The following is a 138,203-nucleotide window of genomic DNA, read 5'->3' as shown; positions in this document are numbered from 1 at the left end:
CACATATGGTAACTCTTTTATTATTACTTTTACGAAAAAAAGGGTTTCTTTATAAAAAACTCTGTATGTCCTAAGACCTAAGATGCAACCATCAGATATCACATTTTATTAATTTTATACGAGGTATGTCAAAAAATATGAATTTCACTCAGTAGTAAAGTACCTTTATTTTTCACAATATTGAAAATTGTTATCACAAAAAGTTGTTTATAATTAAAAACTTTGTTTCAATATGCAATTACATGCTTCTAATTGAAATATTGTGAAATATAAAGGTACTATAATGCTCAGGAGCGAAATTAATATTTTTGACACACCTCGTATAAAATTAATAAAAGTTGATATATCATGGTTGTATCTTAGATTTTAGACTATGCAGATCTTTTTAGGAAGAATAAGTTTTTTTCGTAAAATGAATAATAAAAGAGTTATCATATTTGTAATAAATAAAAACGATGTTGGTTAGGTATTCATCAATTTGAGAAAAATTTGTAAAATATTTGTTTTTAATTAGAAGCATGTAATTGCATATTTCATCTTAGTTTTTAATTCCAAATATCTTTTCATAATAATAATTTTCGATATTCAGAGAAATAAAGGTACTTTACCCTTGAACGAAATTCATATTTTTTGACATACCTCGTATAATATTGATAAAATTTGATATCTAACGATTGAATCTTAGGTTTTAGAGCATGCGGATCTTTTTACGAAGAATAAGTTTTTTCGTAAAATGACTAATAAAAGAGTTATCATATTTGTAGTAAATAAAAACGATGTTTAGGTATTCATAAATTTGAGAAAAATTTGTAAAATATTTGTTTTTAATTAGAAGCATGTAATTGCATATTTCATCTTACTTTTTAATTCCAAATAACTTTTCATAATAATAATTTTCGATATTCAGAGAAATAAAGGTACGAAATTCATATTTTTCCAAATACCTCGTATAATGTTGATAAAATTTGATATCTAATGATTGAATCTTAGGTTTTAGAGTATGCGGAACTTTTTATGAAGAATAACTTTTTTCGTAAAATTAATAATAAAAAAGTTTCCCATATGTCTCCAACTTATAATTAAGGATTTTCGATGGGAAATAAGCCACAATTTTACCAAAAAAAATGAATTTATTAACGTTTCGACGCCCAAGTCGGGTGCCGTTAAAATACAAAATAATACTAAATAAACAAAAATGTGGTTGCTTAGTAAAAAATTCTTCTAATAATTTATTTAATCTGACTCATTTATATCGACAATTCAGGCATGTATTATACATTTTAAAGTAGAAGACTTTAAAATGATATTGCCAATATTGATGATTTGCGTTCCTGGGACGACTTTACTAAAAGATAGTCCATTCGATTACATATGAAATCAACCTCAACTCGCCACAAAAAATCATAGCATGTCTTTAAAACATGTCTTTAAAAAGACAACCAAATGCAACGATGGCAGTAAAATTCTCGCGCTAGAGATTCCATAGTAAATCACGAGGGAAAACCAGGAAAAAACCTCGTGATACTATCCCGACATCGTAAATATTTGGGCTTACATTTAGTTTACTCTCAAAACTAATACCAAATTAGATATATTTATAATTTTACCATAATTAGATATATAATTACATAGATATTATATAAATAATACTAAAATATAAAATATGTACTAACTCGATATGGTAATGACTTACTAATCGTGGTATTTTCTTTCTATTGACTTCCTCTTTTAGTATGGGTAACCACATCCTACTGCATTCTACCGAGGAATTTGCGACACAATTGTTTTCATTTAGCATAATTAGTGTTTTCAACTTAAGTAGACACGCTGTTTATATTTTTAAAGACCCTGTTATCACATTGTGGTGTAAGGCGACAATACATTATAATACAATACAAAAACAAATCAATATTAATATCCAACTTAATCTTAAACTTAACTAATATTCTGCTATATTATTTACATTATGCCTAAATTGGACCCAATCTTTCTAATCTCTGGCTCGCGTCCTTTCTTCTATCCATGCTGTTCCCCTTTTTTCGAATATTTTTCCTAGGGTTCTATAGCATGTTTGTCGTAGTCTACCTTTCTTCTTTGCGTTTTTGCCTGCCAAATTTCTTTCTCCGGTTTTATATAATCCATATATCTATATCCTATATATTCTAAGGTTGACTCTTTTTCCAAATCTTCTCTTATTTGAGTGTGTTCTCTTATTTGGCTGTGCATATCGCTTACCTTGACGACAAATAACTCTGATAGGTGTGGATCAGAACTGTTTACTTTATGTGCCTTTCTGTTTTTAAAGTTTTGTTAACTGCTATTTTTTATTGTTAATTTAGTTTTGTTTCATTAAAAACACAGGTTAAAGGATAAAACCACATATTTTCTTTGTTTCTAAAGTTATGAGGGATATTCGAAAAGCAAAGTATTCAGAAAACATAAGACTATAATACGGTTTCGATATATACCCACACTTGTACCGTGTCCTCCCTACAGGGTGTCTCAAATTTAACATAAGAAAAAATTTATTTTCTTCCACCCGGTATACGCTCAAAAAAAATTCAGTAAACCTTTGCCCAACTGTGGAAATACCAATAAAAAATCTAAAATAATAAAAAGAAAAAATTTGCGAAATCCGTTAATCTGTTCACGAAAAATTCAACTATGAAAATGAGCATAATTCTCTATATCCCTAACTTATGCAGTGTATGATCATCTGGTACTTTTCAGTATTCTCTTTATTTCTCAATTTATATGACCTAATAGTTTAATATTCTTGTTTCCTTTCTTGCAGTTTGTTAGTGTTGTTATTATCTGCCTTATGTTATTTATTTTCATTACTACTAAATAGTGACCACTTCAATAAGTACTTACTTTCTAAAAAAATAGGAATTATTAAAATACATTTCTTCATCTTTGTGAGATATTTCTTTTACATTTGAAAGCTCAGCTACACCGACTCTGTGATTTATTGGTCACTAATTCTTGAAAATTGGGGTGAATTCCTAGACATACTCACAATCTAACAACTCTCATTTCATTACTGGTATTGAAAGTTGTTCTATGATGATGATTTTACATTGTTATCGCTGTAAATAATTTTTGGCGAACATTGGGACGACAATGAACTTTGAATAAGAAATTTATGAAGGGGTAAATTTAGGTCAATTATTATAATCATTTTTGTGGTTTGAAGTATTCAAATAGATATCGAATATCTATAGCAGATAATCACCATGATGCACCATCGAATAAGCAGTGATATACCATCACTTGCTTCTTCATTTTACTATGAGAGCTATTCTAGAAATTCTTAAAAACAAACATTTTTGTATAACAACAAATTTTTTATAGTTTTTACAGTACTTTTCTCTTTTGCCCTTAGGGCTCTTTTCCCCTGTTCCATGGGACTATTGGAATATGTAGTATACTGGGCCTGAGATTGTTCACGGCGAGCTAGTCATGCTTTCAATAGCTTAGTCAATGTTACTATAAAAGCCGCTTTTAAAACATTAGTATTGTTTTGATCTTAAAATGTTGTCTCCCAATCGTAGGTTGAATATCATTATCACTACCTTTACTCTATCTACTAATGCTCTGAAAAGTTCTATTGAACTACTTTTACACCAGTCCTTTAAATTTTTCAACCATGACACTCTTCTTCTTCCCACACTCTTATACGCCAAGGAAATAAGGCAAAAATATACCATGTTCGGGACACTTGAGCAGCCAGGTCGCAAATGGGTATTTTGGGTACTATATACCAAATACAATACAAAAATGCCCGTCACAGTTTGGACGAGAATTTTAGTTATTAACAAATAAGGGTCAAAATGTCAGTTTTTTCGTTTAAATCGTTGCAGGTAAAAATAGGGTAATTAAATATCTTATTTATAGTATCCTTCGTTTAGCAGATGAACAAAAGTTTAAAATGGAAGTTTTTTAATTTCGGTCCGATCATTTGTTGCTTCGGAATTCGGAAATTGCAAAATAAAACTAAAATTTCGAAAATAAAAAATTTGCTAAAAACTTTTGTGAAAATGACCTTAAGACTTTCATATTGCATGAAAGGCTGAGTCAAACAGTCCATACAATTCACAAAATTTTTTAAGACGATTCGTCAATTTGTTTAAATTTTATTCAATTTGTTTATCCCAAACAGATAACGTTGAGTACTGATATGTGGCTTGTACGCGACTTAGTTGAAGACTCTATGATGCAATGTCATTGTTCAAGAAAATAATAACGATATAGCAATTTCGTGGAAACTACATGAAAGAAGAATAGTTATGTTTTCAAAGTATTTAAAAAAATCATCAAAAAGTCATTTTTGACTGTAGACTAAAAATACTTTGGGATTTGAAAAGCTGGTATTTTTACCCGTTTTTTTTTTAAAAGAAAACTTTTCGCCTAAGTTAATTACGGTCAAGGTTAGCCACTTTTTTTATTTAATTCGCAAGTACTTTGTTTATAACAATATTAGCAACCCAACTTGCGCCATTTTGAAGTTCAAGGTATATAGTTTATGTGTAAAAGTTTGAGTATACTTTGAACTTTAACAGAGTGGTTAATAAAGCTTAAAAATGACGTCCTAACGAAATCGATTCGTGGTCGGTGGAGGGGAAATATTAAAATCTGTGCACTCAAAAAATGAAATTGATTTTTCAAACATATGCTGCGGTTAATATATCCGGAGGTTGTTGATGGATTTTGATCATAATTTTTTTAATTTCTAGTCACTTGTAGTCTTGTAGAGCAGGGGTCACCAATTAGCGGACCGCGGTCCGCATCCGGACCGTGAGCTACTTTTGTGCGGACCGTCATTAAATTCAGAATATAGCGTTTGGCAATTTTGAAAATGTTTGGCCATGAAATTGTATATTATGTTTGACTCAACTTATGTGTGCGAAGCCGCTTTATCAAGAATGAACTTTATTAAAAATTTGTACAGATCTCAGCTAACAGATGAATATCTCAACTCCCCAATGAGAATCAGTTGCACCAAACTCACTCCAAACTTCAGACAGGTTGTACTTAATAAAAAATGTCATATTTCTCACTGATAATTGTGTAAAGAATGACAAATTTTCTGATTCGGTTTTTTATGTATTCCTGTTCAAAAATGCCCCCTTAAAGAAATCAGAAGGGACCCGGGATGCCGGGCAAAACAATCTTTTTATACAAATTCAAAATTACCTTTCAGCCACTAAAATTGTATTAAAAAAAAGGTCTCGTGTCATTTTTTCAAGAGTTGATGGTTTTCGAGTTATAAGCGATTTAAAATCTGAAAAATGTGAAAATACCTACGCATTTTCGAGGTTTGAAAACTCATATGTTAATTATTAGTTTTCAGGTTGCCAAGTGCCTAAATTGAAGTTTATAAATTCAATTTCAAGATTCTAACGAGTAATCGAGACTTACTTCAATATAGACCGTTGTTTTTTAATTGTTAATTATGCGAGTCCACTCGACTTTTAAGTCGCCGCACATCGCAATTTATGGTGCGTCTCTGTCGCACTTATTATACATAATACGTACTTATGCAAAAAATGACCAACAAATACTTCACATTAAAATTTTATAATTTATTATTAACATATTTTTTTCTTAATGATTTATTTATTTATTCAATTAATTATTGCCAATGTGCTAATTAAATACGCCAATAAAAACAAACGGTCGAAATTGAAATAAACCCCGATAACTTATCAGAATCTTGAAATTGAATGTTTGAACTTCAACTTAGGCACTTGACAACCGAAAAAATAATAATGTACACATGAATTTTCAAGCTTCGAAAATGCCTTTTTTCGCCTTTTTCAGTTTATAAATCGCTTAAAACTTGAAATCTATCAAGTTTTGAGAAAAATGACAGAAAATCTTTTTTGTTTAAGATGACCCAAAAACGCTAGAAACATATTTTCGGGAGCAAAAAAGGTGATGTTTTGGATTTATTAAAAAACTGTTAAAAACAATTTCCGCCTAAAAATTTCGCACTGCACCCTTCTGATTTGTTTACCGAATTGTAACAACCAGACAGGGAGTGTTAACTCCGGACCCGGAAGTGTCACAGGTTTTCGAAACGGACCCTCAGGAAATATAATAGTGACCCCTGTTGTAGAGTACGTTATGTATACATATCCACACGAAACATTACAAAATGTTAGGGGGAACCCCCCTTATCAGTCAGGGATATGAAAAATAGATTACGACCGATTCTAAGACATTATGAAAATATACATATTGAAATTATACATTATGAAATTATACATATATAATTTCATAAAAATCGGTCAAGAGGTCTCGGAGGAGTATGGAAACTAACACTGTGACAGGAGAATTTTATAGATGTAAATATATAGATGGCTATTAAAAAATAGTGGTCGGGGATAGAAGAGTGAAAATTAAGGGTTGTATGTATTTTTTAATGCTACATAATATAAAATTAAGACAATTTTGTGTCGGTCTTGACGGTCCAGTTGGCTGGGGCTCAGTCTATTGACAAGTTTAGTGGATTTGCGATTTGCGGTCGCTGGTTCGAGCCTCAGCTAGGTCATGAAATTTATAAAAGGCCAACGCCGTAGTATAAAACTCAATAGAGTCTACGGCTTGGTCTAGATAAACTGGCGTCGGATCGGCCTATGGAGGAGCGGTACGGCAAGGGATAAGGGCTTGCGGCTTGGTGATACTCCTCCATAGATCCCTACCGAAGGGCGTTGACGCCTAAGAACGGTGTATACATACAAGACAATTTTGTCCAAAAAAAATGTCAGGGGTCAACCCCCCTTACAACTTATATGTATGAAAAATAGGTCAAGACTTATTTTCAGTCCTACAGGATATATGTGTAAAATTTTATAAAAATCGGTCAAACCGTTTCGGAGGAGTATGGTAACTAGCACTGTTACAAGTGTAATTGTATGTATACAGAAGTAACTGTGAATTAAATAATAAAAGTGGCTAACTTTGACCATAATTAACCTAGGCAAAAAGTATTTTTTGAAAATTCGTGTAAAAATACTAGCTTTTGAAATCCCAAAGTAGATTTACTCTACAGTTAATATTAACAAAGCTATTCAAATTGTTTAGAAGGCAAAAATGACTCTACTTTAATAAAATATTTTCGGAATGATAAAAATGACTTTTTATTTATTTTTTTAAACATTTTCAAAACATAAGTATTCTTCTTTCATGTGATTTCCACAGAATTGCTGTATTATTATTTTCTGAACAATAACATTGCAATACAATTGATCTTTGGGATAAACAAATGGATAGATATTGTAACAAAAGAGAAATCTTGGACGACCGCCGTATAACAGTAAACACCTCGAGAATGACGTCATCGAATGATCTAGGCCTCGGCGGAAAGGAGGAGGGACTTCTCGAACGTACGATCCGTAGGCGGAACACGCTGATAGCTAGAGATGGGCGTCGATTGTTCCAGAATAACAACTGGGTATAAATACGAGCATATTTGTAAATACAGTTTAGTCTTAAGCTAAAGTTTGTAAAGTAAACTTGTATAAATAAATAATAAAGTCGTATATAAATACCCGAACGCTCGTTTTCGTTACAGTTGGTGTCAGGTGTGGGGTTAACTTAGTGCGATATAAATAAGTGAATTACAGAGAGACTTTAAAGACTTTTGAACTTTATTCGTCGGGAATAACCGGAGTGCGTTAATTGTTTGGTATTCGGAAAGACTTTAAAAGACTTTTGGACTTTATTCGTCGGGAATAGTTAAAGTGCGTTGATTGTTCGGTATTCGGAAAGACTGTTAAACAGACATTTTGGAAAGTACGTGTGTGCCGACCAAAGATGTTGCTACAAGAACTTACAGTAAAACAGCTCCGTGAACAGCTAGAGGAACGGGATCTGGACAGCAGCGGGCTCAAGATAGTCCTACAAGCACGACTCGAGGATGTCCTCACGAAGAACGGAGAAGACCCAAAGACGTTCCACTTCCAGTCAGCAGAACAAGCAATCTTATCGAAATTAAAAACTGTTTCTGAAACGATCGATGAAACTTCTAGAAAAAGCGACGAGAAATTCGAAAACGTTGCTAAAAAATTTGAAGAGACTTCTCAAGTAATTAAAGAAGTTAGTAGACAGAATAACGAGAAACTTGAAGAAGTTAGTAGACAGAACAACGAGAAATTTGAAAGTGTTTCTCAAAAGATCGATGAAACTTCTAGAAAAAGCGACGAGAAATTTGAAAGTGTTTCTCAAGTAATTAAAGACGTTTGTAGACAGAATGACGAGAAATTTGAAGAAGTTTCTAGAACATTCGATAAGATGCAGAAAAGTGTAGAGACCGTAGAAGAAAAGATCAAACAACTAGAGAGCATGATAACCGATACAAAAGTACAACCATCAGTTAATGCAGCAGCGTTAGATCCTGTAGTGAACTACCGAGAGACGAAACGTCGCATAATATGAGATTCAAATTACCACCATTCGATGGAAAGTCCTCTTGGTCCATATATCTTAGACAATTTGAAGCTATTGCGACCGCCAATCATTGGACCGAACAGGAAAAGGCTGTTTCCTTGACTGCTGCTTTGCGAGGTGATGCTGCAGATATATTAAGATCAATTCCTAAGGGTCAAGAAAATTGTTACCAGACCTTGTTCACTCGTCTAGAAAAACGCTATGGAGATGCCCATCTACAACAAGTATACAAAGCACAACTGCGAAGTAGAAGTCAACGAGCAAGTGAGAATCTGCAAGAATTTGAAGCAGATGTGGCTCGTGTGGTGCGGTTGGCTTATCCAGAGGTGCCAGACAGCGTTTTAGAAGAAATTGCAGTAGATACCTTCGTCAATGGGCTGAAAGATAATGAACTACAGAAAGCTTTACGACTAGCAAGACCGAAAGTTTTAGATGAAGCACTTGCTATTGCCTTGGAACACGAAGCAGCTAGCCAAGCTTCACGAAACAATCGAGTAATAACCGTGGAAAAAGGCGATAAGAGAAAAGATGAACGTTTGGTGGAAATGGTACGGAGGGTGATTCGTGACACGAAGCCGAAGAGACGCATGAAGAGGTCTGGAAGAGTTGGTTCAAATACAGATGCTTCCTCGATACGGCCATGCAGTGAAAGTTGTAATCACCGGCTTAAAGTAGATGAACAGCTTTGCCCTGTGAGACGAACTACCGTCGTTAATGAGCAATGGCAGCCACAACAGTTACAAGAAGCCCAAGAAGACGATCCATGTATAAAAAGAATATTGGATTGGATGCGTCGAGGTGAGAGACCTAGTTGGCAAAACATTAGTGCATGTAGTCCGGAAGTCAAGGCCTACTGGAGCCAATGGAATTGCCTGATACTAAAAGATGATCTTCTGTACAGAACCTTTGAGAACGATGATGGTACAGAATCTAAGCTTCAGTTGATTGTACCTAAAAGTAAAGTGTCAGAAGTATTGCGTCAGTTGCATGACGGTACATCAGGTGGACACTTTGGTATTACGAAGACTCTGCAAAAGGTTCGAGAACGGTTCTATTGGGTGAACTGTAAAGATGATGTAAGAAGATGGTGCCAGAAATGTGAACTGTGTGCATCCGGTAATGGTCCAGTTGGTAAAAAGAGAGCACCCATGAGACAGTACAATGTTGGCAGTCCTATGGAAAGAGTAGCAATCGACATTGCAGGTCCATTTCCAGAAACTAATGCTGGAAATAAATACATCCTGGTAGCCATGGATTATTTTACGAAATGGACCGAGGCCTATGCATTACCAAATCAAGAAGCTGCTACCGTTGCAGAGGTACTTGTTAAAGAATTCTTCAGCCGATTTGGTGTTCCCTTGGAGATCCACTCCGACCAAGGGCGAAACTTTGAGTCAGCTCTTTTCCAAAACGTTTGTAAATTGATTGGTGTCAATAAGACCAGAACAACACCCCTGCATCCTCAATCAGATGGGATGGTCGAGAGGATGAACCGAACGATGGGTAAACACTTGTCCAAAGTTGTATCTGAAAATCAGCGAGATTGGGACCAACACATTCATTTATTCCTGATGGCCTACCGCTCGGCCGTAAATGAAACTACAGGTCAAACACCAACCTGCCTGATGTTGGGTCGTGAAGTTCGTTTGCCCTGCGACCTAGAGTTTGGTTGCGGACCTTCCGAGGAACATGTTGCAGGTGAAGAATACGTCGACCGCCTGAAGTTACGAATGAACAACATTCATGAACTTGCCCGACAACACATCCAGATAGCCAGTGACAGAATGAAAGATCAATATGATTCTCGATGCAAGATTGAAAGCTTCGAAATAGGTGATCTTGTCTGGCTTTATAATCCACAACGTCGTCGCGGCTTGTGTCCTAAACTACAAAGACAATGGGAAGGTCCGTATGAAGTTAAGAAGAAAATAAATGACGTAATATACAGAATTAAGAAGTTGCCAAACGGTAAACCAAAAGTTATTCACATAAATCGTCTCGCACCATATGCTGGCTCAAATGAAACAGAGGAAGCCCGAGTCCTCCAACAGGAGATGAAAGATGCACCACAGCCAAGTTTTAAGGAATTTATGTCAAATTACGCAGAAAGAAAGAGTGCTAGATTCGGCGTGACCACAGAAGTTCAGCAAGATCTGTTTGGTGTTCCAGAAAACGTCTCTCTAGCCCACTGTGTTGCCCAAGACCTCGAGATGACTAAAGGAATCTCGTCCGTATTCAATAGAAAGTTCGGCCGCCTGGACGAGTTAAGGAATCAACAACCTAAAATTGGAAGAGTATTGCGATTGGAAGATGGTCCTCGATCTTTGCTGTATATAGTGACCAGGAAGTCTTATACGGACACGCCAAGCTACGAGAACATATGGCGTGCTCTAACTAATTTGAAGAAAATCGTGTGTAATTATGACATCAAAGATTTGGCTATACCAAAAATAGGCCATGCAGTAGAAACTCTGGATTGGAAGATTGTGAGAAGCATGCTTGAAGTGATCTTCAGAGAAACTGGCGTACGAGTTACTGCGTGTTGCATGAACCCGAAGATGTCATACCCTTCAAAGACAGTAGACTGCTATTTCTTCTTGAAGGGTGTATGCAGAGCTGAAGAGTCGTGTAGATTCCGCCATCCTGGGCCTTCATCTAGAGTTGCTGATCGGGACGCTCAGATCTTAAGAGGGGAGCAGTGTAACAAAAGAGAAATCTTGGACGACCGCCGTATAACAGTAAACACCTTGAGAATGACGTCATCGAATGATCTAGGCCTCGGCGGAAAGGAGAAGGGACTTCTCGAACGTACGATCCGTAGGTGGAACACGCTGATAGCTAGAGATGGGCGTCGATTGTTCCAGAATAACAACTGGGTATAAATACGAGCATATTTGTAAATACAGTTTAGTCTTAAGCTAAAGTTTGTAAAGTAAACTTGTATAAATAAATAATAAAGTCGTATATAAATACCCGAACGCTCGTTTTCGTTACAATATTGTAACTTTTTATTTTTATTCTGATTAATATTTCTTATTCTTTGACTATTTCTCTCAATACTTCCGTGTTCGTTTTCTTCTGCGTACATGCTATTCTAAACATCCTTCTGTAACTGTAACACCACATTTCAAGAGATCGTATCTTATTTATGTGTTATTGCTTCAGTGTCCAACTTTCAAGTCCATGTTGTAGTATCGAAAGCATGTAACATCTCAGAGCTCTTACTCTCAGTTCTAACCTAAGGTATTTATTGCAGATAATTGTTTCAACCCTTTTTGTCGGTAGATCTCCCAAATGTACTTTTGTTTTTATATATTTTATCTTTGTTATTGTCATATTATATTTTGACTTTCTTATATTCATTTTTAGTCCACTGTTTTTAAGGCGGAGATACATATCCGCGCCGCGAACTCCGCGCCGTGTGAGCGCCGCGCGTTCGTGGCGCGGTTAATGTTTGTTAAAATTTTTCATTTTGACGAACATTCCGCGATCCAGAGGAAACTTACGAACATTTAGTAATTGTAGATAATTAGTATTAAATGTGGGTGCCTACATTGGATCCGTTTTTCTCCGGTCAGATCCGATATCGGCCGACGTCGGGAGTAGCTTCTCCTATTCTCATCGAGAAGTGTTTGGTTTCATTCCGATTGGTTGCAAGTTGAGTTGCAAGTTGGTTGCAAGCGGGTTGCAAGTTGGTTGCAAGTTGGTTTGCAAGTTGGTTGCAAGTTGGCTGTAAGTTGGTTGCAATATGGTTGCAAGATGGTTGCAAGGTTGGTTGCAAGTTGGGGGTTGCAAGCTAACATGTTTAAATATATTCAATGTCATCATCTCATTTTCATTTTCCACGGTAAACATCAATAAGTTTGATATTTCCTTCCGACCACTCCATTACTGACAAATATTCAACTCAGGCGCCCCAAAACCAACAAACCACTCGCAAACCCGTCCAAATACGTATTGCGAACCATCAAAGCATTTGTTGAAAAGCCGACAGAAGTTAGATCGTGGTGCGCCGAGTGCGAGCCGTTTGTGTGCCACTTGAAAACACGTACTAATCTAACAAATATGCTGCGCGCGAGCGGCTCGCACACCGAGCAGAGCGCATATGTATACCCGCCTTTATAGAAACTGCTTCTCTTGTTTAGTAGTAGTTGGAGTTGTTCAGCAGAGGTTGCCATAATCACGGTGTCATCTGTATATCTTATACTATTAATTTATATTATTAATTAATAGCTCTTCCGTTAATTATTATTCCTTCACTTCAGAAAGTAGGTTCTTCAAAAATGGATGCACCTTATACATACATTGAATAGTAATGGAGACATAATACATCGCTACCTAATTCCTCTCCTGATTTCAATTTCTGAACTGGCTTCGTTGTCTATTACAATTTAGACTCATTCGGAAGAATTAGTCTGTAAATAGATCTTAAGAAAAAAATTTACAAATATACCGGGATAAATAGATCAGACAAATGAGTTTTCTTCATTAATAATGTGCAGATGCGCTACAATGTGCTATACATTACTTTTATTGTCTACAAAATATTAATTTCTGAGATTTCAGACTAATTTTTATTAGGATCAGATCTTCTATAAAAATTTGGGACTGTAAAATAGGATTTTCCTCCTTTTTTTTTTATTTGGAATAAGCCCCAATTTGACTTTAAAATTAGTTTATTTTTCGATTTCCGCTTCAAAAAATATTTTGTACGTTAAAAACAAAGTAGAAATCGGAACATCAAAATAAACTAATTTTAAAGTAAATTTGTGGGTTACTCCTAATAAAATACTAAATTTTATTAACATGCCACAAGAAAATAGCTTTAGAACAATATTTTAAAAATATAGTGCTCAAAGTTGGCGGAAGAATTATCTCGTTAAACCCATGATACTCGTATTTTGAGAGTTCTATGATAACACCACACTTAAATCTTAAGTTAAAAAAGTCTTTTTAAACAATGGTTACAGGTTCAGCTGAGAATTGCAGAGTATAGGTCGTAAGTTTCATAAATGTTTCCATTTGTATACGAGTTTTAATTTCTTTATCAGTATTTATTGTGACTTATCCCAGCATCCTTAGTATTTAAAATGTTTATCTTCTATAAAGAGCTTCGTACATAGTGACAATTAGTTGCATGGGACTAACAATTTGTTTACTAACTACATGTGGCTTTGACTTTTATTTATTTATATTATTATAAGTCCATTATTGGAACAGTCTCCACTGATTCGGTATAGAAGAAATTAAAGATCTTAGATACTTTCAGCCATGATTGCTGTATCATAGTGTCATCTGCATCTCTGATGTTGTAACTCCTTTACTACTAGAACAGAGGCTTCTTGTTCTGAATATAAATTTCATATTATAAGGCTTAGTTCTCTATCATCTATTCCCATCATCTCTAAATATTTAAACAGCGTTAGATTCTATCAAACGCCATTTCAAAATCTATAAAGCAGTCGTAAATTAGTTTATGTACAGGTAAACAGATTTGATTGTAGCCCTCAAGGACACAAGGTGTCTTCTCCTCACGGTTGCAGATAAATCGGTTTTACTGTACTTTCTATGATTTTTGGAGTAATGTTAACATTGGGAACAAAGCTTCCATTATTCCCAACCTACTTGAAACCGAGTTATTTGTTTCCCATTGCTTCTTCTCATTTCTGTTTAATTATATTGATTATTTTTTAATGATTTTAACTTGCAATCGTTTAGTAAGATTTTGTATCACGTGTTTAATTCTGTCCAATCAGATTATTATTACAGCGGTAATTTTCGACTGTACATTATTACAGTGGGTATAATTTTAAGTAGATTGTTTCTGTTTAATTGCAACCAGTTTCTTAGTTTTGACAATAACTGTCACATTTAAGAAAATATCCATAATAAACTTTTAGTTCTGCATCTAATGTCAAATTGTCACGAGGAGAACACAAATCGGCAATTTTAAGCGCTTAATCTTCGGTAAGATTATTTCATGAATAAAACTGTTTTTATAAATAATTTTAACTAATATTTTATTAATATCGTCGTCTAAATATTTGCTAAACTGTGCTGTTCACTTTGGCAAGTTGAAAAATGTGTGTCACATTAATTGGTATCAATGTCACTGAATGTTTTTATACAAAGACTTGAATTTTATATGTAAGTATTAAAAAATAATCTGTCGAATATCACACGATAGTAAAAATAAAAAAGAAAATATATTTTCTAAGTTTTCTTTCTTAAGCTTGTTTCCAATCGGCAATAGTCACTCGAGCCCTCCGGGCTCTTGTGTCTATTGCCAGGAAACAAGTTTTCGAAAAATTGTCGCATTATTGTCAATTTATTCTCATTCTCTTTGATATTAATATTGAGAATTATCTTGAGAACTATAGTCCGTCCCAACTTGACTTTACAATATAAGGAACATAGACAATGCACTCCTTATGAGAGTTTTTGGCGCTGTGATGCCGATTTTATCAAAAAGAATGTGTAATCGAACATTAGTGTGATATTAAATTCAAACTGTTTTAGAAAGACAATCTACAATTTTAGGATTTATATGCGTTTAAGTTGATTTGATATACTATAGTTATTACGCATATGAATCCTAAAATTGTATATTGCCCTTCTAAAACAGTTTTAATTTAATATCTCTAATGTTCGATTACAAATTCTTTTTGATAAAATCGGCATCACAGCGCTAAAAACTCTCGTAAGGGCATTGCCTATGTTCCTAAAGGTATGTATAGATATGCGCGCCGTGTGTACACCGTGCGTTCTTGGCGCCGACAAAAGTTGGATCGTGTGCGCACCGTTTGTGTGCCACTTGAAAACACGTACTAAACTAACGCGTACTAATCTAACGAACCCGCCACGAATGCGTACCGCACACACGGCGCGAAGTGTTCGGCGCGCATATCTATACGTACCTTTATACTGTAAAGTCAAGTTGAGACGGACTATAGTTTGAGAGAGTGACACACGAGACTAATAATTAGTATACATCATAATCATAATGTATTATGTTGTTTAGTAGTCTTAAAGCGAGATTCATGTAGACTTCAGCCATATTTGTAGAATTATGCCAGTTTCATAGATGAGATGTAAATGTTTCTCAGCTCTGATTTTCTCGTAATTTAAAAGTTTGAGCCAATCTGATTGATAAAAGGAAATTAAAATGGTATGGACACATTAACAGAATGGACCAGGGAAGACTACCAAAGCAGGTGATGGAATCGAAAAGATATGTTAAAAGAAGGAAAGGGAGGCCAAGGAAGAGATGGATCGATCAGATTATAGAAATTGGACAGGAAAAAGGAAAAACACATCAACAAATGAAAGAGTTAGCAAAGGACCGCAAGAAATGGAAGAGATGGATAGAAGATGAATAAAACCTCCGACGCCCCTGAGGGGCATAAGGAGTTTCGAGAAAGAAGAAGAAGAGCCAATCTGATGGTATTTGGTCAGGACTTGGGGTTTTCCCATTTTTACTTTGTTTGATGGCTTTTTGCTACCGCTTTAAAATGCTAGAACCGGCATTCATATATTTTTAACAATAAAACACTGAAAACGTTTGTTTTCTAAACTTCCACAAAATGTATTACAACTAAGTGACTACAGCTGTTTAGGCAGAGTGCCTTTCTCAAGTGATATAGTTTACAATGTGTTTGCCTTTTTAAGTCTTTAACTGAAGAGGTTGAGGAGTGGGGAGCTGTTTGTCTCGAGTTGGTCATTCAGAATTATATCTGTATTTTTCAATTTATTAATTTCCATAGATTCCCCACTCCTCAACCTCTTCAGTTAAGGACTTAAAAAGGCAAACACATTGTAAACTATATCACTGTAGAAAGGCACTCTACCGAAACAGCTGTAGTCACTTAGTTGTAATAAATTTTGTGGAAGTCTAGAAAACAAACGTTTTCAGTGTTTTATTGTTAGATAAAATGAACTTCCATCAAGTAACGGTCGAATCCATCAATTATTCATATATTTTGTGGTGTTAAATGGTGTCCTCGAATCAACAAAGAATTTGTTTATATATTTAGTCCATCCTTCCTTTTTTATATTTAGCTCAAGGAGTATTTTCCTTTTTGAGTTTTTCATAACAAACGACGTTCATTCTTTCTGAGTATAGGTAATTCATCATGATAAGTGGCTCGACAATCCGTTGTGGATCTTGGCCTGCTCACAAAGAAGTCGCCACTTCTGTCGATTCCTGGCAACTTCCCTCCATCTTCTGATCCCTAGAATCTTTAGGTCTTCTTCCACATCATCAATCCATCTTCTTCGTGATCGTCCTCTACATATTGTGCCCTCTGGTTTTGAAAATCTTAATTTCTTAGTGTATTTATGATCTGACATCCTAGCAATGTGTTCATCATCATCATCATCATCATCATCGTCAGTGGCGCTACAGCTTTTTATGAGCCAAAGCTTTCTTCAGAACAATCCTCCATTCGCCCCTGTCTCTGGCAACTCTTCTCCATGCTCTAATTCCAATAGATTTTAAATCAGTTTCTAGGTTGTCTTGGTACCTAAGTCTCGTGCTTCCTCTTGCTCGTTGTCCTATCGGCCCTCTTCGATCAAAAACTTTTCTGACTATGGCATCTTCCTCTCGCCTGATTACATGAACTATCCATCTAAGGCGTGCTACCTTAATGAATTGTACAACGTCAGGTTCTCCAAAATTTCTATACAACTCAAAGTTGTAACGTCAGCGACACAAACCTTGTTCTTTTATGCCACCATATATTCGTCTTAAGATTTTTCGCTCAAAACGTTTGAGCAGTTCTTGGTCATTCTGAGTAAGTGACCAAGTTTCTGAGCCATATATTAGCACTGGTCTTATTAGTGTTTTGTAGACAGTCAATTTAATTTTTCTAGGTATTTTTGAGGCCATCTGTCTTCTTAAGCCATAGTAGCACTTATTGGCGAGCACTATTCTTCTTTTAATTTCTTCACTGACATTGTTATCTCTATTTAGCAGCGAGCCTAAGTATATGAAGGTGTCGACACCTTCCAGTTCTAGGTCGTCAATTATTATTCTTGTAGGTGTCGGGTTGCTTGACCTAGTGCAACACATATATTTGGTCTTTTGAACATTTATATTTATCCCCATTCTCTGTGCAGATGCTCTTAACGACCGAAATGCTTCAGTCAGAGATTCTTTAGATCTACCTATGATGTCTATGTCATCTGCGTATCCGACAATATGTACTGATTTGTTAAAGATAGTACCATTCGTATTAATTTGGGACTCTCGAATTATTTTTTCTAATGCTAGGTTAAATAAGAGACACGATAGTCCATCACCCATCGATAGTCTTAGTCCATTTTTGCAATGGAAAGGTCTTGAGAAATCGTTTAGGATTTTTACCATGCTCTCTGCTCCTGTGAGCGTAAGTTCAGTTAATTGGACAAGTTGAAGCGGTATTTGAAATTCTACCATAGCAAGTAGAAGTTTACCTCTATTAACTGAGTCGTATGCGGCTTTGAAGTCCACGAATATGTTGTGGGTGTCGACGCCGAACTCTAGGGTTTTTTTTAAGGATCTGCCTCACTGTAAATATCCGGTCCGTTGTTGATTTATTAGGACGGAAACCGCACTGATATCCTCCTTTTGTACAATACGTTGGACAACACTTTATATGCCATATTGTGTAGAGTGATGCATCTATAATTATCACATACCATCATGTCTCACTTTTTGTGTAGAGGACACAGTACACCCAACTTCCAGTCTGTGGGTGTTCCTTTCTGTTGCCAAATTGCAGTTATCAGTTTATGCATGTTTTTCAAGAGGGTGTCGCCGCCGTTTTTGAAAAGTTAAGCAGGGAGATTATCCGAACCGGGGGCTTTGTTATTTTTAAGTGTTAAGATGGCTTCTCTAATTTCTTCTTCGGTGGGGAGTGGCTGCCGATCATCTTCATTAATTTGAAGCATGGGATCCTGGATCCTCCATCTCGGCTTTTTGCTACCGTTTTAAAATGCTAGAACCAGCATTCATATATTTTGTGGTGTTAAATGGTGTCCTCGATTCAACAAAGAATTTGTTTATATATTTAGTCCATCCTTTCTTTTTTATATTTAAGTCAAGGAGTATTTTCCTTTTTGAGTTTTTCATAACAAAAGACGTTCATTCTTTCTGAGTATAGGTTGTAACATGCCCCAAAAGAGGGTGACATTTGTATAACATGAAAAGGGGAATAGAATTTGACGTGATGTTGATATGTCATATAAGGGAATGTTACACAATCAAGAACATGTCCACGGTAAGCTCAAGTCTCAGAGATCTAGGGTTGTGGATGTTTAAGGAATGTTAATAGTATACTCTTATTAGCTTAGAAATGAAAAAAAAAATAGAAAAATCAAAATAAGGATGTCAAATTAAAAAATAAAGTATTGGGCGCCACTGGTTACCTCAAGGGAACCAAAAATTATACAAAAAATAGAAATAATAAAGGAAAGATAGATAGCTAAATCAAAATAAAACAAAAACATAATCACACACAATATACACAATATACACAATATACACAATATACAAAATACTTATAACGTAACTTACCTTATCTTACTCTATATATACTCAGCCAATTCTTTATTGTTCTTACGATACAATAGAGAAGGAAAAGAGAAATAATAATATTGTATTTAGCAAATTAAACATTATTTATTAAAACAGAAAAAAATGAATCTAAATTTGTGATCTTTTACGGTCTACAAATAGAGATCGTGATTACCAAAAAAAATAAAATAGAAAGTTTACAAAATATACCTTGTTTATCAGTCCTGATTTTTCTTGGTGGTTATTAAGTCCAAAGCGCGATTTCACTTCACTAAAATCACTAAATTGATAGATACAACAAAAGTACATCAGGTTATCCATAGTTCCTAAAAAAACTCCATAGTTCATTAAAAAAGTTCCATAGTTCATAAAAAAACTCCATAGTTCATCAAAAAACTTTTATAGAAAAATTCAGCATTGTCAAAATAAATTAGCACTTACTCGAACAAAAATATTTTAAAAAAGAATTTGTTATCTAGTTCATTAACGGAATCAAAATATACTAGCAAACTTTAGGCTTTAACTGGGGTGTTGAACTAGTAACATCAAAAGAAAACTTCTTAACTTCTGCTTGCATTTAAAAAAATGGTACCAATAGTGGTACAAAAATATCACGTTCGCTTAAAAACAGCTGAACGCCGTGGCCTGCAGATTGCTTAAGCCATACTGGCACAAAACACTAACTAAACACAAAAACTTCTGCAATAAAATTGCAAAAAACTTAACTGGAACTGCACTACTAATTTTGCCGGTAACCGCATATTGGCGGCCAGAGGCACCGGCAAGATCTTCTTGTCGATAGCTCTCACCCCTGAACTCGATGACAGCCCAACTGTAACTTCACTTCATGACGACTATAACAGAACTCTCCTTAAAGACGGACTCAACAGAACTCCTCTACTCTCTCCCGACTCTAACCTCTACCAGATTCCTCAACCAAAACGCCCTTTCCAAAATCATCACACGATCTTTCCCATCGGCAATCCAACGACCAATTACGGATTTAAAACATTCAATTAATCAAATCTCAACCAATAATAAGTTGCAAATTACGCCTCGAGTTGAACTCCCTGGAGTCACCAGAAACAGCTCATCCAATCAATGAAAAGAATACACAAAGAGACCTCAATATTTCACTCCACCCATTCTTCCCATGGAAAGTGTCAATTCAGCTGCATTCACAACTCCCCATACCGTCAGCAATTCTGCACGTGTGGCTCAGTGGACTAACACAACCACTTATAGGCACTTATCAACATTCCAGCGACATCCTGACTCTATGTCGGTAAAAAAACAATTGACTGAAAGATCTATGACTCTGATGCCTTTGGCGGTGAGCCTCTCGGCAAACACCGCTGATACACTTAAAAACAATTACGTCACATTCTGCGTAGAAACAAATCCTACACCCGACGCTCGTGAGAACGGAAAGAAATCACAGATCCAATTCCACGCAAAACGCGGTCTTAACGAATATGATATATAGGGTGTAACGAAAGTGCTACAAATGTAAACTGGATCGAAATTTCAAATAACTTTGGTACCGTTACAAGGTAATTCATCATCATAAGTGGCTCGACAATCCGTTGTGGATCTTGGCCTGCTCACAAAGAAGTCGCCACTCCTGTCGATTCCTGGCAACTTCCCTCCATCTTCTGACCCCTAGAATCTTTAGGTCTTCTTCCACATCATCAATCCATCTTCTTCGTGGTCGTCCTCTACATCTTGTGCCCTCTGGTTTTGAAAATCTTAATTTCTTAGTGTATTTGTGATCTGACATCCTAGCAATGTGTTCAGCCCATCTAAATCTCTGCACTTTAACGAATTTCACAATATCTGGATTGGTGTATAACTGATACAGTTCAAAGTTGTATCTTCGACGCCATATCCCATTTTCATTTATTGCCCCAAAAATCTTTCTAAGAATTTTTCTCTCAAAAATACCAAGAAGTCTTCCATCACTTTGAGGTAAGGTCCATGTTTCAGCCCCATAGGTATCAAAACCGGTCTTATTAAGGTCTTGTATATATTGAGCATTACTGCACGTTTTATATTTTTATTTTTTAAAATGTTTGTGGAGACCGTGAACTTCTGCTTGCTATTGCTATGTGTATTTTTATTTTGTCGCTTGTCGTGTTTATTGAGTTTAGTAGCGATCCAAGATATGTGAATTCCTTGACTTGCTCAAAGGTATGATTGTTAATTTGAATTCTCTGTTGGATATTTCGGGAATTTTTAGAAACCAACATATATTTGGTTTTTTCGTCGTTTAGCACAAGTCCTAATTCTCTTGCCGCGTCTGCAAGCCTTGTGAGTATAGGTAATTACTTGTTGTACTATGTTGAACTCGTTATATTTATTTTCTGTGCAGTTCTTTGATTTCAGGACATCTTTTTTCCACCCAGGCCTCTTTGTTCTTATATTGCATTTGTCGATATGTGTATTATTTTTCTTGGGAGTCTTGTCTTTACTTTTCCACTTGCTTTTTTTTCGAATAAGGTTTAATATTTCTGGTATTATATAAATGTACACGTAATAATGTAAGAACGAACAATTGCTCATCTCTAGAATTCTACACAAGGACAGGTGTAAGACAAGGTGGTGTTCTGAGTCCTTTGTTATTCATCACTCTAATGGACGAAATTGCAAAAGAATGCAGGGGTAAGGTAAAAAGAACTAGGGTTGGGGTGTATAAACTTCAACAAGTTTACGTGTCAGATTTGATATATGCCGATGACCTGGTAATTGTGGCAAAATCAGAAAAAGACTTGAATCAGGTGAATGTGAATGTTTGGAATGAAGAAGCCTTTAAGAAATTTGGGATGAAAATAAATATTGAAAAAACACAAGAAAATATAAATGTTAAGTTGAATAATGAGACCATTACACAAGTTGAGGACTTCAAGTATCTAGGATCAATAATGAATGGGCAAGGAAATATAGAACCAGAAATAAACAGCAGGGTAATGAGTGCAACAAAATTATACTATGCACTAAATAAAAGTTTTATTAGGAAGAAAGAAGTAAGCCTGAAACCAAAAATGAAAGTATTTCAAACCGTATACGAGCCGGTGCTACTCTACGGTAGTGAAACGTGAACAGTGAACGACAACATCCGTAGTAAAATTCAAGCATGCGAAATGCGATATTTACGTGCGGTATCCGGAGTGACCAGACGTGATCGTATAAGAAATGAAGACATACATGAAAGGTGCGGCGTTTGAAGGACCTTAGACAGACTTGAAACGAAACAGTTATCGTGGTTCGGACATATGGCAAGAATGAGTGAAGGTAGAACTGTAAATAGGGTATGGAAAGCGGCATCTGACAACAAACGACGAAGAGGCAGGCCAGCAAGAACGTGGAATGGAAATATTGGAAAGGCTTGCGGAAAAAGAAATATTGGGTGGAGAGAAGCAGAAAGACTAGCTACCGACCGAAAGGCATGGAGACGTCTCATTTCTCCACTTACCTCGACACCGTAAGGTACAAGAGGACGGCTTAAGTAAGTAAGTATTTCTGGTGATCTTTCTACACTGACCGGCACAAAAAGCGGCCAGCCCAAATAATGGGTAATATTTGATATCTTGAATTTCCTAAACCTGTTGTCCGATTTAAGTAATTTTTTTAATATGTTATATCCTTATTCTTGAACAAAATTACTGTAATAATATTCATACTGGACAGGAATACTATCATTGTACACCGAGTGTTCCAATCAAACTGTGTTTTTTTCTCAAAGTTCACCACACCCTATGGAATATTCTAGCATTTATAAAATACTGAAATTAAAACTCAACTATAGCCTCAGGTTTTATTACCATTCCGTTTTTGATTCATTCGCTTATGTTGGATAATAAAAAAGTTAGGTACTTTAACAACTAGCCATGTTCTTCATTAATACAGGGTGTTTCTAAATAAGTGCGACACACTTTAAAGAGTAAATCTGCATGAAAAAATAATGACCGTTTGCTTTATAAAAACATGTCCACAAATGCTTCGTTTCCGAGATACTGGATGTTGAATTATTTTCTTACAAACTGACGATTTATTTATTGCTCTAAAACCGGTTGAGATATGAAAATGAAATTTGGTAGGTTTTAAGATACAGTTATTGCACATTTTTTGACATGCAATTAAGAATTTTATATTCTACATTGGCGCGCATACGGGTAATATGACGGGTAATGTTACCCGCATGCACGCCAATGGTGAATATAAAATTCTTAATTGTATGTCAAAAAATGCGCAATAACAACCTCTTAAAACCTGCCAAATTTTATTTGCATATCTCAACCGGTTTTTAGAGCAATAAATAAATCGTCAGTTTGTAAGAAAAAATTCATCATCCCGTATATCGAAAACGAAGCATTTGCGGGCATATAAGCAAACGGTCATTATTTTTTATGCAGAATTACCACTTAAAATTTGTCGCACTTATTTAGAAACACCATGTATTAATGAAGAACATGGCTAGTAAAGTACCTTACTTTTTTATTATCCAACATAAGCGAATAAATCAAAAAACATAATGTTAAGAAAACCTGAGGCTATAGTTGGGTTTTAATTTCAATATTTTATAAATGCTAGAATATTCCACAGGGTGTGGTGAACTTTGAGAATAAAACACAGTTTGATTGGTACACCCGGTATACAATGATAATTTACCTGTCTAGCAACAATTTTATTATAGCGATGTTGTTAAAGAATAAGGCTATAAAATATTTAAAAAAATCACTTAAATCGGACAACAGGTTTATGAAATTCAAGACATCCGTTTTGGCCGTTTTTTGTGCCGGTCAGTGTAGTTGTTTTTTTTTTTAATCTTACGACTTATCTTGTCATCTTTCTTTTTAGTCTTAAATAAATGATCGATTCGGCCGTTACTTGATAGAAGTTCATTTGGTCTAAAAATAAAAGACTGAACAGTTTTATTTTCTATACTTCCACAAAATTCATTACAATTTATTTTCACTACAGCAGATGTTTCGACCTTTCTCGGGTGATGCATTTTTACTATACGTCTACACTTTATAATATAAATATATTATAAAGAATACCTATATTATATTCTTTAACTGAATAAGTCGAGGAGTGAAGAGCTGTTCGTATCAAGTTGGTCATTCAGAACTATATACCTACATATTATGTGTATTTTTTAATTTATTAATTTCCATAGATTCTAATATAGGCCTGGATCCCGCGTACTAAAAAAAATTGATTAATACTAAGCTGAAAATTTGTTAATAGCTTAACGGTGTCTAATCGGACAAACTTTGATGTACGGGAACACTGGAACAGGGGAAGTTTTAATTGTGGAACAGGTTAAAAGTTTCGAACGTCAGACTACGAAAACGTCCCATGTATTTTGTCGGACAGAACTTCCATTTGATTTGTTACCCTTTCATTAAACTTTCATGCAAAAATCAGACTGCTACTTACCAATAATATAAATCTTGTCATTTAACATGTTCCACGTGTCGGACTTATTAAAATGCCCAACATATTTGTCGGACAAACATTTTTTCATATATTATATAAAGTTTGCTATTGAATAAACTTAAAAACAACCTGCTAGTTTTCACAATCATAAACTTCTCCTGTTCCAGTGTTCCCATACATCAAATTTTGTCCGACTAGACACCATTAAGCTATTAAGGGGATGGGTTTGTATTTTCGGCTGCAATGCTATTCAAATGGGGATTCATTTTTTTCAAATCCTGAGAAAACTAATAAGTATTTTTGAAAAATTTAAACGCAGAATGAAAGATTACGTTATTAGTGAGGGCCGAAAGTCCCTGATAACTTCTATAATGTTTATTTTAAGAAGTTACAGAAGTGAAAAACTAAGAGAAATTTGAGTGTGATTTTTAATTTCAAATATCTCATTCAAAATAAACTTTTTATTTATTCTAATAGACTTTCGGACCTCGGTAATAATTTAGTCTTTCATTCTACGTTTAAATTTGTTAAAAGTATTTATTAGTTTTTTCAGGATTCGAAAAAAATTGACACCACGTCCGTGGTAATATTTTCCAAATCTATCTTTGTCTTACAACGCACTCAGTCGAATAGAATATTGTCAGCATATTGTCAGTCAGACAGTGACAATCAGCGACAATTTTAAATATTTGACATTGCATCGGGAATATTTTGAGTTGTTGATTAAATAATATTGATATATAGTGTATTTGATAAATAATTGATTTGAGACGTGAACTTAATAAAAAGTTATTTATTGTGTATTATTTGTGGAAGATCAAAGCAGAGAATACATCAGGATAATATATTCTGTGATCCAAGTATTTTGTTGTTAAAGATGTTCAAAATTGTAAGCGTTCCATAGTAACAATATATTATTAAAAAATTAGTTTAAAACTTTTCCTCTTTTCTCGATTGAGTATTAGTTTTTGTTGTACATATAAATTATAACAATTACTGAATACATAGTTAGTGAAAAAATTATCACATTTATTAACTGAATTAATAATTTGCAATTATACAAATAACAGTTATCCAAGAACATTCAAAAGCCATCTCTTTAAGTTAATGATGACATTTTCAAGTAGAATGACATCCTAGTAATGTTTACATATATTCCGGTGGAACGGTAAATATTTTATTTATTTTGGTACAAAAAGGTATTGCGCTTAGGTTTCGGAAAAGGGCCGAACGATTGGTGTGTGAATCGTTCACCAGCTGTGTCGTGACTAAAAAGAAAACCACAATCTGTTATGTTTCTTCTCTCTGACCAGATGACAATAAATCATTTAGGTCTGGCGTATACTTTTGTAGTTTTAAGAAAACGCCCTTGAATGCATTAGTGAGTTGTTGACACAATTGTCTGATATAGTACTTAATTTATGAGGGTGCAGTTTGTTACACCGCACAAACGAAAAACAGATGGTGAAGGATACATTCCGTTTTTATTTACATGTGAATTTTGAATAACTAACGTCGTTTCGATTTTGAGAAATAATAATTAAAAATTAAGAAAAAACAAAATTAGCAGAAATAGTAATTATAGCGTAATGCTATATACCATAATATACCCCCTTCCGAGTGACCAAGACGATAGATAATACATAATATAGACATATTATAATGAAAATTGAAAAATGAAAAAAAACAATGCAAAGTTTATACGAGGAGAAGAAAAAATCACTTAATTCACTGTGAACCGACACTTTCTTGGTAACTTCCGGTAAATCTTGCTTTTCTCTCCGGTCTGTTGTTTGTTTTTCTGTCTCGTGATGGGTACTTTCGGGAAGCTCATACGCTGGCTTATGTGAGCACTGTCGTCGGTGTTTCTTCGCGACGAAAACAATAGTTCACCTGGCAAACACAATGGTTTTCCGTACACGAGTTCGGCGGATGAAGTACCTAAATCTTCTCTCCACGCTGCTTGTCTGCCCAGTAACACTGAAGGTAGGCTTTCGGTCCATCGGATGTTTTCATGACATCGAATTGCTGCTTTTAACTGTCGATGAAACCTTTCTACCATACCATTTGCTTGAGGATGATAGGCGGTTGTCCTTAAATGGGTAGTTCCAGTTAATTTGCAGATTGATTTGAAGAGATGCGATTCGAATTGTCGGCCTTGATCTGTTGTGATGCGCTTGGGAGTGCCGAAACAAGCTATCCGACCAGAAAAAAATGTTCTGGCTACTGTGTCTGCTTCTTGATTAGGCATCGGGAAAGCTTCTGGCCAACGTGTGAAACGGTCGACGCATGTTAGACAGTATCTGTTTCCTTCTGAGACCGGCATCACTATAATGTCTATGTGGACATGTTCGAATCGGCTGGAAGGTGGTAGAAAACTTTCAGTAGGTGAAACAATGTAGCGCAATATTTTCGATTTTTGGCACTGTAGACACGCTCGAGTCCATTTCCTCACATCTGATTTAATGGATGGCCAAGCATATCGCTGTGTGATCATCTTCACAGAACTGTTGATTCCGGGATGTGCTAGGTTATGCATGGTGCGAAAAATTGCCATTCGAAGTGGTTTCGGTACAAATGGTCTATCTGTATATGTTGATATGTCACAGTACAAACTCACGTTTTGTTCGGAAAAGCGTATTTTCTTCATTTGCAGTGATGTTTTCTCACTTAAAAAAGTTTGCAGTTCTGGATCAGTTTCTTGTGCGAGAGCTAAGTCCGTGATGTCGATATCTTACTTGATACTATCGACTCGAGATAGTGCGTCTGCCATAATATTTGTTAATCCAGAAATGTGCTGAATGTTAGTGCAAAACTGTCCTATATAGTCTATATATAAGGCGAAGCTGATTGGTTCCTGGTCTGTATATATACTCGTAGTAATGTCCTTGCCTTCGATCATAAATATGTCTGAAGTGTTTTATGGCTAGATATATAGCTAATAGTTCTCTGTCGTATGTACTATATTTCTTTTCGCTAGGTGAGAATTTCTTAGAAAAGAAAGCTAAAGGTTTTATACCTGTATCCGTTTTTTGTTGTAGTACAGCTCCCGCACAAAAATCAGAAGCGTCACAAGTGATGGAGATATCAACATCGTTTACAGGGCTCACTAAAGCAGCGTTAGCTAAACTGTTTTTGCAGTCGTCAAAGGCTTGGATTCGCTGTGGTGTCCATTCAATTGGTGCTTTTCCTTTGACATTACCTTTTAGGGCATCATGTAGTGGTGCTTGTAGCTCAGCTGCATTGGGTATGAACCTTCGGTAGAAGTTTAATATACCTAGAAATCTGCGTAGGTCTTTCACTGTTTTTGGCTGAGTGAAATGTTGTACAGCTGCTACTTTTTCTTGTGGAGGTGTGAGTCCTCCATCTGATACTGTGTATCCCAAAAAGGTAATCTCGTTTTTGCCGGATTGACACTTTGCTGGATTTATCACAACGCCAAACTGCTTGATCCTTTTGAAAATTTCTTCCAAATGCGACATATGCTGCTCTTCGGATTCTGACGCAATGAGAATATCATCGATGTAGGCGTAGGCGAAGTCTAGACCACGTAAAATCTCGTCTATGAAACGCTGGAATGTCTGTCCTGCGTTTCGTAAACCAAAAGGCATATATAAGTACTCGTACAACCCAAATGGTGTGGTAACGGCGGTCTTTGGTATGTCTTCGGTGGCTACTGATAATAACAGTTGTATGCTCTCACTAAATCTATTGTAGAGAAAATTGTCTTACCAGCGAGCGACTGACCGAAATCTTCGATGTGCGGAATTGGATATCGATCTGGAACTGTTCTTTGGTTTAGACGTTGATAATCTTCGCAGGGTCTCCATTCCTCATCTTTCTTCGGGACCATGTGCAGTGGAGTAGACCAGTTACTTTTTGATGGTCTTATGATGCCCAGTCGTAGAAGATTTTCGAACTATTTTTTAGCCCATTGCAGTTTGTCAGATGCTAATAGTCGCGGTTTCGAAAAAACGGGTGAACCTGGTGTTGTATCGATGTGGTGCTTGGTTTGATGCTGAATGTCTTTCACGATACTGGCGGGTCGCGTGATTTCCGGAAATCGTAGCATCAGTTCATGGTAACGCGACACTTCCGCGATAGTCTTTACGCTGCCGTCGAAACACTCTTTAACGAGTCCCTTTGTTCGAAGGGTTGTCGTACTGTCTACTAAGCACTGGTTAGCAATGTCCACTAGGAGAGCGAAATGGAAAAGAAAATCAGCTCCAATGATAGGCTTTGAAATGTCCGGCACTATTCCCTACTGTAGCTACTGTCTCTAGGATATGGTCTGCGTCTTGAGTTGCTGCGGTTGCGACGGTATGTGTTTGTTTGTGCTTGAGCCTGCGACAATTTTCTAGCTGAATTTTCATGTCAGCTAAATCGGCTGTCAATTTATCAATAGTGCTTTCAAGAACGTTAGAAGCTTCTGAAATTTAGGCCCTAGGAGCTATAGCTTCAGATATTGTGTCAGCTAGCTCGGCAACTGCGTCCAAACTAGCTTTAACTGGAGTAGCTAGAATAGCCTGTGTAGACGATGGCAGTCTACCTAACCACAGAGACCTTAAAATATTGTCTGATACCATTGTGCCTGCTAAAGACTGTAAATGTCGTAAGAACTGGGAAGGTCTTCGATCGCCAGGTCTTCATGATCAAGTAGTCTTTTAATTTTTTGTTGCTGTGATGCACTAAGTCTCTTAATTAACTCTGACTTTAATTTTACATACCTCTCTGTGGCTGGTGGTGAAACAATAATGTCCCTAACTTCTAATATGTAAGCTGTGTCTAAATTGGCAACTATGTAGTTGAATTTTGTGGCGTCACTTGTTATGTTTGCCAGTGTAAATTGATTTTCCACTTGCAGGAACCAAATTTCAGGATCGTTGGGCTAGAACGGTGGGATTTTAACTGAAATCCGATCAACTGAAGCACTGGTATTGGCACTGGTATTACCGTCCGTCATTTTCGATGTTCACTGTAATTAAAACCGGCAAAAGTATATTATTAACACTAACTTTTCGCGGCGTTTTAAATACTCGCGGGGTCACCAATATTCCAGTGGTGATGTTGACGGAATTAATTGAAATGAATGTAATAAAACGAACGGTAAATATTTTATTTATTTTTGTACAAAAAGGTATTGCGCTTAGGTTTCGGAAAAGGGCCGAACGATTGGTGTGTGAATCGTTCACCAGCTGTGTCGTGACTAAAAAGAAAACCACAACGATAATCTGTTATGTTTCTTCCCTCTGACCAGATGACAATAAATCATTTAGGTCTGGCGTATACTCTTGCAGTTTTAAGAAAACGCCCTTGAATGCATTAGTGAGTTGTTGACACAATTGTCTGATATAGTACTTAATTTATGAGGGTGCAGTTTGTTACACCGCACAAACGAAAAACAGATGGTGAAGGATACATTCAGTTTTTATTTACATGTGAATTTTGAATGACTAACGTCGTTTCGATTTTGAGAAATAATAATTAAAAATTAAGAAAAAATAAAATTAGCAGAAATAGTAATTATAGCGTAATGCTATACATATCCATCAGTGTGAATTTTACTACACGTAATTTGCCGTGTAAAGACAGAAAAAGTAGGGATAGTCGTAAAATATTTGCGAATTATGTATCCATGGCCTTAACAAATTTTTAGCTTGCTATTAATCATTTTTTTTAGTACATACGCGGGATCCAGGCCTAATAAAGATAGCTTAAGGCCATTATTTTGAATAAGTACGGAGAATTTTAAATTGGCCATTAAAGAATGATTATGATCTAGAGGGTAAAGTGCGTAGGCAGAATCTGTTTTTTTTTTTATTAATATTGACAGTCATTTTGTATTCTGCTGGATGCTTGCTAAATATTCTGACAGTTTGACCGATGTAAATTTGTACACACCAAAGTGTAAGAGCCAAAAGAAAAAGCAATTACTTAATGATGTATACAAACTTAGATGTGGTGACTGCCTAAGAACTTAACATCAGCCAAACTAGTAGAAGCTTTAACAAATGCATAGCAGAACACTGGGAGCACAAAAGAGCTTTCAATAATAGAAAAACAGATTTTACCTACGCAGTTGAGTAAAGTAAAAATATAAGAATTGATAACACAACCATATATTATAAAAATTATATATACACAATACAAAATTCACATATATTATATATGTATATAAAGGTAACGAGAAAAATCATTCCAAACGAAAAATAATATTACAAATAAAATCAATAGTTTCGTTTATTATAGGTATAAATATGTACTAAAAAGATGTGTGACTATTTTAGATAATATTAAAAAGTGTAAATTTCACAAACGTGATTAAATACTGTTTACGTAAAAACTTAGTAATAGTATGTAATAGTAGGGGAGGAAAGTATGCTAAATTGGCAGTTATAGTTTATAGTCGAGCTTTATGGGGACCAATTGGGTTGTAAAGAGTAGGTCCTAAAACCAAAAAGACTTAAGTTTTCCATAAAGTGGGGGACTTTTCATTTTTTAATTTAATTTTCCATTTCCAACAATCGTTTTTTCCGATTATAGCGCCATCTATCCCTAATTCGAAAAAATGTCTCGAATAAAAGCTACTTATTTTTACGTAAGGAATCCAAATCTGCAATAAAAAAAATGGGGGGGCCCCTATTTATGATTTTAAAGTAACCGCCCACCCCACCTCCGTGGGGGGGGGGGTCGTGATTGGTGTCATTGGATAGATTTTTCAAAAATATTGAATACGTGTATTTTTCAGTTTTTCGATTTGATGTTCATTTCGCAAAATATCGCGGGGAACGTATTTAAAATCTTTAATTTACCCCCACCCCTCTCCGTGGGGTCGTGTTTGGTATCATTCGATAGATTTTTGAAAAATATTGAACACGTATGTTTTAGTTTTTGAAGATATTCTTCTTTAGCGGCGAATCGATTGAGGGTAAAATTTGATTGATCCGCGCGCATGCGCACACCGGCAGTATGGTATTAGTTGTTATACGGGCTCTGATTGGGTTATCGGTTATCGGTAAACAAAAATATTGTATAATATTAGTTTTTATTGATGTGTGGACAGAAATAAAATCAGATTTATAATTATAGTGACTTTTTAAATAGTTTTGAAAAGCCGCAGGTACATAATTCTAAATGTTTCAGTTGGAAATACCTAATAGTTTCAATACCTATCTATTTGGAAAATGTAAACAAAATAATGTAGTTACCTATTAGTAGGCAATGCTTTAATTTACATAGTCTGATTACGAACAAACTTTCTACAAATCTTCATCTCATATATCGTTTTCTTACTCTATATTTTGTTGTATTTTATTTCGACAAAAATCAAATTAATAATTTTATTAAATTCATATAAATTTATGGTGTAAACGTTTAGTTTGTGTATATTCCCACATGACGTATACGAGAGTTTGGTGCAGTTTGAAATGGCGTCAACTTTCGTACGGCGCGGTACGTGAAGTTGGTTCAAGCCCCAAGCAAGTTATTATTTTTTTATTTTTTTTATAGATTTTATGATTGTAAGTATATTATTATATAATTTTTGAAGATATTCTTCTTTTTTGAAAGTGGTAGATAAGAAAGTTAGTTTGATTTTTAAATAAAATAAGTACAAATAACCTTTTAAGTATATTTACTTCGTTTAAATTAACTATTATATAATAGAAGAATATCTTCTTACGTGCGTACAAAGTACACACACATTCTTTTTTTGATCTGACGTTCATTTCGCGAAATATTCGCTTTTTTGTGAAATTTTGTGACTCGCCCATTTCCTGGCGCCCCACTCAAATCGTCAGATTTTTTTTTAATATACACTGTTTTGCATGTACTAAACTTAACTTATCTTAATCTAACGATTTCGAGTTTTTCTAAGGATAGATTTCTTTTCGGACCCCCCTCAACGAACTCCCTTGTATTAAGAGCCAATATGGTAGAGGTACATTTACAGGGTTCTGAAGTAAGTTGAAATTAATAATTATTGTATTGACACCAACATACTATCAAAACTGCTATCCTATCAAAATGTCTGATTGCCATGCGTGTGGGAAGACGATACCATCTAATGACAGCAGTTCTCTGGTTTGCAGTGTTGCCAATGTCCGGATAATTATCCGATTTTCGGATAATTTCATGGACCATCGGATAATTTTCGGATTGAACAATTTTTTGGATAATTTCGGATAATTCAAGGTATTATTTGTTATGCTTTTTATTTTAATAAATATATTTCTATTAACCTTACAACATACAAGTTTTCTTGCTATTGCCATTATTTGTCATCTAGAGTGATATGGGGGAGAGGGGATATGACATACGGTTAAGTAGATGGCATGGGCTCGATTCCATTAACAAAAACGCACTATCCAATATGGCGGAACAACTCTTTTGTAGTATACTCTGTTCCATATAAAATATATAATTATAAAATTATATTGTATTATATAAATATATGAATAATTAATAATTTTAATAGTTAATTAATAACATAATATTCCATAATAAAACATAAAAACCTGCTCGTCGCCATATTGGATATGACATTGTGTCAAGTCAAGGTCATCGACCAATGTACAAATGTCAACTGTCAATGTCAATTATGCCATTTAATTAGATTCGGATAATTTCGGATATTTGGCTCACAACATTCGGATAATTTTTATTTTTGCATTGGCAACACTGCTGGTTTGTTTACAATGTAAACGGCCGTGGCACGGAGTTTGTGCCGAACCGCAGCCTACTGATGGAGATTCTACTACACTTCGCAATTGGAAATGTTTTCGATGTGTTTCGCCAAGCGGTGATATTGAAACCTCGCACTTTAATGCTATAATGGCCCAGTTTACAATCCTTAATAGCGCTTTAACTGATTGCAAAACGCAAATTAATAATTTAACAGATTTAGTAAGCGCTCAGTCACAAATAATAAGTACATGTGTTGCTGACATTTCAGACTTACGCAAAGAAAATCAAAGCCTTAATAACAATTTAAAGGCTTTAGAAAATAAGGTTATTAAACTGGAAAACAAAAATGTGCCAACTACGAGTGAAAGCGTATTTCAAGAGTCATATGAACGGCTTAAAAGATCTGAAAATATAATAATAACGGGCGTACCAGAAAGCAATAATACCGAAGATGATATTTCTAAAGCATCAGAGATCTTAGAGAATGTAATACCAAAAAACCACTTTCAGATCAAATCAGCTGCTCGATTAGGAAAAATAGATTTAAACAAACCTCGAGTGTTCCGCATCACTTTAAATCCAATATGTTTAAACGAACAATATAAAATAATTTTCATACCTGCTGTCAAAGAAAAGTCGTTAGGTAGACCAAGTGGGGGTCTCTGTGTTGTATATAAAAAAAACTTTAGATCTAATTGTTCTCCATCAGTGTTCATGGTGGTTGTTTATGTTAATAGATGCACCTTGTGAAAAATATATAGTATGCAACTTATATTTTAAGCCGTCATTTGATATTGAACATATGTTAAATCTGTTCCAATGTACCCTGAATGAGATAACAAATAATTACTCTGACTGCGCTATCATAATTGGAGGTGATTTTAATAGCCGTCTCGGGACGTTGGGTTCTATTCCGGATGAAATAATTAGTAATACAAGTTTATATGAAACTAGGTTAAGCCGCGATATTATTAAAAACAAAAGGGGCACAACTCTACTTGATTTTATGAATAACAATTCCTTCAACCTGCTTAACGGCAGAACTTCTAGCGATCGTCCAGCGAAATTTACATGTATCACACCTCAAGGTTGCAGCACTGTCGACCTGGTGTGGGTAAATAGTTTTTACCTTTCAAACGTTTTTGATTTGGAAGTTGGTGATGACGATTATTTATCAGATCATTTTCCGGTTTGTCTGAAACTTCATCAACAATATTCTACTGCTATAGATAATGTGAGCGCTCCTAGTTCATTCACTAAAAAATTATTATTGTGGGATGATGATAAAGCATTATCGTTTAAATTGTGCATGCGGTCGTCCCCTAATGTCAGATTTATTAATGACGTACAACTTTCATATGACAATTTTTACAGAACTATTGTAGAATGTTGTGAAAGTTTAGATTTAATTAAACATGTAACTATAAAAACCAATGATAGTAGAAGAAGTTTAAATAAACCCTGGTTTGATCTAGATTGTATTAATGGAAAAACAAATTTAAAATTACTATTAACCGAATGTAGGAAACAAAACTTTACCGCAAATGTTAGAGCCAACTATATTGAACGGAAAAAAGAGTATAAAAAATTAATTAAGTACAAAAAAAGAACATACGAAACCAACATAATTACCAAATTATCTAACGTAAACGATTCAAAGGAATTTTGGCTAACGGTAAAGCAGGCGCGTGGCTATAACAAACGTTTTTCACTAAGCATTGAAATTTGGGAAAACTTTTACAATCAGTTGTACGCCAACCGCCTAACTGACAGCTCTGTCTTTATAGATGTCCGTCATCCTTACTTAGATGCAACAATTACGACTTCTGAAGTGTACGCAGCACTTAACAAGTGCAAAAATAAAAAATCTCCCGGCTTGGACATTATTCCTTATGAAGTATATAAAAGTCTTCCTCATAATTGGGTGCTTTATATGTCATCTCTGTTTAATAAGATTTTTGAAACCGGAACCATTCCTAAAAGTTGGTGTGAAATCCTTCTTTCGATGCTTCATAAAAGTGGACCTCCTGATGAACCCACAAATTATAGAGGTCTGGCACTATTAAATTGCTCACTTAAAATTTTTACCAACATACTTCAGTCTAGACTTTCATCTTGGTGCGAGGAATACCGTATTCTACCTGAATCTCAAGCAGGTTTCAGACCAGGCCGCGGTTGTATTGACAATGTTTACACCTTGAGCTCTATTATTCAGTTTCACATAAGACATAAAAAACGTAAGCTATTCTCCATCTTTGTTGACTTTAAAAGAGCATTTGACTCGGTAAATCACGCATTACTCTGGCAAAAATTATACCGTTCTGGTGTGACATCTAGGATCCTACAAATCGTTAAAAATTTATACCAAACTGCTTATTTTAAAGTAAATGCTTCAAATGGTCTGTCTAGGTCATTTGATGTTACGGCTGGTGTACTACAGGGTGAAACTTTAAGCCCATTACTTTTTTCCTTATTTATTGCGGATATTGAAACATTCTTCTACGGAAATGGTGCTCGAGGTGTAAGCATTGATTCAAAAAATGAAATTCTGCTACTCCTGTATGCTGATGACCTAGTTATATTAGCTGACTCTGAAGCAGATGTTGGAAGAAAATTAAAATTACTTGAATCCTACACTAAATCCAACGATCTCACTGTTAATACCACAAAAACAAAAATACTCATATTTTCAAAAGGTGGCCATACCACAAAAAACATTAATTTTTTTTACAACAATAATCCAGTGATCTCAACCAATGCATACAACTATTTGGGAGTGACATTTACTAAATCATCACTTTTTCGCGAAATGTCGTATACAACCATCGATAAAGCCAAGCAAGCAGTTGGATCAATTCTTCCAATTTTAACATCTAGTAAAATAGACTCGTGGTCACCAAGAATCAAACTCTTTGAGTCACTGGCATTGAGTGTGATGTCAAACTGCGCTCCCGTTTGGGCACTTAGATACACTGAAGCTCTCGAAAAAGTACAAACTACTTATTTAAAACGAATTCTGTTACTCCCAAAAAACACCCCTGACTATGCAACGCGGTTAGAAACGGGACGTGTAAAATATTCGTATAATCTTTTTAAAATGACTTTGAGTTGGTTACAAAAAATTCTGCTTATGGACGATAAACGTTATCCCAAACTTTGTTACAATCAACAACTACGATTAGTAGGTTTAGCAGATGAAGCATATAATTGGGCAGCACAGGTTAAAGGTATGTTTGATTTCATTGATTGTACAGATATATGGATTAATCTCAGTCTTACTTCGCTTAATAAAAATAAGAAAATGTTACTGCTAAAATTTTATAACAAATTGCATGAAATGGACATAACTTTATCTCAGAGGTCTTCTTTTCTGTCTTTCTACCCTACATTTAAAGTACATAGAACCCCAAACCCTTACCTATTACTTAAACTGCCAATACAGGTCACGCGGACTATAACCCAACTGAGACTGTGTAATAAATTTCGAATTTCATTCACCTATAAGGGATGTTACTATTCTATCGATCCAGATAATATTTGCACAGCCTGTAACACAAGACAACTCGAAACTATTGATCACCTTCTATTTAACTGTCCTATCTATAGCACTATGAAACCAGTGGTTATTTGTTTTCAAAGCATGGATTCACTATTAAATGCTCTTGATAATCTCACTCCCAACAACGCTAAAATCATTGCGGGGTACATATGGAACATTTTAAAACTCAGGGCGTTTATCTTGAATGAATAATTTTTCTCATATAAGTTCCATTGTGCAATTCTATATTTACTGTTTATTTATATATATGTTTACATTTTTTTTTGTTTGTAATTTTTGTATCACTATTATTCGTCTCTTTGTAATGTAATTTTGTCATGTGTGTATTACTCATTTATTACCTATTTATTTTGTTATACTATCTCTGCATGTCACTATACGTATTTGTTCAAAAAATTTTATTATTGTATTGTCGAACAAACCTCTTGCTATGGACTTATTGTATTCCAAGAAGCAATAAATATATTATTATTATTATTATTATTACAGGGTACAAGGTTTCTCCCCATGTGGTAATCTGATGCGCTCCAGTAACTGCAAAAATCCCCGCTTGGGCTCCCCTACCGTAATAGACTGTGGTAAGTGGTAATAGTAAAATGCAGTTCAGGCTTCGGTAATATTTAATCACATAATACTATTAACCAGTTAAACAAAAATATTAGATACCGTATTTAGATACGTATTTTTGTTATTTAACTTTTAAATTAGTAGCTATTCGTTTTTACAGATTATTTTTTCGTATTATATTATATATTTATTGTAGTTTTTTTTTCAATTAATTCTGGATTTTCAATTTTTAATCTCTAGCTAATATATTTGTTAAATGCACTCTATTAAATTTTTTACAATATTTTGTTTCCTTGTTTGTTTAGCTCTAGGAATTCGATGATGCCCAATAAGTTGTTCTCTTTTTAGGTACTTAATGTTCATAAGAAATAGACAATATTACCGTAAGAAACACGTAATTGGGTAAAACGTTTGATGCATGGTGAATTAGTTAAAATAAACACTAGAGGTAGATGTTGGAAGAATAAATGAATATTTAGCCTTATATTGTCTCTGTTTGAGTATATTTTATAATATAGCATTGGAAATAACAATGAGACGTTTCTCTAGTTTTTTTAATTAACTGCTGGATAATTATTAAAATATTAAAGATTACTAGATAAGAGTTTGGATTTCCAATAAAACTTGGAAACATGTCAGTTTATAGTTTATCATGTCTAAGCTTAAACCTTAGCCTCAAAAATTATTTTGTGCAATATACATAAGGATGTTTAAAAAAAGTGCAAAATTTTAAAATCTAGTTTGCCTAATATGAACAAGATCAATCCTGAATTGCCACAATGATATTTTTTAAAGCAGTCCTGGCATCTGATTCTTGCAGTTCATCTAAAACCTCAAGAGCTGCCTTCGAATGATCTTTTTGTAGATTTTTCGTCATATCCAAAGCAGGTCCGTCCAAGACAACTTTTCTCACGGCCTCGAAGTCAACTTGTTCTATATCATCCAAACCTATAAAATCAAATATTTCAATAAACAAAACAAAACAATATCTCGTAATTTAATTTATTTTAGGTCATTTTGTTGAAAAAAAAACTGCTCACAAAATGATCTACTTATTATGATTCTACACCCCTAAAATGATTGTACATCATTGACCAACGTGATCGGGCATGTCTACCCGTTTTACACCAACAATAAATTCATGAAGAAATTCAAGTTATTCAAGGTCAAATTGTACAAAGCACAATTTCACAATAAATCCAGTTTTGGCGCGAATAAAAAGAAAATGAATAAATTTGACGAAATAAAGCATGTCCTATAATAGGACATGTTTTATTTCGTCTTTCGTCAAATTTCTTCATTTTCTTTTGATTCGCGGTAAAATCACAGAACACTTTAGTTAGGTGATCTGGGGCCTGATTCAAATTCATTTCGACAGTCGCAATTTCATTTCGACACCGCCATGACAGCCGCAGAGTATAGCGATTCTTATTCATTTCGATATTAGTTACAACTGGGGATATTAACCTTATCATGTTGAGACTGCTCAGAATTTGGGTTGACGCTCCGGTTTATTGGAATTTGTTGATAGTCTGGGAAAATTATCGACAAAATGCCATTTTTGGGAAAAATTATTTACCAACTATTTTATTGCTAAAATCGAATCTTAAGATTGCATATATTAGTAATATGGGGTATGACAAGTCCGCAGAAAGTGTGTTATTTTATTTATAAACAAACTAGCACTCCTAAATCTTCTTTTTTTTTTCAATTAGTGGTCTGTAACTCCTAAAATTTTTCCTTTGAGCCAAAAACACTCAAATAAAAATTCACCGGAATTTACTTCTGCACAAAGTTATTTTTTTTCAGATTTCCTTCAACAAAAATTTTACTCAGAAAATCCGAGTTTTCCCAAAAAATCTGCAATTTTCAATTAAAATTTTAGGGAAGTACCTAATTATTTATCAATAATTAAATAATTTGATGACATGAAAGATTTATTATAGTAGATTATACAGAGGGGCTAAATTATGGTATAAATTCATTTCTTTAAAACGGACGATTTTGGAGCAAAATCCCGAAAGAGGTCGATTTTTATTTTTAAATTGCAATTTTTTGGCATATATTTCATACTAGTGACGTCATCCATCTGAGCGTGATGACGTAATCGATAATTTTGTTAATGGGAATAGGGGTCGTGTGGTAGGTCATTTGAAAGGGCGTTCAATTCTCTATTCAGTAATATAAACATTAATATCATTAGGTATTTATACAGGGTTGCCAAAAAAAATTTTGAATTAAATTAATTGGCGCAAAAAGAAGAATGTATGTAATTTATTTAACTCAAAATAGATTGTACTGCAGTCAGAAAATAGAAAAAAAGGTTTATTTCACAAATAAACATTTCTTTTCTCTTAAATTAAATCACAAACAGCCTCCCTCCTACCTATTGGCAGTTTGAACATTTAATTTAAGCTAAAAGCAATGTTTATTTGCAAAATAAACATTTTTTTCTATTTTCTGACAGCAATAGAATGTATTTTGTGTTAAATAAATTACATGCATTCTTCTTCTTGCGTCAATTAATTTAATTCAAAAATTTTTTGGCCTCCCTGTATAAATAATGATATTAATGTTTATAATACTGAATAGAGAATTGAACGCCTTTGTAAATGAGCTACCACACGAACCCCTATTCCTATTTAAAAAAATAATTGATTACGTCACAAAAATTTCGGTCGAAATAATAACCAGAAAGATTATAATACACCAGAATAACTATGATTTTCGTATAAAAAAGCACTATACCTATTCAACGTACCTTACAGGATTGAAATTGGACGATTTGAGCGGTCTCAGAATGTTATAAAGAAACAATTTTTTGGCTTATAAACAAATAGAACCCCTCAGAAAATATTAGATTAAATTAAATTAAGTTAACGCTGTTGAAAAGAGCACGGCCTCTGTGTCCTTTTCGAAGAAAAACAAATTGAATTGCGAGGAGTGATTCCAGGTATAACCGGTCAAATTTGACCGGAATTTGCGACAGAGTTATAAACAACAGGATTTTAATCTTTGAACCATTAGATACCTTTTAATTCCGGTCCTCTTTGTACATACAAATTTTCATATCTTCAAGACACTCATAACAAAAAAGATTTATGTCACTGTCACCAAATTATTTAATTATTGATAAATAATTACTTCCCCCAAATTTTTGTTGAAAATTAAAGATTTTGTTTGGAAAACCCGAATTTTCCGAGGAAAATTTCCGTCGAAGGAAATTGGAATAAATTATCAATGTGCAGAATTAAATTACTGTCAATTTTTATGTGAGTGTTTTGGTTTAAAGTTAAAATTTTCGGAGTTATAGAGCAATAATAAAAAAAAAGATTTCGGAGCGCTAATTTGTTTATAAACAAAATAGCACACTTTCTGTGGACTTTGCACAGCTATATTACTAATATAGGAAATCTTAAGATTTGATTTCAGCATGTCCAGCAATAAAATAGCTGGTAATTAATTTTCCTTGTTTTTTACTAATTTTCCCAGATTATTACCTTACATCTTTCATTGAGTTGATGATTCATGTTGTGGACATTCTCAATTATTATATTTCTAATTTAATACTATTCTATCTAATTCCTCAAAACAAGCAAATTTCAATTAAACCCAGCTATATTATAATACCTTTTGCTTTAGTTTTCCTTGCAAGAAATAAACAAAACACATCTAAACTATACCTAACCTCGCTTTTGGCCATTCATTCATCTCCGTGTCAAATAATTTCGACAGTCGAAATTATAATATCAACACCCTTTTTAAAGTCGCCAACACCCTTTCGATAGTCGCTATTTCATGACGTCACATCGTTAGTTCAACTAAAATCCACAAGGCTCGCACAATCGCATTTCAACCGGCGCCATATTGAAAGCGACTTGTTTTTGGTCGAAATTTGATTTAGAATCAGGGCCCTGGGGGTAAAATTGGATGTCAAATTGTGATTTGTACCACAAACCATACATTTTGTACATGTCAAATTTGACATTGAACAACTTCGTAAATTTCTTCATGAATTTATTGTTGGTGTAGTGTAAAGCGGGTAGGTACTAGGAAACAATTTAATTAGCTGATCCCTCACTCACCAGTTCAATGGATCGAACTTTAACAAATTACAAATTTCTCTCCATCTTCAAATGATTCAAAATGGTTCTGTCTAGGACCAGTTGAAATGTGTCAAAGAGTAGCAATCTCCAACATTGTACACCGCTAAACCTCTTGTTTTCTTTGATTACGGCTAACTTATGGGATATACAAAAAAATGTTTTTAACAAAATTGATGTATATTGAAGCCGTCTATAATTTAAAATGATTTTCGATTATTAGTACATTCTTTCACGGTTTTTGCTGTAATTTTTAAAGAACCGGTTGGATTAACATGAAATTTGGCATACGCATAGCTAACATGTTAACGAAAAAAAGTGATATTGTGCAGATATGTGTTTTTGCCCTGGAGGTGATTTTCACCCCCTCTCCAGGGTGAAAAAATATATGTCCGAAATAAGTCCGGAAATCGATAAACTGACTAATTCTAAGCAACTTTTGTTCTATAGAGATTTTTCACCAAGTCAATACTTTTCGAGTTATTTGCGAGTGAACTTGATCATTTTTCAATACAATAAAGACGTTTTTAGACGGTTTTTCGCCAATAACTTAAAAAGTAAGTATTTTGTCGAAAAAATCATTTTTAGCAAAAATATAGCCTGTAAAAAAGTGAAAAAAATGGTGTATATATTAGGTGCCTATACTTGGCAGAAGCAGAGTTATAGCTAATAAAATATAGGTTCATATTCGTCAAATTCCAAATCGAATATTTTATCTTGAAATAATCAAAAAATGAAGCACTTTTTAGGGAAAACTCATTTCAACTTTTTAAAGTGTTTAAAAAATCTTTGTTTTTATTTTATAAAAAACATTTCTAGCATCAAAAGTAAACAAGTTACCCTCAAAATAAAGTTGCTCCCTTTTGTATTGGCAAAAAAAATCGGGAAGATCAACCCCTAATTAGCAACTTAAATGATATTATTCATTATCGCTTCACAAGTTACTTTACTTATTATGTTGTGTTTATATGATCTGTAAGTTTCATCGGTTCAAAGTGCTCATTTTTGAAAAAAATTGGTTTTGAAGTAAAATTTTCAAAATTTTTAATTTTGGAGAAAATGAATTTTTTCAAAATAACTTAAAAATTGTTATAGATACCAAAAATCTGAAACAATAAAAAAAGTCGGCCTGCTTTTCTCAATATTTTGTATTTTTTTGTTTTTCTGTAAGACAAAAATTGGTTAAGATTTGGTGTATCTAAATTTGAATACACTTGTGATTAGTGAATCTTTCAAGCACTTTTAACTACGGCCCTCTCAAAAATAAGGACTTAATACCAATGAAACTTACAGATCATATAAACAATACATACAGGAGTAAAGAAACTTGTCAAGTGGTAACGATTACGTTCATTTGAGATGCTAATTAGGGAGTGATTTTCCCAATTTTTTTAACAAAAGAAAAGGGACCAACTTTATTTTGAGCGTAACTTGTTTATTTTTGAAGCTAGAAATGCTTTTTTGTAAAACAAAAAAAGATTTTTAAACTGTTTAAAAAAAGTTATAATGAATTTTCCCCAAAAAGTGCTTCATTTTTTGGTTATTTCAAGTTAAAATATTCGATTTGGAATTTGACGAATATGAACCTATTTTTCATTAGCTATAGCTCTGCTTCTGCTTAGACAGGCCTAATGTATACATCATTTTTTTCACTTTTTTACAGGCTCTATTTTTTTTGAGAATATTTTTTTCGACAAAATACTTACTTTCTGCGTTTTTGGCGAAAAACCGTCTAAAACGTGGTTATTTTGTTGAAAATTGAACAAGTTCACTCGCAAATAACTCGAAAAGTATTAACTTGGTGAAAAAACTCTATAAAACAAAAGTTGCTTAGAATTAGTCAGTTTATCGATTTACGGACTTATTTTGGACATATATGTTTTCACCCCCAAGAGGGTGTGAAACTCACCCCCAGGTCGAAAGCGCACATCGGCACAATATCACTTTTTTTGTTTGACCTGTTAGCTATGTGTATGCCAAATTTCATGTCAATCTAAGCGGTTCTTTAAAATTTAGAGGTTTTGCAATATTTTACCGTTAAAGAACGTATGTAGAGATTAACGACGGTACGAACCAAAGTTGTGTTTTTTTTAATGGAACACCCTATATATAAAATCATTTTTAAATATATTTTTTTTTAAATATTAAGAATTTATATAAGGTATTATAGGCCTAAAGTTAACAATTTTCGAAATAAATACACTTTTATTGAGAAAAATGGTAATATTCAGAGGGCTGTGAATTAGGCTTTCAAGGTAATAAAAATTTAAATGACATGCCAAAGTTTTTTTAGTATACTGTTATTTTTAAATAAATTAACATATTTGACATATAGCCATAAAATATACCGTGTGATCACTATTTGCAAATACAAAATTTTCTCATTTTTTTAAATGGGACACCCTGTATATTAGTTTTGCCTTTTGTAGTAAAACCTTTCCTTTGGTATAAGGTTGTATGTACCTAGCATGTTTCGTTTTCAATTTTACGTTTTTGCGGATTTTGTATTAAAAATTTTTTTGCAAGAAAAATAATTATAATCTGGTTTTAGAAACATACAATGAAATATCAAATATGAAAATAAAAACGTAATTAAAGATTAAAATAAATCGTATACTAGTACAATTCAATTGATTTAATAACTTAAAATTGTTTTACAAAAAATATTTTACCATATTAATGAATGCATAAATTAGTTACTAAATTAAATAAACAACCAAATTTGATATGTACCCTAGTAATTTTTCTACCACAGCAACTTTCCTGTACCAAATTAATTGTTAGTTATATTGTATTTACGAGTAAGATCAGTTAAACTTTTAATTTACCTTTTAAATGTACTTACATCTTGAGAACATAATAATATTATAAAGTATGCTTTGAAACAAATGAATGTTAAATATGTCAGCCAAATTATTTATTAATATAAATAGTATTAAATGGTGTCACAATAGCTGGTAATACTTTTGTAGTTGAAATTTTTGTAACAATTTTTTATATTTTAAATTTTAATTTTTCAACCGAACAATTGGTGGATGACATTTGTTTTGGGCAAAACCATCAGAAATTATTACCAGGTTTTGTGACACGATTACATAGATACTACTTACTTCATAATATACTTCTATAACGTTCATTTGTTTCAAAGCATACTTGATCTTTATACGTTCTCAAGATGTAGGTAAATTAAAAAGTTATTAACTGATCTTACTCCTAAATACAATTTAACTTACAAAATTGGGTACAATAAAGTTACTAGGGTAGAAAAATTTCTAGGGTAGATTTTAAAATTGGTTGTTTACTTTAATAATTAATTTATCCATATTAATTACTTATTAGTATGGTAAAATATTGTTTGTAACATAATTATAAATTTATTAAATTTGTCCTAGATTTTAACAATATTTCAGATAATTTCAAATATCTTAAAATTAATTCACTGTAATATATTTAAATATATTAGTAAACAATCAAGCAAGCCGAATGTTTAAGTAGTCTTGTAAACAAAACTTACACATGTAGGTATTAGTGCAAGATTGCATTTCTGTATATTATTATTGACATAATAATCTTGACATACATATACGAAAGTATCACAAACATAGGTAATCAATAAGTATTCATACACAGAGATATTTAGGGCAGTCTAATGTTGGGGTTACTTTAGAGAGTGCCACCTCGAAGAGTGGATGTTCATTCCATCGTCAACTGGGTACTAGAAACCACTAATAAATGTACCTTATATAATAATAAAGAATTAATGGGAAAATAGTGTATCCAGTTAATCAACCCTATTGTAAGGGGAGTAAAAACTCGTTACCACCATAAATTCAACTAAGTTGCACTTGCATACGTTTTATTTTAATCTTTAATTACGTTTACTATTTTCATCTTTGATATTTTAGTGTATGTTTCTAAAATCAGATTATATTTTTTTTGCAAAAAAATTTAAATAAAATTATCGCGGATATAACATATTCGCGAAACGTAAAAACTATAGTTCTTTTTTAAATATTTACAAAACCAAACATGCTATGTACATACAACCTTATACCAAAAGAAAGGTTGTAATATTTACTACAAAATGCAATACTAATATACAGGGTGTTCCGTTAAAAAAATGAGAAAATTTTGTATTTGCAAATATTGATCACACTGTATATTTTATGGCTATAAGTAAAAGATATTAAATTATTTAAAAATAACACTATATTATAAAAACTTTGACCTACCACTTACATTTTTATTACCTTGGAAACATAATCCACAGCCCTATAAATATTACCATTTTTCTCAATAAAAATGTAAATATTTCAAAAATTATTAACTTTAGGCCTATAAGACCTTATACAAATTTTTCATATTTTTAAAAACTATATTTAAAAATGATCTAATATATAGAGTGTTCCATTTAAAAAAAACACAACTTTGGTTCGTACCGTCGTTCTGACTCACCCTGTATAATCGAAAATAATTTTAAATTAATGAAGGTTTTGATATACTTTAGTTTTGGTAAAAACATTTTTTTGTATATCACATAGTTTAGCCGTAATCAAAGAAAACCAGAGGTTTGGCGCACCCTGTATAAACACAGGGCTGAATTCTAAAAGATCGTTGGAACACCACTTGAAAAATAGTGCTAGTGCTATATCTGCTCGGCCTGGTCTCAATATTTCATTATCTGCTGTCACTGAATTGAACAATATAGAAATTCTCACTATCTGCCTAACAAATTTATCTGCAATCTCTGCATACATGCCTCTTGGGCAAGATTCCATTTTTACAGGATGTGACAACTTACTCGCACAACATCAATGTTAAAAGGCTGGAGCCATGGGTGCATCAAAAACTATAACTGCTATACGATCTAAAAAATCTCTCTTCACTCAACGATGCTAAGTGGATGCTGTAATAAAACTTTACAAGACACACAAGAAACACGATTTAAACACGGATCCCATCTCAAAAAAGAAATTTGAGGAAAATTTGCTTTAGACTTTGATAACGATATTGGTAAAATTCATCCAATACAATAGAGATTGTTGTCAGTTTTCAAAAGAGGTATTATTCAAGGATACTAGACTTCCTATGTTCAAGAACTACTAACTCCAGGCTTTCTCTCCTACTCAACCACTATTAAAAACACTGTCTGATTTAGACCCCTTTATTGATGATACTGCTTAAGCTAGAGAGACACTACTTGCTGTCATCTCAGACGACTGACGGTCAAAATGGTGCAACCTCCTAGAAAACCTAAACAAGGAACAAAATAGTAGACTTACTTGGAAACTATTTAAGAGTCAACCAAGATCCCCAAAATTATTAGTGAAAAACAAATCGTTTCCTAAATATCTCAGCAGACCAAGTAGCCCCTCAATTTCTTAAGAATTGTAGAGGGCCTGTAAGAAAAAGCAAAGAAAAACTTAAAATTAGAGGGGATTGACACATTCAGTTGAGCGTATCTGTTGAATCTTTCAATGACGTAGAGTTTTATATCCGCCATCAGTGTCATGAAAAGTAAGTCTACTATTTATCACTTGCATACTAAGCAAATTAAGACGTTTAAATCGAACACATTTAAATAAGTACATATCAGAAAAAGAGTGGGAAGACTACTATAAAAAACTACTCACAGAAAACCTCCCAGATTTCATAGAGACAGGACACAGAACATAAACATCAACGGAATCAGAATGAAGAACAGACTGAGATAACATTAATCGAAGTAAAGAATGCCATAACAACTTTAAAGAACAAAAAATCATGGGGACCAGGAGGAATCGTTAATGAACTAATTAAGTACAGAACAGACAAACTACACAGAATTATACAACGAAATGTTCAGTAACGCTAAAAACCTTAATAGTCCAGGCCGCATCTGTTTTGAGATGAACGTTGAGAGGTGACTCACATTTTTTTGCAGAAATTGCTTGAAAATAAATCAAATAATAATATTTGAGTTATCCTCCCTCTCAAAAAGGTCCGGAACATTGTTTAAATAATCAAAATGTCAAAAAATGAAGGAAAAATTCGATTTTTTTCTTCGTTTTTTGATTATAACTTTAAAAGTGTTCATTTTCGAGAAAAGTTTTACTGACATAAAAGTTGCGTAATTAAATTTCCTACAATATAGAGTTAGTATGAAATTTAAAAAATAGTCACCCTTGTTGCAAAATAGCAATAATTGCGAAATAACCATACAAAAACAAGTATTTGCATTTTACGTTTTTTAACCATTTATGCTATACTTAGGACCTTCATATTTTACCCAAAAAAACTTTATGATACAGTAAAACGATACTGTAAATTTCATTAAGATCGGTTCAATAGATTTTGCAAAATAAATTTTGCAATCCAGCTTTCGCAAAAGAAATTCATTTTTTCAAAATGTTACAGGACTGAAAATAAAGCAGATAGCAAGTTGAATTTTTTTTTGCTTATAAAAGTGTACTGTGCCTTTCATTTGCAATTTGCAAAATTTAAATCGATTAATTACCACGGCGTCAAGAAATTTTTTAAATAAACATTAATTTTTGGTGCTACGCACAGGACAGCGGTGTTCTATTCACACAAGTTGATTTCCACCAAAATTTCTTCCAATCTTTATCTAATATATTATTTTCTTACTCTATATTTTGTTGTATTTTAATTCCACAAAAATCAAACTAATTTTATTATTGTTTGTGAAATATTGTTTAAACAATTGCATATGTTTAAAAATAATAAACTTTTATTCTCTAAGCTAAAATATATGAACAATAAAGTTTTTGCTAATAAAAGTGTTATTTCAAAGGATAGAGTATGTGTTTTTATTTTGAAATAAACAAATTTATTTATTTATATTGAAATGTAATAAAAATTAAAATGTATCAATCATTATCAAAGGTCATTGGAATGCCCAATAAGAGCAAACTATCCGCTGTCCTGCGCGTAGCACCAATAATTAATGTTTATTTAAAAAAATTTCTGACGCCGTGGTAGTTAATTGATTTTAATTTTGCAAAATTGCAAATGAAAGATATAGTACACTTCTATACGTAAAAAAAATTCAACGTGATATCTGCTTTATTTTCAGTCCTGTAACATTTTGAAAAAATGAATTTTTTTTGCGAAAGCTGGATTGCAAAATTAATTTTGCAAAATCTGTTGAACTGATCTTAATGAAATTTACAGTATTGTTTTACTGTATCATAAAGTTTTTCTGAGTGAAATATAAAGGTCCTAAGTGTAGCATAAATGGTTGAAAAACGTAAAATGCGAATAATTGTTTTTGTATGTTTTTTTCGCCAATTATTGCTATTTTGCAAGAAGGGTGACTATTTTTTAAATTCTTATCTAATTCTATATTGTAGGAAATTTAATTATGCAACTTTTATGTCACTACAACTTTTCTCGGAAATGAATACTTTTAAAGCTATAATCCAAAAACAAAGAAAAAAGTTGAATTTTTCCTTAATTTTTTTACATTATGAATATTTAAACAATGTTCCGGACCTTCTTGAGAGGGAGGATAACTCAAATATTATTATTTGATTTATTTTCAAGCAATTTCTGCAAAAAAATTTGAGTCACCGCTCAACGTCCAAATGTACTAATATTTTTACAGATGCGCCCTGGTCTAGAACGAAATACCCAATAAATGGTCCAAAGCACATAATATAACCTCGGTACATAACAAGGGAGATAAGAAGAAATGCGAGAACTACAGAGGCATCAGTGTGATGTCATGTATGGGCAAATATATGTAAAAATACTGAAAGAAAAACTGGAAAAATCTATCTCAAATAAAATCGGAGAAGATCAGGCGGGGTTCACGGCAGGAAGGTCTTACATAGACCACATAATATATATACACTCCAACAATTAATTGAGAAAAAATGTTTTCCAGAAAACAACTGTGGAACACGATGAAGGAAATCGGAATAACTCAGAGGTTAATAGAAGCCGCAAAAAAATCTTTACAACAACAACAGGGTAAGAGTTAAAACCGGCAATAAATACTCCAACGAATTTAAGACCACAAAAGGCTTATTGCAGGGATGATCTACATCTCCGACACTGTTTAAGATATTCCTGGAACAAATTTTAAAACCATAGAAAAGGAAATGTGAAGGGATGGGAATGCCAATCCGGGACAACTTCTTGTATACATTAAGTTTTGCAGATGACCAAGTGGCAACGGCTCAAGATGAAGAAGATCTGTCTTATATGCTCCGAAAATTAGAAGAGGAATACACAAAAAATGAATTGGAAATAAACCTAGAAAAGACCGAATACTTAAAAACAGAACAAAAATCAGTGAGAAACTTGGAAATGGACGGTGATAGGGAAATTACGGTACTGAAAAATTCAAATACTTAGGATTCATGCTCCCAAAGAATGGAACCCCCGAGCAAGAGATAACCAGCAGATTAGCACATACAAGAACATGTATTAAACAAATGAATGGGGTACTGTGGGATAGACAGATTACCATAATTACAAAGAAGAGAATATACAACACCTTGGTAAGTAGTATAATGACCTATGGAGCAGATAATTAGGTAATAAACAAACGAAACAGGTCCAAAATTACAGCAACTGAAATCGAGTTCATGAGAAGAAGCTGCAGAGTAACAAGAATAGATCGCATTAGAAATGGGGAGATAAAACGAAGGATGGCAGTAGAACAAGGCATACTCAGCTACATCGAAGAAGAACGTTTAATGTGGTATAGGCATGTGAGAAGAGCAGATCGTACAAAGTGGATATCAAAGATTTCTGATTGGAACCCAATAGAAAAGAGAAGAAGAGGTAGACCCCGAAGATCATGGAGGGATGAAATGGACGAGGCCATGGAAAGACGAGACCTTAGAGATGGAGAATGGCAGAATAGAAAGGACTGGAGACGTTGGCTGAAAGAAGGAAGGCAGCGTCAACTCTAAAAATCCTTATATAGATAGAAATCGAACACGTTAGAGTGGCTTCTCCAATGATAAACAAGTATGTACAAAACTACTGCATGTAATCAAAGTTGTTGCCTTGCTTAAACGTGACCATAGGAACCCAACAACTCCAAAAGCTACCTACTGGTTTCTTTGATCTTTGACCTGCCAAATCGTTTGCACACATATTCCTTAATATAATTTCATATAAAGTAGACACAAAACTTTTTTTAAGAACAAAATAGCTTCAACCGGGAAGCAGTGGTGGCTTGTCCTATGAGGCAGGTGAGGCAGTGCCTCACCACTATATCAATCGACTATTTACATTATTTCGTTATTCCATAATCAGTTTTTTAAATAGAATTTAGCTTTTTGAAATTTCCTAAATAACTTTATTTTTATGAAAAAATATAAAATCGGTACGGCCCTGACTCTTTATCTTTGTATCCGTCTTCCACGTGCCAGTATTATATGCATCATGCATCTCATTCCAACTTTCTCAAATCATTACACATGAGGCTTGCTTCAAACCTCCTTGTCTAGCATACTACCATTTCTTAAAATGGGACAGTAAAAGCGCCAAAATTTGAAAAATGTGCCACCAATTCTGGGAACGAAATTCATCCATCCTTGAGGCACGCCTCAAACATGTGTTTTTTTAGTTATGAAGTTAAGTACTCGACCTTGCTTCCCTTATTTGCTATGGACGCTTGTATTGTAGTTTTGTAAAGTAGTTTTAGATTTAGTTTTATATTAGTTTAGATTATGTTTAGAAGATTTTATCAATGTCATACTGGCTGTGTGGCATTTATCAATGCCAATTAAATAAATAAATAAAAAATTTAGAAATCATGCTTTCTTTTATAATGATTTATTTTCTTATAAGCACGATTAAAAAAATATATAAAATAAAATACCAAAAAAAACGAAGTTTAACCCTTAGTTTACTTAACATAAAAATCAATCTTATAATGTAACAGTAATTTGCTTACTTGCTTGTTTGTATTTCCCGAGATTCATTACATTTACCATATAAGATTGGTTCTAAAATGAAATTATTACGTGTTTATGGGTATATTGTTTGCGTACAATAATTTCATTATGGCAACTGATTATTATTAACAGAATCAGTTGTCTGTTTGTTGTCATGTAGTATGTAATGTAAAGTTTGCTTATTATGGCTGTACAACGCTGATGAGACCAAGGAAAGACGAAACATCTGATTCATATTGGTTTGATATGTGGTATTATAGTTATTATTTTTAGCTAAAAGCAGCTCCTATGAGTGTGAACCTGTTTTTTAGAGGCTTAGAACTTTCGTTGCTATTCTTTTGCGAATAAAATTGTTATTTAATATTTTAATATCGTTTGCAAGCATTAAAATAAATACGGCGCCATTCTGTAGACGCCCTAGCGAGGGTTCGGCAAATAATCTCGGACAAAAAATCCCGGACAAATAAGCTCCACAAATTTTTTTGGACAATGGCAATGTTTTGAACATAGTTATTCAAATCAGAGTGAGCAAAAGATTTAAGCAAATAATATTGGAACATGATTCTCACAGCCTTACCTCATTCCCCATATCTTCCACGATTTTTGAAAAAACTCACACTCTTTTGTTACGTAAAATTTGAAGTTTTTAATATGGAATTGGAATTCAAAATAACTCTATACACTGAGGCTGAGCATTTGAGTCGATCGCATTCACGGGAAAACTTTTAAAGAACTAATCGGGAGCAAATATTTCTTAAGGATTTTCTGTCCGGAATTTTTTGTGGGGATATTTTATCAAAATTATTTGGGGATATTATTTACCCGGGATTTTTTGTGGGGATTTTTTGTCCGCGGATTTTTTGTGGGGATTTTTTGTCCGGCGATTATTGGTCTGGGGATTTTTTGTCCAGGGATAATTTGTGGGGATTTTTTGTCCGGGATTATTTGTCCTAGCTTCGTCCTAGCGTTATGACGTCACAAAATCGGCCTTCCGGTCATTACAGAGAAGCTAACCATCATAATAAAATTCCTCAGGTATAGTGTGCCTCACCACCTTCTACTGTCACTAGCCGCTCCTGCCGGGAAGATCTTCTACATTAGAAATATTGAATCTCACCTAACACATTGAAAATGGGCATTGAAAGAAATCAGAAATCAGGTATACGCTCATAACTCCTCTAACGACAACATAAACTGCATCAAACTCTTTCAATAAATGTACATCACAGGAGACAATAAACTCACTTGTTGCTTATCGATGTTTTTATACATAACAGAAACTAAGTCATCCCTCTTAATCGAAACAATAGGATGCAGAAAAATAATCAGTTAAAGTCAGTGTAATGGCAGCTTCATTGTACAAAATCTATTTCAATGACCAACCCGTGTTAGCACATACTGGGACTTTCATCTACGCAGGCCAAATCAACCAAATTATGTGATTATCACGTATGTAAGACGCATTCAAAAAATTGAAGGTTCAATGGAGTGGCGAAGACCTTAAACATTATGTTTCTTCTAAATACCTTGGTATTACCTGGACAGCACGTTATTATCCAAAAAGCATTGTGTGAAATGAAAAGGTAGACTACAAATCAGAAATTATAACATTCTTCGCAAATTTTGTTAATCAAAGGTAGGGCGTACATTCTTTCACCCTTAGAACATCGGCGCTTGCACTGAGTTTTGGCTGCAGCATATTATGCTGCACCAGTATAAGAAACATAAGCACAAGTAGATGTATCTATTAATGAATCATGAAGAATAATTAATAAAATGATACCATACCCATTCCTAAGTTCTACTCTATCGTTGGTATTGCATTACCTGATATGAGTAGTCGCTAGATATATGTATCGTAAAAAAAATTGAAGTTTCCTTCTTCGGACCCAGTTGACTGCCGCTCTAAATAGTTCTACACTACTGAATTCAAGCCATTCCATCAAGTTCTTAAGCCAGGGTATTATATCGTATCGTAAAAAAAATTGAAGTTTCCTTCTTCGGCCCCAGTTGACTGCCGCTCTAAATAGTTCTACACTACTGAATTCAAGCCATTCCATCAAGTTCTTAAGCCAGGGTATTATTTGTTTTGTCTTCCCACATTTCGCTTTCCTTGAATTTTGTCTTGCGTAATAAGTTGTAAGAATGTTTATCACATGTTTATCCCGCTTATCACATGTCCAAAGTTTTCAAGTTTTCTTCTTTTGATAGTTGTTAATATTATTTCCGCTTCATTTCCTATCCTTCTCGTTACTTTCGTTTGACGTTTGACATTCTTTGAATCCATAATATTCGTAGGATTCTTCTGTAACACCAAAATTGAAAAATAAACTTATTCAGATGCACTTGGTTTAGTGTCCATACTTCCAAACCATAAAAAAGAGTAGACAACACGTAACACCGAAGCATCCTTAGGCGTAGTTCTAACCATATATCTCGACAACAAAGAAACTTCTTAAGTTTAGTGAATGATGCAAGTGCTATTTAAATACGTTAATTTTTTTGGTTTGATCTACATTTGATATTATCCATGTTATTATCTATCAATCGACAGTAAAAAGGTTAAAATCAAGTAAAAACTTTCTGGTCAGATCAATCCATTTACCAAGTTCACCAGGAAAAATTTCTCGACATATAAAGCCTAGTCATTTTTCCCTAGTCTGTGTGAAGAACTCTCATTCCAGCCTGAGAGTCGGACTGAACAAAGCTAAACTAGAGAAATGGGGACTACATACTACCTGCTGACTCAGATAACCAGTGTGAGTGTGGCACAAGATCCAACACATCTACTTATATCTCCTCTGTTAAGGGGGTAGGCGCAGAATATTGGTTCAATGATATTTAAATACGTTCATTTTTTCGAATCCTGAAAAAACTAATAAATATTTTTGAAAAATTTAAACGCAGAATGAAAGATTGCATTATTACGGAGGGTCGAAAGTCCCTTAGAATAAACAAAAAGTTTCTTTTTAATGAAATGTTTGAAATTAAAAATCACACTAAATTTTCTTCTTTTTTCACTCCTGTAACTTATTAAAGTAAACATTATAGACGTTTTCAGGGACTTTCGGCCCTCGGTAATAATGTAATCTTTCAATCTGCGTTTAAATTTTTCAAAAACAGTGATTAGTTTTTTCAGGTTTCGAAAAAAAATATTGCATTTAAATAGCATTGGACCAAGATTTTGCGCCTACCCCCTTTTAAAGAAACCCTGACAGAGCGAGATATTTTACATTCAAATGACACGACCATCCAGACCATTTTTAGTTTTAGTGACTAAGTAAGTGTAGGTACCATTAAATAGAAAATGGAAATAAAATTGAGGTATCTTTATTCATGTTTTGGCTATACGCTGTGAGCTCGTACGTAGAGGGGATATTTACAAATTCGCGAACGCCAGTAGTGACAAGTTTGTAAACGTTTACTGGAAATTTGACATAAATGTCAAAGTGATTAATTTAAAATTAAAATTAAAAACATTAATTATAAACAATATTAGTTGGTCAAAGCTGTGGTATATATTTTTACCTTAAATATACTTACGTTTTAAATACTGATTTTAAGTTTTTTTAAAGTTCCGTAATATCTAATTATAAATAATCTATTATAATCTTAGCGCCATCTACACGATTATTGTCAAAGTATCCGAAGTAAGAAATTGATATTTTATCAATAGAACGTCAAAATGATTAGAAAAATCTTAAAAAAATCGATTACAATTTAATTACTTTTTTGCGTTGTAAATATTAAGCGATAACAATTAAATAATAAATTTAAAAATTACCGGTAAAAGTTGAATTAGTAACCGCTAGGAGCGACACCAGCGAAGCTCAGAGCGTATACGCTCTGAGCAGCGAAGCTCAGAGCGTATACGCTCTGAGCTTCGCTGGTGTCGCTCCTAGCGGTTACTAATTCAACTTTTACCGGTAATTTTTAAATTTATTATTTAATTGTTATCGCTTAATATTTACAACGCAAAAAAGTAATTAAATTGTAATCGATTTTTTTAAGATTTTGCTAATCATTTTGATGTTCTATTGATAAAATATCAATTTCTTACTTCGGATACTTTCACAATTACCGTGTAGATGGCGCTAAGATTAATATAATTACATATTACGGAACATTAAAAAAACTTAAATTCAGTATTTAAAACGTAAGTATATTTAAGGTAAAAATATGTACCACAGCTTTGACCAACTAATATTTTTTATAATTAATGTTTTTAATTTTAATTTTAAATTAATCACTTTGATATTTATGTCAAATTTCCGGTAAACGTTTACAGACTTGCCACTACTGGCGCTCGTGAATTTGTAAATATCCCCTCTACGTACGAGCTCACAGCGTATACGCTCTGAGCTTCGCTGGTGTCGCTCCTAGCGGTTACTAATTCAAGTTTCACCGGTAATTTTTAAATTTATTATTTAATTGTTATCGTTTAATATTTACAACGCTAAAAAGTAATTAAATTGTAATAGATTTTTTTAAGGTTTTGCTAATCATTTTGACGTTCTATTGATGAAATATTAATTTCTTACTTCGGATACTTTCACAATTATCATGTAGATGGCGCCAAGATTAATTTAAAATTACATATTACAGAACATTAAACAACGCAAATTCAGTATTTAAAACGTAAGTATATTTAAGGTAAAAATATATACCACAGCTTTGGTCAACTAATATTTTTTATATGTAATTAATGTTTTTAATTTTAATTTTAAATTAATCACTTTGACATTTATGTCAAATTTCCGGTAAACGTTTACAGACTTGTCACTACTGGCGCTTACGAATTTATAAATATCCCCTCTACGTACGAGCTCACAGCGGATACAGACCCTGGAAACTTAAAATTATAAATCTCAAGAATCAAAAAATATAAATCATAATATAAAACATATTCTTTCAAAATCATTTGTATTTTTTTTATTGATTATATTTTCTCCCATATATAAAATGTATAAATCTATTACCTTTTTCAATCAAACTATACATGTCAGGATTGTGTTGAAGGGCAAAAAGAACGGGAGCACTAATTAGGCTAAAAGCACCGGTAGATCCTGGAGAAAAAGGTTCTCTATCCAGACAAGCCTGCCACGCAAGAGCTAAATGTTTTCCAAATAGATACCCTTTTTGTTGAAGCTCGTACGAATGGCCTGCTAACTTCAAAGTCCCTTGACAAGATTTTCCCAACAGGCTACCTGAAGAACATATTAAAATATTAGGGTTTTGTACTGTTAATCTATCGGTAGAGTAAAAATATATCATGTAGGCTTACCTGCGTTTAACACATGTCGCAATGTCCATTCAGCTCTAGCGTTGCCCAGAGCTTCGCTCACCACCAAAGGCTCCATGGTACTATCTACAAACTGCTCATATCCTCTTGCACTTCGCTTTGGTCTCGCAGGAAGAGGAGCGTTTTGGATATCTCTCGGTTCTACAAACTCAGCCTCTGCTAAATCCCTGACAGCGGAACTCATAAGTTCAACCAGTTCTTGATTTTTAAGATTGGCGAGCTCCACACAGCTATTGCTTAGGAGGAAGTCACCGGATAGGAGAGCTATCTTGTTACCGGATATCATGTCACCTTAAACAACGATAAGTTTGTATTAATATACCAGGATCATAAAAATTACAGAATAATTATGAACATTCAATAGGACATATTATATAACATTATATTCTTCTTCTTCTACTTCTTAAAGTCCATAGTCCTGTTTATTATATCATCCCCTCTATCGTCTCAACTCTTGTATCTAATGTTGATTTCTGGTTATACCACCATATATCTATCATTCCACCTTTCCGACGGTCTTCGTAGTAGTCTTTTTGTGTTCTTGCCCATTTCGCGATTCTTTCTGGGTCTATTCCCAGCAAACAGATTTAAGCCCAGTTACGTGATGATTACGTTAAATTTACGGCAAATTTCAACGAATACGTAACTCGGTGATTTATGACGGGAAAAAAACGTATTTCAGTGCCAAATCATTCACCTATATATTAGTGCTTCCTTTATACATTTTTGACATTAGAATAATATAAAATCGACGAATATAGTACATGTTTTTTATAATAGGTGTGAATGTCGGTTACATCGCAAAGGTACGTTTATTTCACGTAATAATCACGAAACAGAAACAACTTCCTTTGGTTAAATTTTGAGAAATATTTTGGAAAACAAAATTTTACAACGGTGTTGGTTAAATACGTATCGCGCTTGAGTTTTACTCACTGTATTTTATGGACGTCGAAAAATTAGATGTATTTCACGTAAAAGTAATGTAAATAATACCAATATTTAAACAAAAAGTTTATGATTTCGCTTTTAAAATAATTATCATAACTATTTCAATCCAATCTTGATTTGAAGGTATTTTTGCTATTTTTTTCTTTAAAATTATCACAGGAGCTAAAATGATGTTGAGTCTAATTTTCAAATCGCGCGCGGGGAGTACGTATTACCAAACCTTTCTCCCCCTTTAAATACTATCACGTGACCACGGTACGTGTTAACATAGTTGGTTCGAAAACTAAATTAATCGATTTATCGAATAATAGATACGTTTCGATAGGATTATTTTTTTATATTATTATGGTATTGAAATAGATTTTTAGTAAGACCAATTAGTTAATAGTAGAAGAAATTTAAAAACAGAAAGAAAATACATAATACTAATTTAAAATAAGTAGAATAATTTAACTGTAATTTAAAAATAATCGATTTTTATAATCGATGATCATAACCTCTAATATCAGCTTCTCACATTTCTCACAACAAAAAGTGAAGTGAAACGTGAAGAGCTTTATTTCCCTCGTTTTATTTTAGGCGGGTTTATTTATAATAATGTCTTTCGTATTAACGTTTACCTCACTGCTCGAGGGTTGAAGTGCCGATGATGCAATTAGAAAAAACAAGAAAGTGTCCTCCTCGAAATAAAAAGTGACCTGTGTTGTGTTTTGTGTTGGCAAATTTTTTATTGTGTCTTTAGGTCGGTACCATTTTTGGTTCATTATCTTGTATAATAATTATACAAGAAACATAAAGTCTCTAAATTCTACTAAATAAATACATTGTTAATACTTTATATGCTTGTTTTATTTATATCATATGAGGATAATAATTACGTGATTCATAAGTTAATTAAGGTCGAATTATTTACGTGAACCGAGGCCGTATCTTTCACGTGAATACTAATATGTATATACATTCCCTAAAAGATAACACGTCTATTGAAGACGAGTTATTCACGTAATTTAAAGACGTATTTTCAATGTGACATTCCAACCAAATTTTCACGTGAAATTCACGTACTTAAGCAATTTACGTATATTGGTGACAAATGTACCCAAAATTCACATAATTAACACGTCGGTCTGTTTGCTGGGTTCTGTCGACATGATATCTCCATTTGAGTCGTTATGTTCGTGTCCATCTCGTAACGCCCTGAACTCTAGTTTATCTTAATATATCCTCATTCCTTATTCTATAAGTATTTGAGAGAAATTCCTCTTATCGTTCTTAATACTTTCATTTCTGTAGTTCTCGTCAATCTTTTTGTAAGTGATCAACTCTTGTTTCTGATGCGTATGTTAGTACATAATACTGGTCTTACAAGTATGTACTTTATATATCCGGATTTTGCTCTCTACGACCATATTATGTAGTAATCCATTCACTTACGGTGAAATATTAAAAAACCTCCTAATTTTAAAGTACCTACCGCTTGGATTGACATGAAATTTGGCACACACGTAGCAACATGTCCAAGAGAAAAAATGATCTTGTGCCGATGTGTGCTTTTGCCATGGGAGTAAGTATCACCCCTTCTCGGGGGTGAACAGATATACGTTTAAAATAAGTCCGCAAATGGATAAACTGACTAATTCTAGGCAACTTTTGTTCCATAGAGTTTTTTCTAGTAAGTCAATACTTTTCGAGTTATTTGCCAGTGTATATATTCATTTTTCAACAAAATAACCACGTTTTCAAAGGGTTTTTCGCAAATAACTCAAAAAATTTTCTATCAAAAAAACATTCTCAGCAAAAATATAGTTTATAAAAAAGTGCAAAAAAATTATGTATGTATAAAGTAGGTAGACCCAGTAGAAGCAGAGTTATAGCTAACGATATGTAGGTTCTTATTCGCCAAATTGCAAATCGAATATTTCAACGTGAAATAACCAAAAAATTGAACACTTTTCGGAGAAAACTCATTAGATCTTTTTTAAAGTGCAAAAAAAGCTTTATTTTCGTTTTTTTAAGTTTCTAGCATAAAATAAGCAAGTTACGCTTACGCAAGTTAAAGTTAATCCTTTTTTTCGTAAAATAAAATCGTGAAAATTGCCCCATAGTTAGCATCCCAAATGAAATTAATTGGTACAGTGTCACATGTTAGTTTATTTAGGTATTTTTTATATGATGTATAAGTTTCATCGGTTCAAAGTGCTTATTTTTGAAAGGGTTGTGGGCTGTAGTTAAAAGAGCTTAAACGAGTCACTAATCACGAGTGTATGTAAATTTTGAACAGCCATATTCTAACCAAATTTTGTCTTACAGAAAAATAAATATGTATTCAAAACATTCAGAAAAGCATAACCTACATTTTTTTACTCGTTACATTTTTATTATCACTAATAATTTTTAAGTTATTTTGAAAAAAGGCATTTTTTACAAAATAAAAAAATATTTTAAGAAACAATTTTTTCAAAATTACCCATAATATTTAAAAACAAATATTTTTTAGATAGCATACTTACTTTTTAAGTTATTTGTGAAAAACTATCTGAAAACGTGGTATTTTTTGTTGGAAAATGAACATATTCACTCGCAAATAACTCAAAAACTATTGACTGGTGACAAAACTCTATAAGAATAAAAGTTGCTTAGAATCTGTCAGTTTATCGACTTCCTGACTTATTTTGAACGTAAGTTTTTTTTACCCCCGAGAAGGGGTGATACCCACCCCCAGGACAAAAGCACGCATCGGCACAATATCACTTTTTTTCTGACATGCTAACCACTTGTATGACAAATTTCATATCAATCCGTATTTATTAAGCTCAACAGGCCTTGTGGGCCTAGGGCTAAAATGTTTACATTTCTGATTACATTTTATTTAGTCTTATAAATATTTAATTACACTTCAGTCTTTTATACTCTCCTTCACCACCTCCCTTCATCTCCTTCTGTCCAATGATACTTCTTTACATCTCTCAATGTTACTTTTCTTCAGGTCTTCGTACACACTGTCGTTCCATCTTTTCCTTGGCCTGCCTTTCCTTCTCTTTTGTATTGGTCTTGTGAGAGTACCAGTTTTGGCATTCTTTTACTTCCAATTCTTTCCATGTGTCCCAAATATCGTATTCTCTGTGCTTTGATTGTTGTCGTTATCGTTGGCTCTCTATACAGTTCTTCCAATTCTTTACTGGCTGTTCTTCTCTACTGACCTTCTATTTTGACACCTTCATAATATATTATATTGCTCTTTGCATTTTTCTCTTCCATCTTTCTAAAAGGTCTGTTTCTGACTTTTTCATCACCCATGTTTCGCATGAGTTTGTTGCTGTAGGTCTGATAACAGTATTATAAATTCTGATTTTTGTTTTTCTTGATACGTATTTGGATTTCATTAATGTGCGTAATGCTCCATACTTTTTATTTCCTTTAGCTATTCTTGCCTTGATCTCCCCTACCTCATGACCATTTTCATCTATTTTGGCTCCTGGGTAGGTAATTAATTTCTTTGGCTCTTTTGAACGAGTATGTTTTTTCTCGAACTATTTGTTTGTTATTTTCTTTTTCTTTTTGGATCTCTCCCATTATCATATACTTTGTCTTTTCTTCATTTATTTTAAGTCCCAATTTTTGGCTTCTGTCATTATGTTTTTCATTTACTGTTGTCGGTCAGACGGCTCAGTAGGCAGAGGAGCACTCGATCGACTAATCTAGCGGATATACCATCGAGGTTCGAGCCCCAGCCCGGTCATTTGAAAAATAAAAAGGCTAACGTGGTAGTATAAAATTCTATATAGAATCTACGACTTATTCTGGAATAAACTGGTGTCTGATCGGCCTATGGAGAAGTGGTACGGCAAGGGATAAGGGCTTGCGGTTTGGTGATACTCCTCCATAGATCCCTACCGAAGGGTGTTGACGCCTAAAAACTGTGTATATTTGTATATATTAACTTTTGTAGTTCTTTCTTACTTGTTGCTAATAGTGTCAGATCATCTGCAAATACTATGCATGTTTATTGCATGATTATTCCTTCTAATATTAGATTGAATGCAGTTGTCGATAGTGGGTCTCCTTGCCGCAATCCTTCCTTGGTTTCAAACTTTTTGGATGTATCCAAAATATCAAATATCATGTCAACCCAAGCGGTTCTTAAAAATTAAGAGCAAAACCTTGGGTAAATCGACTAATCGTATCCTTGAAGTATCCTGATATTCTGGCTGTCTTGTTGACTTGTTTTTTCACTTCCTCTGCAGTATAGTTATCTGTAGAGAGCGGAATATATGCAACACAACATTACCAAAATATGCGCATATATATGCATTACTTTTACTACAAATATGCAGGTATTTTTTCTAAATTTGTCTAAATATGCAAATGCATATTAAAAATACTCAAAAATAAAACAATATATTAAGTCGTAAGATATTCAGAGAAGTTGCCTTCAAAAATACGTACAACTTTCCTCAAACAATCGAAGCCCTCATTTTTTTCTAAAACATTTTTTAATTTATTTCTAATTGTAATCCCTGTATTTCCGGGAATTTTTTGACAATGAGCAGAAAAAGTGTTAACAAGATTAACCGAATCACTTAATTGTAAATTCCTTTGTTCTAATGACTTTATTAGATCTGGTAAAATACTAAAATTAACTTTTATGAACATAAGTTCTTTAACAATTTGTACGTTACTTAAAGAACAAAGTACGTTACTTAAGCTGAAGAACAAAAGCGGAATTGTCTACAATTTGATGGATTGTTGTATTTTGATGCTTCTCTCTATGTCCGTCTTTATAGAAGTAAAAGCGAATTTGTCGAATAAAAACACTCTTTCCAGAAAAATTTCTTTTGTGGGACATGATGCTTTTGTTTGTCAGTTCCTCATTTAAAAAATGAAATGTGAAAATGAATGTAACTTACGATTTTGGAACAGGCCTTGCAAAATACTTTGTCTCCACTTAGCTTTAACTCGGGAAAACACTTTATCCAAGCACTTTTTTGAATGGTAGACATATTTAAATTTAATATATACCAGTCACTCCAAAAACACTAAATATGATACAACGTTTACTTTAAACAAATGTTGGTCAGAAACTGACAAAATAATTATTAGACCCTTAAAAGCAGGTAGGTACCTACGACTTGCTACGCTAAAAAAATAATATTTTTCTGGGAACACCCATAATTGTTAAATTCAGGTAGTAATGGGAAAGTCCAGATGAGCGATAGATAGATAAATAAACGAGCTCGTTCATATCGAAGTTATAAAATTCCAACTAAGGGAGGAAAATTTTAAACTTTTATATAATTTATTTTTAAAATATGCAAAATAAATCGTGTTTAGCTTAAATATGCAATGTTTTGTTGTCTGAAAATATGCAATATATGCATCTATATGCACTTTGCATATATTCCGCTCTCTAGTTATCTGTCATACGATAAATCTATTCCGAGGTAGTTCATATTTACTCGTTCTATTTTGTGATCGTTAATCATTAGTTAAACCACATCATTCTCATGGAATGTCTAAAGCGAAAAGGACTCGACAAAAATGACATTAACATAGTGAGAAATCTCTATTGGAACCAACAGGCTATGGTAATATTAGATGGAAATACCACGGATGCACAACAAATAAGTAGAAGAGCGAGACAGGGCTATGTACTTTCATTATTAATATATACTCCGAGGAGTTATTTACACGACCACCTAGAAACTGTACAGGAGGGATCAAGATAAATGGTGAAAATATAAATAACATCCATTATGCTGACGATACAGACAATTATCGCTGAAATTAGGGACGTAAACGTATATGCTGGCTGGCATATCTTAGGAAGTGGACTTGTATTGGGATTCACAGCATCCATTATTAAGCATCCAATTAAGAGCAAGACACACTCTTTTAAAATTTAAATGTCATTGGTAAACAAACACACGTTTGTTTATTATACATATTACGTGACCCAGATTACTCCACACAAGTGTACCAGTTGTCAATCCTGCGGTGTCAGCGATTCAATATTACATATTCCTAATTCATGGCCAAAGCCGACTCAGCATAAATAATATCAACACTTTCTCTTTTATTTATATACACATAAAACATCGGGAGGCATTCTAATTTCATTGCGTGATCAATCATCATTGATAATTGAGATACACCAGAGTGTGAACGTACATTAGCACACCAACTCTTTACAGTCTTACTCCGAGTTGATAATAAATGAATATACTGTGAGTAGTGTGTACTTCATCAACCCCTATCGTAGGAGGTGACTACCCCCAACCACTCTGAGATGGTTCAGATAATGTAGAACTAATATAGATTAGTCTAACGTCATGATCTATTTCGAGCTGCTGTAAATAGAATAAGATGGGTCAATGTGGTCGCCAACATCTCCAGAAGATAGGCACCTTTAGAAGAAGAAGCAAACGCTACTAAACACAATTTGTGATAGTGGGGAACAGTTTGGTTTAACAATAAACATAAAGAAAACAAAAATCATGGTTATCAGTAAGAGGGGCAAAGTCATAACAAGGATTCAGATACAAAATGAAGATATTGAGCAAGTGAACAGATGAAATACTTGGGAGTCTGGATTACGGAGGATATAAATCAGCAATTCGATCAAGAATAGAGCAATCAAGAGCAACCTGTGTGAAAATGAGAAAATTTCTGAGAAACCAAAGATTCAGTCTGCAAGTCCGATATCGGATAGTAAAATGTTATATACACTCGATTCTTCTTTATGATATTGAAACCTGGAATGTTAAAGTTGTGGCTTGTGGCTTTTTAGGCCAATTTTCAAAATATCATGAACCGATCATATTACGAACGAAATGGTATTGCACAGAATGGGAAGAGACAGTGAACTTTTGACCACCATTAAAATGCGAAAGACAGCGTATTTGGGGCACATTCTTCGAAATGATAAGTACGAATTGTTGCTGCTGATTATGAAGGGTACAATAGAAGGAAAAATGGGTCCTGAGTCCTGGTAAACGACAAATATATCCTATTTTAAAAACATTCGCGACTGAACTGGCTTAAACACACAGACGCCACATAGGGGTATTTAAACGATCTAGCCGGTCAAAACTCCATTTTTGAAAACTCAAAGCAGGTCGAAAAAAACCGGATACTAGTAAAGTTAAATAAATAGAGACACAAGGCGACCTTTGCCCTTGTGTAATAAGTTGCACCCGTGCCGTAGCTTTAGTCGGAACTTGACCTTGTCGCTACAGGTGTACGTATCTTTCTCGGCCTTTTGGTGTAAGTGTGTTTCAAGTGTGAAAAATTATCAAGTGTTTGTTTTTAAAAAAATACAGTTATGGATCTAGAACAAGCAAATAAGAACATATACTTTTCATCTACTTGTTTTATTTGTTGATGTATTAATAATATTTTGGATGTTTGAAAACAGGGTTTAAATATTTTAAAGTTTCGACCACATTTTAGCACATCAAAAGGTTTTTGTTATACTTTAGGGTGAAATCCGGTTGTTACATTTTTTTTAATTGGAAGATATGAATTTGTACATCATAATCATTATCAAATCAGCCGCACATATTCGCACTTTCTTGACTTATGGGCAAAAAATCATGAAAGAAAAAATTACCGGCCAACACGTAACTTAGCATGGTTCAGAACCTTTTAGTCAAGACCGAAACCATATATATGACTTTATGACGTCATATATGACGTTATGACGTCACACTACCTTGTACTTCTTTTTTCATTTTTATTAGCCGCGCAGTCTCGCAATATTTATCTCGCAATATATTAATAAATATTGCGAGACTGCGCGGCTAATAAAAATGAAAAAAGAAGTACATGGTAGTGTGACGTCATAACGTCATATATGACGTCATAAAGTCTTATATGGCTTCGGTCTCGGCTAAAAGGTTCTGAACCATGTTAAGTTACGGGTTGGCCGGTAATGCAGATCCAATGCTTACCGACATTGTCTGGGACTGTGCCGGCGAATGCGCAGTGCGTCCGTCTCATTTTAGTGACCCATATTCTACTATATATATATATATATATATATATATATATATATATATATATATATATATATATATATTATTGTGTTTTCAATTTATCAATCAAAAGCAAAATGAAAATTAAATTAAATTTTTTTTAAATAACGCGGGCACATAAATTTGATACACCCTGTATATTGAGCTGTAAATATTTATTAGAATTTAGTTTGGATGTAAGTGGATTTCTCTTTTAATGAGCTTTCCGATGAACCATTAAAGACTTTTGTGAATAATTAAAGTGAAAAGGACGATGTATTTAGATTTAAAATGGAAATAGATTGTTTATTACGAGAACTATAGAATCCACAGGCAGATGTAATTATCACTTTCTAGAAAAGGTGATTTAAAAGAAAGTTTGGAATGTTAATATCTTTGTTTCAACCCGAGTAAATATTGTAGAGTTTCCCCGAAAGTAATTAGGATGGTCGGAATAATTTTGAAAATGACTGTTTGTTTGTCGAATGGAAAATATTGTTTCTGATTCTTGGCAAGTTGGAAGGGGAAAGGTAGTTTGAATGATTGAGAGAGTTTGAAAAAGAAGGCATTATGTTTTTGGCATCGCTGAAGAGCAGTTCGACGTTTTCGTGGATAGATAGTTAGCAAGTACCAGTGGCTGTTTGATAGTGGAGAATAGTGTTGAAAAGTGGAACGAGAGACAGATCAAATTGAGACGAAATACCTCTTTGATTCTGTATTATTGTGAGAAGGAGAGCAGAGAATTTTTGGAGTTTTGTTTGAATCGAGTACGTGTCAAAAGAGGCCCGGCTTGTTGGAGAATTGGTGCTGGTATGCTGATAGTTTTGAAGCTGGAGAACGGAGAGGGCTTTGATGAGTAGCCTTTAACATAGTCAACGAGGGAGAGCTGTTTTTGGGTCACGAGAAGACATCAGAGTGATTGAAGCAAAAGGTCAGTCAATTTATGTGAAAGAGATTAAAGTGTTAAAAGTTGGTGTGAACACAAGTTGATTTGCTCTCTGGTGAAAAAAGTTGTTTTAGTACGGAAGTAAACATTGGTTTTTGGTGAAATTTTCACAAAGTGTGTGGTGAATTCAACATTTCAACTGTAAGTCATCTTTTTGTTAATTTGATACACGTAAGAGAGGAGATTTGCAAGAATATTATACAGAACAGTATTTTTTTAAGTTACAAATACAACATTGAATATAACAAAAACGTGTATAATTAAACATTAACGAATATTTAATTACTGAAAGCCATAAATAAATTAGCAAACAGAAGTACGGCCAAATATTCTGCGACGTTGCCGGCGTGTGCAAAATATCTGAGACCTTACCAAAACGTAATTAAAAATAAGAAGATAATAATAATAAAAATTACTATTAGACACAGGTTACATTTTCCTATTTTTTGTGTATATTATAAGCTTTAAGTGAACTAAAAATATATTTTTCTCGCATTATATTGATAAAGATTTTCAGTCTAGAAAACAAACAACAAGACAAATAGATGAACAACGAAGAAAATAAAACAGAAGGAAAAAGACGCAAACCGGAGCACGACAGCTCGATTGAAGAAGACAAAGAAGAGCAACATAAAAGCAAAAAAGCTCCAGACACGCGCATAAAAAAGTAAGTACAATATTAACGGACATGGAGGAGATTAAGATATTGCTGAGCCAGATGAGGCAAGAAATTAAAGAAGATATTCTGGAAAGCAAAACAGAGATTAAAGATGAAATCAAGGATATGAAAAACGAACTGGAAGATATTAAGCAGAAGCTTAAGCAAAACAAAGCAGAAACAGAAAATTTAAAAAGAGAAATAGAAAAAAAAGAACAAAAATGGGAGAAAGAAAACGAAGAACTCAAAAAAGCGTTAACACTCATGGAGAATAGATTAGAGAAGATCGATAAAGAAAAAATACGCAGTAAATTAATCATAACAGGAATTCAGGTAGATCTGGAAGATGAAGTTAGACTAAGAGAAAACATACAAAAAATGATGGAAACAGAGCTGCAACTGAAAATAGAAGTTAAAAGTGCGTTTAAGATAGGATACAAGAAATGTATAATAGAAACGAAGAGCTGGGAAGACAAACAGAAAATACTGCAAGAAAAAGGTAAACTCAAATACACAAGAGACTGTAGAGAAATATACATAGATGCTGCGCTGACGTTCAAGGAAGCAAAGATACAAAAAGAAATCAGAGACATAGCAAAACAACAGAGAAGCAAAGGAGCAAAAGTAAAAATCAGATACCAGAAATTAGAAATAAATGACAAAGTGCTAAAATGGAATGCAAGAGAAAATAAACTTCTAGAAATTGAAAATGTTCCAAAAAACTAGACAAAAGAGAACGGATGGATGAAAAGGAAACAGACAATGCAAACGAAGAGGTAAATGAGTCACGGTATATTCAAAATAATAAGAAAAATACAAAAAAAAGGAAGAGAATTAAAAAAATGACAAAAAAAATTGGAACATGGAACGTCAGGACACTGCTAGAAGAAGGAAAAATGGAAGAGCTAGCGACACAGTTGAAACAATACAATATAGATATGGCAGGAATTCAAGAAACCAGGTGGGGGGGACATGGAAAAATCGAAAAAGAAAATTATACAGTATGGTATGCTGGAGAAGAAAAACAAGGATATGGAGGAGCTGCTTTTATTGTGTTAGGGGAAATGAGGCATAAAGTTATGGAATTTAAACCCATAAGTCAAAGATTATCATACATAAGAGTAAACAGCAAACCGAACAAGTTGTCCATAATAAATGTCTATGCACCCACAGAAAACAGTGATGACTTAATAAAACAACAGTTCTATGAAACACTAGAAGAAAATGCCGAAAAAATCCCGGGAGAAGATATATTAATTATTATAGGCGATTTCAACGCACAAATAGGTAAAGAAAAATGCTTTAGGGAGGTTGCAGGGGAAAACTCATTACATAGCACAACAAACAATAATGGAGAAAGATTATGTAATTTAGCAGCGGCATTAAACATGGACATAAGTAGCACGAGATATAAACACAAAAACATACACAAGATAACATGGATGAGACCAGGCAGTCTGGAGGGGAATCAAATAGACCATGTACTTATTAAAAAGTCACACAAACAGTCGATAAATGACGTGAGATCTCACAGAGGGGCAAACATCGATTCGGACCATATGCTAGTGATTGCAAAATGTAAAATAAAAACAACAAAGAATGAAAGACGAAAAGCACAGGGAAGATGGGACGTAGATAAATTGAAAGATAAAGGAGTAAAAAGAAGATTTGTAAAAGAAGTAAATGTAGAGATGCAGTTCAAGGAGGAACAAGAAATGGAGGAGCAGTGGAAAAAAATCAAACAAGGAATAAACACTGCAGCAGAGAAAGTAGTTGGAAAAATGCAAAAAGAAAGAAGAAACAATTGGTTTGACGAAGAGTGCAAACTAGCAGTGGACGAAAAGAATAAAACAAGATTGAAATGGCTAAGCACAGGTAAAGAAGAGGAACGAGAAAAATACCAAGATCAAAGGAAAAAGACAAAGAAATTGTTTAAATCAAAGAAAAATAAAAAAGTAGACGAAATTATGAACGAGATCGAAACAGAAAATAAGAGACACAATTCAAAACCACTGTACCAATACTTAAAGCTAGGTAGTAGAAAACGGACAGCTAATGTAGCCATAGAAGCAGAAACATGGCAGAAGTATTTCGAAGAAATGTATCAAGAAACGGATGTAGAAGAAGAAAGAGAAACAATAATGAACCCGGAACAAGGTGAAGAAGAAGAATTGACCTATACAGAAGTAAAAGATACAATATGCAAACTGAAAAACGGGAAAACAGCGGGAGACGACGGAATATGTGCAGAACTTATAAAATACGGGGGTGAAGCACTATACAGAAAGATTTATGAACTAATACAGAATATATGGAATAAGGAAACAATGCCCGAAGAATGGAAGAAAGGAATTATTGTGACAATCCCAAAACAAGGAGACCACAGGATATGTAAAAACTACCGAGCAATTAATTTACTGAATGTAACATATAAAGTACTGACTGGTATAATTAGAGACAGACTAACAATATACACAGAACAAAGCATAGGAGACTACCAGTACGGTTTCAGAAAAGGAAGATCCACGATAGATGCTATCCATACACTAAAACAAGCGATAGAGAAAACATACGAGAACGACGGAGAAGCACATATACTTTTTCTAGACTTTAAACAGGCTTTTGACAAACTAAGTAGAAGAAAAATGATCCAAGACTTACAAGAGAGCAAAATACCAAATAAAATTATAAGAATGATAGAAATGACAATGCGAGATTCCCAAGCAACAATAGACACCGGAAGAGAGAGAACAGAAATAATAAAAATTAAAAATGGAGTAAGACAAGGAGATGCGCTCTCAACTGTACTATTTATTCTATCATTAGATAAGATAATAAAAAAGTTGTCAAACGCAGGAACTATAAATAAAAATACAGTACAAATAATTGGATATGCGGACGATATAACCATAGTAGCAACAGATAAAAAGGCATTAAAGAAAACCTTTCAAGAAATAGAAAACGAATCCAAACTAAGAGGACTGGAAATAAATGAAAATAAAACAAAATACATGAATGTAAGTAAAAAAAAGAAGACGCAACTGACAGAAATGACAATAGACGCACACAGCTTCGCAGAGGTTGAAACATTCAAATATTTGGGAGTATTAGTCAACAGAAAAAATGAAAGTGTAGATATGAAAAGAAGAATTCAAGCAGGAAACAAAGCATTCTACAGAAATAAAAAAATTTTCAAAGATAAGAAGATAAGCCGAAATACAAAAATGAAAATCTAAAAAACGACCATAAGACCAATAGTTCTATATGCTTTGGAGACATTCACATTAACAGCAAGAGAAGAAGAGCAGCTGAAAGTTTTTGAGAGAAAAATTATGAGAAAAATTCTGGGACCAAAGAGGGAAAACGAAGAGGATGCAAGGCAATGGATGAACCACGAAATACAAGAATGGATGGGTCAAGAGAACATAGTAAGAGCAACAAAAGCACAGAGAATTAGATGGTATGGACACATAATGAGAAGAGAGAAGAACAATCCGTTAAGAGTTATAACCGAATGGATACCACCAGGTACAAGAACCAGAGGCAGGCCTAAACTCAGATGGAGACAACAAGTGGAAGAAGACTTAAGAAGTATGGAAATTAGAAATATAGGAAGCAAAATCAGAGAGAGAGAAGAATGGAGAAAGGTAGTGGAAACAGCGAAGTCACACCAGCAATTGTAAAACCAAAGTCAGAATGGGATGATCCCCCACAAAAAGGATCTTCAAGTGAAAACAGCTTCAGCTTCCTCGGGAGCGTACAGCTTGTATATATATATATATATATATATATATATATATATATATATATATATATATATATATATATATATATATATATATATATATATATATATGTTTTTGGCATCGCTGAAGAGCAGTTCGACGTTTTCGTGGATAGATAGTTAGCAAGTACCAGTGGCTGTTTGATAGTGGAGAATAGTGTTGAAAAGTGGAACGAGAGACAGATCAAATTGAGACGAAATACCTCTTTGATTCTGTATTATTGTGAGAAGGAGAGCAGAGAATTTTTGGAGTTTTGTTTGAATCGAGTACATGTCAAAAGAGGCCCGGCTTGTTGGAGAATTGGTGCTGGTATGCTGATAGTTTTGAAGCTGGAGAACGGAGAGGGCTTTGATGAGTAGCCTTTAACATAGTCAACGAGGGAGAGCTGTTTTTGGGTCACGAGAAGACATCAGAGTGATTGAAGCAAAAGGTCAGTCAATTTATGTGAAAGAGATTTTTATATTCGGAAACTAAATTTTTGAGTAAAAAGCATATGAATTAAAATTCCAATATTTCTAAAAGTAAATAGTAAATATAGGTAATCTTGCGAATACATAAATTTGTTTTGTTTAGTTTGTTTTACCAAAGTCATCGGGAAAAAACCGATAAATTGTTTTTTTTTAAATATAATAAATTTAAGTGGTAAAAATTTCATTCGGACATCTGTGTCCACAGGTTTTTTAGATTCGATAGATTTTAGAGTATTGATTTTGATAAATAAAAGACAATTCTGTATTTTTATTTTAATATTTTGCTTTATTTCTTTTCCCTATTTTATCCCGATTAGGATCAACTAAGAGATACTGAACCCACGAGAGAAGATAAGTATAACGTGAGATAATTTGGATTTTTTTTTAATAGTATAAAAAGGCACCCTGATATTGTTATTCATTTTTTAGGTATGATTTGCGACAATTAAATAATTAATCAAATAAATAATAATTAATATAAAATTAATAAGAAGCAGATCATAACAACATGGCGAACCAACGTAGGACATAAAAGTATCTCTGGTTGTGAATTTGAAGGGAATAGGAAACGGAAAAACAGGTGAAGGAAAATTTTATTTGCCCGTCGGAAAAAGTTGATATATTTAAAATTTTTGAAATATTTGTTTGACTTAATTTTTTATCTAGGTACAGTTTTTACATATTTATTTTATTTTTGATTGATTTGAATTTTGAAATATTTAAAAATTTGTGGGATAAATTGATTATATTTGGGGAGAGAAAAATTTTCGTCTCGACAGCATACAAGGTATTTTCGAATTTCATATTAGGCGGGGATAAATTTTAACTACATGTCGATAACAACCAGAAGCAAAAGCAAAGAAAACAAAAAACAAGAAGAACATTTCGAACAAGAAGAACATATAGAACAAGAAGACATTTTCGAAACAACAATCATGGCATCAGAACAACAGGAATTATCAGGAATAGATAAATTATTACAACTGATGCAACTCCAGTCACAAAAAATGGAACAGAAAATGGATGAAACACAACAAAAACTGGATAAAAATCAGGAAGAAACATAAAAAAAAATGGATGAATCACAACAAAAAATGGATCAAAAAATGGATGAAACACAACAAGTAATGAAAGAAAATCAGGAGGAAACAAAACAAGCAATAGAAGAGAACAATAAGAAAATAGAGGAACGCATAGAAAAGTATGAAAAGGAAATAAAAAGATGTTTGACAACAATGAAAAACGAGATAGAAGAACAAGAAATGAGAATGAAGGATCACATGAAAGAACAAGAAATGAAAATTCAAAATAGAATGAAGGATATAAACAATTGCCAGAAAAAGGAACTAGAAAATTTAGAAACCAAATTTGAAAATGCTTTGCAAGAAGATAAGAAAGAAATAGAAGAAAGATTCCGAAATAATGAAAAACTAATTGATGATATCAGAAATCAACAACATTCCGGAGAAAGAAGGGAAACGATTATCCATAGTACAGAGGATGTAAAAATAAGATTTGGCGGGGATGTAAAAAAATTACACCCAGTAATTTTCATAAACAATTTAAAAAAGAAATTACGATACATCGGTAATTTCTAGACAGCCAAAGAAACGATAAGGAACCATCTTAAAGATGAGGCAAGTTTATGGTTCGATAGCAAAGAAGAAGAATTGGACAATTGGCATAAATTCGAACAAAAGTTCCTGAGTTATTTCTGGGGAAAAATACAACAGCTAGAAATAAACAAGAAGTATGCAAAATGGAAGAGGCAGAATACACAATAAACATGTGTAAAGAATCGGAGGAGAAAGAAATAAAATTGATATGTGGAGAAGAAAAAGAGAAGGAACTGCGTGAAATATTGAGGGGGTATGAAAATTTAATAAATGAAGAAAACAGAGTAGCCAAAAAGTATGAACATTCATTTGAGGTGAAAGACTTAGGAAATTTTCGATCGAAAACTTACCCCATCCCATATAAGTACCGACAGGAGGTGAAAGGAGAAATCAATAAAATGTTAGAAAATCAAATCATAGAGAGATGTGACTCTCCATATATCAACCCAATCGTGATTGTTAAAAAAAGTAGTGGAGAATTGAGGCTATGTTTGGATGCCCGGAATATAAATCAACACACGGTATCTCAATATGAATCACCTCTCAACATCGAGGCTATTTTTGGGAGAATTACAGGATCACATATTTTTTCTAAATTTGACTTAAAACATAGTTTTTGGTTGATACCTTTAGCAGAAAAATGTAGAAACTACACCGCTTTTTCGATCGATGGTATTGTGTACCGATTTAAAGTAGTGCCTTTTGGGTTACAAAGTGCTTGTGCAGCACTGGTAAGAGCTCTGCATACAATATTAAACAGGTATGAAGATTTTATAGTACACTACATTGACGACTTACTAATTTTTTCACCAGATAAATCGAGTCATTTAAAACACATAAAAATTATATTAGAAGAGCTGGACAAGGCCGGATTAAAATTGAATATTGAAAAATGTCAATTTTTTCAAAAAGAAGTGACATATTTGGGTTTTAAATTGGAAACAAAAACAGTTAGTTTAGCCGAGGACCGGATAAAACTCATAGATGAATACCCAAGGCCAACGAATTTAAAAACATTGAGAGGTTTTCTTGGTACGATCAACTATTTCAAAAAACTAATTCCTGATTTGAGCCAGAAGGAGATTCCATTGATAAAATTACTGAAAAAAGGTGTTAAATGGAATTGGAAAGAAGAACAAGAGAAAGCTTTCCAAATATTAAAAGAAGAATTCTCGAAAGGAGCTAAAATATATCATCCCATGTACAATTTACCTTTCATATTACGAACTGATGCGTCCATCCAAAAATTCGCGGGAGTTTTGTCGCAGATACAAAACAATCAAGAAGTGCCAATTTGTTTTATTTCCCGGGTGACAAAAACACACGAAAGAAAATACAGTGTGACTGAATTAGAGTTTGCTAGCGTACTTTTTTGTGTAAATAAGTTAAGGTTTTATCTATTGGGAGCAAAATTTACAATTGAAACAGATTACGCAGCTTTAGTGGATATCATGAAAAATCGACTGGTTAACAATCGTATACATCGAGGAATTTTGTTGCTGCAGGAGTATGATTTTGAGTTTCGATACATAAAAGGAAAAGACAACATTATAGCCGACGCTCTCACACGTGATGAAGACACTGGAAAAAAGGAAGGAATTGTTTTTCATGTGGGACTAAATATCTTGACACAAGAGGAAGGTGTTTTTTCGTTAAACGAAATAAGAATAAATCAAGAAGAGCTGGAGGAAAAAGAAAAAAGAAGAGCGGAGAGAAAAAATGACATATTCTTCAAAAGAATCGATGGAAAGGAACTATATTTGGTAACACAGACATTGGCAGAGAGGATCATACAAAAATTACACAATGACAATGGGCATATCGGTAGCAGGAAGGTTTGGCTGGTTTTTTCGAGAAAACTATATCTGCCGAAAGGATTACCGGATTGCCAAAGAAGTGACCCAAAAATGCGAAATATGTCAGAAATATAAAAGCAGAAATTTCAGAAATGAAAATATTGCTAAAAATATTGTATCCCGTCAAAAATTGGATATTGTGGCAATAGATATGTTAAGTGATCTGATAATGACCACGCAAAGGAACAAGCATATTTTGGTGATGGTTGATATATTTTCAAAATACGTAAAGTTATACAGTTGCCGTACAACAAAGGGGGAAGAAATAATGAGAAAGATTGACAATTTTATAGCCACCGTAGGAACACCAAGAAGAATTCTTTTAGACAATGCGACGTATTTCCGGAGTGAGCGTTTCAAGGGACAGCTTCAAGACAGGGGAATAGGGACAAATTTCGTCAGTATCCGACATCCTCAAAGTAATCTTTCAGAGCGTTTTATACAGGAGACTACGAAATTCCTTCGCATTGCTGCAAATGGACAACATAGACGATGGGACAGGCAGAAATAGAAAACTACTTAAACACCATTCCAAGTACGGTGACAAAAGAGACTCCGGAATATATCATGAAGGGTGTTATGCCATTACGGCCATGGGAAGAACCTGAGCAGAGGGAATACCAACGAGTCTTGGAAATTGTGCGGAGGAGGCTGCAGCGCAGTAATGAAAAATATATCCAAAGACAAAATCATAATAGGAGACGACGCCCTGTGACTTTTCAGAAGGGAGAAAAGGTGCTTGTAAGGGCATTACGAGTATCAAATCTCACTGGGGACGTTTGCGCAAAACTAATGCCTATTTTCGAGGGTCCATACATCGTGCACAATGAAAATGGAATAAACAGTTATGTCCTGAGGTATGTGGATTCAGAAAAGATACGAGGAGTTTACGATATACATGATACCACGAATAAAGACAAATGCATAAAATTTAAGGTAGGATAAGAGAATTAGGTTAGGATAATATGATAACAAGAAAAAAGTGTTGTTGTCGAGAGAAAATCAATTTTTTTGTTGCACTTACTAATACTGATTTTATCTCAAAACAAGGCGGGGATGTTATTGTGTTTTCAATTTATCAATCAAAAGCAAAATGAAAATTAAATTAAATTTTTTTAAAATAACGCGGGCACATAAATTTGATACACCCTGTATATTGAGCTGTAAATATTTATTAGAATTTAGTTTGGATGTAAGTGGATTTCTCTTTTAATGAGCTTTCCGATGAACCATTAAAGACTTTTGTGAATAATTAAAGTGAAAAGGACGATGTATTTAGATTTAAAATGGAAATAGATTGTTTATTACGAGAACTATAGAATCCACAGGTAGATGTAATTATCACTTTCTAGAAAAGGTGATTTAAAAGAAAGTTTGGAATGTTAATATCTTTGTTTCAACCCGAGTAATTATTGTAGAGTTTTCCCGAAAGTAATTAGGATGGTCGGAATAATTTTGAAAATGACTGTTTGTCGAATGGAAAAGATTGTTTCTGATTCTTGGCAAGTTGGAAGGGGAAAGGTAATTTGAATGATTGAGAGAGTTTGAAAAAGAAGGCATTATGTTTTTGGCATCGCTGAAGAGCAGTTCGACGTTTTCGTGGATAGATAGTTAGCAAGTACCAGTGGCTGTTTGATAGTGGAGAATAGTGTTGAAAAGTGGAACGAGAGACAGATCAAATTGAGACGAAATACCTCTTTGATTCTGTATTATTGTGAGAAGGAGAGCAGAGAATTTTTGGAGTTTTGTTTGAATCGAGTACGTGTCAAAAGAGGCCCGGCTTGTTGGAGAATTGGTGCTGGTATGCTGATAGTTTTGAAGCTGGAGAACGGAGAGGGCTTTGATGAGTAGCCTTTAACATAGTCAACGAGGGAGAGCTGTTTTTGGGTCACGAGAAGACATCAGAGTGATTGAAGCAAAAGGTCAGTCAATTTATGTGAAAGAGATTTTTATATTCGGAAACTAAATTTTTGAGTAAAAAGCATATGAATTAAAATTCCAATATTTCAAAAAGTAAATAGTAAATATAGGTAATCTTGCGAATACATAAATTTGTTTTGTTTAGTTTGTTTTACCAAAGTCATCGGGAACAAACCGATAAATTGTTTTTTTTAATATAATAAATTTAAGTGGTAAAAATTTCATTCGGACATCTGTGTCCACAGGTTTTTTAGATTCGATAGATTTTAGAGTATTGATTTTGATAAATAAAAGACAATTCTGTATTTTTATTTTAATATTTTGCTTTATTTCTTTTCCCTATTTTATCCCGATTAGGATCAACTAAGAGATACTGAACCCACGAGAGAAGATAAGTAGAACGTGGGATAATTTGGATTTTTTTTTAATAGTATAAAAAGGCACCCTGAGATTTTTATTCATTTTTTAGGTATGATTTGCAACAATTAAATAAATAATAATTAATATAAAATTAATAAGAAGCAGATCATAACAATATATATATATATATATATATATATATATATATATATATATATATATATATATATAAAACACTTTTGAGTTTCGGTGGGTTGGAGTCAATAAAAAGGGGCTGTTAGAATACTATTTTTTATTACTCGAGCTTTCGAATGTGTTTACATTCATTTTCAAGAGCTAAAAAGTAACTGATAAAGTGGAAACAAAGATCATGTAAAAATATAACTCACCAGATAAATCTAGATTGGTTATTAAAACTTGCTAACATTAATACATATAAATAAGAGGAAAACTATTAATATCCATAAAATGAATTCTTCCCAGAAGATAAAATTTATTTTTAGCACTTCCCAGAGATAAAATTTATGAAACCATCAACATTTTTAACAGCCATAATCAGCACATACAATTCACAGTTGAGGAAGAGGTGGACAATTCTCTACCATTTCTAGACATGAGAATTATTAGAACAACAAATAATGTTTTAAAAACTAGATGGTTCAAAAAACCCATGTGCAGTAATAGGTTTATAAGTTATTACTCACATCATCCCAACAGAATGAAAATGAACCTTATAACAGGTTTAAAAAAACGTGTCACGAGGCTATCCCATCCAGATTACCTACAAGCTGATCTTTTAGTATTAAAAAATATTTTGATTGAGAACTCTTATCCTCCACACATGCTACACAGAATACTTTTTTCTAACAATTTTAATAATCTGACACCATCTGTTGTGAGATCTCAAAACGCTGCATCTGTTATTCAAATCTATTATCATTCACTCCCCTACATACCATCATTAACACCTAAGTTAATAAAAATTTTAAAGGTTATTGACAATATAAAAATAACAACAAAAAACATCAAAACCATTACATCTCTGTATTCTAAGACAAAGTATCCTATAGAAAAATTAGAGAAAACTAATGTAGTATACGGCATTAGTTGCACTCAGTGTGAGGCTGTATATATTGGTGAGACTGGCAGGAATTTATCTAGTCGCGTAATTTCCCACAAAAGTGATTGCCGAATCAAAAAACCGTCTTGTGCTTTGGCAGAGCATGTGATTGACAAAGATCATATCATGGATTTTGACAACATAAAAATTTTGTGCAATGAAGGTAATAAATTCAAAAGGACTTTTTTGGAAATGGTATCTATTAGTAGAAGTGATCATAGTTTAAATAAAAGATCAGAAATTCAAAATTTAAGCAAAATTTATAATTACATCATTTCCTTATAATTTTAAATAATATTCAGAGCACCATACATATTTCACTTTTTTCACATCCTTATTACATTTCTTTTGTACTTCTGTAAACTACTAAAATATTTTTTTCTCTACTTATTTATTTCTTCTTTCTTTTTTTTAACAAATCATCACGTTATAATATATTTAAATAAATTACTTTTAGCTACTTGTCGATGTAGGCTGATTTTTTCACTGACATTGACTTTTTGTATTAAAATTTTTTTCCAATTTACCGATCATTCAAATTCAAAATTCATTTCAAAAATTTAAATCTTTTGGCCATTAATTTATATTATGCAGTCTGGGAAGAATTCATTTTATGGATAATAATAGTTTTCCTCTTATTTATATGTATTAATGTTAGCAAGTTTTAATAACCAATCTAGATTTATCTGGTGAGTTATATTTTTACATGATCTTTGTTTCCACTTTATCAGTTACTTTTTAGCTCTTGAAAATGAATGTAAACACATTCGAAAGCTCGAGTAATAAAAAATAGTATTCTAACAGCCCCTTTTTATTGACTCCAACCCACCGAAACTCAAAAGTGTTTTTTATAAACAAGTCAACAAAGTACTTCTTTTTTCTTTACATTTATATATATATATATATATATATATATATATAAATGTCAAAGGTAAAGTTCATTGGGTGTGCAGCTGGAAATGAAAGCCAAAGTGTACTCTTTTCAACGAGCTAGCAATATTTCGTTTAATTTCTTAAACATCATCAGGCCAGTTGCTACAAAGTTATTACAAACTGGTGAAATAGTGCAATTTACATAATAAGTTAAAACACTTATATATATATATATATATATATATATATATATATATATATATATATATATATATATATATATATATATAGCCCGAAGCAAAGCTTTTGCCGAAGCCCTGCATGCAGGCAACTTTTAATACAGCTCAAAAGATTGTGGAAAACTTCTCTTTTCGAGTCGTGTTTCTACTTCTTGGTCATCAAAGTAGATGGCACTTTTGTAGCTCGGCACCTGAGGTGCGAAATATTAAGACACATCATTGAACCGTCGGTGTATCAATTCGTACCTAGCCGAATACTGACGAGCGAGGCATCGCGAAACTAGTCTGTTCTATTGGTACCCATTGATATACGGAGGATTTAACGATGTGATCTTACACCATTTATTTGGTATGTAAAATCTAGCATTGGCAAAGCTTTTGCCGAAGCCCTGCATGCAGGCAACTTTTAATACAGCTCAAAAGATTGTGGAAAACTTCTCTTTTCGAGTCGTGTTTCTACTTCTTGGTCATCAGAGTAGATGGCACTTTTGTAGCTCGGCACCTGAGGTGCGAAATATTAAGACACATCATTGAACCGTCGGTGTATCAATTCGTACCTAGCCGAATACTGACGAGCGAGGCATCGCGAAACTAGTCTGTTCTATTGGTACCCATTGATATACGGAGGATTTAACGATGTGATCTTACACCATTTATTTGGTATGTAAAATATATATATATATATATATATATATATATATATATATATATATATATATATATAGAAAACTTGGTTTAATAATAGCTGACTCAATTTAAATTGTTTAAGGAGGAGAAAATAATTGGGTAACCAGCTGAATATGGACAAAGTGTACTCTTTTTTATGTATTATAGTATCCCATGTGCAGATTGTGACAGAGAATATATCGGACAAAGTTCAAGATCGATAAAAGATCGAATTACTTCCCACAAAAGTGACAGTAGACTATATCCAGAAAGATGCACTCTTGCTACACATGTAAATGACAATAACCATACCATGGACTATAATTCATTTAAAATTTTAGATATAGAAAAAAATTATACTAAAAGAATCTTTTTGGAGATGGCTTTTATAGCACAATGTGATAATTGCATCAACAAAAAATCAGACATTAATCACCTGAGTGAAATATACTCTTATTTACTATTCTTAGACAAAAATAAAAATAATCAAAATTTAACAGGTTTAGCTAATATCTCTCACTTAAATAATTAATAATATTGATTGCTGATAACCTATTTTAACTGTTTAACTTAATAGGATAATGACCAAAAAAATTTGACTGACAATTAACATAAAAGTAAATAAATAGTGTCAGACCTTGTTTTCAATTCATTGTGTCAATATATAAATTTTATCTATCATCATGTATATTTTAAATTATGGACTTTTGTGATATGTTATTTCTGTATTTTATTTTTTTATCATTTTATTTATATTTGCTTCTTTTAAAACATCGTGACAACAATTCTCACTTAGTAAGTATACTGCTAATTCATCTTATGTACCTACCTAATAACCAACATTGTAGCTTTCCCTGATGATGCCCATGAAAATGGGCGAAATATATTGGAATAAGTAAAAAGAGTACACTTTGTCCATATTCAGCTGGTTACCCAATTATTTTCTCCTCCTTAAACAATATATATATATATATATATATATATATATATATATTTGAAAAACAAAAAAAACAAAAGATGTAAATCTTTGAAACACACTCAGTGATCAAAAGATCTAAGTTATTGGTTTACCGACCAAACGTAATGTTTTTAATAATCTCGAATGTTGTTTTTTGATGGAATGTGTCTAAAGATATTCAACCTCTCATCTTTATTGATAAGCCCAGAGAGGTTGAAGAGGGCGAAACACATTTCTAAGAACAGGTGTTTGGATATTTGATTCTATTCAAGAAATTTTTCCCAACCTGAAATGGTGGATGTGTGAATTGTTCGTAAGGGGATTTTTCCACATTCTCTATTTCATTTGTTTGATTTAGTTACGTTTGGTCGGTAAACCAATAACTTAGATCTTTTGATCACTGAGTGTGTTTCAAAGATTTACATCTTTTGTTTTTTTTTGTTTTTCAAACATATATTTTACTTATAGTAATTAGGGAATTAAAACGTGAGGCTGTCATGGTCAGATTATGCGGCGTAGATATACGCTCCTGCTATGTCTGGGTCTCGAATGTTGTTTTTTGATGGAATGTGTCTAAAGATATTCAACCTCTCATCTTTATTGATAAGCCCAGAGAGGTTGAAGAGGGCGAAACACATTTCTAAGAACAGGTGTTTGGATCTTTGATTCTATTCAAGAAATTTTTCCCAACCTGAAATGGTGGATGTGTGAATTGTTCGTAAAGGGATTTTTCCACATTCTCTATTTCATTTGTTTGATATATATATATATATATATATATATATATATATATATATATATATATATATATATATATATATATATATATATATATGTTGTAAAACACTCCCTATAGCTTAATTCAATTAGTAAATCATTTTAGAATAAAATTGGAAAGAAATCCTTTGTAAAAGGTATAAAATTTTTTTATTAAAAATCCCTTAAAAGGGCTACATCACAACAAAACGTTTTCGATTTTTATAAAAATCATCATCAGTGTTCGATAAACTGGATGCTAGCTGAGCCACAAAAGAAAAATATCTGGGTAAAAACCCTTTACATAAAATATAGATGCCTTAAAAGTGCATACTTCAATAAAAAGGCCTGTGATGGTCACATGGCAAACAGGATAATGCCCTAAGGTAAAGTATACAGGTTTCCCAACACGTGGGATCCAAATTGAGTTGATCACATTTCAATGACTTAATGGCAACTCCATTTTAGAATAATAAAATCGAAAGTAATAATTATGACCGCCTAGATTGGGAAAATACCCCTACAGACGCTTTAAATAAAAGCAGAAGATAGAGAATTTGTAATGGTTATAGCCAACCTTTATTAGTGGAGACGGCACTAGAAGAAGAATAAGGATTATTAGTTTAAATCACCATTGACTGTGTCTTTTTATGAGATAATAACATGTTTAACTTGTGTGCTTTTCTATGGAATGTGTAAAGTATTATCTTTCGTGTTTAGTCTTGCTTTATGGCGACTGTTAAGTTCCCTGATTATGTCTATGTGTTTTTGTGCTTCATGATTTGGATTACCTCTTTCAGTTGGGCCCTGTCAAATGCTTTTGTGAGATCCACAAAGCATAGGAAAAGGGTTTGTTGTACCCTATCGAATTCTCTATTAGTTGCCATAATATGAATATCGCGTCGGTTGTAGATCTATTGCGCCTGCATCCTTGTTGATCTTCTGATATTCCTACGGTATTAATCAACTGGTGTGATAATATTTTTGTTAACAATTTTAATGTAGACTGGACCAGCGTTATTCCTCTGTAATTGTGTTACTCGGTTTTTAGCCCTTTTTTATATTGGTATTGTTCTCCAAGTCTCTGGTATGGTACCATATCTTATTCAATTCATATCTTTGTCAATTCTGTTACAGTTCTGAACTACCGTATTTAATAAGCTCGTCACTGATAACATCAGTTCCTGGCGATTCCCAGTTTCATGACTGCTCTTTGTCCCTATTCATTTGTTATATCTTCACGATGTTCTTTCAGGATCCTTCACTCCAGGAATTATCCATTAAATTTTGTTATATATTTAGTTCGGTTTCTTTCTTGTCGTGGATTTATATGAGATAAAAAAGACTAAGTTTTCACTCTAATGGCATATAAAACAACATAATGCTATTCTACATCCCACCAGAATGAAAACAATGGGAACCTTCTCTGGTTACACCTCCGAGGCTTCTACAATTTGCAAGCCATACGGATGCTGAGACTAAGGAAGATGAGGGAATTCTACATGATGAGGGAGTTCTCGTTGGAACTTTACCGCGCTGAGCAGATGGGACATGAATTGTAAATTGTAGAATTCCCTCATCTTCCTTAGTCTCAGCATCCGTATGGTTTGCAAATTGTAGAAGCCTCGGAGGTGTAACCAGAGAAGGTTCCCATTGTTTTCATTCTGGTGGGATGTAGAATAGCATTATGTTGATTTATATGCCATTAGAGTGAAAACTTAGTCTTTTTGCTAGCAGTTGCCGCTAGGGCATCTATGCCATTTCGTTCGTTGCAATCCGGGACTGGGGTTTGTTTTGGTTGGATCGGGGAGAGCAGCATATGTGCCTCCTGATGAGAGACTAATAAGTTTCGAAACCGGTAGGGGTGCTTGCAGCACTCTCTGATTGGACTAGAATATGGTTCGGCTATGTTTTCGTTTTGCAACGAAATTGAAAATGGTTATTCATTTTTGATTTACATTTACTCTGTGTGGAGTATGAAGGGAACCATTCTCGTTGGAACTTTACCGCGCTGAGCAGATGGGACGTGAATTGTAAATTGTAGAATTCCCTCATCTTCCTTAGTCTCAGCATCCGTATGGCTTGCAAATTATAGAAGCTTCGGAGGTGTAACCAGAGAAGGTTCCCATTGTTTTCATTCTGGTGGGATGTAGAATAGCATTATGTTGTTTTATATGCCATTAGAGTGAAAACTTAGTCTTTTTGCTAGCAGTTGCCGCTAGGGCATCTATGCCATTTCGTTCGTTGCAATCCGGGACTGGGGTTTGTTTTGGTTGGATCGGGGAGAGACTAATAAGTGAGAGACTAATAAGTTTCGAAACCGGTAGGGGTGCTTGCAGCACTCTCTGATTGGACTAGAATATGGTTCGGCTATGTTTATGTTTTGCAACGAAATTGAAAATGGTTATTCATTTTTATATGAGATAATTCGAGCTTTACAAAGGCCAAACTATGTTGTGTGATACCATTTGCTGACGTAAGCGTTCTTACATCAAGTCTGGTAGGGAGCAGTTTTCTGTTACTAACTGCATTCACTTTTGACCTTTGGTGTTGTAAATATATTTCTACTTATGTTTTGGTTTGTGGTTGAGGTACGTATTGTTTCATCATCATCATCATCCAGCCTTCTGTATCCAAAGTTGAACATAGGCCTCCCCTAATGTCTTCCAGTTTTGTCGATCTTGGGCTTCCTGCAACCAATTCCCAGCAATCCCTTTGATGTCTTCTGTCCATCGTGTAGGTGGTCTACCTCTACTTCATCTGTCTGCTCTTGGTCTCCACACTGTAATTTTTTGGGTCCACCTCCCGTCCTTCATTCTGGCTACATGGCCCGCCCAATTCCACTTCAGCCATGCTACTCGCTCTATACATCTGTGACGCCTGTCCTTCTTCTGATTTCTTCGTTTCTGACCCTGTCTCTGAGAGCCAATCCAAGTAGTGACCGTTCCATTCTTCTTTGGGCCACTCGAAGTTTGGTTGCTGTATTGTTTATATCTACGTAATCCATATGGACGCACAGGTTTATCGGTTTTCTCCGTTTCCATTTGTTCTTCCGTTCTTCGTTAAATCTCTGCATAATTCCTAGTATGGCGGTGTTCCCAATTCTTCAATTGAAATCAACCATTATATTATTATATGAATACACTATCTCAATTATTAATATTGTTTAGTATGTCCTGTAGCTCGTGAAATAATAGCTCCCTTTCTTCCATTGCTTTGCTCATACCAGGTACATTATCATTACGGTTCTACAGCCCTTAAAGGGGCTCGTCTTTCTCAAGATTTCTGCGATCTCCCTTGCTTGGATTTTCCAGTTGGCAACACCAATCTTCTCAGCATCCATTGTTATCCCGTCTGCTCTCCTCATCTTCTTATTCCCACAGGCTGATCTGTTAAAATCTTTTTTATCGTTTTCGATTCCGGTACCTTGGCTAGATGTCCCGATCAATGCAGACGGTTTCGCTTGAATATATTGGTCATATTAGGTGCATAGATACTTATAAAATGGATCTTCCCATCGGCGACATTTGTTGTAACCTGCATTATATTCTGGTTTGCATGTTTGATTCCGTCAATGCTGCTTTCAAATTTCTTGTGAAGTAGTATTGCTACTTTTCGCTCGAGTACTTTTTTCTACTCCACTGTACCACTGTAGTATATGATTTTTGTTGCTTTATCTATGTATTATTATGTTGCCTTTAGCTTTCTTCTTAGTGTGACGTTCCAGCATCCGAGTGTTAGTTTAAACCAGTGATTCTCAAAGTTGTCTATATCGACCCCCAGAGGTCGATGAGAACCTGCAAGGGGTCTACGTGGGCGAAAATAAAAATTTGGGTCTATGAAATAAAAATGAGGGTCAATAGCAAGCACCGCATTGGATTATCAATTCATTTGGTGACATTGAAGAAACATAATGTGTTACATTATAAGAGGGATTGATCGAAATAAGCACCAACGAAGAAGTTAAGGTAGAGTTTAGAAACGGACAGTGGCGGCCCGTGAGGTAGTGCCATAGAGCCATGGCACTACCTTGCTAACTATGCAGAAACATATTTTTTATCTTAAAAACATTTTAATACCTGTTTATTTTTTTTGTGAATATTTCTCTTTATTTTTATAAATTATATCAAATCTGGCAACTGTGTAGCGCAATGCAAATCTACCGACTCTGGCCACCCACAGCTGACCGGATAAAGGATGAAAATCATAAAAATCCCAGTGCCGAACGGCATAGTGGCTCGTGAGAAAAGAGAAAGATTGTATGAGCATCCTGTGTAAGTGACAGAGAGAGAACGGTATTGCACTTTTAACATACGTTTAAATTGGAGTCTCCGTGCCAGGCTCGAAATCTCGAAAAGGAAGTTAGTGGATCTTAAGATACAATGTTTTAGATCTACATATTTCTAGTTTCTTTACGCGTTCGCTTGACGCTATTGTGTTTATTGTCTACTACTGTATTGTATATTTGTGTTTATACTCTACTATATTTTTTAATTTGTAATTATTAGTTAGTGCGTTGTGATCGTGGGTGTCGTAGGTATAAAAATAATATTTTGATTATTTTCTACGTTTAATTTATTTATTGACAATGAATCAAATTAGTATATTAAAAAACTCTTTTGGTGGTTTTTCGTTAGAAAAAAAACTACAAATTAAAGAACTCGGTCGGCCTTTACCCGATTTAAAAATTGAAAAACAAAGTGGAAATGGACAAAAACTTCGCTGTCGTAAGTTTAATAAAATTATTTATGATAAAAATAGCTGGTTGTGTGGTTGCGAACAAACTAATAAACTCTTCTGTTTTGTATGCGTTTTGTTTGGAGGTGACGAGACTTGGTCAAACAAAGGCACCGATGATCTTGTACATATATGGGAGAAATTGAAATCCCATGAAAAATCTAAAGTGCACATGAATAACGTTTTTAGCTTTTCAATGCTTGGTAAGTTAAATATAAAAACCCAATTAAATTCAGCTTATCGTGATACTCTATTTATATTTTATATCCTTTTTGACCATATCGTAAAACCGCCACAAAAAATTTAGGCAGCTGCCCGGATTCTGGCACTACCTTCCTAAAGTTATACGAGCCGCCACTGGAAACGGATATCAACAATTCTGGCTTCACAGACATACCTGTTACTTATCCCGTATTATGGAATGCCGCGAAAAAGATTTTAATTGATTTTCCATCTTCATACCTAGAAGAAAAGGGTTTCAGATTGTAATGATATGACGCCACAGCGGGCGATGGGCCGGTCGACCAGAGACGACCGTAGGAGTATCCGAGTTGACGCATCCCTTCTTTATAACGCCGCTGGGCGAAACTGAAATAGAAGTGGCATCGAGAGCATTATGGTGGCTCCTGGCTTCTGAGCCACCTTAGATAATTAGGGGTTGGTTACCCCCGACCATAAGGGTTGATGTAGTAAATAACTCTCACAGTTAATACATTTATTTATACGTGGAGTATTTAACGGTAAGTAGCTGGTGGTATATTATTTGCTTAATGTGATGTTACTCGCTGGAATCTCAACTACTAATTGATTTATCTGTTCCCCGTGAAAGTATAATTAAAGGTCGATTGTTTTGTTTTATGTTTTGGTAAGCAAAAGTGAGAGTGATTCAAAACTGCTGACTGCTAACAAACATATATTGATTATTATTGCAACTTGACCTTGTATCAAATACTAGCATGTATCGATGTACACGGGCATTTAATTATTAAAGAGTTTGCCTTAAGAAGATGTTTACTGAGATGCTGTGTATCCCAACACATCTTCCTTTCCTTCCGAAAATTTTCTGACTACGGAAAAGGAAGAAAATTTTTCTATTAGTACCACCATCTGCTTACTGCGTTTTAATAAATACAATATATACATTTTTTATTCCTATAAATAATAATTAAATACAAAAAAAAATAAAAGTGAAAATGTTCGTTATCAACATTGTTCCCGTTTCACTTGTCACTCACTGTGTTCTCGGATTGTAAGCATATAATCTATTCTTATGTATTTCCCTGATTTTATTGTTTTCCAATCTGATCTTACAATTAACATTATTTACCTCTGTTATTGTGAAGGGGCCTACATAAAGACTATCAAACTTACCATTCTCTTCCCTTTTTACCAGGACTAGGTCTCCTATTTTAAAGTGTTGTGGTGTTGCTTTGAGCTTATTCTTTTCTTGTCGCTCTTTTTTGTGCTTTAGTAAGAAGGTTCTAGCTCTCTCGTGTGCGCTTTGTAGTTTGTAGCGTAACTCATTGTAGTAAGCATCTATATTGTAACATGGTTGAATTTCCTGTGTAAGGTCTTCTGGTAGGTTAACCTTCCTGCCATATAACAGTTCAAACGGTGTGTAAACATGATAAGCGTTAGGGGTTGTATTGTAGCAGTATGTGAACATCCTGCAACACACATCCCAATTTTCTCTGTCTTCGTCTATGAATGCTCTTACGTACTCGTTTAATGTTCTGTGCAGTTTTTCGCAACTTCCAATGGACTGTGGATGGTATGCCGTTGAGAAGTTGTGCTCTATTTTTAGTAGCTTTGTTAGTTCCTGCATTATTCATTTTTATATTCTGTGCCTTGGTCTGTTCTTATTTGCTTCATGAGTCCGTATGTTGGTATGAAATGATCAAAAATTCCTCGGGCTATTGTCTCTGCTTCTTTATTGCACACGGGTATACTGACCGCGTATTTCGTAAGCTCACATAACATTGTTATACAGTATCTATTACCTTCGTTACTTTTAGTGAATGGACCTATCGTATCTATGTATACTATGTCCCATGGTTTGGAAGAAGTGTCCGATATCACGAATTCCTCGACATGTGTTCTTTTTGGTTTGTTAATTTGACATTTATGACATTGTTTAACGTATTTTCTTACGTCTTTTTCCAAATTTTTCCATCTAAATCTTGCTTTTAGCTTCTTTATGAGTCTGTTATTTCCTACGTGTCCTCCAAACATCGGATGATTATGATATTCTTCTATTAACCTGTGTTTGTCTTTGTCATCTTCTATTGTTTCTGGTACTTCACATATGTATATTTCTAAATTCTTCAATATTTCGTTTCCTTGTTTAATAAATTCCTCAATTGAGCACACTTTAAAAATAATATCTATCGTTTACGTATATTTTTACTTTACGTACTGCATTCTCTACCGCCAGCTTATCAAGCTGTGCCAACATTTGGTTTAAATCAAAATGATTGAATCCTGTGGCTATGCTCTTGCTGCACTTTATTTTGTTTTTGACCCTAATGCTCAGTCTTGGTGAGATTAGTTCTGCTCCAAAAGACAAAATTGGTAGTTTATGCGCCTCTAAATTATTTATTACCTTTCTTATTGTTTGTTTGGGGGCTTCTGGCTGTAGTGCGAGTTCACTTTCTGCCTTCGTTTGCCTTGCTTCCTTCTTCTTTTCTCTTGCTTGAGCTCGTGTTATAGCTAATATATGGGTATTGTCTATGTATAGGTTCTTTAGTTGATGTAATGTTATTCTTGAAAGGCTGTCTGCGTAGTTGTTTTTCCCTGTTATGTATTCTATTTCGAAATCGTATTCCTCTAAATCTAATCTGATTTTTGTAAGTTTCGAAGTTGGTTCTTTCATTGCGAATAAATGTGTTAGTGGTTTATGATCCGTTTTTACTAAAAATGTTGGTGCTCCATATAAATAACATTTGAAATGATTAATTCCCCAATGAATGGCTAGTAATTCCTTAACGATTATAGGTTTATTACATTCTCCTTTATTGAAACTTCTTGATGCGTATGCTATTGGTAGGTCTATTCCGTTATAATCCTGACTTAAAATTGCTGATCAACTCTCGTTGGATGCGTCTGTTGTTAGTATGAATTGTTTACTGAAATCCGGATATTTTAGGATCGGTGGCTTCATCAGAGATGATTTAAGCTTATTGAATGCTTTTCACATTCTTCTGACCAAAAAAATTCTACTCCTTTTCTTGATAATCTGTTGAGTGGTCTGCATATTTCAGCAAAATTTTGAATAAAACGTCTATAATAGTTACAAAATGCTACGAATCTTTTTGTTTCTTCCGCTGTCTTAGGTGTCGGGTATTGTTCAATCGTTGCATATTTCGCTTTGTCTGGTGATACTCCTTCCTGAGAAAGATCATGTCCTAAATATGTTACTTCTCTTCTAAAAAATTGACATTTTCCTGGGTTAAGTTTCAAATTGAATTTTCGACATGTCTCGAATGTCTTTTTCAGGTTGTCTAGGTGATGTTTTTCGGATATTCCTATTACTACTATATCTTCCATGTAAAGAAATGCTTTGTCTGGTGTTAATCCCGAAAATGCTATTGACATCATCCTTGAAAAGCTATTTGGGCTTACATTTATTCCAAAAGGTAATCTGGTAAATTGAAATGCTCCATTTTCTGTGCTAAACGATGTGTATTTTCTCGATGATTTTTCTAATGGTATCTGGTGAAAACTTGACATTAAGCCTATAACTGAAAACCATTTTGCTCTTCCTAGTTGATCTAGTATCGAGTCTATCCTTGGTAAAGGAAATTTGTCTGTGACTATTTTCTTGTTCAGTTGTCTAAAATCTATGCATAATCTCCATGCTTTATTTCCATCTATCGCCTTTTTAGGTACCAGCACTACTGGGCTGTTGTATTGTGATGTAGACGGTTCTATTATTCCTTGGTCTCTCAGTTTTTGTACTTGCCGGTTTAATTCCTCTGTTTGTGCATGAGGTGTCCTATAGTTTTTAATGTATACCGGAGTTTGGTCTTTAACTCTCAGTTTCTGCTCGTAGAAGTTGTTACATGTTAGCATGTCATGCCTTAGGGCGAATATATCTGAATAATCTTCACATAAAGATACTAACTTATCGCGTATGTATTCTGGAATGTCTAACTTCAATGATTCCCGTAATTCCTTTTTCCTATCCTTGCTGTCGTTGATCAGTCTATATATGTTGAATAATTTAATGTCTAATGTTTTGATTGCGTTTGTCTCTACTTTTACTGTTTCGTAGGTTGTGTTCAAAATTTTGATGTACGGATTATTACTTGAAATAATTGCTCTCGCTATGAATATTCCTGGTTGTATTTCCTGTTGTTCCACTATCCTGTCATTCTTCAGCGTGTGAAATATTTTTACGACTCTGGAAATTTCACATAATATATTATCCAAAATGTTTGTACTAATGTAGCAATCATTGTCCTCTTTAATGTGCATTTTAAGGTTAGCGTAGTCTAGTATGCATTGAAAGTTTGAAATAAAGTCTCTCCCAATGATTCCGTCGGTTGGAATAGGAAAGCTAGGTTCCACTAACTGAAAGATATGCTCAAATCGAGATCCTTTTACTTCTAGCGTTGTTTCAACTTCTCCCATTTTTTGTAATTCTCCTTTAGTTACTCCTTTTATTTTCGCTTTTGTGTTTGGTTTCACATGTTCCTTCATAAAATCTTCTGAACATTTCAGTATTGAAATATCAGCTCCTGTGTCTATGATAAAGGTATTTGTGTTTTCTAGGATTCCTGTTTTCATTCGTACAAAATTCGTTAGGTTTAAATCGAAGTTGTAAATATTATATTCCACTTCTGACTGTGTACTTTCCTTGTTTCGTTCATTCAAAACCCCAACTGCTGGTTTTCTGGTTCCTCTTAGCTGTCTTCTAACTCAAGTAGCCTTACGTTTCTGTTACGTCCTCCTCTCTGGTTCCCTCTGTACGTTTGGTTGTTGAATTGTCTATATCCTCTGTTGGAATAATTCCGTTGGTTTCCTGTTTCTTCTCCTTCGTTCCGTTGTCCGAAGTTATTTCTTCTTCCTCTGTCGTATTTGTTATGGTATCCTCTTCGGTATTGCTGTTGTCCTTTCCTATTTTCATAATTCGTCCTATAATTGAACACTCTTCCCTGTGTGTTCTCCTCTGTCGTATCAATCGATAAAAATTTAGATGCTACTTCCTGCGGTGTTGTGAAATTACCTGCCTCCGGTATTAACTTAGCTCTATCCGTATTAACATTTCGTTTCATTGTTGCTACGACTGTTTCCGTTGTGTATTTTTTCGCTAGCTCCAATGGCATTCCTTCCGCTATGTATGCTACCTTCAACTGTTCCGCTAATTCCTCTACTTCGGATGCGTACACTGCTGCATCTTTGTTTCCTTGCCTTTTTTTTGCTAACTTGTCTATTATCGTTTTCGGATTGTCGCCTCTTAATTCCTTCTTCAGTGCCGCTGCTATAAGTGGGATCGTATCCTCTGTGGTTATCAGGTTTCTAGCCTTATTAGTCAATCTTGTTTTTATTAATGTTATCTCTGTTTCTTCATGCCCTTCTGCTATTTTTCCAAGTAACTCTAATGCGTCTAAAAATGGTTGTAATTTCCCTGCGCTTCCATCAAACTCGTTGGGTAATACCTTGCTTGCAATATTCAAAAATTCGTTGATTGTCAGAGCCATGTTTAATATTTTTATCTCTTGTTTTATGTCGCTTTTTCCCTCTCTTATTTCCTCGTCAATTTTTTCCTCTATCTCCTCGTCACTTTTTTCCTCTTCTACTTCTTCGTCGCTTTGTTCTTCCTCTATTTCCTTGTCGATTGGTTGGTGTATTGAACTTGGAACTACTGTCCTTAAGTTTACAGCTTGAAATGAGCGTATAACTTTGTCTCTTATTTTTCCGAAATATTTGTTGCACGCTTCTCTTTGTTTGTCCGATAGCGCTTCCCAATTTTTCTTCGTTAAGAGTGTGAATTTGTTATACAATTTAATTAACTGTGTCGTTACTTCTTCTTGTATATCCTTAGATTTAGGTACTTTCTTCTTCAAGACCCTTCTACTTTGTCTTGTTACTTCTTGCGTAATCTCCTCAACTACTTTGATGAAGTCTTCCCAAGTAACTTTGTTGCTACTCATTTATTCATAATTTTCCTTATTCCTGTACCCGTAACGAACGCATAAATTTGACAGTCTTACGAGGTATAGTAAATATATATGTATGTAAAATAATATGTCAAAAATAGTAAAGATATAGTAAATTGCCATAAAAATCATTATATCAATCAATATAAATCACCATTAAAAAGCAGTAGACCAATAAAAATGTAATAAAAATCAGTAGGTCAAATAATAAATGGATAAAAGTCAATAAAGAAAAAATATATGTTGGTAAATATATAAAAATCATATAAAAATTGTATCATTGCGTTCTATAATAACTAATATCAGGGTTAAAAAAAAATTCCTTATAATACCAATAAGGTAATTAAAAATAGAATAGTTAAATAAAAATAGGTAAAACTTAAAAGGTTATGTGCATCTTAAATTACAATTACGTTAATATTACTTTATACTTTATACTTTATATTATACGAATCAGGACTAACATCATAAAATAATTAATTATTATACGAATCAGGAAATACCATAAAAATAGCTAATATGGACTTACCACTTTTACACGTTCTGTGTTCGTATCACCCAAAAGTCCTCGCTGCACGTTCCATAGCATTGTCCATTGTCCATTGTCCACACGATGTTCCATCTCCCTACCATTCCATTTTCCATACCATAATCATCTCCGTCTCGGTCCTGATGTCTCCATCCTTTTTATGTGGGCACCCCGCTGCTATCTAGGGTGGTCGAGGTGCAAGAACATTGACGTGTTTTCCCATTTCTCGTTCTAGACTGCTAGTTCCCGTGCTCGTCCCTGGTCTTGGATCGCCATATGGTGGCTCCTGGCTTCTGAGCCACCTTAGCTAATTAAGGGTTGGTTACCCCCGACCATAAGGGTTCATGTAGTAAATAACTCTCACAGTTAATACATTTATTTATACGTGGAGTATTTAACGGTAAGTAGCTGGTGGTATATTATTTGCTTAATGTGATGTTACTCGCTGGAATCTCAACTACTAATTGATTTATCTGTTCCCCGTGAAAGTATAATTAAAAGTCGATTGTTTTATGTTTTGGTAAGCAAAAGTGAGAGTGATTCAAAACTGCTGACTGCTAACAAACATACATTGATTATTATTGCAACTTGACCTTGTATCAAATACTAGCATGTATCGATGTGGTAATCTAGGTTAATCGTATTTATTAAAAACAAACATATTTGTTTTTACCACGGGCATTTAATTATTAAAGAGTTTGCCTTAAGAAGATGTTTACTGAGATGCTGTGTATCCCAACACAGCATATTTAAGACGAGCCAGGAGAATCATAAAATCAGTTGTTGCTAACGAATTGAAATAGTAGTAGCTCGATGGCAGAGATGCACCGGGTTAAGGTGGAACTGTGCCTAGGTAGATGGCACAGTAGTGACGTGGCGTTCCAACATAACCGATACCGCAGTGAGCGGTAGTAACGATGAACGGGTGATTGTGCCACTGTTCAATGTTATCGCATTGAATTGAAATGCGATGTCTGGGTCTGAATATGTAGATATGTTGATTCCACGTAGCGAGATAGTTATTGTATATCTATATATTGTGTGGTGTATTGTATCGTTTTAATATTTCTATTATGTTCGAACGACAGTGATAAGCATACTGTTATTTTTCCTTTGCAGAAGATAAAATTATATTTTATTTTATTTATTTTAAACTGTATATAATTATTTTAAATATATTTACTGTGTTTTTAACCTGTGTTTTACTTAGTCTGTCGTCCTGAAAGAGCTACCCCGTTACAAAATATAGAAACTGGAGATCAGTAACCGATGAGATTTAAGATTATATCTAACTGAATTAATGCCAACTGTTGATAATTTATTATTAAACCATCAAGTTGATCCATCCCATTAAATAAATTTATTTTTTGCTTGATTTTATCGTATAATAGTTACTATATTTTGGTTTAAATTTAATTAATAAATGTGTAAGAATTTGTTATTCTTTTTTTACTTTTTCACACTGTAAGTACTTTACTACCTACTGTTAGAAATTTTAATCTTTTAAAGTGAATAGTAGGAGGTCGATCTAAAATTTAAGAACATGACAAGGGGTCTTCGAGAAAAAAATTTGGGAATCTCTGGTTTAAACCTATACAGCAACATAGGGTGATATTATTTTACTAAAATTTTATCTAAAATAAGTTACTTAAAGTACGGGAGGAAAGTATGCTAAATGTGCAGTCACTCGAGCGCTTTGGGGACCTATTGCGTTGTGAAGAGTAGGTTCTAAAACCAAAAAAAGTTAAGTAAAGTTTTCCATTTTAGTGGGGACTTTACATTTTTAATTTAATTTTCCATTTCCAACAATCGTTTTTTTCCGATTATAGCGCCATCTATCCATAATTCGAAAAAATGTTTCAAATAAAAGTTATTTATTTTTACGTGAGGAATCCGAATCTGCAATAAAAATGGGGCTCCTATTTAAAATTTTAAAGTAACCCCCCACCTCACATCCGCGGGGAGTCGTGTTTGGTGCCATTCGATAGATTTTGCAAACATACTGAATAAGTGTATTTTTCAGTTTTTCGATCTGATGTTCATTTCGCGAAATATCGCGGGATTCGTATTTAAAATTTTAAAAGATGGAAGATGAAGTTAGTTTTCAATCCTAATAGCAAAATTAATGATATTGAAAATATTAAAAATATTACTAAAAGATTTTTAAATTGAAAACTTATTGGTACATTTCCCTGGTGACACCTCCAAGGCTTCTACAATTTGCAAGCCAAATGGATGCTGCAGTGAAGACAAAGGGAAGGAATTCTACACTATGCAATTCACATCCCCCGTCTGCAGCTCGGTAAAGTTCCAACGGAAAATGCACCTGGTTACTATACGGAGTAATACGACTATAAAATAAAAATGTATACCATTTTTATTCAGTTGCAATGCGAAGGCAAAACAATCTTACTTTTCAATTAGAATACGGAGCGCAGTCCAGTCCTCTGAATCACGATTTTCGGCTCTTATTGGAGCCTCATCGGAAAGAACGTAGGCACTGTTTTCCATACCCTAACTGACCAGCGTCGAGAGCTTTTCCCACCCATTGCAACCGAAGTGAAGGTATTAGGTGACTAGCGTCATCTGGCAATTGAAAGATGAAGTTAGTTTTCAATCTTAATAGCAAAATTAATAATATTATTAATATAATATTATAATAATAATATTATAATAGTACTAAAAGATTTTTAAATTGAAAACTTATTGGTACATTTCCCTGGTGACACCTCCAAAGCTTCTACAATTTGCAAGCCAAATGGATGCTGCAGTGAAGACAAAGGGAAGGAATTCTACACTATGCAATTCACATCCCCCGTCTGCAGCTCGGTAAAGTTCCAACGTGTGTATTTTTCAGTTTTTCGATCTGATGTTCATTTCGCGAAATATCGCGGGATTCGTATTTAAAATATTAAATTTACCCCCCACTCCTCTTCTTGGGAAGTCGTGTTTGGTATCATTCTATAGATTTTTGGAGAATATTGAGTACGTATTTTTTAGTTTTTCGATCTGTCATTCATTTTGCGAAATATTCGCTTTTTTCTTGTGAAACTTTGGGACTCACCCATTTCCTTACTCAAATCGTCAGATTTTTGAAATATACACTGTTTTGCATGTACTTAACTTACCTTAGCTTAATCTGACGATTTCGAGTTTTTCTAAGGATAGATTTTTTTTCGGTCCCCCTTAACGAACTCCCTGTGTTTAGATCCAATATATGGTAGAGGTACATCTACAGGGTACCAGGGTTCTCCCCTTAAGATAATCTGACGCGCTCGAGTTACTGCAAAAATCCCCGCTTGGGCTCCCCTACCATTATTTAATTTAGGTTGAATCAAATGTCTTTTTACCTCTCACTGGTTAATAAAAAAATTCTTTTAATATTTATTAAATATAATTTAAATTCGGTTATTATTCCATCCTTCAATTTTAGATGGAATTTTATATTCAACAGAAACAGATTAATGAGAAATAGTTTAAGATTTAAAAATTGAAGCTCTACTGAAAATAGATGATTTTTAAAATAGTATTTTTAGAAAATCAAACATAACGAAATAGTTGGCAAGATGGATTCGAAATACACCTATTGTGTAATATGAAAAATTGTACAGATGACATAAAAATGTTTTTGGAAAAATTAATCGGCAAAAATGGTCACCTGTTGTTATAAGTTCCCACAGACAAAAATTCATAATAAAACTAACCTATTGTATAATATGGGCGGCTGAAAGGCAAAGTGGTCTAAGTCACTTTTTTTGTCATTTTGAGTTATGGTCATATTTGGATTGCCAGCAGCTGATTTCATTTTATGGCAAAGAGACCCAAGTCGTAGTTCGCCTAAAAATCCGCTAGAGCGCAGAAGCTTACTGTGCCTGACTGATGTCAGCTGTATATTCGGCCGGCAGAGTGGTCTAAGTCAGACTTAGACCAGTTTGCCTGAAATCGATTTGTTCATTCACTTGTCATACCAGCTGAGGCTTGAAACAGTTGCTTTCTTTTGCCAATTATTGTTGTGTTTATAAAGTTCACGGTGATGGAAGACGATGATACACCTAGTGAGCCTAGCGTTCTTCAGTACTCAGGATCAGATGACTTCCAACCTTCTGATGAATTTAGTTCAGGTAAGAAAATAAATAATTATGAACCTAACCTCAAAACTTGTACCGGGCTGGGCCTAGATCTACACATTACTATACTACATTCGCTCTCGCGAGATTTTTTTTGACACATTCGGAATAGGAAACATACAACACAAAAATTCCTACCTCACACTATTAACTGCTAAAATCAACTCAAATCAACTTAATCTTTCATTAAAAACAGAAGAATTATTAGAAATAGTGGGAGTGTCTACTAATCTCATAAAATTTTGTGAAGTTTATTTCTACAAAATATTTTTATTTTGTACAATAAATAATTTTCTCATTTGCTATCAATACATTATAATGGTTTATAAATAAATAAAATTATTGATTGGCGTAAGGTTTATGTTATTTTTATGTCTGTTTACTATTAATAATATTGGATATGAGCAGGTGCGTTGGTTTTGTAGTAATTTCCAGTCACTTCTGACAACTGAACTTTTCAAAAAAGAAATTACTAACGTCAGTGTCAAAAAAAATCTCGCGAGAGCGAATGTAGTATAGGTACTTTTTTTAGAGCGTACAGCTATAGTTCAATCTGTATAAACGAATATGTGTTTTTTGTTACAGATGACTCTCGGCACTCTGGAAACCCTGAAAATTCTGCTGGTGATGGTGATGGCGAAGGACATGATGAAATGATTCCAGTTGCTGTTCAAGAAGAGCCACCCAAAAGGACACGAAAACGTCAAAGAAGAGAAAGCAAGCGACAAATTAGAAAGAAGCAAAGGAATTCTGGTTCGTCCTATAAAACAGAGAAAGGTAAAACAGTTCTAGCAAAATTATTTAGAAATACTCCGTGCTTGTGCAAAAAGAAATGTGACAATAACATTGATGAAGAAGCAAGGAAACATGCTTTTTCAGTTTTTTGGAAGTTGGGATCTTTCAAATTGCAAAATGCCTATTTGTGTGGCTTGGTTAAGCAAGAAATCCCAAAATGTCGTCGGCCAAGGGATGGTTCCCGCCCAAACAAGAGCTCGTCCAACCATTTTTACATTCATAATGTGGATGGCAACAACATCAATGTTTGTAGAAGTATTTAGTTGACACCTTTCAGATCAGCCACGGTCGATTGACGCGATCCTTGAAGAAGCTAAAAGATGGAAAAGCACCTGGATTGGACGAACGTGGCTGTCATGTTCCAGCCAACAAAATTGCTGTTGATCGTATGAATGTTGTTAGGGAACATATATTCTCTTTTCCTGCGTACCAATCGCATTACACTAGGACTCAAAACCCTAACAGAAAGTATTTACCATCACACTTGACCATCACTGTTATGTACAAGTCGTATTTAGAATACTGTAATGGGAAAGGCGATCCTGTCAGTGAGGCGGTGTATCGTCGCACATTTAACTCTGAGTTCAACTTACATTTTCATTCCCCTCTAAAAGATACTTGCGGAAAATGCGATGTGTTTAAAACTAAATTGAACGTATTACAAAATGAGCAGGAAAAACAACATTTGAAAGCAATGCATGAACTGCATTTAAGAAAAGCAGAAGCTGCTAGATCAGCAAAGGACGAAGACGCAAAGCAATCAAAAGACGATCCAAACTATTATGCGTTCACATTTGACCTGGAAAAGGCTTTACCATTTCCTAGACTTACTACTGGTATAGCTTATTATAAGCGAAACATGTATTTGTACAATTTAGGGTGTCACGAACTCAAAAATGGGTTAGGGTTTATGTACACATGGGACGAAACCCAAGCTTCCCGTGGTTCCCAAGAGATTAGTTCCTGCGTAACCAAGCACTTGCTATCAAGGGCTAAAGATTGCAAACATATTGTTATGTCCAGCGATACATGTACTGGACAAAACAGAAATTGGAACTTTGCTCTTGCTATGCAAAAGTTGACACAGATGGAAACGTCTATCGATGTAATTGATTTGAAATACATGGTAAGTGGCCATTCATTTTTACCAAATGACACGGACTTTGCTTCAATCGAGTCCTATGCGCAGAAAAAGCTACAGGTAATTTATTCCCCAAATGAGTGGAATGAGGCCATCCTGAAATGCCGAAGTAAGAATCCGTTTCACTTAACAAAAATGGACAGAGAGGACTTCTATTCCACCACGGAGTTAGTTGATGCTGTAACTAAACGGTCAGTGAACGTTGATAAAGGAAACTTCAACTGGCTGAAAACCCAGTGGATCAGATTTATCAGAGAAGATCCTTTTGTCCTTTTCTACAAGGAAACTCTACAGAAAGATGTACAGTTTGAATCAGTGTCTCTCGCTTGGTCGAAACAAAAGACAAAGAAAAATCGAAACAATGACCAAATACCTGTTGGGTTGATTGAACAAAGTCACTTGTACAATGCTCCCCGTCCTGTGACTAAAGAGAAGAAAAGGGATATGTTAGACCTTTTGGACTATATTCCACCCGTTCATCATGAGTTCTACCGTAACTTGATCACAGGTGATGATGTTGAGGACATTGGACTTCTGGAAGAGGTGGCTGAACCAGAGCAAGACGAAAACATTGATTAAAAAAAACATTTATCTGATGTAGGCCTATCATGTCTTTTTATACAAGTTGAACTGTAATAAAGTAAGCTACTTTTTATTATTACCAGTTTTTTTATTTTTCATTTTCCCAGATAGCTAAAAGTATCAACTAATGTAAGCCAAAGTGATCTAAGTCACGTTTTACGGTAAAGTGGTCTAAGTCCTGACTTAGACCACTTTTACCCATCTAATTAATTAAAATTGGTATTAAAACTTACTTAAGGTAAAGTGGTCTAAGTCAGTTTTTTGGCTATAGCGTTAAGGAAAAACACGCTAAAAAAACGTTATATGCTTTAAAAAATAAAAGATTATTGTACAAAAGTAACTAAAAAATAATTGTTTAACTAAAGTCAGTCATTACAAAATTATTGCAAAAAATCAAAAACATCAATTATCTCAGAAACAGGTTTGTATGACTTAGACCACTTTGCATTTCAGCCGCCCATATATGAGTTAAAAGCGTTATATTTTGGTAGCAGGAAAAACAGCAGAAATTTTTAAAGTATGACGGCAGGAAAACTTTTAAATGCAGGATAATATGATTAGTTTAGCAGAAATTCGTAAAAATAAATTCTCACTCTAGTGCCCCGGAAACGAAATCAAAGTAAAAAACGAGTAAAGTTTATAGTAACCTAACTAAAACACTGAGAAAATGTATTATCGCATTTATAATTTATACCAACATGTATCAGACAAAATTAGCACCATAAGACTAAGACAATGGTCAATGTATAAGCACCGACAGTGCCACTGCCAACAGAGGTTACTGAGAAAGAAGAGGCAGAAATATTATATGAAGAGCTACAGGAAGTAATGAAATACAAAGACACGCATCTTAAACATTCCGTATATGTATTTGGAACCTAGGAGTTTTCTATTGGTTCGTTGCAGCACGCGGTCATATTTTAACCAATAGGCGGCGAGGTCCCAAACGCATATCATCATCATCCAGCCTCAAAAGTCCACTGCTGAACATAGGCCTCCTCCCCTCGTTTCCAACCCCATCTATCCTGCGCCGCCCTCATCCAGTTTTTATTTACCTTTCTTAAGTCGTCAGTCCATCTTGTAGGCGGTCGACCGACGCTTCTCTTGTCTTCTCTTGGCCTCCATTCCAATAACCTCTTCGTCCATCGCCCATCTGTCATTCTGGCTACGTGTCCTGCCCATCTCCACTTCAACCTGGCTATCCTCTCGATGACGTCAGTCACAAACGCATATACGGAATGTTATTCGGTTCCAAATTCATATACGGAATGTTAAATATTCGTACACCGAAAAAGATAAGTTTTTATTAGAGTCTGTTAAAAGGAGATTAATTTTAAAATACTTGTTACTGTATTATTAAATAAAAATAAAACAAATATAGTATTTGGAATGTTATTTGGTGCGAAATTCATATACGGTATGTTAAATATTCGTAGAACAAAAAGACGATTTTTATTAAAGCCAGTTAAAATGAGACTGGTTTTTAATAGTATATTATACAACGAGCATTTAATGATGGTCATTATAAAGCGAGTATAAGGGATACGAAACGAGCCGCCTAGCGGCGAGTTTCGTATAGAGTACGAGCTTCATAACGATAATTAAATGCAAGTTGTATACACGATTTTTTCTATGATCGTTCACAAAAAAATATATTCAACTTTATTAATTTTATAACGCAAACAAATTAAGTAGTTTGTCAGTCTGACAGTTTGTTTACATATTGAGAACTGTCAAAGCCTATATATTTGACTCGCCATTGGTTACTGCGCGTGTGCCACCTTTATCGCGAATGTCATATCGCGATTCTATTGGTTAAAAATCTGTATCATATTGAAAATCTGTATCATAATGAAGTTCATTATGACACAAGTAGTGACATCATAATTGATATATTATCGTATGAGAATAGAAAAATTATTGTTAATGTATTATTAAAGATCCACAAGGAAAAAGGTTTTCCTGTAGTTGGCTGTATACCATATAATACAATGTTGTTCTGAAGCTATTTTCTTGTGGCATTTTTACAATTTTAACTATTTAGAATGGGAAATAAGCCACAGTATTATTAAAAAATGATTTTTATTAACGTTTCGACGCCCAAATCGGGTGCCGTTGTCAAAATACAAAATACTATTAATATAAACAAAAATGTTGTTGCTTAGTAAAAAAATTCTTCTAATAATTTATTTAATTTGACTCATTTATATCGGCAATTCAGATACATATGATATATTTTAAAGTAGAAGACTTTAAAATGATATTGCCAATATTTATGAGTTGCGTTCCTGGGACGACTTTACTGAAAGATAGTTCATTCGATTACATGAAATCAACCCCAACTCAAGAATATCCGTCACAAAAAAATCATAGCATGTGATCTGTCTTTAAAAAGACAACCACATGCAACGGTGACATTAAAATTCTCGCGTTAGAGACCTCATAGTAAATATTAATAGTATTAATATTTTATATTAATAGTATTTTGTATTTTGACAACGGCACCCGATTTGGGCGTCGAAACGTTAATAAAAATCATTTTTTAATAATATTGTGGCTTATTTCCCATTCTAAATAGTTAAAACATATAATACAAAAAACCGAATAAAGTCCTTTATAAAAAGTCTATATTTAAAATCCCTAAAAAGGGCTACATCACAGAACTAGTTTTAGATTGATTGACCAACCATCATCAGTGCTTTCCTAAAATGAATATAACCTGATAAAATGATGCAAAGGTTTTAAAATTTTGACTACGTTTAAAAAAAGTCGTAGGTTATACCTACTCACGTGTCCTTACCATGCTAACCACCAAAATATAATATTACAAATTTTATTTACATATATTACATAATTGCAAATATTTTGATGGTTAGCATGTAAGATCACGTGAGTAGGTATAACGTACAACTTTTTTTAACCGTAGTCAAAATATATAACTACAATATTATTTTTATAGATACATAGGTACATTGTGTTGCTTTTTTTATTTTGTTTTTTAATTATATTTACCCTTAAAATTGAAACAATAAAAAATCTCTTGCATGTATGGGACTGTTCCAGTATAATGTGGAAAATGTGTCATTTCAAAAACTAGTGAAAAGAAAAAACAACATGAAACCAGAAAATAAAACAGAAACTCAGGACAATTTAAGAAGAATTTGAAAATAAACTCTCTCTAGAGACCAGTGGCAGATCTAGAAATGTGTCCTGGGAAAAACTTGCCTGGGGGGGGGGGACTTTCAATGAAACACGAACCAAAAAGGTATAAAAAGGATAAAACCAAACTATATAAAAGACATAAATAATAACTTATATGCATTAAATATCCTTAATTTTACCCACTAGCGGGTTTATTTGGTTGATTTTGTTTATCTATGGTATAAGTTTCATGAACTTTGAACCTTCTTAGGGGGGAAAATTTACCCTTAATCCCGTAAATCGGCCACTGCCGGACACAATAAAGTATTTAGATCTACTTAATACAGCTCCATCGTGGCAAGGAGATTCAAAATATCAGAAACTGTATGATTTCTGGAAAAAACATGCCCGATTGAAAAATTAGAAAATGACAATTAAATTACACTTAATATGCAGTCAGGGAGTGCCTCCACTTCCAATGAAGCATATAATGACATATCAGCCGAACTTATTGATGACGGTGACAAATTGAGCGATTCATCATTTGTGAACAATTTCCCCAATGAAAATTTCACCATCTTGGATTTAGATAAGGAAGACATACTAAATATTGACAAAATTCTCAATGTGACGGAACACTCAACAACGTGAAAATTTTGAAAATTGGCAATTTGTATCTTAAATCAAACACCTGACATATGTAAAAGATGCATTTAGCAATAAAGAAATCATCCCAGATAAATCGCAATATCCATCTTATTTTGAGAATATGTAAGGTGAAGGATCATCTCCTGTTAAGAGTTACCCATCAACTTCCAACGATTTTGACAAAAATTACAATTTAGTACCTACTAAAGAAAATATTATTGATGATACAGATTCTCACTTGAAATAAAATGACCTTCCTTCCTTAAATCCAGATTTTGAAAATGTTTAATACCTCACCTCTTAAGGAGAATTTACCATCATAAACATCTACAGTAGCGACATAAAAGCATTCTCCCATAAATTTTGCTGAATCCTATTTTGTTACTGATCAAATTTCCAACGTCATTTAAAAATGCATTTTATTTCCTCAGAAAAATATCTCAAAGATTCAAAAGAAAGGCTACAAACACCTGTAGTACCGATTGCTGATGATTTCTTGGAGTACCAGAGAAGATTAGAAGCTGAAAAACATGAAAGGGAAGCAAGGAAAAGTCAACAGCTTCAGAGAAAAGAAAAACAGCACCTTTTTTTTTTTTTTTTTTTTTATTTAATGTTGTAATATTTACAATCTGTCCTCAACTGAGAACAATAGGTAAATTATTTGACAAAAATTGAAAATTTTGACCTGTAGAGGGAGATCCAGTGATCACCCTCTTTACATAAATTAAATTAAAACAAATTAAAATAAGTTTAGTTATCACAGATTATTCGAATCTTCTTGCTAGATCCACTACTTTGAATCTCTTCAGGCGTCGTACATCATTGTGGTCATCAGTAAGGTTGCTGGCTAACTCATTTGGATGAGATTCTAGTCTCTTGGAATATTTTTTGTAATATTCCGTTATTACTGTTTTTATGGATGGCACATTGAGGTCTTGCTCTATCACATAGTTTGGCACGTACCAAGGGGCATTCAGCATTGTTCTAAGGACTTTGTTCTGGAATCTCTGCAATATTTCTAGGTTAGTTTGACTGGCTGTCCCCCAAAGTTGGATACCATAGGTCCACACTGGTTTTAATATAGTTTTATATATCAGCAGTTTGTTTTCAAGTGATAGTTGAGATTTACGACCGATGATCCAGTACATTTCTCGAAATTTTATTCCTAGTTGTTTTCTTTTTGTAAAAATGTGTTTTTGCCAAGTTAATCTCCTATCAAGATGGATTCCTAGGTACTTGACAGTATCGGTTTGTGGGAGTTGAGTTTCATTTAGTGTTACAGATGGACATGTTTGTCTTCTCATGGTGAAGGTTACGTGGATGGATTTACTCTCATTCGCCTTTATCTTCCATTTTTTAAGCCATATTTGTATATTATTAAGGTCTTTCTGAAGGGTTCTGGATGCTGTATTTGGATCATGGTGAGAGGCTAGTACAGCAGTGTCATCAGCAAAAGTTGCACACGTTGTTTTGTTACTTGTGGGTAGGTCAGCAGTGTAGAGCAAGTACAATATCGGTCCCAAGACACTTCCTTGTGGTACTCCGGCTTTTATTGGTCTTAGGCTTGTGTATTCATTATCCTGCTTGACTAGGAAATGTCGGTTGGAAATATAGCTTTTTAGGATTTGATAAAAAGGATGAGGAAGGTTTTTCTTTAGTTTAAAGAGCATACCAGCATGCCATACCTTGTCGAAGGCCTGACCAATGTCCAGGAATGCAGCAGAACAATACCTTTTATTTTCTAGATCACTTCTGATGTGTTTTACCAGTCTATGTACCTGTTCTATCGTTCCGTGTTGTGTTCTGAACCCAAATTGGTGGTGGGGAATTAGTTTCCTTTCTTCTATAACTGGGGATAATTGTTTAAGGAGAAGTTTTTCCAAAATTTTTGATAGAACAGGTAGCAGGCTTATTGGTCTGTATGAAGTCACCTGAGTTTTATTTTTCCCTGGCTTAGGTATGAGAATAATTTGAGCAACTTTCCATTGTTCTGGGTAGTAACCTAGCCTAAATATTGCATTAAATACTTGCGTTATCATTTTCAGACCTTTGCATGTCAATTGCTGCAGTACTTTCCCGTTGATCAGGTCATACCCTGGAGCTTTTTTTGGACTGATTTCATGCTGGATCATATTTCTAACTTCTTTAGTGGTGATTTTTTGTATAGGTAAATCCATCTGGTAGGGCGATTCCAGGAAGTCATTTATTTCTTCCTCTGTGTCACCATCTTCCATGGGATGTGGCTGGAATACATTAGTGAGGTGATTTGCAAATGCTTCGGCTTTTTCCTTATTATTTCTACACCAGTTTCCCTCTTGGTTTCGTATTGGTGGTATTTGTTGTTTCGGGTGTTTGATTTTTCTCGTGGCCTTCCAAAGGGTATATTCACTATCTGCGTTTGCTGATAAACCTGTAAGATATTCTTGTATTTTGTTATTTTTGATATTATGCAATTGTAGTTTAATTTCCTTGGTGATTTTATTTAATTTCGCCTTGTTCTCATGTGTTCTTTTTCTTCGCCACTCTTCCTTTATTTTTCTCTTTCTAGCAATCATTTCCTTTATTACAGTTGGGCAATTCTCTTTCAATTCTGTTTGGTAGCAGTCAGGGGTAGCATACCAAGCAGCTTCTTGTATAGATTTCTGAAGATTTTCTACTGCTGCGTAGATGTCACTTTCTGTTTTCAATGGGATGTTTATGTCAATTAGTTCATCTAGTTTAGTCTTGAAAATGCTCCAGTCTGTTTTGTTACTGTATAGTGATGGTTGTTTAGTACTGTTTGTTATTTGTGCATACCATGTCGCGATTACGCTAGAGTGGTCAGAGGGTAGATCGTAACAAGATTCTACTTTTGCCAATTTAACATTAATTCCTTTAACAATATAAAAGTCGAGTAGATCAGGTATTTTTGCATTGTCGGTAGGCCAGTAAGTTGGTTCCCTTGTGGTGAGGTAATTTGCATTGGTCGCATTTATAGCTTTAAGAAGTTCTCTGCCTTTTGTGGTAATAATTCTGGATCCCCAGGTAGTATGCTTAGAATTAAAATCTCTTCCTGCTATAAATCTATTTCCTAATGTTTTAAAGAAATTTTCAAACTGTTCCGTTTTGTTATTGTGCTTTGGCGGACAGTATATAGCTGATACTGTTAGTGGACCTAGTTGATCTTCCACAACAATGCTGGTGGCCTGTAGATAGTCGCATTCATGTTTTTGTATTTCGTAGTGCTTTAGTTTATTACTAACTATTATTGCAGTGCCTCCATGTGCTTTTTCGTTGGGATGTTGCGTATGATAAGTTGTAAATCGTGGAATATTGATGTGGTTTTTGGATGTAAAATGAGTTTCTGTAATCAGCATTATGTCAATTTTTTGTGTGTTAATAAATAGTTTTAATTCTTCTACATGTTGACTTAAGCCATTGGCGTTCCATAATACTAGCTTTAGTAACTGAGTCATTTCTGGTTGAGAATCATGGTCAGGAGGTTGAGCATAGTGCTCATTTGTTCCGTCAGTTTTTTTAACATGTCTTTCAGTTCTGACATGTCTGTGTGGTTATTAGTTTGATTTGGTATATGTTGTGTAGTAGTTTGGTTGGAGGCTTGCTGGTTAACTGCTTGCGTTGCTTGTGCGTATGTTATTCCAGGTTGCACATAGTTGACTGTTGTAGTTCTATCTTGGTTTGTCCTCGCGTTGTGTCGTCTCAAGTTAGGGAATTTAAGTTTTTGTAATTGTTTGTGAACTTCACACCCTCTATAATTTGCGGGGTGATTTTCACCACAGTTAGCACATTTAACATTACTGTCTCTGGTTTTCCTTGGACATTCTTTAGTGTAATGAGGTTCTGCGCATTTGACACAGCACGGTTGTTTATTGCAGAAGTTTTTTGTGTGGTTGTATTTTTGACATCTACTACATTGCGGAATTATTCTCTTGACATGCGGTGCTTCGAATTCTACTATGGAATGCATTACTTGTTTAATGTTATAGATGTCCTTGTTATTATCTTTTGTTTCTAGATCAATGTAGAACATAGGCAGCGATTTTTTAGTTTGGTTGTGTAGTATATTCCATATATTTATAACATTATGGTTTTTGGTTTTAAGATCTTCTTTTATCTCTTCTAAATTTGTCGTGGGGTGCATGCCTTTAAGAACCACTCGGTAGTGTCTTTCACTTTTAGGTTTATAAGTGTGGAAGTCCGTGTTTTTTGTTTTTAGAGCATTTATTATGGCGGTGTATGCTTTGTCTGATTTTGGTTGAATTTTTATTTGTTCGCTGTTGATAGCTTTAGTGATAAAATCATTTTCTGCTACTTGTTGCAATAGATCGATAAGAGGCTTGCAGATCTGCACGCCTGATACAAATATTGGAGGTGGTTTTGGTTTTGCATCTGTATTTTTAACTGTGTCTTCCAAATTGTCACTTTCATCTATTGAACTTAGTGCTTCAAATTGATTTTGTGTTGTTATAGGTTTACTTAACCAGTACTCACCAAGTTTTGTTTGTCTTTTGTTACTTCTAGGCATTTCTGGACTGCTTCTTAATCTTTTTCCGGTAACCTCATTCCATTGCTGTTCTTCAATACTGGCTGTTTGTTCATTTGTTTGGTTTATTTGTAGTGAATCATTAGGTTGTTGGGAACAAGTGGGAATTTGTATAGGATTTTGGATCATTGGAGCCATGGTTTTTACATTTTGTTCATAATTTGGTTGGGAATAAAAGCCTGTTGAAAAGTTGTTCATGTTACCTGCTCGGTTGATACGCCACTGGAATCATTGCTGACGATAACTCGCTGCTAACAGCTTTCAATGAGCCAATGTTCTTTTACTTATTAACGTTAAAAATTAAAATGTTATTAATAAAATATAAACACTCGTAAAATCCGCAATAACTAATTGCTTTGTTTAAAAACTTTAAATACATTCACGAATTTTTAGACACAAACTTTTAAAGCGTTAGAGATCTCATAGTAAATATTAATAGTATTAATATTTTATATTAATAGTATTTTGTATTTTGACAACGGCACCCGATTTGGGCGTCGAAACGTTAATAAAAATCATTTTTTAATAATATTGTGGCTTATTTCCCATTCTAAATAGTTAAAACATATAATACAAAAAACCGAATAAAGTCCTTTATAAAAAGTCTATATTTAAAATCCCTAAAAAGGGCTACATCACAGAACTAGTTTTAGATTGATTGACCAACCATCATCAGTGCTTTCCTAAAATGAATATAACCTGATAAAATGATGCAAAGGTTTTAAAATTTTGACTACGTTTAAAAAAAGTCGTAGGTTATACCTACTCACGTGTCCTTACCATGCTAACCACCAAAATATAATATTACAAATTTTATTTACATATATTACATAATTGCAAATATTTTGATGGTTAGCATGTAAGATCACGTGAGTAGGTATAACGTACAACTTTTTTTAACCGTAGTCAAAATATATAACTACAATATTATTTTTATAGATACATAGGTACATTGTGTTGCTTTTTTTATTTTGTTTTTTAATTATATTTACCCTTAAAATTGAAACAATAAAAAATCTCTTGCATGTATGGGACTGTTCCAGTATAATGTGGAAAATGTGTCATTTCAAAAACTAGTGAAAAGAAAAAACAACATGAAACCAGAAAATAAAACAGAAACTCAGGACAATTTAAGAAGAATTTGAAAATAAACTCTCTCTAGAGACCAGTGGCAGATCTAGAAATGTGTCCTAGGAAAAACTTGCCTGGGGGGGGGGGGACTTTCAATGAAACACGAACCAAAAAGGTATAAAAAGGATAAAACCAAACTATATAAAAGACATAAATAATAACTTATATGCATTAAATATCCTTAATTTTACCCACTAGCGGGTTTATTTGGTTGATTTTGTTTATCTATGGTATAAGTTTCATGAACTTTGAACCTTCTTAGGGGGGAAAATTTACCCTTAATCCCGTAAATCTGCCACTGCTGGACACAATAAAGTATTTAGATCTACTTAATACAGCTCCATCGTGGCAAGGAGATTCAAAATATCAGAAACTGTATGATTTCTGGAAAAAACATGCCCGATTGAAAAATTAGAAAATGACAATTAAATTACACTTAATATGCAGTCAGGGAGTGCCTCCACTTCCAATGAAGCATATAATGACATATCAGCCGAACTTATTGATGACGGTGACAAATTGAGCGATTCATCATTTGTGAACAATTTCCCCAATGAAAATTTCACCATCTTGGATTTAGATAAGGAAGACATACTAAATATTGACAAAATTCTCAATGTGACGGAACACTCAACAACGTGAAAATTTTGAAAATTGGCAATTTGTATCTTAAATCAAACACCTGACATATGTAAAAGATGCATTTAGCAATAAAGAAATCATCCCAGATAAATCGCAATATCCATCTTATTTTGAGAATATGTAAGGTGAAGGATCATCTCCTGTTAAGAGTTACCCATCAACTTCCAACGATTTTGACAAAAATTACAATTTAGTACCTACTAAAGAAAATATTATTGATGATACAGATTCTCACTTGAAATAAAATGACCTTCCTTCCTTAAATCCAGATTTTGAAAATGTTTAATACCTCACCTCTTAAGGAGAATTTACCATCATAAACATCTACAGTAGCGACATAAAAGCATTCTCCCATAAATTTTGCTGAATCCTATTTTGTTACTGATCAAATTTCCAACGTCATTTAAAAATGCATTTTATTTCCTCAGAAAAATATCTCAAAGATTCAAAAGAAAGGCTACAAACACCTGTAGTACCGATTGCTGATGATTTCTTGGAGTACCAGAGAAGATTAGAAGCTGAAAAACATGAAAGGGAAGCAAGGAAAAATCAACAGCTTCAGAGAAAAGAAAAACAGCACCTAAAATCACGAAGAAAAATACAGAATTTGATAGCAAAAAAACAGAAAAAAATTTAATTTCGAAAGCTTTACAATTAAACGGAAACATTGAGAATGAAGAAAAACGAGGAAGCGAGATAGATGAAGCTGATAAAAAAGAAAATGAAATTTCAAACAAAAATAGGTGGTTTTGACAGAAAAACAGGTAGAAAGCCTATGGATTTAGAGTTAGAGATGAGCGACTACGAACTAGTTGATCACATCATTCTAGTTTACGAGGAAAAACATTTTCAAAGAGTACCAAGTAGAAGAAATTACAGAAGATAAATTCAAAATCAAAGCTACGGAAAGAAATGAAATCAGGCGATTGAAGATGGCCAGAGAGTGATTATATTATTTGGTATGATCCAGAGACAATTGTTTGCTTAAATTGCACCGCCTCGGCTCATCAATAAAATGGAACCTTTTTCTGTACATGAGATAAACAATTTGTAGGTCTTTCATAGCTCTTTATATTCCAGGGTAATAAGGTTTTTTCCATGACACTTCAACAGCCAGGGTACTGAAGCGGTTTTCCAACGTAATGCCTGTAAGAACAAATTGTAACTATTTCCTCCGTTGGATCTGGCGGCCATTTTTATTTATAAACAATTTAGTGTCAAAAAACGGTCTTTTTCCTTTTTTAGCAAATAAATGGAAAAAAGTAAGACTTATGGTTTTGTTTGTACAAACATCTTCGAGTGAATGGAAAAAGCTTTAAAATGGCGTATTACAAAGTTTAATACACTCATTCATTGTCGAAAAAAAGTCGAAATTTCCAAAAAATTAATTTCTTGGTGCTTAATATGTGACAAAAATTTCAAAGCAATTCATTCAATTGTTTAAATTTTATTAAAATTGTTTATCCCAGAGAGCTTTTTTGCAATAAAATAAGTCAGAAAAAATAATGTTAGAACCATTCTACAGGTGTCAAATGAAAGAGCATGAACTAAATTTTCAAATTGGTTTAAAAGAAGTTAATAAAAAATGAGTTTATTAGTAATAAATAATTACACAAAAGTATCATCAATTTTTCCTTACAAACATTTTATTTTTTTATATAATAAATTATATATATTATTTATTACAATTTTTCATCAATTATCATATAAATTACATTACTTGGTAGTTATGCACCTAAAAAACCGTAAAAAATAGATTTTTTTGAAAAAAGGTATTCAAAAAGTTTAAAGGATTCAAAAAAAAGAAACATTGACGATACTTTTGCGTAATTATTTATTACTAATAAATGCATTTTTTATTCACTTTTTTAAACCAATGTGAAAGTTTAGTTCATGTTTTTTCATTTGAAACCTGTAGAATGGTTCTAACATTATTTTTTCTGACTTATGTTATTGCAAAAAAAAGCTCTCTGGGAAAAACAATTTGAATAAAATTTAAACAATTGAACGAATCGCTTTAAAATTTTTGTCACATATTACGCACCAAAGAACCTTCATTTGACAAAAATTTTAAAGCTCTGTACTTATTTTTACAATAGTTATTGCGAAATTAATTTTTTTTTGAAATTTCGAACTTTTTTCGCGATTATATTAACAATAAATGTGTGTATTAAACTTTGTAATACGCCATTTTAAAGCTTTTTCCACTCTCTCGAAGATCTCTGTACTAAGAAAACCATAAGTCTTACTGTTTTCCATTAATTTGAAAAAAAAGGGGGGAAAGGCCGTTTTTTGACAGTTACAATATGTTCTTACAGGTATTAACTGTCGAAAAAACGCTTCACTACCCTGGCTGTTGAAGTGTCACGAACAGGGTATATTTTTGTCTTATTACCCTGACCTATTATTACTCTTGTGCAATAAATGGAAAAAATACTTTTGTTAATTGTTAAGTACAACTTAACTTAAAGTATTTTTGATGTTTTTTTTTTATTTTGAGAACATGAAGTTTAGTAGTTTAGGTCCAAAATGTACGTATGTATTATGTATATACCGGGTGTCCCAATAAGATTGGCTCTCGGCCATATCTCAGGAACCGTTTATAGTACAGCTTTGGGAAAAAAACATTTATAACAAAAGTTGCCTTGGGAAAAGCCTGGAAATTATTTTCATAATTGTACGTCCACCGTAAAGGCGTAATTAAATATCAAAAATTAAAAAATCAAAATTTTACAAAATGAAAGGGCACTGAAAATCCGATCATCGTATTCTTCATAAAATTCTGCGCATATTTGATTTCACAAGTTTAAGTCTACCTTTGTAAATAAGGGGTGGGGGTGAGTAAAAAAAATGAGTCCGGCTCTGCTAAATCGATTTTTGCAAACTTGGTCTTGTTGAAATCGGCTCTTTTTCGTCAATGTAAGAGTTATAGAATTTAGAAACAGCCTAATAAGTAATATGCCAGCTAGGAGGCGTTATTTAATTTTTTTTAATTTTTTCAGAAATCTAGTTTTTTTTTGAAAAATATTAAAGCATTTTTAATCCTGTTTTACAAAATAAGACTAAATTAGCAACAGAACAGCGAAAACCGCATGTATTGTCTGGCTAAATAGGTCTTAAACTTAAGGCCAAAAAAAAACTGTTACTGTCACCGGTAAACGACAGTTAAGGACATCAAAGTGGAAATAAAACAAGTAGTGTGCTATGGAAAAACAAATTTTCACATTCAAACAGTTTCCAGATGTCAACGTATATAATGAATTAAAACAACAATAAGACACACAACATTAAAATATAACAAAAAAATAAAAATACTACTTAGTGACGATCTAAATGTTCACATTGTTGCCCATTATTTTCGATGCAAGCATTTACTCTTTCAAGAGTAGATTGAAGAACAATCTCAATTTCTGCTTTCGAAATGCTTTGAATGGCATTTTGTATTCTCTGAATCATGTTTTCTGGAGTAGCGGGCCTAGTTGAAAAAACAAGGTTTTTAATTCGTCCCGATCAATACAAATCTAAAATAGTTAAATCTGATGATCTGGCTGGCCAAAAAATGGGCTGTCACGTCCTATCTATCTATGAGCGAATGTCCCATCTAAAAAATCTCTAACTACTCTAGAGAAATGCGCCGGACAACCATCGTGCATGCAAGCAAGGAAATCAATAAGGATGTTGATCCAAATATTGAATGTGACAGTGATTATGAATTAGTTTTCGCTGATTCAGAAGCTGATGATTCTGATAAAGAGTAGATAGGTAAATGCCGTTAAGTAATTTAGAACGTATATTTGATTAATTAAAAATATATATACAATGTTCTTGAACTCCTAAGTGGAGCATAGAGCCTCAGTGAAAACGCGCCATGGGTTCTATTTTGCGCTAGGGCCTTCACAATTTGCCAATTAAAAATAAAGGCTGTCAAAAATCTTCATAATTTTATAATTTTCTTTGTTAACATTAACGACAATTATTTTTAATTTTCGTCTTTTTATCATTTATGGCATATATCCCTTTTAAACGCCATATAATAGGTTTGTTCCAACTCGATACAAAACCGTTCTTGAATCGTTACGCGCATGCGCAATAACGAATAATTATACGCAGTAACACATTTTTCGTTACTGCGCAGTTCACGAACCGTTCAAGAACGGTTTTGTATCGATTTGGAACAAACCTATTATTATATTGGCTAACGTTATATTACAGCGATGCGATCGACATAAACGCCAGAGGTAAGTTTGGAATATTCACCAGTGTTATACTTTGATTTGACATGATAATGAGCTCCATTTTTAGCTTTTAATTTATTTCAGTCAGTATTTTAAGCCACATTAATGTTCAAATGATTAAAATTTGAAGAAAAACCACCAATTTTTTTGAGCCACTGTGCAGATAAACAGAATTGTTAAAAATAAAAATAATTAGTTTTTTGTGTTTCTTGAAAAATCAAGTTAATATCATTTATGCCTTTTTATCTTGGCAGCGTCGATAATTAAATTATAGGCATAATATATTATATACAGTCGGAAAAATGAAAGAATACCCATGAATGATCACATAAATCACTTATTTTGTATTTGCTGTCTTTTTCTATAACAAACGTTTCGTATTTATAGAAAAAGACAGCAAATGCAAAATAAGTGATTCATGTGATCGTTCATGGGTATTCTTTCATTTTTCCGACTGTATGTTAAATAAAATTCAATATAATCGAATGGAATCGAATTGACTTGAACCTAATATAATCGAATCTATAAGAAGTATTCACTTCTGTCGGCACTCCGCCAGTGCCACGCTCTAATTTTTTTCCATAGCACACTAATTGTTTTCACTTTGATTTCCTTAACTTTGTTTACCGATGACAGTAGATAACAGTTATGTTTAAAATTTACACGTTTCTTAAGATATCTCGAGATAGAAAAAAGGTATCGACATGCGGTTTTCGCTATTCTGTTGCTAATTTGGTCTAGTTTTGTAATACAGGATTAAAAGTGCATACTTATATTTAAAGTTTCCACAGAAATTTAGATTCCTGAAAAAAAAATGAAATACTGCCTCCTAGCTAGCATGCTACTTATTAGGCTGTTCCGAAATTATAACCTTTGCATTGGCGATAAACACCTGTTTTCAACAAGACCAATTTGACCAAAATCGATTTATCAGAACCGAACTTACAGCCATTTTTTCATAACAAGATTCCCACTCAACCCCACCTCTTATTTGCAAAAGTAGACTTAAACTTGTGAAAGCAAATATGCACAGAATTTTATAAAGAATATGATGATCGGATTTCCAGTGCTTTTTCATTAGACAAATTTTGTAAAATTTATATTTTTTAATTTTTGATATTCAATTACGCCCTCTAGCGGGGGACTTACAATTATGAAAATAATTTCCAGGCTTTTCCCGAGGCAACTTTTGTTAAAAATATTTTTCCCAAAGCTGTACTACAAACGGTTCCTGAGATACCTATGGTCGAGAGCTATTCTTATTGGGACACCCGGTACATCGTTTTATAGTATTTAGTATTTCCATGCCTCTTCTATACAAATATGATGTTTTATATAAAAATCACATTTTTTATTTGTTCATTAATTATTTTGATAAAGAAAACCTCAAGTTATCAAATATACTTTTTCTACAAACGTGTTAAAAATACAACTTTTAGCACTCCATATGAGCGTTAAAAATGTTACTTTAAAGCACTAGTGCTTTAAAAATTTTAAGGCAATGCAGTTAAAATTGAAATGTCAAATTTTGAAAACAAACGTCAAAATATTTTTTATATTTCATTTATTAACATTAATATTAACAGTACCACTTGCCAAATTTGAAAAAGGTTTTTTAGAAGATTTTTTAAAATTTAATTTAAACTGTATTATTACATTTTTAACACGTTTGTAGAAAAGAACTATTAAAATTTGTTAGAATATACAACAATAAAAGTAGATGCTATTCTATAGTTTTTATGATTTACGTATTGACTGTATAGGCAGTTTTGATGTAATGTCAAGAAAAATATAAAAATGGAATGTCAGTCAAGTTCAAGTAAAAGCTTTTGTAGGTATTGTCCTGTAATTGAGAATGAATAAATTATAATTGTTGATATATAAGACGTTTGTAGAAAAAATATTGTATGATATACGTGTTTAAATTACATTTTTAAGGCACTCATGTGAATTTCAGAATTGGCTTCGCTCATTCTGCAAACCTTCACATGCGTGCCTTAAAATTGTATTTTTAACACTTATATCATAAATAACTATTAAATCCATTTTCTATATTATATCGTCTATTCCTATATTATTTACAAAGCCAAATAATCAACTCGGCCGATATTAGGTCGTTCTATATGGCAATGAAGCAATGAACTATAAAAATAATCCACAATAGGGCAGTCAATGATGGTATTTGGCTCCGAATTACCTACTACATCGATTTACTTGATATTTTTACAGTAAGTAGGGAATAGCTCAAGGAAGAAAGTCTATCCTATATACTATGGCGCTTTTATCTTGGGGCGGTTCCCACCTCTACAAGGGGTTGGAAAATTTTTTGGTCAAAATAACCACGGAAGTGGCTAGAGAACCTAATTCTAAGCAAAAACTGTTTTATAATTTTTTTTTTTGAAAACTCATTATTGCTGAGAGCAAGAACAGGGATATTACCTTCGAAATCTATCCTACTGCTTGGATTATAATGAAATTTTGGGAATAGCCTATACTTATCTCCTTATTCAAAGTCTTCCCTATGGCGATGTGCGCTTTTATTTTGGGGGTGGTTCCCACTCCTTTTCGCGGGTAGAAAAATTTTGGTCAAAATAACCACGGAAGTGGATAGGGAGAGAACCTGATTCTAAGCAAAAGCTGTTCTTTAATTTTTTTTGAAAACTCAATACTTTTTTATTTATTCCTGGTAGAAAATTGACCATTTTTATTAAAAAATGACACCTTTTCGGACGGTTGTTTGCGAATACCTTAAAAACTATGCATCTAACTAAAAAATATATACAGGGTGTTTCAAAAAGGTATGTCATAAATCAAATCACGCATTTCGGGGACAAAAATAAATTGATTGAATCCAACTTACCTTAGTACAAAAGTGTACACAAAAAAAGTTACAGTCCTTTGAAGTTACACAATGAAAATCGATTTTTTTCATATATCGAAATCTCTTAGAGATTTTTCATTGAAAATGGACATGTGGCATTTTTATGGCAGCAACATCTTAAAAAAATTAAAGTGAAATTTGTGAACCCCATAAAAATTTGATGGGGGTTTTGCTCCCTTAAACCCCCCCCCAAACTTTTGTGTACGTTCCAATTAATTCATTATTGTGGTACCATTAGTTAAACACAACGTTTTTAAAACTTTTTTACCTCCTAGTATTTTTTCGATAAGTCAATTTTTATCGAGATGCGGCTTCTTTTTTAATATTTTTACATAAAAATTCTATGGAGGTTTTGTTCCTTTAAACCCCCCAAATATTCGTGTACGTTCCAATTAAACTATTATTGTGGTACCATTAGGTAAAAACAGTGTTTTAAAACTTTTTTGCCTCTTAGTCTTTTTTTGATAACTCACCTTTTATCGAGATGTGGCTTTTTCTTCAAAATATACCTAAAAATGTAAATTATAAATAAATTTTCAGATTATTAACAGATATGTATATCATAGGTACCTACTTAACCATATACAAATATGTGGTGGATTCGACAAATATTCAAAATATCTCGATAAACACTGGCTTATCGAAAAAGTACTACGAGGCAAAAGTTTTAAAAACATTGTGTTTAACTAATGGTGCCACAATAATAATTTAATTGGAACGTACACAAAAGTTTGGGGGGGTTTGAGGGAGCAAAACCCCCATAAATTTTTTATGTTGCTGCCATAAGAATGCCACATGTCCATTTTCAATGAAAAGTCTCTAAGAGATTTCGATATATGAAAAAAATCGATTTTCATTTTGTAACTTCAAAGGGCTGTAACTTTTTTTGTGTACACTTTTGTACTAAGGTAAGTTGGATTCAATCAATTTATTTTTGTCCCCGGAATGCGTGATTTAATTTATGACATACCTTTTTGAAACACCCTGTATAAAACATTTTTGTAGCTCATGAAAAAATGAAGAGATTTGTTCCTTCACAAATCTTCTAGTTATAAAACAAAAAGAGATATGGTAGATGAAAAGTGTTTGTTTTTTTTTTGTGCACGCTTAAATCGGTGTATTCAACTTGAAATAACAGAGGAACGGTCAATTTTAGGTGTATAGTGCTACCAATACCTTTTGTAGTGCTCGAAAAGACCTTTAAAACGAGCACTATTAAATGTCGATTACATTCAAACTAAGCGAGATATGCTTATAGCGAGATTAAAATGAGAAGTATATTTAACCCCTCATCCACCAGAATTTAAATGCATAATTTTCCTTCTACAACACCTTTTATTATCGTGTTATTGATATGTTCAAAAAGCTGGACGGGTTTAAAATTAATAGTTTTTGAAAAAAATAAGAACAAATTATAGAGCGCATTTTTAAATTTTCTTAAAAATCTTCCTTTTTCTCCATGTAAGTTGAAAATGAAATGAAAAGAGATGCAGCAATAAAAAACAAAAACAAAATTGTTATCTAAAAAAACCCTACATTTTTGTAGCATATCTTTTTCGTATCTGTTATCATTTTCGAGTTACATGGAGAAAAAGGAAGACTTTAAGAAAATTTAAAAATGCGCTCTATAATTTGATCTTATTTTTTTAAACCATTCATTTTAGACCCGTCCAACTTTTTGAACATAGAAACAACACTATAATAAAAGGTACTGTAGAAGGAAAACGATGCATTTAAATTTTGGTGGATAAGGTTAAATATACTTATCATTCTTTCTTAAAATACATTAGTTATTAATTTTTTTTTGCAGTATATCTCACTTAGTTTGAATATAATCGACATTTAATATTACTCATTTAAAGGCCTTTTCAAGTACTACAAAATGTATTGGTGGCATTATACATAATATACACCTTACATCGACCGTTTCTCTGTTATTTCAAGTTGAATATATCGATTTGAGCATGCACCAAAAAAACAAACTCTTTTCACGTATCATATCCCTTTTTGTATTATTATTAGAAGATTAAATTTATGAAGGAACGAATCTCTTTGTTTTTTAAACTACAAAAGCTTTATACAGTTTTTTAGTTAGATGCAATAGTCCAGTCGGGTTAGACGAATAACAGGCCTAACCTTGCATTAGGAGCTGCCCCAAATTTTATTTTTCTAATCTTTAGGGAGGGTCAATATTAGTATAAATTTAAAATCTGGACTGAATTCCACCGTTGCGTTAGCCGCCATCTTGATTTTAAACGAGAACGGTTTTTGCTTAATATCTCCGCCATTTTCAATTTTTTGAAAAAAAGTGTAGAAACTGAAATTGTTGAAAATAGGATTTTATATAATTTCATTTATTATAATTTTTTCCGTGCGGTCGATATTTTCCGAGTTATGAGGGGAAAATTTGTGACAGTTGGAGCATAATTATTGAATTATTGAATTATTGAATTATCTCGTTTATTATTAGTTTTACAACAAATATATACCTGTACAAAAATGAAGAGAATTAAATTCTACATAATTTTGGTTTCTTTCATTTTTTTGCTAAAATAATATTTAAGGTAGTAGTACGTATGCGATAATGGCGCGAGCGTAAGACCGGATTGATTTTATAGCAATTGTTTTTGTTCAATATCTACGCCATTTTCAACTAAAATTGTTCAAAATATAATTTCCTACAATTTCTTTTTAACAATTTTTTCATGCGGTTGATATTTTCCGAGTTACATGGGAAAATAGTAAAAAGTGGTGGGGGGAGCATAATTATTGAATTTAATTTTGTATCCGAGCTGCCCCAAATTTTATAATTATATTCTTTAGGAGAGATCAATAGTAGTGTAAATTGATACCATATTGATTTTAAATGAGAACTGTTGTTGCTTAATATCTCCGCCATTTTCAACTTTTCGACATAAGTGGTGGGAAAGAAAATTGTTGGAAATGCAATTTCCTACAATTTCTTTGGCACAATTTTTTTATACGATCAATATTCTCCGAGTTAAGGGGGAAAATAATGGAAGCGGAGGGGAAGCATAATTATTGCATTGTCTCATTTATTATTAACTTTACGACATAATTGTACATAAACAAAAATAAAGAGAATTGTATTTCATACAATTTTTGAAACTTCCAATGAAACATCAACCAAACTAAGTATATAAAAGACACAAAAAGGCATTATATACAGGGTGTAACAAAAATACAGGTCATAAATTTAATCACATATTCTGGGACCAAAAATAGTTCGATTGAACCTAACTTACTTTAGTACAAATGTGCACATAAAAAAGTTACAGCCCTTTGAAATTACAAAATGAAAATCGATTTTTTCCAATATTTCGAAAACTATTGGAGATTTTTTATTGAATATTAACATGTGGCATTCATATGGCAGTAGTATCTTAAGAAAAAATTATAGTGAAATTTAGACACCCCATAATAATTTTATGGGGGTTTTGTTCCTTTAAACCCCCCCAAACTTTTGTGTCCGTTCCAATTTAATTATTATTTTAGTACCATTAGTTAAAGGCAACGTTTTAAAAACTTTTTTGCCTCTTAGTACTTTTTCGAAAAGTCCGTTTTTATCGAGATATTTTACATATTTGTCAAATCCACCACATATTTGTATATGGCTAAGTACGATTATGGAGACTTGATAATAATAGAAAAATTTATTTATGATTTACATTTTTAGGTATATTTTGAACCATATTAAAAGAGAAGCCACTTCTCGATAAATGGTGCCTTATCGAAAAAACACAAAGAAGCAAAAAAGTTTTAAAAACACTTTGTTTAACTAATGGTATCGCAGTAATGGTTTAATTGGAACGTATACAACCATTTGGGGGGTTTAAAGGAACAAAACCCCCATAAAATCAATCTTTATGTAAACATATTAGAAAAGAAGCCGCAACTCAATAAAAACTGCCTTGTCGAAAAAATACTAAGAGCCAAAAAAGTTTTGAAAATATTGAATTTAACTAATGGTATCACAATAATAATTTAATTGAAACGTACACAAAAGTTTGGGGGGTTTGAGGGAACAAAACCCCCATAAAATTTTTATGGGTGCACAAATTTCACTATAATTTTTCTTAAAGATATTCCTGCCATAAAATTGCCATATGTCCATTTTCAATAAAAAATCTCTAATAGTTTTCGATATATTCGAAAAAATCCATTTTCATTTTGTAAATTCAAAGGGCTGTAACTTTTTTTATGTGCATATTTGTACGTAAGTTAGGTTTAATCGAACTATTTTTGGTCCCAGAATATGTGATTAAATTTATGACCTGTATTTTTGTTACACTCTGTATATTAAGTTCACTTAATTTTATTAACTAGCGGGTTTTATTGGTTGAATTTGTCTGTCGATATTTTAAGTTTTATGTCAGCTAATATATCGTGATGTTCCAACAATTTTTTTTTAAATTTTGGACCCTGTTGGGGGGAATTTTCCCATTTCCCCCCCTTGTAGACCCGCCACTGGTTCTCTCGAAAAATTGTAATAAATCGTAATAGCAACAATTTCAGATCTTACACTTTTTGTCGAAAAGTTGAAAATGGCGGAGATATTGAACAAAAACAATTGCTACAAAATCAATCAGGTCTTACGCTCGCACCTTTATCACATATGTACTACCTTAAATATTGATTTTATCAAAAAAATGAATGGCGTCAAAATTGTACAAAATTTAATTTTCTTCATTTTTGTAAGGGTAAATATTTGTTGTAAAACTAATAATAAACGAGATAATTCAATAATTCAATAATTATGCTACAACGGTCACTATTTTCCCCTCATAACTCGGAAAATATCGACCGCACGAAAAAAATTATAATAAATGAAATTATATAAAATCGAATTTTCAACAATTTCAGTTTCTACACTTTTTGTCAAAAAATTGAAAATGGCGTAGATATTGAGCAAAAACGGTTCTCATTTAAAATCAAGATGGCGGCTAACGCAACGGTGGAATTCAGTCGAGATTTTAATTTTATACTAATATTGACCCTCCCTAAAGATTAGAAAAATAAAATTTGGAGCAGCTCCTAATGCAAGGTCAAATGCTGTCCCGATTGGGCTACAAATTATTTGAGGTATTTGCAAAAAATCGTCCGAAAAGGTGTCATTTTTCAATGAAAATGACCAATTTTCAACCACGAATAAATATAAAACTATTGAGTTTTAAAAAAAAATGATAGAACAGTTTTTGCTTAGAATTAGGTTCTCTATCCACTTCCGTAATAATTTGGACCAAAAAATTTTCTACCATAATGTAGACTTTGAATAAGGAGTTAAGTATAGGCTATTCCCAAAATTTCATTAAAATCCATGCAGTAGGATAGATTTCGAAGGTAATATCCTGTTCTTGCTCTCATTGACTAGCGTACAAGGAAAAGAAAGAACTTTCTGTAGCCAGTACACCATCAATCACAAAAATGTTTAATGAAAATTCTTCGTAAAATGTATAAACATTTTATTATAAACCCTTTAAGGGTAATCCGCAGAACGTTTTCGATTTTTTATAAAATCATCATCAATGCTTAAAGTACAGTTTCACTCTGGTATTTATTTGGTGGCTCAGTTTATTTCATAAATCGAAAACGTTCTGTGATTTACCCTTAAAGGGTTTTTAATAAAAATTTTATACCTTTTAAGAATAATTTTCATTAAAAAATTTTTTAACTGTAAAATTTTATTCTGTAAAATAAAAAACCTTAAAATTTGTTTAAAGACTTTTAGTACATTAACATATGTAACCAAATTATTAAAATAATACCTTTTTAAAAGTATGTACCTAGGTACTCTATAAAACAACAAAATAGTAGGGGAGGAAAGTATGCTAAATGTGCAGTCACTCGAGCGCTTTGGAGACCTATTGGGTTGTAAAGAGTAGGTTCTAAAACCAAAAAAAGTTAAGTAAAGTTTACTTAGAACCCCATTTTAGTGGGGGCTTTCCATTTTTAATTTAATTTTCCATTTCCAACAATCGCTTTTTCCGATTATAGCGCCATTTATCCATAATTCGAAAAAGTTACTTATTTTTACGTAAGGAATCCGAATCAGCAATAAAAAATGGGGGCTCCTATTTAAAATTTTAAAGTAACTCCCCACCCCGCATCCTTGGGGAGTCGTGTTGGGTGCCATTCGATAGGTTTTTCAAACATATTGAATAAGTGTATTTTTCAGTTTTTCGATCTGATGTTCATTTCGCGAAATATCGCGGGATTCGTATTTAAAACTTTAAATTTACCCCCACCCCTCTTCGTGGGTAGTAGTGTTTGGTAACATTCGATAGATTTTTGACAAATATTGAGCACGTATTTTTTAGTTTTTAGATCTATCGTTCATTTCGCGAAATATTCGCTTTTCTCTTGTGAAATTTTTTGACTCACCCATTTCCTTAACTTATCTTATCTGACGTTTTCAAGTTTTTCTAAGGATTGATTTTTTTTCGCCCCCCTCCCTTAACGAACTCCCCTGTGTTTAGAGCCAATATATGGTAGAGGTATATCTACAGGGTACTAGGTTTCTCCCCATATGATAATCTGACGTGCTCGAGTTACTGCAAAAATCCCCGCTTGGGCTTCTCTACCGTAAGTAGTTTTAGTCCATTTACTCACGGTTTTTGCTATACATTTTAAAGAACCGCTTGGATTGACATGAAATTAGGCATACGCATAGCTAATATGTCAAAGAAAAAAAGTGATATTGTGCCGATGTGTGCCCTTCCCCTGGGGGTGAGTTTCACCCCTTCTCAGGGGTGAAAAAATAAGTTCACAGTAAGTCCGGAATTGAATAAACTGACCAATTATAAGCGATTTTTGTTCTATAGAGTTTTTTCACGAATTCGACACTTCGAGGTTTTTGCGAGAAATATGTTCACTTTTCAACAACAAAAAACACGTTTTTAAACGGTTTATCGCAAATAACTTAAAAAGTAAGTATCCACAAGGAAGAACTTCCTATAATTGGCTGTATACCATTAATTACAAGTGAAATTTAATGAAAAATGTTCTTCGGTAAAAGGTATATTAGTTTAAAAAGCCCTAAAGGGCTACAAACATATGAACAAAACGTTTTCGCTCTGTAACAAGAGCATCATCAGTGTCACCTAAAATAAGTATAACCACATTAATTAAAGCAAATGTTAAAGTTAAAATGATGACCAAGGTAAAAGCAAAATTTGGTTATACTTACAAGAACATGGTAAGCCAACCAAAAAGATACAAAGGTCAAAGACTTTCAAAAAACAGACAAAAGTCTTATATAAATGAAAACATCGAAAAATCCAAAGGATGGATAAAATTCCTAAGGATATGGCCCTAGGACAATATATGACTCCCACACGTTGTAAGTGGGTCAAAAGGTAACTAGGTCATTATGTTATAAGAGGTGGCAGGCAACTAAGAAATGAGACTTCAAAAGCGAATCTGTCTGATGTCAGGACGACAATTGTCAATGATTGAAGTTTTATGAAATTTTGGTTACGCAGCTACTAAATTTAAAGTTATTTATGGTACAAGTAATGATAACAGCTAACATCAGTGTGTTGGATTTATAAAATTACAAGAACTTAGTGAGAATAAATTATCTAAGATTTATAAAATAATGGGCGAATTTAAAATTCCAAAATCATCAATGAGGTGTATATAAATTGATGAAATGAAGATAGGCAAACCAAAATACAGGTGGCATGTTTTGTGGTTTGTGTTAAAATTAGATAATTAATATTTGTGAACCAACACAAATGATGGTTGATAAAAAGGATGCATGAAAATGAGACAAGTGAATAGGGGTTGTGATATCAAATGCTGAGGAATATTGTAAATGCAAAAAAAACTTTTTTATAGTTAACAGGATATAGATTGATTCATCAACACCAATTTAAATGACTGAAAAGGTTGTTTTAAAGCTTGGTCCGAATTTCTTTATTCTGTCCTTTTATGTAAAATAACATCTAGGGCAAAGAAAAATTAATAAAATTGGATAAAAGTATCTAAGCTATGTCTAAAGTGAGGTCAGATGAACTTAAGTGTTGAGTAAAATTATTGAGTAAATAGGGAAAATTTTTAAAAATGTGTTTAGTTTAATTAAATTAAAAAACAGAATAAAAGAACGGTTGATAGATAAATGAAGTTGTGGATAAAATTTTTTTTTGATATCACAATTATGACACTTTCAGACATTCCACTCAATTTTCGATAATCATCTAATCCTTTCTTCAAAAAAATTTTTTCCCAAATAATTCATTTTAACGATATTTACAACATCTATTTGTCACAACTTTTGCACAATTATATCTAGTCAGTATCTCTCCCATACTATTCACATCATCTTTGTCAACCTGGTTTTCGTTTAGTATCCAATCATAACCATTTCACTTTCTCAACTCATTTATCCAACAATACATACAATAATTTAATCAAATTTCTCACATCAAGTTATTCTATCAGCCCACCTTCTACTCACATCATCAGGTTTGTATGATCGTTGGGTCTCTTGAGTTCCCAGTCTCTCAATATAGATTATCATTAATTGTCATAATTGTGATATCAAAAAATTTTTTTATCCACAACTTCATTTATCTATCAACCGTTCTTTTATTCTGTTTTTTAATTTAATTAAACTAAACACATTTTTAAAAATTTTCCCCATTTACTCAATAATTTTACTCACTACTTAACTTCATCTGACCTCACTTTAGACATAGCTTATATACTTTTATCCAATTTTATTAATTTTTCTTTGCCCTAGATGACATTTTACATAAAAGGACAGAATAAAGAAATTCGGACTAAGCTTTAAAACAACCTTTTCAGTCATTTAAATTGGTGTTGATGAATCCATCTATATCCTATTAACTATAAAAAAGTTTTTTTTTGCATTTACAATATTCCTCAGCATTTGATATCACAACCCCTATTCACTTGTCTCATCTTCATGCAGCTTTTTTATCAACCATCATTTGTGTTGGTTCACAAATATTAATAATTATCTAATTTTAACACAAACCACAAAACATGCCACCTGTATTTTGGTTTGCCTATCTTCACTTCATCAATTTATATACACCTCATTGATGATTTTGGAATTTCAAATTCGCTCATTATTTTATAAATCTTAGATAATTTATTCTCACTAAGTTCTTGTAATTTTATAAATCCAACACACTGATGTTAGCTGTTATCATTGCTTGTACCATAAATAACTTTAAATTTAGTAGCTGCGTAACCAAAATTTCACAAAACTTCAATCATTGACAATTGTCGTCCTGACATCAGACAGATTCGCTTTTGAAGTCTCATTTCTTAGTTGCCTGCCACCTCTTATAACATAATGACCTAGTTACCTTTTGACCCACTTACAACGTGTGGGAGTCACACGTTGCCCTAGGGCCGTATCCTTAGGAATTTTATCCATCCTTTAGATTTTTCGATGTTTTCATTTATATAAGACTTTTGACTGTTTTTGGAAGGCTTTGACCTTTGTATTTTTTTTGGTTGGCTCACCATGTTCTTGTAAGTATAACCAAACTTTGCTTTTACCTTGGTCATCATTTTAACTTTAACATTTGCTTTAATTAATGTGGTTATACTTATTTTAGGTAACACTGATGATGCTCTTGTTAGAGAGCGAAAACGTTTTATTCATATGTTTGTAGCCCTTTAGGGGGGCTTTTTAAACTAATATACCTTTTACCAAGAAGAAATTTTTTTATTAAATTTCACTCAGAAAGTAAGTATTTTATCTAAAAAATATTCTTGGCAAATTATAGCCTATAAAAAAGTGAAAAAATCGTGTATACATGAACTCTGTAGTCGTATTAGAAGCAGTAGCTAATGAAAAGTAGGTTCTTATTCGTCAAATTCCAAATCGAATATTTCAACGTGAAATAACCAAAAAATTAAGCACTTTTTGGGGAAATCTCATCATAACTTTTTTAAAATAATTTAAAAAAGCTTTATTCTTGTTTTTTAAAAAGTTTCAAGTATCAATAGTAAGTAAATTACGCTAAAGATAACGTTGATCCCTCTTTTTTGTAAAGTATTGTAGTATAAAATTGATTGTAAAGTATTTTTTTTTAATTTTGAAAAAATACTTTTTTTTTCGAAATAACTTAAAAATTATTAGTGATGTCAAAAATTTCAAACAGTAAAAATGTAGGTTTTGCTTTGTTGAATATTTTTTTGGAGTTTTTGTTTTTGTATAAGAGAAAATTTGGTTAAGCTAGGGCTGTTCAAAATTTCCATACACTGGTGATTATTGGCTCGTGATTATTGACTTAAGCCCTTAGCCTTTTCAAAAATAAGCATTTTGAACGGATGAAACTACGGGTACGGACATGATTAAAGGCTCGTTTAAGCCCTTAGCCTTTTTAAAAATAAGCATTTTGAACGGATGAAACTAAGGGTACGGACATGATTATTGGCTCGTTTAAGCCCTTAGCCTTTTCAAAAATAAGCACTTTGAACGGATGAAACTACGGGTACGGACATGATTATAGGCTCGTTTAAGCCCTTAGCCTTTTCAAAAATAAGCATTTTGAACGGATGAAACTACGGGTACGGACATGATTATAGGCTCGTTTAAGCCCTTAGCCTTTTTAAAAATAAGCATTTTGAACGGATGAAACTAAGGGTACGGACATGCCGAAGATACACGAATATGCGCGGTGGAGGTCGGGTCGCGGTCGAGGTTTACATCGATGACGGGCAGAACATACCGAAAATACCTTCCTTTCAGTGTTCTTTGTAGTTTCTGAGGTAACCGACATATATTTTGGGAAAGTTAGCTTTTTAATATTATAAAATTATGCACATAAGCAATAATAGTGATGACAGTGATTGCATGTCTTCAGGGCCCCCGTAAGAACTATTGGCGCCTGTGTGCAAAAAGGATTTTGGCGCCCCTTCAGGCATTTTGATAATGTTTTTTATTTATTTTTTTTTAAGGTAGGTAGGCAAGTGCTTGGTAGGTGCTTTAAATAAAGCAAAATAGGTACAAATAACACCATAGCAAACCTTAATTGAATAAGGTTTAAGGGGCTTTATTGAATAAATTCTTCTGGACAATCTTGTCACACTTAGAGGGTTTAAACTTAACCCAAAAACCTTTTTTCTCACCCCACCCACAACATCCCACCTTTTTGTGGATGACGAACCCAGAGTACAGCGATTTTCAAATTTTGTCCTTTTAGGCGGGACTGTATCGTCGCCCCCGTTAGCGAAATTATTCCGATTCGATTTTTTGCACAAACTTACTCAAAAAGAGGTCCCTTATAACAAATCCACAGGGTGCCAGGCGGTGCTGTGGTCGAAAAATTGTTTAAACAATTTTTTTTAACAAATTCACAAAATTTTTTTTTCATTTCGAACAAATTTTTTTTAGATAACTTGTAGGCCTGGATCTCGCGTACCAAAAAAAAGTTGATTAATAGCAAGCTGAAAATTTATTAATAGCTTAACGGTCGGACAAACTTTGATGTACGGGAACACTGGAACAGGGATGTTTTAATTGTGGAACAGGTTAAAAATTTGGAACGTCGGACTATGAAAACGTCCCATGTATTTTGTCGGACAGAACTTCCAATTGATTTGTTGACCTTTCATTAAACTCTCATAAGTCAGACTGCTATTCATTACCAACATAATTTCTGTCATTTAACATGTTCTACGTGTCGGACTTATTAAAATGCACAGTTGGTGATAAATACCTATCTGATTTTGCATGAGAATTTAATGAATGGGTAACAAATCAATTGGAAGTTCTGTCCGACAAACTTCTGTAACAAGTCAGAAAACTTTGATATTTAACATGTTTTGTTATATAGTCTGGACTCGGCTTTAGATAACTTCCTACTGTCGTTTCAAAGCCCTTAGTGGGTGTAATTAACGTAATATCGTCTGTGCATATTCATTTAGTTATAAGTTACTAAATGAATATGCACAGACTTAAAATATTACGTTAATTACTTATTAAGGGAAACTTATTAAGAACAAAATAGAAAATGACATCTATAGAGATTACAAAGTAGAGGGGCAAGCTGGCTTTAGAGCTCCGAAGTAGAACACCTGTACTCTATTACGCAAGTTATTGAGAAAAAAATAGCCGTCAATAAAGAAGTTCACCTGGTGTATGTTAACTTACAAAAAGCATATGACAGTGTGCTCCTCAGCAAACTATGGTCAACCCTACATCAAATCAACATTAAACATGGTCTTATCAAAGCAGTCCAAAGTCTGTATAGTGGAACGACTGAAAAATTAAAACTGGATCAAGGATGTCTGAAGAATTTAAGGTCACGAGAGTATTGAAGCAGGGTTGTTGTATTTCACCTACCCTTTATAAAATTTATCTGGAACAAGCACTCAAGCTGTGGAAAAGAAAATGTAATGGCATGGGAATCCCTCTCAAGGACGAGACAACACTATACACATTATGTTTCGCTGATGACCAAATTATGATTGCTCAGGATCATGACGACTTGAGTTACATGTCGCGATGTCAACATTAAGAAAACAAAAGCCATATGTATTGGAGGGACAAAGCAGTCCATTACATTAGACGATGGGGTAGAAATTAAAAACTGTTCTGGGAATTAACACAAGTACCTGGGCCTGAAGATAACTCAAGATGGGACACTCGATGCTACTATAAAAGACAGAAACATACAGGGTAGAAAAGCCATATCCATGATGAACGGCATTCTGTGGTACCAAACAATATCTAAAGCGAACAAACAGCTCATATACAACACCGTACCTAAAAGTGTAATCATATATGGCAGTGAAGTTTGGCCACTGAAACAAAGAACGGAGAACGGAGAAAATGTTACTAGTAACAGAAATGGACTTCTGGAGAAGAGCAGCAGGCAAATCAAGAAGAGATCGGATACCAAATGAGAGAATACGAGAAATGATGGGAGTCACATATACAATAATTGATGACATAAAAACAAAACAACTAGTATGGTACACCACAAGAAAGAAGAAAAAGAGGAAGGCCAAGAATAAGCTGGAGGGAGGGAATTGAAAAAGAACTGAAGGAAAGAGCAATCCCTTTAGGTCTATGGTTAAACAGAGAAGAATGGCGGTTAGGAGTCGGAAGGCGTCGGAGAACGCTGTAAACCGATAGTATTAGTAGTAGTAGTAGTAGTAGTAGTAGTAGTAGTAGTAGTAGTAGTAACATATTCATTTATTCTCTATTAAGGTTTTCTTAACAACTTTTATAAAACAGTGTTAATAATAACTTTGTCAATATCATATATATATATATATATATATATATATATATATATATATATATATATATATCAATAATAATTATGTCAACATCAAAATGCAAGACTAGCATATAACAACCAAGATGTAGAGCGCGTAAGAAAGTTTAAGTACCTGGGAACCTGGCTATGTGAAGACTGGATGTCGGATATGGAAATTAAATGTCGGATAGAAAGAGCCAGAAGTGCATTCATGAAATTCAGAAACGTCTTTACGAACTCTGACTTTGACCTAAACCTAAGATTAAGATTCACAAAATGCTATATATGGTCGGTGCTCCTATATGGCATGGAAGGATGGACTTTAAAAATAAACACAATGAATAAGCTAGAGGCATTTGAGATGTGGATCTATCGACGAATCCTTAAAGTTCCCTGGACCGCAAGAATAACAAATGAAGAAATCCTGAGAAGAATTGGTACAGAACGAAAACTGATGTGCACAATTAAACAGAGAAAAACGGCATACCTGGGACACATAATTAGAAATGAAAGATATCAGTTTCTGCAAACCTTAATTGAAGGAAAGATCGAAGGAAGAAGGGGAGTGGGCAGGAAGAAAATGTCATGGCTCCGTAATGTCAAACAATGGACAGGACTAAAAAACATAGGAGACCTAATACATACTGCAAGGGATAGAGAAAAATGGTCAAACGTGATCGCGAACATCCATTAGTGGATTGCATAAGAAGAAGAAGAAGAAGTTGATAATAACCAATCATAACCGATAATAAAGTAATATTTAAGACACTTTTGTACCTGGAGCATCGAATTTAACGGGAGGCTGCAAGTTTACTAAACCTTTGTGTACAAGATGACTCGTTCTTATCATCTCAGTTACTTCTGCTAAAGCTCTTTGACTGTGTAATACGCCTGCAGATTTGTCCTCTTCCATCTCTGGTATATCGGCAGAATGACCTGCTGCTTTGGATACCAGCAACACTATTAGACCCCATGCCTGCATATTATTTTTTCCATTGAAAAATAATCCCCTAAAATTAGCAATGTTAATAATGGCAGTTTGCAGAGTATATATTGCATAGAGAAGAATGAAACGTTTAATTTTATGGAGATAAACTAAAAAAAAAAGAAAGAAAAGAATGATAGAAGATGGACGAAAGAAATCTTGAAAGAAAAAATTGAGATAGGAAAAATTGCCTGTCAACGACAACTCCGAAGTGAAAAAGAACGAACTATAAAAGATGAACGATGAAATTGTTACTAAAACTAATGAAACAAAAACTAAAATAAAACAGAACATCAACGATGGTTTTAAAAATCGCAAGAACATTAATAGTCCAGGAAAATAACGATTTTCCTATGGGAAGAAAACCTACCTACCTGTTTGCTGCCTAGAGTTCGGAGCCTTTTTTAATTATTAACAATTTAATGCAAAAACCGCAATGTTTTCGATTTTTGCACCCCATTAAAAAGCTAAACCCTCCTCCTCCTGAGTGCCCTCTCTATTGAGGTTGGCGATCAATATGGCAAATTTCTCTGATTCTCTGTTATGAGCTTGGTAAATTAAGTCATTTCCTGTTGTGTGGGTCCAATCTCTGATATTTCGTAGCCAAAATTTTTTCTTTCTTCCTATACACCTTTTACCTTCGATCTTGACTTCTAATATTACGAAGAGCAGCTCAAATTCCCTATAGCGCATTATGTGTCTTAGATATGACGTCTTTCTAATTTTGATAGTATTGACCAGATGAGGGCGTGTGTTCAATATTTTCAGTACTTCTTCATTCGTAGTTTTACTTCTATACTGGTCCAGCCGTCCAGCTTATTCTTAACATTCAGCGGTACATCCACATTTTGAATGAATTCAATTTGCTGACGTCATACTTGTTAATGTCCTAAATAGTTGACATAAAATTACAAAATTTTATTTTTTAGAACATTGGAAAAGCTGCAATATGCCGATTTTTGAAAGTTAAAGAGTCATTTTGTTGCTTCGCAATCTGCAAAATAAGTGAAAATCAGTATTTATTATTAACTTTTATTAAAACTAACGTAGGACTTTGGTATTTCACCCAAAGTTAGGTATTGGAATTTGGAATACTTAACAAACCCTTAAAATTTAAGACAAAGCTAATAATTAGTTTAAAAGTTGTTCTATTTGTTTATGCCAGAGACCTTTTTTTGCAATAACATAAGACAGAATATAATGAAGATAGACAGATAAAATTATAAGATCCATCTGTAAAGTAGCTACCTAGGAAGCATTTTGGGACTATACTAAAATCACAATTAAAGACGCACTAAAAATAAACAAATAAAGACATTTTGAATGTTATGAGGAGCACTCCAAAATCATAATTTACAATGTATATACATTGTAAATCCCAAATCATGATTTACAAAGTTTATGCATTATAAATCATGATTCGGGTGTGCTCCTCGTAACATTTAACGTGTCTTGGTTTGTTTATTTCAAGTACATCTATATTGTGATTTTGGTATAGGTACCTAGGTGAATTGGGTTAAATTGTCTTAAAATTATATGAGAAATCTCCGGTCTTCGTTTGTCAGGAGAGTTTTTGGATACCCTGTATATTCGAAAGGCTATAATTTTAACATGAATTTTCAAACAAAAAAATTTGGCCTAGGTCAATTTGGACAAAGTTAGCCATGTTTTTTTAATTCACAGCTAATTTGTTAATAATAATTATAGTCTAGGCGCCAGAGGGGTCACTGTGTCCTTTTTAATTCTGATGGACAAACTCAACGGTTTCTTATGGATTTTTGGTTGCTGATTACGAATTTCGAGGGCTAATTTCGTTCCGAGTGGGCAAAAAATTGTTTTAAACAATTTAATTGTTTATAAATTGTTTATAAGGGTCTGGCTCATAAACTAAAAGAGATAAAAAATAATGTTTCAAATAAAATTTGTTCGTTAATAAAAAACGAAGAAAAAACGTTTACTAAACTTAAATCCAACAGTTATTGTGAACTCAAGATATTGTAAAATTAGTGCACATTAGTGCAAAATAGGTATTTTTCGAAGCTTTATCGATCGTAACTCAGCTTCTACGCATGCAAATTAACCCTAGAACATCTCATTTTAAAGCATCATTAATAGGCTTCCAAAAAAAGTTAATTAAACTCCTTTATCTTTATTTGTTTTAAAGTAATACCCGTTTGAAGTTATAATTTTCTTAAAAAATTTTACACTAATTTGTTTATAAGGGTTTCAAGTAAATTTGAGCTGTAACTATTTATACTTTAATTAACAATAATGATAGAAAAACTTAAAAGGAACATTTTGATCTTTTTAAAATGTTCGTAAGTTTATTTTTGGTCCAGATATCGATATTTATATTTATTATATATTATATTTATCGATAAAAAAAAAGAAGAATGGAACAACCACATAACCAGAATGGGGGAGACACGTGTGGTCAAAATAGCACGACATAAATCACCAATCGGTAGAAGAAGTATCGGCCGACCGCGCAAAAGATGGAGGGATAACCTTCCATAGAGGTATCAATCCGCCAATGAACACGCAGAATTGCTTATAAAGAGGAAGAAGAAGAAGAGATATCGATATTTTAATGGCTTTAATTAAGAGGCGAAAATCGGCTCACAGTCAAGTAGGTATGTAAGTATTTTTCGACGCTTTATTGATCGTAACTCGGCTTTTACTCATGCAAATGAGCCAATATGTGTTATTCATTATAAAAGTGAATCGAGTTCTTTTACAGCATCATCATTGCATATAAGACGAGCATTTATGTTGTGGCGGCATACACACAATTGACGTGCCTTGATGATGTTGCAAAAGAACTAGATCCACATTATATGGATAATATCATATAGATAATTAGACTCTGAAGCCCCAGAAAGTTTTAGTTTTACTGCCTACAAGAACAGACTTAGTAACTTAGTTACTATGTAACTGTAAAAATTGCTCTAAGAACTTATGCATATGTAAAAACGCTGAGATTCTCTGTATATTTCGATGCAGATGCATGAAGGATAATGTTTGTAAAAATAGTATTAATAAATAATATCAACTTAATTTTTAGTTTAAAAACTAATATTTCCGATATTAGTTTTTAATGTTTTTTTTTCTCACTTAGTACAAAAGATAGAAGACAAAGTAAATAGAATGAAAGGTGATACGAGGTACAGTATGATGATTTAATTAAGAATTATATGATAAAATTGTATTAGGATCTTCAAAAACGAAAAATGAAGATAACGTATATATACATAGAAATTATAATTTGCATCGAGAAGTTAGCGCGTGAACCTTTTCGCGGTGTGCCCATCTAGCGCCTCAGAGCGCGCTATTAAAATATCGATATTTTGGCCAAAAATAAACATACAAACATTTTCTTAAGCTCAAAATGTTCCTTTTGAGTTCTTCTATCATTGTTGTTAATTAAAGTATACATGTTTATAGCTCAAATTTGCTTGAAACCCTTATAAACAAATTAATGTACAATTTTTTTAAGAAAATTTTAACATCAAACGAATATAACTTTAAAACAAATAAAGACAAAGTAATTTAACAAACTTTGTTCGGAAGAATATTCATTAAGCTTTAAAATGAGACCTTCTAAGGCTCATCTGTATGCGTAGAAGCCGAGTTACGATTGATAAAGCTTCGAAAAATACTTATTTTGCAATCTGCAATTTGCATTGTGCACTAATTTTACAATATCTTGAGTTCTAATTGTTGGATTTAAGTTAAGTGAACGTTTTTTCTTTATTTTTTATTAAAGAACAAATTTTACTTGAAACATTATTTTTTATCTCTTTTAGTTTATGAGCCAAAGCCTTATAAACAATTAAATTGTTTATAACAATTTTTTGACCACTCGGATCGAATTCCGCCCTCGAAATTCGTAATCAGCAGCCAAAAATCCATAAGAAACCGTTGAGTTTGTCTTTCAGAATTGAAAAGGACACGGTGACCTCTATTTGGCGCCTAGACTATAAAGGAATCTAATTGTTGCCATTTTAAAGACTGGAATTTGTATTTTTGTCAAAAAATATTCCACGTGGATTTTATGACGACTCCCCTCCAGTCGTCATAAGTGTAGGTTCCCCTCCACTTATGACGACTATTCACCATTTAAACCACATTTTTGAAAATTCGTGTAACTTACCCGTTCTTTGATTATGTAATTTTTTTTTCTACTTAAAGATATTCTAAATGTTTATAAACTACAATATTTTAAAAATTTGGCATTAGGATATTTGACTATAATAAATAATTTTTGTATCTGTTTTTAATAGATACATATTGATAGTATAACTTTTTTACTTTATAGTACTTTCATTTGGCACCCGTAGTATTGCCATATCTCATTATTTTCTGTCTTATGTTATTGCAAAAAAGATCTCTGGGATAAACAAATAGAATAACTTTTAAACTAATTAATGGATCGGTCTCAAATTGAGGGTTTGTTAAGTAGCCCAATGTCCAACTTTGACTGAAGCACCAAAGTTCTTTATATAGTATTTTTACTACAAAAACGTTATTACGTAGGTCAAAATTTTTGACGTAAGAGAACTGTCAAAACATTAGAATGTGACTTTTCATTATTGCCGTGTTTATAATAAACATAGCAATAATGAAAAGTCACATTCTAATGTTTTGACAGTTCTCTTACGTCAAAAATTTTGACCTACGTAATAACGTTTTTGTAGTAAAAATACTATACGTTATTTTTAGTAAAATTATTAACAAATAAATATTTTCATTTATTTTGCAGTTTGCTAAACAACAAATTGACTTTTTACCTTTCAAAAGTCGGCATTATGAAAATAATGTTCTTAATCTAAAAAATCAAATTTTGTAATTTTATGTCAACTATTTAGCTTTTTAGTGGGGTGCAAAAAATCGAAAAATTTCGCTGTTTTCGTACTAAATTGATAATAATTAAAAAACGGCTCCGAACTCTAGACAGGAAACAGGTAGGTTTTCATCCTATATGTGTACAATAACTAAAAAAGTTGTCAGATATCTGGATTATTCAGTGTTCCGAACATGGTCAATTTTTTGCTTATTTATCTGGAGTATGAAAAGAACAGCATAGAGTAGATGAAAATGAAAATAATTGTAAAACTAGTTTTAGTATCGGAGAGTATTGATTGTTTATATCATTAATTAAAGTTTGAATAGCATATTATACGATTTAAAAACTTACTTAGCTGTTTTGAGTAAGGGGTGATTAGACCCTACCAATTTTCTTAATTGCAAGGCAACATTAGCAATTTCATCACTAAGTAACCATCTCAAACTGAGAAAACTATTTGGATATCCCACAATTTTTTCTGCCTCACTAACGGCCCGATTCCAATTGGGCTTCTTTGTATGTTGCACATTTGCACTTGTAGATTTTTCCAAACGACTTACACATACGAGACTAGGTCTAATTATATAGTTTTTCTGGACTAGAATCGCGGATAATTTCGATAGAGACATTATTATAGACGACGAACAAGTCAACAAACAAACAGAAAATATTAAGTACTTAGTTAAGAAAGTCTGCAAGGTGATGTTAGTGAAAGTGTGTCCTACTTTTCAGTTTATGATGGCTTCTTGAAATCGACGAATTTTAAACAAATTGTAACCTTGCATTTTGCAAAAAATTATATTTATAGCCATTGATATGGTTTTTTACTCGTAAAATACAATACAATAATAAAATACAAATGCAATATAAAGTTTTGCTAAACTATAGATACTTAAATAATAATTCATATGTAATCAGTCTAACAGGGACGGATTCAGAACAAATAAACATGGCTAAATATTTACGTAAAAAATGTTTTAATCTTAAACAAGTAATTCACTTGTTCAAGTGATTAGTAACTAATTGGACTACATAAGTTTTCGTAAGTTTTCACCCAACGTGACTGAAAATAAAACCGGAAGTCCATATTTGAAATTTTTGTCGATTGATATACGTTTTCACTAATTTCAAGTCATTGTTGGCAAACTTTCGATCATAACTTTTTAACCGGAAATGACGTCAAAACTGTAACTGTAAAGACTTAAGCTCGACTTTTTGGTACGTGTCTAGTGATATATCATATATCATATTATCAGGCACGTAGCCAAGGGAAACTACCTCGGCTTTTGTACCAAGGCAGCAAGTTTATCCCCAAGCTATTATTACCATTTTTGAAAAAGTGAACGTAATTATTATTATTTTTTACTAGGATTATTTCTGTTTTTATTCAGTGTACGGATCAACTTACATCCAATTTAAAAATCAGATTTAGCAAAAACGAAAATATTCTATCAGCATTTCAAATTCTTTTACCTGCATTTGGCTCTACAGAAAAAGCAAAATTGCTAGAAAATTTGGCTGCCTATTATGGTAGGGGAGCAAAGTATGCTAAATTTGCAGTCACTCGAGCGTTATGGGGACCTATTGGGTTGTGATTATTAAGTCCTAAAACCAAAAACAGTTAATTAAAATTTTCCATTTTAGTGGGGACTTTCCACTTTTTAATTAAATTGTCCATTTCCAACAATCGTTTTTTCCGATTATAGCGTCATATATCCATAATTCGAAAAAATATCTCGAATAAAAGTTGCTTATTTTTACGTAAAGAATCCAAATCTGCAATAAAAATTTGGGGTTCCCATTTAAGATTTTAAAGTAACCCCCCACCCCACCTCTATGGGGTGTCGTGTTTGGTACCATTCGATATATTTTTCAAAAACATTTTGAAAGTGTATTGTGCAGTTTTTCGATCTGATGTTCATTTTGCGAAATATCGCGGGGTTTGTATTTAAAATTTTAAATTTACCCCCCACCCCCTTAGTAATTCATTAAACCTCGTATCATAAAGGTTGTGTGTTTCCGTGTCTTCTAATTATCA

General features: G+C 33.3%; 1 protein-coding gene across 1 annotated transcript; it reads right to left on the bottom strand.

Moving 5' to 3' along the window:
* Positions 1-37,297: 37,297 nt before the first annotated feature.
* On the bottom strand, positions 37,298-136,995 carry LOC114336497 (all trans-polyprenyl-diphosphate synthase PDSS2). Its single transcript, XM_028286873.2, has 5 exons — positions 136,517-136,995; positions 131,112-131,344; positions 56,567-56,875; positions 56,262-56,489; positions 37,298-38,210 (listed from the first exon to the last, which is right to left on the bottom strand). The coding sequence occupies exons 1-5, from the start codon at positions 136,792-136,794 to the stop codon at positions 38,023-38,025; spliced, it is 1,236 nt and encodes a 411-aa protein (XP_028142674.1). The 5' UTR covers positions 136,795-136,995; the 3' UTR covers positions 37,298-38,022.
* Between the last annotated feature and the right edge of the window lie 1,208 nt (positions 136,996-138,203).

Source organism: Diabrotica virgifera, chromosome 8, assembly GCF_917563875.1.
Source record: "Diabrotica virgifera virgifera chromosome 8, PGI_DIABVI_V3a".
NCBI classification, from domain to species: domain Eukaryota; kingdom Metazoa; phylum Arthropoda; class Insecta; order Coleoptera; family Chrysomelidae; genus Diabrotica; species Diabrotica virgifera.
Note: the sequence above shows the minus strand (reverse complement) of the source record. Positions and strands in the feature narration are given on the sequence as shown.

Bases quoted from the DNA above. Each gene is read 5' to 3' on its own strand.
- LOC114336497 (XM_028286873.2), bottom strand. From the start codon at position 136,794: ATGTCTCTATCGAAATTATCCGCGATTCTAGTCCAGAAAAACTATATA. The intron at 56,490-56,566 runs GTAAGCCTACAT...TATGTTCTTCAG, and splicing joins GCGACATGTGTTAAACGCAG to GTAGCCTGTTGGGAAAATCT. The intron at 38,211-56,261 runs GTAATAGATTTA...TTGATTTTATAG, and splicing joins GTATAGTTTGATTGAAAAAG to GTTTGGATGATATAGAACAA.